Raw genomic sequence first — 133,658 nt, 5'->3', positions numbered from 1 at the left:
CCGCCCGCCTGCCCGCCTGTCCGGGGGCGCGCGAGGCGCTGGCGAGCTCCACACTTCCCCGGAGCAGAAGGCGAGAAGCGTCACGCGCGCCGCGCTCTCCCCGCTTCTTGCAGCCGCTGCGCCTCCGCTCCCTCCCGCTTCCTTCCCCCCCCCTCCCGGGCCAAGGTAAGCCCCCCCGGGCCGTGCAGGCTTCTGGCCAAGCGGGGGAAGGGTTCGGCTTCGGGCGGCGTCCCCACGAGCCTGGCTGCACCCGGGAGCTATCGCCCGAGGGCAGGGGTAGGCAACCTCGGCTCTTTTAGGACTCGTGGACTTCAACTCCCAGAATTCCTGAGCCAGCTTGGCTGGCTCAGGAATTCTGGGAGTTGAAGTCCACGAGTCCTAAAAGAGCCGAGGTTGCCTACCCCTGCCCTAGGGTTTCCCACTCCGGGGAGGGACAGCAGCGGATGGGGTGTGTTTGTTTGCTTGTGTGTCTGTGTGTGTCTGTGTGTGTGTAGGGGGGGTCGTGGGGACGCAGCCCCCCGCCCTCATGCCTTTGCAGACAGGAGCGGGGAAGGAGGGAGGGAGGAAGGGGGTCGTGGGAAGGCAGTCCCCCCCACACTTTCCCCCCAGGAAAGGCCAGGGAGCTGCAAAAAGCCAGCGAGACCCCCCCCCCCCAAAAAAAAATCCTGTTCTGCTGACTCTGAATTCCGGGTGTGTTGTTTTTTTCCCCTGCTGGAAATTGGGGGGGGGGTAGGGAGGGTTAGGGTTGGGGGAGAGTTGCAAACTGGGGTGGGGGGAGGAAAGACCTTTGAGGAGGGGGGAAGAGGGAAGGGGGGGGGTCCTCTGAGTCGGGGCTTTCAAGACTTTCCGTCCCGGGAGGGAAAATAAATAGCTTTTGTCGCCCCTCACTTTGTTTGGAGAAGTCTACCTTCCTGTTTTGGGGTGGGTGGGGGAGACTTCCTTCGGGGGGGGGGGTGCACAGGAGAGGTTGCAGCATAAAAGAAAGCGACCCCCCCCCTCGCCATTCCCCACAACGGCTGCGTTACTTTGTTGCATGAAAAAGGGAAAAAACAAAAGTGGAGGAAAGGAGAGATTCAAAGTTGCTTTTTTTTTGTAGGCAAAATAAAAAGGGGCTTTGTAGCTTGGAGGCAACTCCTGCTCCCATCATCCCCGGCCTGCACGGAAAAGGGGTGCTGATTGGAGCATCTGGAACCTCGAAGCATCTGGAACGGCTTGGTTTGGGGGGGTTGTAGGCTAGCTAGCCAGTCCCAAGTTTGCAGCTGGATCTTTAACGGGTGCAGTTAGGCGCCTGGCATGTGCTTTATTTTTTGCTGGGGGGGGGCTATTATTATGGGGGTGAGTTTGATTTGAATCTGTGTGTGACTGTTGGGTTGTGTGTGGGGTACGGTTTTGTCCGGAATGAGTTTGCAACACTGACCGGGAAACCAGGCCTTTTAAACAAGTTTGGGATGCAGTTCAAACTCCCATTTATTGAAAAGAAAAGTGCCTTTATGTTGGCAAACAGAGTTCTTACGTTTGGGCTCCAAATTGTTTGAAAGGAAGCTCATACACGTGATTGCCGTAAAAACCCATTTCTTAATTTGAGGAATGGTAATTGGAGTCCTCTAGGGAGAAAACTGGGTCTGTTTCTGGCCAGTTTCTCTCTTGGTTTCTCTTCTGCGCAGTTGGGATCGCTTACTTGAGCTCCCTACCCAACAGGCCTTGCAGTGTGTGTGGTTAGTCAAGGCTGTTGTGTTCTGAGGAGAGAAGGGAGCAGAACTGTGTTGCTTGTGAGGTCCTTCTCAGCTGTAGGACTTTGGGGTCCAAAGAGTTGTGATGCTTATTTATTTAAAGATTTATATGGCCACCCCGCCGTCAAAACTATGAGGATGTACAGCCCTTAAAATAAATCTTAATATCTCCCAATTGTCTTAAATTGTGTAAAAGGCTCTTAAATAGTCTTGCGAGCTTGACACGCAACTATAAAAACAATTCTTAACATCCCTCAATAGTCTTACACCCAATGTAAAAGACTCTTAAATAGTCTTGAGAATGTAATGTACAACTGTAAAACCCAATTTGTGTGCAAAAAACATTCTTAATATCTCACAATTGTCTTATGTTTTACACCAGACGCTTAAACAATGTTGAGAATTTGACACACGCAATTCTTAACATTTCTCAGTAGTCTTACACCCAGTGTAAAAGACTCTTAAATAGTGTTGAGAATGTAATATACAACTGTAAAACCCAATTTAACTATAAAAATTATTCTTCATTTCTCGTAATTCTCTTAGTTTTACATTTCAATAGTTTTCGATAGTCTCTTGAGGATTTTTTTCTTGCAAATTTCACTTCTTTGCTATCCTAACCTCCTGGTCAGTTGTTCCAGATGGATCTTTATCTTTATTGACCAAAGTTGCATGCTTCAAATCACGTACAAATACTCTGTTATTTGAGTCTGGGCTGTGTGCGACTTTCACAGCTTCTTTCTATTGGCAGCGCCATTTATATAAGTTGCAGTATTTTTATGAAGCAGGCTTGTTGGCTGCGTGAAATTACTTTTATTTGGAAAGGTTGCAGGCAAGGAGTTATTATTTTGACACATCAGTGGTATAAGCTGAACTCCATCAAATTAAAAAATTGAATTCATTTTTTTATTTTATTTTACCGTAAGCGGTAACCCCAATTGTGCAGGGGTGCCAGAAGAGGCTACAGCTACACTGATGATCTGTTTGTTCTGGAATAATCCTGACATTAAATTGCCTATTTTAAAACAAGTTGAGACAGCTTCTTTAGAGAGCGCAACTTGCGATCTGCACAATTTTAAAACTATTATTGGAGAAATGCCCAACTCCTCCTGCATAATTGATTCTCATTTACTCTTCAGAACTTTAATCTAGGCTTCTTCACCTGGAATAAATATGACCCAAAATGTGCTGGAAAACATTTGTAGGGATTTTCCCCCCCTACATTTGTTCGTAAGGACATGCGATATTGGCTATATTTTTGCCAATCCCTGTACTTGCACAGTAGGGTGTAAATCAGGAAGTTACCCTCCATTTTCCAGGCTTAGAGGCTTGAAGATGGTTGGACTTCGACTTCCAGAATTCCTTAGTCAGCCTTGCAAAGAATTCTGGGAAATAGTCTATAAAACTGGGGGGGGGGGAGGCCCGGCTGGAAAATGCAAATTGAAATCATAGATCACCATTTCTTCACCTTGACAGCTGGAAGATGGATGGAGTTCAATTCCCAGCTGGCTGGGGGATTCTGGGAGTTGAAGTCCACCCATCTTCAAGCTGTCAAGGTTGGAAAAAACAATGCATTAAAATGAAAGGTTATTTCTTAACAAGCAAAAAAGGTGATCTCATATCCGGGTGTACTCGATCAGTAGACCTGCCTTCGGATCAGCTCATGTGTTGCCTGGATTTCAGCATGATGGAGGGTTTGGGGAAGGGTGGAGCCAAGTCAGCCGTGTGCAACCAACCGCCTGCATTGCTCAGAGTGTAAAATGTTATGTAAACCACCCCCTGGCTGCACTGGACGTCTGTGTGTGCATGTGTGGCAATTCATCCCTAGTGTAGCAAAAATAGCTCTCGGCTCAGCTGTGTGGACGTGTTGTACCCAGTTGGTTTATAGCTTCACAAAGCTTGGAAAAGAGGAAGGAAGGAAGGAAGGAAGGAAGGAAGGAAGGAAGGAAGGAAGGAAGGAAGGAAGGAAGGAAGGAAGGAGGGTTTTTTTAAAGTTCCAGTCTGCCTAAAAATGTTTGTTGAAGTAATTCTTTGGACATGGAGGGTTTTACATTGAAAATAGTTTGCACCCAAAATAGGGTGCAAATTATTTTCAACACAAAACAGTACAGTAATTTTCCTTCCTCCCTCCCTCCCTCCCTCCCTCCCTATTTGGGGCCTTTAAAATAACATTTCGGCACAATCCAGTGCAATGCACATTTTTAAAAAGGCAAAAAGGCAGGCCCTGGTAAAAGGGGCCGAATCGTTTATTGCTAATTTCAGTGCAAAGGGAATGTTGTTGTTTGGCTCCAGCTGGTATTGAAGGCATGATAAAGTTAGGAGGAGGCTGTTAAAATGCGCTTTTGCGTCAGACAGGAGGGACGAAGGAGGTGAGATTCTTGAATTCACACCTTTTGTAAATAGACAAAGTGTGCTTGTCCTTAGTTCCTCTGAGATTAAGGGACAGTCTGATATTTGGGTGAACCATCGCCCTGAGCAAAGTTTTTACAGTAATGTGAATCACGACAGTCGTAAATCAGGCCAAGTGACGGATCTCTTTCTACAACAGTTTTTTTGCAGTGGTCATCATGAAACGAACGCCACAATTGTAAAGTGGCTGCTGCAGTGGTTAAATGAAGCATACACATACATACATACAAATAATAATAATAATAATAAATAATAATAATAATAATAATAATAATAATAATAATAATAATAATAATAATAATAATAATAATAATAATAATAATAATAATAATTTTATTTGTATACCGCCCTTCTCCCGAAGGACTCAGGGCGGTGAACAGGGCAAACATATAAAAGTACAAAGATACAAAAGTTAAAAAAGAATTAAACGAAATGCCCAAGCTAAAACAATAAGTTAAATATATTTACAACAACAATAAAATCCCAACCCATCCCCCATCAGGCCAGGCCGGCTTGTTCAAACAAATAAGTCTTCAGATCGCGCCGGAAGGAGAGAAGGTCGGGCGCCATCCGGAGCTCAACCGGCAAACGATTCCATAAATCCGGGGCGCCCACAGAGAAGGACCAGACATTCTCTGATTGGTGGCACCCTGAGGAGGCCCTCTCTGTGGGAACGCACGGGGCGGAGGGAAGTTGACGCCGGCAGCAGGTGATCCCTAAGGTACGCCGGACCCATGCCATGTAGGGCCTTGAAAACCATTACCAGCACCTTGAATCTCACTCGGAAGACAACTGGGAGCCAATGCAGCTCACGGAGCAGAGGTGTAACATGGGAGTATCGGGAGACTCCCAGCACAACTCTCGCGGCTGCATTCTGTACCAGTTGGAGCCTCCGAGTGGTCCTCAAGGGCAGCCCCATGTAGAGAGCGTTGCAGTAGTCTAAACGAGAGGTCACGAGCGCATGGGTGACCGTACGCAGGGCATCCCGGTCTAGATAGGGCCGCAACTGGCGCACCAGGCGAACCTGGGCGATTTTTCTGCTCAACCCCGTGCCTGGCCAACAGACTTATTAAGGGCTCATTGTCTGTCTCTTGGCACCGTGAAGGGAAGCTGCAGCCTCCTTGCCTAATTGGCTGGTAGGGATCTCAGCTGGCAGAGAGCCAGAGGGTTTGAAAAATCTGCCCACTTGGCACCAGCGCATGGATCTCCTTAAGCAGGAAAGGAACAGCATGTTCTCCAAGAAGCCACATCGATCTCACTGTTTCAACGTTTGCTGGTCCTGGAGATAAGACTCGGAACATCTGGGAAAACAGACTAGAATAACAGAATAACAAACTTGGAAGGGGCCTTTGAGGTCTTCTAGTCCAACCCGCAGCTTGAGCAGGAGACCCTATGCCAGTGGTCTTCAAACTTGGCGTCTTTCAGACTTGTGGACTTCAACTCCCAGAATTCTGGGAGTTGAAGTCCACAAGTCTTAAAGACGCCAAGTTTGGAGACCCCTGCCTTATACCATGTACTATGCCATCTCTGGCCAGGTCACCTGTATACATTAGCGGGCAGTTTGCATGTGCAAAAGATTTCTAATTAAATCATTCACTTTTTTTTTTAAAGACAGTTGACTTTTTTTTTTGTATGCATGTACAATTATGTCATCCATCACAAGATAAAGTGATTTTGGATGGCGTACAGCAAAGAAATTTAAAATAAACATATCAATTAGGCCAATGTGATGCAGAATAACAGAGTCGGAGGTCTTCTAGTCCAACCTCCTGCAGCAGGAGGCCTTACACCATTTTAGACAAATGGTTGTCTACTCTCTTCTCAAAAACCTCCAGTGTTGGACCACCTACAACTTCTGGAGGCAAGTCGTTCCACTGGTTAATTGTTCTCACTGTCAGGAAATTCCTCCTTAGTTCCAGGTTGCTTCTCTCCTTGACTAGTTTCCATCCGTTGCTGCTTCTCCTGCCTTCAGGGGCTTTGGAGAATAGCTTGACTGCCTCTTCTTCGTGGCAAACCCTGAGATACTGGATCACTGCTATCATGTCACCCCTGGTCCTTCTTTTCATCAGATTTTGATTTGCGGCTGGTTTAATCCAATGTGCCAAGGCAGGCTGGTTTAGTTGATCCTGTTAGTATCTTACTTCTCTTGCAATTGTGCATGTGGTAGAGGTAGAGATGGCAAGCTCAGACTTGCCCCATGCTGCTTACGGCTGGCTTAGAGTCGTCATGTAGCTTTCCAGGTGGGGCAGTGGCCTGATGGGGGATGGGTTGGGATTTTATTGTTGTTTTAAATGGATTTAATTTATTGTTTTGGCTTGGGCATTTCGTTTAATTCTTCTTTAACTTTTGTATTTTTGAATTTTATATGCTTGCCCTGTTCACCGCCCTGAGTCCTTCGGGAGAAGGGCGGTATACAAATAAAATTATTATTATTATTATTATTATTATTATTATTATTATTATTATTATTATTATTATTATTATTATTATTATTATTATTATTATTATTATATGCTTGCCCTGTTCACCGCCCTGAGTCCTTCGGGAGAAGGGCGGTATACAAATAAAATTATTATTATTATTATTATTATTATTATTATTATTATTATTATTATTATTATTATTATTGCCCCTTGCACAGGCAGAGGCAAAAGTTGTGTTATCCAAGACGCATTGTCTCTGCAATTCAGGGATAGAAATTTTGCAGACCCCAATCCAGCAATTGGCAAACTGAGTGATCCAGCAATGCCGGAGGCACTTTGGGATCAGAAGCTCACCAACGGGGGTTACATAACCCTGGCACATAAATATGAGTGAGTTGCCAAGTGTCTGAATTTTGATCATCTGATCACGGGGATGCCGGTCAGAAGTGTGAAATACAGTATTAAGTCCCAAAGATGCTTTTTTTTCACGAGGCAACTGGACCTTCTTGTTTCCCTTTGAAGATGTTTCGCTTCTCATCCAAGAGGCTTCTTCGGCTCTTCTTCAGAATTGAAGAAGCTTCCTGGATGAGAAGCGAAACGTCTTCAAAGAAACACAAGAAAGTCCCGTTGCCTCGTGAAAAAGCATCTTTGGGACACGACCTGGATGACTGAGAATCTCCATAGACATTTCGCGATGGTATGAAGTCATTTTGTTTCCTCAGCGCCGTTGTAACTTCAAACTGTCACTAAGCGAATGGTTATAAGCCGAGGACCACCTGTAATGAAGACATTAACTGAGTTAGCTCATGGATTCAAATTAGCATAGTCCTTGTTTTGCATTTGGCTTGTTTTTAGAGTCCTCTGGGATCCTTGATCCATCTCTCTCGGCGTTGTTAGAACTGACAGGGTTCCCCTCTTCTTCTAAACCATGGTTTATAACTTTGTCCTGCGAACACCCAGCCAGTCCTGGTTTCTACCCTCACCAATCCTGATTATTCATGTTCCTCTCGATTTCCTTCCCTAGTCTCTCCAGCCCGTAATTCTGGCTCCCCCGGCAGCCCACCGAGCGAGGTCCATATTCTCCCAATATGGCGGACGAAGACCTGATATTTCACATGGAGTACCTGGACAACGCCACACTAACCAAACCAGGTTGTGGGAATTGCCACGAGGTGGACAGCGATGAGGAGGAGAATTATTACATCTGCCCGATTACAGACGACCCCGTTTTGAGCAAGGCAGCCGGGGACAAAGTTCATAACTATTATAGCAACTTGGTCAAAAACGAGTGTTATTCTTCCAGCTCTTCTCCCAGAAATTCCTTCCAGGTTAGGGTAAGTTTTAGCCTCTTCAGAATTATTATTATTATTATTTTCTTCAGCAATGAGCTTTCTTGTCTGCTTTGGCTGCACGTAACTAACTCTGCCAATAAGCATAATTTGGATATTTTTCTGCGTTAGTGTAGTTGCCCTATTCCTAAATTTTGGACAAGCGTGCCAGTCCAGTTTGCATTCTCCATAGTTGATTCCCTGGCCAGCGTGCGCAATGGATTTCTTTTTTTTTTATTAAAGAGTTTTACAAAAACAAAGTTTTACAATATATCCCCAAATCCCCCCCACCCCAAACCCGCCCACTTCCCCCCCCACTTCCCAGGGCTAAATACAGGCTTATAGTTATAATAATCATATTCTAAATAAAAATTATGCATAATATACAATTAACCAAATTCATAATGTGCTTTAACTCCCCTTTAACATAACTACAAACAAAGTACCAATAACAATATCCCACTAAAATCTACTCATAAGCTAAATGGAACTTTTTAGTCCCATATTTGTTCTGAATATAATTTATCCATCTCCTCCAAACTGAAATATATCTTTCCTGTGAATGATCTTTCAAATAAGCAGAAATCTTAGACATTTCTGCAAGATTCGAAACTTTAAACACCCATTCTTCTATAGTAGGCAATGGATTTCTTATACAAGGTTTGAAGAAATAATAGCAGTCTTCTAAGATTTGAGGGATTGTCACAGAGTAGAAAGGGTCAACCTATTCTCCAAAGGGCAGGACAAGAAGTAACGGATGGAAACTAATCAAGGAGAGAAGCAACCTAGAAATAAACGAGAAATTTCCTGACAGCGAGAACACTTAATCAGTGGGACAGCTTGCCTCCAAAAGTTGTGGGTGCTCCAACACCGGAGGTTTTTGAGAAGAGACTAGACAACCATTTGTCTGAAATGGTGTAAGGTCTCCTGCTCCAGGAGGTTGGACTAGAAGACCCCCAAGGTCCCTTCCAACTCTATTATTCTGCATTAGTTTGCGCTGATTGACATGTTTATTGTTTTAAACTTTTTTTCTGTATACCGTCCAGAGTCACTTTGTCTTGTGACAGATGACATAGTTGTACATGCATACAAAAAAAAGTCAACTGTCTTTAAAAAAAAAAGTGGATGATTTACCGTAATTAGAAATCTTTTGCACATGCAAACTGCCCGCTAAACTTTAAACTTCCTTCGGCAACCTCTTTTTATTTATTTATATTCCGCCTTTATTGTTTTTACAACGAAAACTGGCAAAAACACACACAGTACTCCTTCCTCGACCAGTTTTCCTTACTGGAACAACAACCCTGTGAGGTGGGTTGGGCTGAGTGAGAGGGTCAGCCAGCTGGCTTTCATGGCTGAGGCAGAACTAGAACTCGCCACCTCTTGGTGATTGGCCTAAAGTCACCCAGCTGGCTTTGTGCCTAAGGCAGAACTAGAATTCACCGTTTCCTAATTTCTAAACCAGCACCCGAACAACTGCACCAATCTGGCTTTCCTGCCCTGGCATTTTGTAACAACTTGGATAGAGTTGTGATGTTTTTAAACTCTCTTTCGTACTAACATGCGCCTGAATTCTTGCCGCTCTGCAGGTTTGGGGGCTTTTGTGTTTTTAAAAAGCTTTCTCTTCTTCGCTGATGCTTGTGGGATGTTTTGTGTGGTTTCGTTTGGACATGAAAAGCCTGTTCCAGTTTCAGTGTGTGTTTATTTAAAAAACAAAACAAAACCCGCACACACTAAATAGAGAAATCCGAGGTCAACAGAAAAAGCTTTTTGCTGGAAGAGAACCAGCCAAGACAGTAGAAGAAAGAAAAATATATTTTTTTGTGTGTGCAAGAAAAAAAAATACTTGCACGTGATTTAATGCGCTGAGTGTCTCTTCTCCCATTTATCATTGTACTTCTGTGCAGTTTTTGGACAGACCAGTTGCCAAATGGGAGTCAGGATCCAACTTTGCAAGATGGTGAGAGGGAGGGATATCCAGGATTTGGTCAAAAAAGTCAAGATGGCCTCCATGACTGCATAAACCAAATCCTGCCCCCCTTTTTTACTTGCAAAATCCATTTTAAAAGGAGGGGGTTTAATTGGATAGCCAGTGGCCAGCACCCTGACTTTTTTTGCTCAACATCTGGATTCCACTTTACCCTCCGGCATTGTCCCATACATTTTTTTAAAATTTGCATTAATATGTTTACTACATATTTTCTCAATCCTAAAGCTGAGTTTTTGTAAAATGAAGTTTAAAAATTCCTGTCACTTCCTCCAGTGCTATCCCTATTTTCTTGAGGGAAACAACGAGAGCTGGAGTCTATGAATCAGCAGTAAAACAATGGGGAAATGATGAATAATTCACACCACTTTTAAACAAACAAACATCTGGCTGAAAGGACTTACCGGTACTTACCGTTCTGTTTTGTTTCCCAAATGAGTGGGAAAGATTAAAAAAAAGATATTGCAAATAAATATGGAATTATTTATTTATTTATTTTTATTTTAATCCCATTTATATCCTGCCCTTCTCCGAAGACTCAGGGCGGCTTACAATCTAAGCACAAATCAAATGTGCTTAGCAATTAATGAAATTAACCTCCAGAAACATGATGGAACGTTTCTTCAAAGTCTGGCTTTCACCTCTATTTACACAATGTAATTAAGTGGGTCAGTTCTAAATCTCCATGCTGGCTGGGGAATTCTGGGAGTTGAAGTCCACAAGTCTTAAACGTTGCCAGGGCTGGACACCTCTGGACTATACAATATGTTCAGTTCAAACAGGTCAAACTATGACTTTTGTGTCCAGGGTATACTTAACTTTTATCCTGGACCAGTTGAAAGCCGCTGGTCTCTAGATCCAAACATCATAAGAGATCTTGATTTAATGTTGCATTAAATCACCATGTTGGTTTACCCCTCAGTGCAAGCCCAGCTTTTTTTGATTTATTAAACCAGGGTTTGTGGATTAGCAGAATATCTGAATCTAAACTAGACTTAACCAAGAGCCAGAATCAGGGTTGTGAATCCGATCCGAGCGGGACCTTCTGTGAGTACAAATTGCCTGAAAGCACTTTATAAATAACTCATTTAATAGTTCTGACCTTTGCAGGAAGCGTGGAAGCATGCCATTGAAAAAGCCAAGCACATGCCTGACCCCTGGGCTGAATTTCACCTGGAAGATATCAAAATGGAAAATGCCGCTCGCTACAGGTCGGTGGATATTTCTCGCACATGAGAGATTTGAGGTTGATTAATTTCTACTTTTGCTCCCTGGTGCATTATATATATATGTTAGTGTATTTAATCAGCAGTGCCTGGCTGTTTCTGTCCTCCCGCTTTTTAAAGGTGGTGATATGGTTGGAAAGGGAGAGAGTGGTCAGAGCCACAAGTGCTGAAAGAAAGCAACACAAATCAAATGAGCAAAACAGGTTATATCATTCCCTATTAATTAATCGGTGCCTGAATTGGAGCTAATCTCATTATCCAGAAGCAGGGAAGACCTTTTATGCTTATCTCCTGAACTCTTAATAATTCCTGCTTGCACCGTGTGTGTGTGTGTGTGTGTGTGTATGTGTGCACGCGCACGTGCACAAATCATATATCACAAGTAACCTGTGCATATTATTGGTCATAGCGTACATAACTCTGCAGGTAACCTTCAATTTATGACGGTGGCTTTAAAAACATTTGAAGTTACAACCAACCCCCTCAAAAAAGAGGATTTATGACCCAGGTCCGAAATTCCAATGGTTGGCCTCCTTCCACGGTCATCTAACCACATTTTCTGACAGTTTTGAAACTTTTTGAAGCTTTAGGAAACTTCTGCGTTTTGGCAAAACACCCCCATAGCAAAACATGGGCTTGGTTAAAGGCCACTGTGTTTACTTAATGGCTGCCAGAAAAATGGTCATAAATTTGGGTCAGTCACGTGGCCAACCTGTTTCTACAACATCACAACATACAACTGCAATGGGCCGACAACACTACAGTCCTGTGTCAAGGGCTACCTGTATTTGATTTCTGAAAAGCTAAAAAAAGTTTCAGTTGCACGATTTTTAGACCGATTCTTGGCTTGTTCGTCACGCCCTTAGATATTTTTTCTCCATATTCCTAGATCCTTTTTTTTTGTCTCCCAGATCTTGAAAATAAGCCAGCTAGTTCTTTGGAAGTATTCAAATAAACAAAAAAATATCTGGAAAGATTTTTCTTCCAAACTATTATTATTATTAGTTTGGCCTCCGTGCTCTTCTCAAAATAGGATTTTTTGTTTTATTCCATTTATGCAACCACGTTCAGCAAAGCCAGAACGGGATCTCCATCCCTGCCCCCACCTCAAAAAAATCCAAAGGAGCCAAGACAAACGTGGAGAATATGCAGACACCCGGCTAACCTTTGACTTGAACAAAATCCCTGGTGCAAAGAGACACGTGTTTCTCCTCTTGCCTGGTCACATCACACGAAGAATTTATTTAAGGCACCTCTAGTGTTTCAGATTTACTGCTTTACAAGATCTGGGATCCATTTGATTTGATTTTCCCCCTGGGTTCTTTTTCACCTTATTTTAAAAAAGTTAAAGTTGCCAAGTTTGAGAAACACTGATTTGTAGTGCAGTATTACGGCACAAACCCAGCTAACTTGTGTTAATTTCTTACTTAACTCCTCTTAATTTTAATTATTTTGTATTATCTTTTTAAAAACTTTTATCATATTGTCGCTGTGACAGTGAGATAGAGGGCTTATACATTTAATAAATTGACAAACTAACTGAGATGGAACCAGTAAACCGTGGTTAAGCCGAGCCAAGCCTAAAACATTGACCCTGTATTTTTATTATTTTTTTGCTTGTAACTATCAGCAGGCTAGGACATCAAACAGTAGATTAGTATTCTTGTGAACACAGATATTGTGTTATTAAGAGTGTAATGGAAGGGAATGCCACGAGGCTTAGATTTTTTTCCCCAGGTTATTTTTGCCTATAAAGCCATTGCTTTGCTGTCAGAAGTTGGCTGGACGAGGCTGATGGGAGTTGTAGTTTATCTTTATAAGGCACTTTTGGGTGGGAGAATGCTGCACTGATGCACTGGGGATCCACACAGCGTCCCAAATTTATTTATTCATTTATGAAATCCACTGATACGGCCGGCTGTCTCGCAGATATAGCTCTGGGTGGTTAACAGCTTGTGAAAACAAGAAGCAAGCATTCAGGATTAAGCGGCTGGAATATAATATATTCCTCTTTTTTTGCATTTGAACAAGCTGCCCTCTTCCCTTTTCCATTTTTTTTAACCGGGCAGGTACAATGCCGTTACTGGAGAATGGATCGAAGATGAGGTCTTGATCAAAATGGCTGCGCAGGTAAGAAGAGCAGATCTTTTTTTGGGGGGGGCCCTCTGGTTGTTAAACAGATCACCACGGTCATTAAACGAATCATATGGTCATTAAGCAAATCCAGATTCCCCCACTGACTTTGCTTATCCAAAGCTAGTTAGGAATGTGGCAGGTTGCTGTCACCTGACCCCCAGGGCTATGCAATCCTCAAAAAATAGATGCCGATTGGCTGACGCCCAAATTTTGATCATGTGAGCATGGGGATGCTATGACAGTCGTAAGTGTGAGGATGGTCCTCAGTCACTTTTTTTCAGCGCCGTTGTTACTCTGAGTGAATTGTTGTAAGGTGAGGACTGCCTGTATTAACCTCCTGGTTTGTTTTTCCAGCCTTTTGGCCGAGGAGCGATGCGCGAATGCTTCCGGACGTAAGTGTGCCTCCCATTTTCTCGTTTTCATTCGTGTCCGCTTATTCTTGAGGTTTAACTCAAGAAAGGAAAGCTGGTGCCAAGGAAAGAATGAAGGGCCACAGTCACTTTTTGAAGCGACAGCTTTTCCCTCGTTGCAAAATACACGGAAAATCGCCACCCTCTTAGTCTTTGTGAAATTAGGCAATTCCTGGAGATGAAGTGGAACCAACGGTGGGGGATGTTCTATTTATACTAGAATCTTTTCATATAGGGATTAATTTTCAGCACTGGTACATTACTCCACTAGCCCAGGAATAAAAGCACTAGTTTTAAAAAAGATGTATATAAAAAAAGATGTTGAGACTCTGGAAAGAGTGCAGAGAAAAGCAACAAAGATGATTAGGGGACTGGAGGCTAAAACATATGAAGAACAGTTGCGGGAATTGGGTACGTCTAGTGAAAAAAAGGACCAGGGGTGACATGATAGCAGTGTTCCAATATATCGGGGGTTGCCACAAAGAAAAGGGGGTCAACCTATTCTCCAAAGCACCTGAAGGCAGGAGAAGAAGCAACGGATGGAAACGAATCAAGGAGAGAAGCAACCTAGAACTAAGGAGAAAATTTCCTGAGAGTTAAAACAGCCGGTGGAACAGCTTGCTTCCAGAAGTTGGGAGTGCTCCAACACTGGAGATTTTGAAGAAGAGACTGGACAGCCACTGGGCTGGAATGGTGTAGGGTTTCCTGCCTGAGCAGGGGGTTGGACTAGATGACCTCCAAGGCCCCTTCCAACTCTGTTATTCTGTTTGATGATTGCATAGCTCACGAGCAGAATAACTACGATTGCGGCAAGCTGCTTTTGAAAGTTAGAAAATCTGATTTTGCCCATCCTTCTTCAGGACTTCTAGGAGAAAGCTGTCAGACCAGTGTAAGCCAGGAATGGGATTTCTCCGGCATGCCAGGGAATCTACAGCTTTCTCTAAAGCGGATCTTTTTTCCGTGGATTACAGACTGCGGAAGAGAGCTGCTGAGAATGCTCCTTAAAATGGGAACGGGCTCGCAGAAGGCAGGCTGTTTCCCCAGCAGCCTAGCTTCACCGGGCGTTTGTTTCTCTCGGTCTTTTTAGGAAAAAGCTGTCCAATTTTCTGCAGATGCAGAATTGGAAAGGGGCCTTTAATTACGTGGCCAAGAGATACATTGAGACGGTCAACCGGGACGTCTATTTTGAGGACGTGCAGCTGCAGATGGAGGCCAAGTTATGGGGAGAAGAATATAATCGCCATAAACCTCCCAAGCAGGTATCTCCCCACGCAGAATCCTGGGGAGCATAAGCGAAGCCCAGAAGATTCAAAATCATGTGTATGTGTGTGTTTTCCCCCCCTCTTCTCTGTCGGTTATTTCTCTTCCTCTCTCTTTTCCTTAGGTAGATATTGTCCAGACCTGCATCCTTGAAATGAAGAACAGACCGGGGCGGCCTCTTTATCACCTGGAACATTACATTGAGGGGAAATACATCAAGTACAATTCGAACTCGGGATTCGTACGAGATGACAACATCCGTCTGACCCCACAGGTAGTAGGACCTTCGTTGCCACAAGTTGGCAGTTCAGTGGATAACCTTAGCCTGTTCAGTAAGGTTAAAGTTAAGGTTAGCGATATGAAGCCCACTAGGTGACCTTCGGCCAGTCACTCTCTCTTAGCCCTAGGAAGCAGTCAATGGCAGCCCATTTCTGAAATCCCACCAAGAGAACTGCAGGGATTTGTCCAGGCACTTCAGTAGCATTTATTCCGACAATGACCAGCCAAACATAAAATAACGAAGACAGAGCGAAGCAAATAAATGCAATGCTATACTAATAGCTAGCAAAATAAATCCCACATGCATTCCTCTGTTACTAAGCTAATACAGTTTTTAACCAGGATGATAAACTAAAACACGAATAGGTGTAGAATAAAAACCAAAAAAAGCATATATATATATCCCCCCTAACGGTTTATGTATCTAACCAAAAGGAATAATCAAGATAAAAAGTGATTTCGTCTTTAGCCAATTATATTTATATTGTCCAGGCAGTCACCAAAAGTCACACGTACAAATAAAAACAAGATGACCTTGTATTTGTTTTTAGGGAAAGTTTATTGGGCAGAAGTGACGTCCCTTTTCAAAATACTGCAGTGCCTAAAAATTTGTCTAGCAAACGTATAGCCAGTTTAATGATGATGATGATGATGATGTTGGAAGGGACCTTGGAGGTCATCTAGTCCAACCCCTGCCCAGGCAGGAAACCCTATACCATTTCAGACAAATGCCTGTCCAGTCTCTTCTTTAAAACTTCACAGCTTCTGGAGGCAGGTTGTTCCACTGATTAATTGTTCTATTGTTCTAATTGTTCAGTTTGGTCTTCAGCGTTGCAAAAGCTATTTTTAGAATAATTGGGTCTGGGCAAGAAGCTAGCCCCTGTAGACATCTCCCCAAGTGCAATGTGTCCCCGTAGAATTCCGGATTTGTGTAGCGACAGTAACTTCCCGTAGAAGTAAATCTGGTTTTTCTTCCTGTTGAGCTGATGCGACGTCCATTCTCTTGCAGGCTTTTAGCCATTTCACCTTTGAACGCTCCGGACACCAGCTGATCATTGTGGACATCCAAGGAGTTGGAGACCTGTACACAGATCCCCAGATCCATACCGAGAGTGGCACAGATTTTGGAGACGGGAATCTCGGTAAAAAAACAGAGCAATTATTTTTCATTGTTGGTGGCTTAACTTCTTTAGGGTTTGGGGGAATGTTGTTTGATTTGAGAAGGGGTCAGCTTCAGTTCTGGGAGATTTCCATCCTTGGAAGGAACAGTCTGTAAACACGGGTCCAGTGTGCTGATGAAGATGAATGACATCAGGTCGTCCTCAATTTACAATAGTTTATTTAGCGACGCTGAAAAAAGAGGGAAGGAGGGAGGGGGAGAGACAGAGAGAGAGAGAGAGAGAGAAAATCTGTGCTTATCTGGTATATTGGTTGCCGGAGATGTTTTCTGGTCTTTTGTTTTTATTACCTCATTTAAATGTTGTGTACATGTGGTTAATCTCTATGTGTCTCTTGATGGCTGATTGGTCTGAATGGCTCTTGAGAAAAATCGATAGGCTTCCATGTAAGGCGTTGCTGCATCTGAAAACAATTTCTCATTCTTTCTGTGGATGGTTCCCCACCTGCCCCAGGTGTGCGAGGGATGGCCTTGTTCTTCCATTCTCACTCCTGCAACCGGATTTGTCAAAGCATGGGGCTGATGCCTTTCGATCTCTCCTCCAAAGAGAAGGACGCCTTGTTTCGCAGTACTAAACTGCTTGTAAGTATTGTCGGCAAAGGAGCTTTGAATGGCTGGAGGCCATTTTGTGAAGATGGTACAATTCGCGAGCCCCACAAAATGGCGGCATTATTCGAATTTGCACTAACTGGAGCTTGGCTCACATTAAAAGCCCCCTGATAATGGATTTATAAATGGCACTAGATCCAATTTTGCGCCGTTTGAACTTGCAGAAGTATGAACAGGGACCTACCCTCATTCAGCAGGGACATATTTACTCAGAGAGTACCGGAGGTTCCTGATTCAGGTTTTACTTTTTGCTGCCCAGGAATCGGCACAGACTGTCCTGCGGGGCACAGAAGAGAAATGTGGCAGTAGCCGTGTGCGAACCGTCTCTGGCAGTCGTCCCCCCCTCCTCTCCCGTCTCTCCGAAAACTCGGGGGATGAAAGCATGAGCGACATGGCGTTTGACTCGCTGCCCTCTTCCCCGTCCTCAGCCACGCCTCACAGCCAAAAGATGGAGGGTCTTCGTAAGTGCCAACCGTGGGCAAATATTTTTGTATCAGCCAATGGGGAGGGGACTGATGGTTTTAGAAAACAGGGCAATTACAGTATGAGAATCTGGAAAATTCAGGTAGTCCTCGACTTACAAGCCTTCATTTAGTGACTGCTCGAAGTTATGGCACTGAAAAAAAAGTGATTCACAGATGGTCCTTGTAATTGCAACCGTTGCAGCAGCCCACAGTTACGTGATTACAATTTGGGCGCTTGGCAACTGGCATGTATGTACAACGGTGGCAGCGTCCTGGGGTCATGGGATCACGTGACCTTCCCAGCTGGTTCCTGACAAGCAAAGTTGACGGGAGAAACCAGATCTGCTTAACGACCGTATGATTCACTTAAAAACGTGCAGTGATTTTCTTAACAACCATGGCAAAAAAGGTTACAAAATCAGGTGTGTCTCACTTACCAAGTGCCTTGTTTTGTACGTCGAGGACTACTTGTAAGGTAGATACAAGTAGGATACTTGTAAGGTAGATACAAGTAAGTGAGATAGGGCGGGATATCAGTCCCATTAATAAATAAATAAATAATAAATTCCCTCCAGCTGGACAGAAATACACAACGTCAAGGTATTGATTTAACAGCTAACCAGCTTATGTAATGTATGTAATGATGGGGATGACTCAGCAAGGTCTGTGTCTCTTTAAGAGTCTTTGTATAAAGGGGTTGGATCCTGCTGTATTAGCTCTTGTAGGTATATTGTTCCTGGTGTATGACACACAATTATCATTTTTAAGCATGAATTCATATATATTTATTAATAAAATGTTAAGTCCTCAACTTAATGGCCAATCTTTTAGTGATTAGTTGAAGTTATGACGGGTAAAAAAAAGGAATTTACAACTGTACTGCGGCATCCTTGCCTAAAGCGTGAAATCCTTCTCTGTTTTGACCTAGACTGGCCTGTCTTTAATGAAGTCGACAACTTGGTTCACAAAGACCACGAAGGCCTCGACAATCAACGGGTAAGTTCCTCAAGACCTACCTGGATTCACACATTATGCTCCAGCCCTAAAAAGATTGGGCTGGGTTTAGGGTGAGGTGTAAATCCAGGCCCTGGTACTTATGAGCCAGTGTGTTTGTGACTTGCTGTCAGCCACACAAACTGTGATTTGCTCATTAAATGGTGGTTGAAGTAAGTTATGGTTTAGGATCATGGATGAGGCAACCATTGGGTTGATGAAAAACCCCCAGCAAGTGTTATTTTTTTATTTCCTAAAATGCTCTGTTGATGGCCTTGTAGCGTAGGGGTCTCCAAACTTGGCAACTTGAAGACCCGTGGACTTCCGACTCCCAGAATTCCTAGCTGGCTGAGGAATTCTGGGCGTTGAAGTCCACAAGTCTTCAAGTTGCCATGGTTGGAGACCTCTGCTGTAGCGTGATATCAAAACAGGACTTTCTCTCCATTTGCGGTATTCAAATATTTCTCTCCTCTTGAGCTTCCATTACTGAATGAATGGAGATCCAGGACCATCATCTCCCCAAGAACCACGGGCTGCTTTGATTGTCCCACCCAAAAGAAGTAGACAAAGTCTCTGTGATATTATTGGGTGCAATCCCCCGTCGTAATCTGGAAGGGCACAGCTGGGTCCCCTTTATTTCAAATCCGGCTTCCCAATTTGGGTTGGAGGTGCTCAAACCACAAGGATTGATAGTACCATTTCCAACTGGATGGAAGAGAAGGACAAAGTTCCATCTATAAAATAAGGATAACTGCAAAGGAAGAGCTCTTATTTTTCTCTCTCCTGTGTTCATCCTTAGGACTCTGAAAATGGAGGTGACAGCGGGTGCCCCAGTGAGAAAAGGAGTGATCACGAAGACATGGATCACCGTGAAAAAGTAATGTCTTTTTTTTCCCCCATTTCGTGCACCGATCCCTGATTATTGTTTTTTTTTTCAAATACATCGCGCCATTTGCAATTGGATGGACATCCTGAGTTGACTTCTGAGCAGAAGACAATTCATTTGCACTTAGTCTGGGTACGATACACTTCACCCTCCTCGTGTTCTTGTAGAGGTAGTCCTTGACTTACAACATTCATCTAGTGACCATCCAAACGGCCCTGAAAAAAAGGGACTTCCAATGGTTTTTCACACAACCGTTGGCGGCATTCCTCCATGGTCACATGATCAAAATTCACTTGGCAATCGACTCGTATTTATGACAGTTGTAACATCCTAGGGTGTGTGTGTTACGTGATCCCCTTTTGCGACCTTCTGACAAGCAAAGTCAACGGGGAAACCAGATTTTGACTTAACAACCGTGTCACTAGTTTAACAACGGCAGTGATTCCCTTAAGAAAGGTAGGAAGAAAAGTCATAAAATGGGGCAGAGCTCACTTAACAACGGTCTGGCTTAGCCATGGAAAATTTGGGTTCCATTATGGTCCTAAGTCGAGGAAACTACCTATAATTTGTTTTCAACTTAGACTGCAAGGAGGGAGATTAGACCCTAGTGTGTAAAGTGTTTCCTGAAATTACAGGGGTGTAACGCCACACTATGTTGGAGATAAATATCATTGCTATATTTTTTTATATATAAATAGCAATTTATATTGCTATAAATTATTTCTTATATCTCCATAAGAAATAATATAGGACCAAGTCCATACCAGAAAAAAAAAGAGGATTTGTGAGTGTCTTTCTGGAACAGGGGCCTTCAAATTTGGCCACTTTAAGACTTGTGGACTTCAACTCCCAGAATTCCCAGGGATTCTGGGAGTTGAAGTCCACAAGTCTTCGTGGCCAAGTTTGAAGAGCCCTGTTCTAGAGACTGGCATTAGAACAGGAACACAAAAATGCTTATTCTTCACAGCATCTGCTTCGATCTTTTAAACATTTAGCTTGCCTCATTTTTAAGTTAGTCCCACCCCCCGTGACAGTGGCCCGACTTTTTTTTTTTTAGAAAACGAAGCTTTTAAAAATGCTTTTCATCCAAACCTGAATTAAATTGTTCTCTCTTCCCCCCCCCCCCCTATCCATTCACTTAGGGTCATCTTAACAGCAACCGGAGACACGAATCTGATGAAGACAGTTTGGGCAGTTCTGCCCGGGTAAATAAATCCGATCTTTTCCAACAAAAAAAATCACACTGGGTTTGCTTGGCTTCACCAATCTTTTCCCGTGGTTTGCACCTCTTGTGTTTTTTTTCCTTCCCTGTTTAATTCTCTGTCTTTTCCAACTAGAGAAATGCTGTTCTAAATAAACTCTCTGAGACCGCTAAACTGATTTTCAGGAACAAAAGGGTGATTCTGCATGCCTTTGATTCTATCTCTGGGATCTTGGCTTGTTCTTTTTCCTCTGCTTTATTTTGGGGGGGGGCGGTTCTTGGCAAACAATTCCGGATCTTGGCGCGTGCTCCAGCATTGCAGTTTTTAAATGTTTTTAAAGTTGTAAAGTCCAGAGTGGACATAGTAGCTCCTTTTGAGACTTCTTCCTATCTACCTAAAATGTGAGAATGTGCTTAAAAAATGCTTTGCTGGTTTCAAGCCGGAATGCAGCATGTCGGCTGATCTTTGCTTTAAGCCTGCTGTGAAGGCAAAAGATTTCCCTGCCCAGCTGTGTCCGACTTTAGAGCGTGGTGCTCATCTCCGTTTCTTGGCCAAGAGAGCAAGGATTGTCCTAAGACAGCGATGGCAAACCTTTTAGAGACCGAGTGCCCAAACTGCAACCCAAAACTCACTTATGTATCGTCTGGTGCCGGGTGGGCGTGGCCCATTGGGTGGGCGTGGCTGCGGCGGTAACGGCAGACTGGGTGGGACTAAAAAGTTCAATCAATCAATTCCAACTTTGCGAGATCTTTTTCCTGTGAGAAGTTGAAATTGATTAATTGATTGAACCTTTTTTTTTTGGCACATGGCGGCGGAGGCCTAAAGCGAAAAGGTTTTATAAAACTCAGCTAAAGGCCTAGGAGGGGGGCGACGGTGCGCGTGCCCACAGAGAGGGTTCTGTGTGCCACCTGTGGCACGTGTGCCATAGGTTCGCCACCACGGTCCTAAGATGTTTCCGTGGTCATGTGGCCAAGTGGCTATACGCCAAAGGGCGCACGGAATGCTATTAATTTCCACCAAATTACCTTTCTTTCTTTGTTTGTTTCTCCTCCCTTCCTTTCTCTTAACACTTCTGACTGAGGTTCTGGTGGACTTTCCTCTTCCAGGTCAGCGTGGAGAAATGGAACCTCTACAACGCCGCCCGAGTTCACATTCACAGACCTTCTTGCGTTGCCGTAGAAGTTCAGAGACTCAACGGCCTGGAGCTGGAGAAGAAGATCGGAAAGTCTATCCTTGGAAAGGTGAGAGGGCTACGCTGTCTCTTGCCTTAATCCTCCCCTAGGCAGCCTCTCTTCGCCCGAGGTCTTTCCTACGTACCGTTACAGCTTTTCTCCTCCCTCCCAACAGGTCCACCTGGCGATGGTTCGTTACCACGAAGCCGGCCGATTTTGTGAAAAGGATCAGGAGTGGGACCAAGATTCGGCTCTCTTCCACCTGGCGCACGCAGCCGAGTGCGGAGAACTGGAGGCCATTGTAGGGCTGGGCCTCATGTACTCTCAGCTACCTCATCACATTCTTTCAGACGTCATTCTGCAGGTAACTACAGACGGCCCTTGACTTACGACCACAGCGGAGCCCCCAATTTTTTCGTTGCTAAGTGAGTGAGACAGTTCAGTTGCTAAGATCCACACATTAATTTTTTCTTTATCAGCGCGGATGAGTGTTTCCTAGTTTGAGTAAAGGTCTGGAAGAAAATCAACAAGCTCAGAGTGCATCAAAGACCTCCTCCTCCTCCTCCTCCTCATCATCATCATCATAACCACAAACCCATTTCCTTTTAGCACTGATGATGTTACCTAGTTGGGTCATGAAATGTCCTCAAGAAAACCACCAAGCTCAGAGAGCACCAAGGACCCCTCATTTCAACCCTGAGCTACAAATATTCTCCATTATATCGGTCCTTCTTTTTTCTTCCACCCATTTCCATGTCTTCTGTAGGACACAAAGCAAAACAGAACCAAGGGCTTTGAATATTTGTGCCGAGCAGCTGAAGCTGGAGACCGTCATTCTATGATTCTGGTGGCAAGAGCTTATGACATGGGTGTGAACCTGGCCCCAGACAGGTAATCTTGTGTGGTTAAAGAGGAGAGTGGACTATCCCTCTAGTTTAGGGGGCAGATGGCCTGTCTTGTAATCTTAAGACATTTAACCCATAACACGAGCATTCCCTCCGTCTACTACAGTTTGCTAGTCTGTAAAGCAAACTTGGCAACTTTAAGACTTGAGGACTTCAGTTCCCAGAATTCCCTAGCCAGCATGGGTTTCTAGCCTTTGCTTAAAAAGCTAGTCTCTGCCAATGCTTTCCTCTCAGCCTCAGTAGTCCTCGTCTGTAAAATGGGCATGCCAATACGCGTTTAGAAACTGACTTTTGTTTCTCTCTGTTTGAGAACGAGGTGCATAAATCATCAAAGCTGTTTTAATCATGTCTGCGCCGACGTTTCTCAACCTTGGCCACTTTTAGATGTGTGGGCTTCAACTTCCCGAATTCCCCTGCATGGGGAACATGGCTGGCTGGGGAATTCTGGGAGCTGAAGTCCACAAATCTTAAAAGTTGCCAAGTTTGCTGCCAAGCCGCACTCAATCCATCAGTTGCACCCCCGGAGACAATTCACGTTGGCTTCTGTTATTTTTCAACTCCGCAGAGAGCAGGACTGGAAAGAGGCTTTGCGCTGGTACAACAAAGCTTTGAACACGACCGATTTTGACCAAGGGGGCGAGTATGACGGCACTCAAGATGAACCTCGTTATCTCCTCCTGGCAAAAGAAGCAGAGATGCTGATGACGGGAGGGTTTAATTTGGACAAGGATCTGCAGAGATCAGGTCAGCTTGTTTTTGGCTTTTGCCCTTGGGAATCCCCCCCCCATGGCCAGATGTCAAAGGGGGTCCCACGAAGACCCCACGGCCAGGGGTCTCAGGTGGGCGAGCCCTGGATTGGATCGGGTCTTCTTCACCTGTCCTTTTTATTTCCAGGAGAGCTTTACACGGAAGCGGCTGAAGACGCCATGCAAGCTATGAAAGGCCGGCTAGCCAACCAATACTATCAGAAAGCGGAAGAGGTTTGGGCCATGATGGAAGAATGAAAAACCACAAAAGACCTTTGTCTGTTTGGATACAGAAACGCTCTTTTAATTTAAAAAAGAAAAAAATATATATATTTTATTCAGAAGCTGGGTGGAGAACCGGGAGACAGACAGTTTTTTATACATATATATATATATATATATATCCTGTGAAAGGATCTTCGGTTTAAGATGATCTTTTTTACTTCTCACTCGGGTCTGACGCCAATTCTTCCGTATTTCTGCTGGAACGGGCCCCCTGCAGTTCCGATTCCTCTTCTCGATATATTTTTTTTGCAATTTTTCAAATAGGAAAAAATGTTTTGTTTTGTTTTTAAAGATTTGGAAGACGTGGTAAATCCTCCCTGTCTGCGTTACGGATTTGCGAGAAGGGAGGCTAGGAAATTCATCCGGGATATCTCGACAGCCTGGCTGTGGTCTCCTTCTGCAGATGAGATTTAGTTTGTCCTGTGGGTTTATTTGCTTACACTTCAGAGTGGATTCTCCTCCCCCCCCCCGCCCCCAGATTATTGGAAGTTAAGATAGCGAGGAAGGACGGTCTAAATAACAGAAACAATTTTTTTAGACCCGCTTTTTAAAAGCAGGCAGGGCGTCCTTAAGTTGCGACTGTAATGGCTTGCGTCATAAAAGGAGTCGCCACATGACCGACACAGTTTTATGACCTTTTTTTTTTTTTGCAGCAGTTGTTAACTGCTCAGAGTTTGCTGTGGTGTGGTGTTGGCAGAGTAAGTACTGGTAATCCTCAATTTACGGCCACACTTGAGGCCAAGATTTCTGTGCTTAAGCGAGACGTTGATTAAGTTAAGTTTTGCCCCCTTTCACTGCGGTTGTTCAGTTAGTGACACGGTTGTTAAATGAATCTGGTTTCCCCCCCATTGACTTTGCCTCTCAGAAGGTCGCAAAAGGGGATCACTCGATCCCGGGACACTGCAACCGTCTTAAATGTGAGTCAGTTGTCAAGCATCCGAATTTTGTTCGGTGACCATGGAGATGTTGCAGCGATGGTAAACATGAAAAATGGTCCTAAGTCATTTTTTTCAGTGCCGTTGTAACTTCGGTCACTAAATGAACTGTCGTAAGTCGAGGACTACCTGTACTGGGTTTTGGCAAAACCATCATAAAAACACAGTCACGTGACTGCAGGATGCTGCAAACAGCTGTAAGAGCCACTGTGTTGCTGATCAATCAAACTCTGGATCCAGGTTGAAACTCCCCTTTTTTGGGCCGGTCAGAACTTGGAATCATTGCTAGGTGAACGGTCATAAATTGAGGACTACCTGTACGTCTTTCTCTGTTCCAGCATCAGAGGGTTTACCCCCCTATGTTTTTTTACGCTTAACATCCATGCTGTAAAGGAGGCTTAGCTGAAATCTTCCCTGAGTCGACTTGAGCTTCCTGTTAAAATGGGGATTTAAAATGGAATTGCTGCTGAGTTGCTGATTAATAGAATTGAGGGTTAGTCTCACTAATCCGTAGGAGCAGCTGCTGTTCTGTGTTTTATGTAGGGTCAATCCAATACCGCCAAGGCCAATGCAACTAAAATGATCTTTGACAATTAAATAGTCAAATCAAAAATAAAATTCCCCTAAAGAGGAAGCAGAAAATTACATTAGCCCGATCATTTATCTGGGCCATTGATTCTTTTTCTTCAGGGCCACAGACCATAATCAAGGTCCTTATCTGGGTTCTAACATCTAGACCCAAGTCTTTGCCGTTTTGAGATGGGTGGACTTCAACTCCCAGAATTCCCCAGCCAGCTTGGCTGATTGAGGAATTATGGGAGTTGAAGTCTGCGCACCTATTTGAGAAACACTGATTATAGACATTACTAAAACTGCTTTGATGATGTATGCATCTCATTCTGAAACAAAGCAAAACAACAGCCAGCTTCTCAGCAAGCCCATTTTGCAGATGAAGAATACTGAGGCTTCAGAGGAAAGCATTGAGCAGCAACCGCACGACTACAAACTCTTGGGGATGGATTGCAGATTTCCTAGGAATCTGTCGGTCTATCCTGATTGGCCTTTTTTGCCGGTCCTTGATCTAACCAGACGTGACTCATTTTGAGCAACTCCCAACTCATGAAAAACGCTGAGTTTTGCAGCTGAATCAGCTGAATCTGTAAAAAAAAACAGTGCATTGTGGCCATCTTACAGAATTGTAACCTTTTAAGGAAATTAGCTGGAAATTGCTTTATCTCCTTCTCTGTCCAAAGAAAGCAGAAGCCTTTTTTAGTGATTAAAAAAAGGTCTTAAAAAAACAATAGTATTCTTTGCTCATCTCAAACAGATACTGATCGATGTATAAACAAAACCAAATTCAGCTCAAGACATCTTACTGGGTTTTTTTTTAAAGTATAGTAGCCTTTCATTTTTTTTTCCTGGATGACAGAATATTCCCCAGCTGCCACTTTAAAATTAATTGCCTGAATGCCATTTTATACCGATTTCCTTGATTGCTAATTTTTATGATCATGCGGGAATTCTAATAAGAGAGGAAGGTTGTGTTTCCAAATTTAACTTAGATACGGTCCTGGAATTAAGTGGTTGGAGGTCTGTATGACTGCACTTGTAATAAATAAGAATACTTCTGCAGAAAAAAGGTTGGAAGAAATGAAAAATGGATAGTGCATATCCAGGGAAGGCAGATGGAAAAAAAAAATCCATGTTGCCCAATTTTTTTTTCTAATTACTTGAGCATCAAACGTTTTTGCCATTTTCAACTTATTGCTCAGAAGCATTGCCAACTGAAGAAGAATTTGGCTGCTTTTCTAGCAGGTGAGAGGCGTATGGTTAATTAAAAGTCTCCTTTTATTTTGTGTCCATGTCTATTCTGCCACATAACAGCAGGAATTACGTCTGTAAATTCTGCTGCCCTGCAGAGAGCAGCAAGAATCAGTTAAAAGTTAATTATTATGCCCGCAACTGTGTTGAGTAAGTTTTAGTAAAACAGCCAGTTGAACAGGAAGCTTTTGAGTCAAAGTACAGTAGTCCCTAAAAGCAACAGCGGTGCTTTCGGCATATTTTCGACAGGTTATTTCAACAAGTGCATTCATTTTTTTTTCCAAAAAAAAAATCTATAAAGTAAAGCTGATAACAAAACAAAAAAATCCAACAGTTTGATGATGTCATTGTATATACTTATGAACTCTTCGCTTCTTCCAAGAACAGTGAATAAAATGGGCAATTTTAGAGAGAGGAAAAAAAAAGTTTACTTGGAAATGTCAAGATTACATTTTGACTTCTCTTTACTTGAAAACTAAGTTCTGCTAAAGTCTGCAGAGTTCAGGAAGGGTTAAGCTTGCCCAGAGTAGAATTTGCAACCTTTAGATTGCGTTCGGTAAGTTTGTAGGACTTGTCTACGCTTGTCTACGCAGTTAATTGTTAATGTGTGCTTCTGAAACCAGGATCATTTCATCTCACGTCAGTGGTTGCTAGAGAATGCCCCTAGCCACGTTCACACGGCCAAACTCTTGAAAAGCCGACAGTGAGGAGTTTAGTTTACATCTGTACTGTCCATGGTAACCCAAAAGGATCAATTTCTACCAATACAGAATCCCTACAGACAGATGAATCATTGTCTACCAGAACTCAAAACCTTCAAACTTTCTCTGTAGTGTCTTGATTTCTACCTATAAAAAACTTTTCTGATTTGGCCTTGGGTCCGGTACGCGATCTTTATTCTAGATCCAAGATGATAAAGAGGTCACGTCACATTTGCTAAAGTGTCAGCAGAAGACACTAGTCTGTTTTTTTGCCTTCCAGTCTCCTACCGACAGGGATCTGGAATCGAATCTTACCCTGTTGCTAGTGAACCCAAATTCCCGGTGGCAGGACTAGCGGTGAAGGATGGAATTGGCATTTTTCTGGTAAGCCACGTCATTGTTCCCTGTCTCGGATTATATTTTTGCTTTTCAACAAGATGGCCAATGAATTCAATTTCCTTCGGAGCGTGCTTTTTCTACCCCTCTGTCCAGCAAAAACACGGCAGGCTCTGTCAAGACCATCTGATGGGATTCTTATCCTGGATTTCATTGACAAGCTTCTGCTAATTTCAATTTGCTTGACAAATCTTACAAAACGGCGATGAATATATAGTGTTTTGAAGCAGTGCTACGTGCTGGGCTTCAGGTGTAAAGGAAGAAACGCTAGCAAATATTAGATGGTGGCTAACGAGCCTTAGCAAGGTGGGCTGAGCTTGTGGCATACAGAGTTTTAAAAAGAGCTCCAAAGTCTTGTGAATTAACATTTACATTGACCTGCAAAAAAAAAAAGGCAGAAAATGCCGTGATACGTTTTCAATAAACTTTCTCAAGGATAGATTTTTGTCTGCGTCTTTTTGGGGGGAATTCTTCGCCATCCTGGATTCACCGCATTTATGTTCGTGCATTCATTTGAGTTTGGAAAACATGATACCTTATGCCAGACGGTCTCAAACATTGCAGTCTGGTTGAATGGTGAAATCTGTGATTTTTCCCTTTCCTTCCCAAATAGAATGATTTCTGTGGTTTGCGTTGGTCAAGAAATGTTTAATAACTGGACTTAAATATATTCGTCACGTGAACTCACAGACAGTGGGGTTTTAAACCATTCTGGGACTCAGAGCTGCATAGGAGAATTACAACCCGTAGTTTGAGGCTCTTCTAGGGAAAAAAACCCAAACGGATTCAGGACCTCAACCAATGGATTGGTTGATTATGGGCCATCAAGTCTGTGTCAATGCTTAGTGACCACAAACGCTTTCTCCAAGGTGACCACTCCCTAACCTGTTTTTTCAGCTCTTCCAAGGGTGCCTAAATCACCACTGTAACTCTGCCCATCCGTGTTGGTGCTGGTCATCCCTCTTTCCCAGCATTGTGGATTTTTCAAAGAAAGCTAGGTCTTTACCTTGGTTGATTGATTTGTTATGTGCTATCAGATTTGTATTGGAATTTATCGGCATTGTGGACGGCCTGGTGGCTCAGCGGTTAAGATGCCGGGCTTGTCGCCAGCAGTGCGGATATCCGAGACCCAAGCGTCCCACGACTGGGTGAGCCAAACCTAGCAGTTCGAAAGCATGCAACTGCGAGTAGATAAATAGGTACCACCAGCGATTCGAAAGCATGCAACTGCAAGTAGATAAATGGGTACCACCAGCGGTTCGAAAGCATGCAACTGCAAGTAGTCAAATGGGTACCACCAGCGATTCGAAAGCATGCAACTGCGAGTAGACGAATGGGTACCATCAGCGGTTCGAAAGCATGCAACTGCGAGTAGACATATGGGTACCACCAGCGGTTCGAAAGCATGCAACTGCAAGTAGATAAATAGGTACCACTTAGGTGGGAAGATGACAGCTCCATGACATCATCCTGGTCACAACTGCAGAAATGTCTTCAAACAGGCACTGGTTCAGTGGCCTTGAAATGGAGATGAGCAGTGCCCCCGATAGTCAGCAATGGCTATCGGAGTCAAATATGCAGGGACTTCCTTTAGCTTATTTCTTGGTGACTATATCAAAGACCTTTCTCAAGAATGATCTGAAGAACCAACCGGGTCCTTCAGGTCATCCAGCAATTTATCTATCTATCTATCTATCTATCCATCCCGCTCTATTCCCGAAGGGCGGTTTACAAGGCAACATTTAAAAGATAATATAAAAGTTAAAAAGAAATAGAATTAGAATGAATTAAATTAATTAATAGCCCAACCAATTAAAACAGAGTTTAAAAAGTTAAAACCCTTCAGTCCAGGCCAGATAGATCGAAGAGCCAGGTTTTCAGGTCCCGGCGAAACGAACGCAGATCGGGGGCAGTCCGGAGTTCTTACAGGCAGATCATTCCAAAGGGCAGGCGCGCCCACAGAGAACGCCCTCCCCCTGGGGATCACCCGCCGGCACTCCCTGACCGGTGGCACCCTAAGGAGGCCCTCCCTATGGGAGCGCACAGGACGATGGGAAGTTGATGCTGGCAGCAGGTGCTCCCTCAGATAATCCGGGCCCATGCCATTTAGGGCTTTATAGGTCATCACCAGCACCTTGAATCTCACCCGGAGGACAACCGGAAGCCAATGCAGCTCGCGGAGCAGAGGTGTTACACGGGAGTATCGGGAGACTCCCATCACAACTCGCAAGGCTGCATTCTGCACCAGCTGAAGCCTCCGAGTGGTCCTCGAGGGCAGCCCCATGTAGAGAGCATTGCAGTAGTCTAACCGGGAGGTCACGAGCGCATGAGTGATTGTGCGCAGGGCATCTCGGTCCAGATAGGGCCGCAACTGGCGAACCTGGGCAAAAGCCTCCCCTGGTCACGGCTCCTATATGATCTTCCAAACTGAGCCGTGAATCCAAGAGGACGCCCAAGTTGCGAGCCCTATCAACGGGGGGGGGGGTAACACCTCCACTGCCATTGTAACGGAGTCCTTCCACTTTGCTGCTGGTCCTTCTCTTCTGTTTTTCCTCTCCTCTCCTTGGTGCAATCTTTTACAAGCAGTCCTCAATTTACAACTGACTCGTGTTTAGGACGGTCGCAGCATCCCGGGGGGAGGGGTGTCACGTGATCCCCTTTCGCGACCTTCTGACAAGCAAAGTCGATGGGGAAGCCGGTTTCACTTAACAACCACGTTACAAATTGTAACAGCTGCGGGGATTCACCTAACCACTGTGGCAAGAAAGGTCATAGGATGGGGGCAAAACTCCCTTAACAACCCTCACGCTTAGCAACGGAAATTTTGGACCCATTATGGTCGCGAGTCGAAGACCGCCTGTATAGATCGCGTGGAAGGTGCAAACGAACCCTGATTTCTCTTGAAAAATTTTTTGCTTGAATCGGGGGTCTTCGAACTTGGCCCTTTTATGACTTGTGGACTTCAACTCCCAGAATTCCTCAGCCAGGCCACGCCTGGCTGAGGAATTCTGGGAGTTGAAGTCCACATCAAGTTTGAAGACCCCCCTGCCTTAAATCTGCCACTCTTAATCAAAGGAACCGGACCCCGGGGGGGTGTCTATAGAGCTTTTAATATTTGCTAATAATAATAATAATAATAATAATAATAATAATAATAATAATAATAATAATAACAACAACAACAATAATAACAATAACAACAAAGCAACAACAAAACAACAACAACAAAACAACAACAACAATAATAATATTAGGGGGTCCACAAAGCCGCTATTGGTTAGTTTCAACTCTTCTGGCTAAAACTCTAATAATAATAATGATAATGATAATGATAATAATGATAATAATAATAATAATAATAATAATAATAATAATAATAATAATAATAATAATAATAATAATAAGAAGAAGAAGAAGAAGAAGAAGAAGAAGAAGAAGAAGAAGAAGAAGAAGAAGTTGGAAGGGGCCTTGGAGGTCATCTAGTCCAACCCCCTGCTAAGGCAGGAAACCCTATACCAATTTTAGCCGCTGATAACGTGTTTTTTTTCCCTCCCTTCCATCAGATTTAGAAAAAAAACTCGCCTGGGGAATCCTTCCCGGACAGATTCCCGCTTAGGATCATGTTTCCCCCATCCCTTCCCTTTAAATCTGGACTTTTTTTTGTTTTTTAGAGGAGTGCGGAGGAAGACACAGATCTAAAACCGAAGGGTGTGTGTGGGAGGGAGAAAAGTTGTGAACTTTTGCAGAGAGGAATAGGCTGCGCAGCTTCTCCTTCGCCGTCAGGTAGCGTGGCCGAGCGGTCTAAGGCGCTGGATTAAGGCTCCAGTCTCTTCGGGGGCGTGGGTTCGAATCCCACCGCTGCCAGATTCCCCTTTTTTTTTACCCCCTTCCCTTTTAAAACGGGGGGGTTTTCTCTTTGCCAACGCCGCAGCGCTTATTTACACCCTGGTGCAGGCGCAACGTAAGCCCAACGTCAAGCAAACCCGCCAGCCTTATAGCGCTTTTCACACGCGTGGAGGAAAGGCAGGGCTGAGCAGCGCCCCCTGCCGCCCGCCTCCCTCCTTCCCGGGCCCGAGCATTATGGGTAGAAAGAGGCGGGGCCTCAAGCCCCTCCCCTTTTTCCCACGTGCTTGGGAGGAGTTGCTGGCAACATGGCCGCCAGCTGAGATCCGGCCTTGGCGGGGCAACATCGCGTCCGGTGCAGAAAGAGAGTGGGGGGAGGGGAGGGGAGGGGAGGGGGAGAGACCCGAGCAACAGACCCCCTCCGGCACTTCAAGCTAAAGGGGGGGGGGAGGAGGAAACGGGGAGAATGCGCGTGGTTGCAACCCAAAGCGGTAAGCATCCTTTGATCTTTTTCCTCTCTCTCTCTCTCTCTCTCTCTTTTTGTTTTTGCAAGTTGGCTTGTTTGGGTGGGCAAGGCCTGGCCTGGGTTTTTTAGGGACACGGCGCCCCCTTTGGGAGTGCAGAGGCCAAAAGCCCCAGCTGGGGTGGGGGGTGGGTGGGTGGGGGAGACCCTCCCTCCCTCCCTCCCTCTCTCTCCAAGCCCTGGGTCGATCACACACAGACACACACACACACACACACACACGAGAGAGATCCACCCTGGCTTAATCCGGGGCAACCTTGAACCCTTGCAACGTCCGCCTTGCCAAACGTTTGCATCAAGCCCTGGGTCGAACACACACACACACACACACACACACGAGAGAGAGAGAGAGAGAGAGAGAGAGAGAGAGAGAGAGAGAGAGAGAGAGATCCACCCTGGCCTAATCCGGGGCAACCTTGAACCCTTGCAACGTCCGCCTTGTCAAACGTTTGCATCAAGCCCTGGGTCGATCACACACACACACACACACACACACACACACACACACACACACACACACACACGAGAGAGATCCACCCTGGCTTAATCCGGGGCAACCTTGAACCCTTGCAACGTCCGCCTTGTCAAACGTTTGCATCAAGCCCTGGGTCGATCACACACACACACACACACACACACACACACACACACACACACGAGAGAGATCCACCCTGGCCTAATCCGGGGCAACCTTGAACCCTTGCAACGCCCGCCTTGCCAAACGTTTGCAATCAGCCGGAGATCTCTTAACCCGGATTCTTCAAACTGGGTTTATAAAGATGCCTTGGCATCAAACCCTGATCCAACATCCATCGATCGACAGGCAGGGGGGGTGGGGGGTCGGGGGTGGGTGGGTGGGTGGGTGGGTGGGAAGGCAAAAGCCAGCCCAGGGAAGGTGGCTGCTTGCATTTAGCCCGGGCCGCTGAAAGTTGAATCGGTGAGCAAAAACCCTCCTTTTCACTGTGGAAGGTGTGGTTGTGGTTGTGTGTTACACAAGCGGGTGTGTGTGACTCGGGAGAAAGGGGTAGCGTTTGCTGCCAAGCTTTTTTTTAAAAAAGAAATGAGTCAGCGGGGCCACTGCAAAAAGCTCAATCCGGCAGAATAAATGGAATTTTTCCCCCCTTTTCTCTTTTAATGCTGGGAACTTGAGCAGAGGAATCTGGGACTCGTTTGCAAAGAAGACCCAATGGGTTTGGGGGGTTGAGATTCTTGCCCCAAGGAGAAAGGACTTTTCTGGGCTTCGTTTTCAAGACTTTAGGGGTGTGAATTTAAAGAGGAAAGGTATTAAAAGTCATTGTGTCAGCTGCCAGGCAGGCAGTGCGGTGGGTTAAGGCCTGCTACAGTTTTCAGCAGCTGCACAACTTGGGTTGTCTGTTGCCTTAATAGTTGGTTTTTTTTTCCCCTGAACTGGTTCGCTCTGTCGTAGGAGAACAAGGAATGGGGGGATCCCTTCTCCCTAAAAGCTTGAGGTTTGTAAAGCTGATAGATAGATAGATCAGTAGGGGAAAACAGAGGCGGGGGGGGGGGTGGCGGGGGAAAGAGTACAAGGGAACAAAAGCAAAAGCTAAATGTATAATATCTAATTTTTGAAACGTAGAAATTGTTTATCCTTTTTTTGTTGTTGTTGTTTTCCCTTTTCTTGTTTGTTTACGGCTCTAAACTGCTCAGTAAAATGAAAAACACGGATCAGAAAGGAAAGCCAGACTTTGGAGAAACGCATGGATCCGTTTAATGGGGTTGGAAAGGACTATTTTGTTCTGTCTATAAGTCTTTTATTTTTCTGTTTCTAGTATAGGTTCTCCTGCTTGATCAGGGGGCTGGACTAGAAGACCTCCAAGGTCCCTTCCAGGTTCTATTCTATTGTATTCTATTCCATCCCATCCCATCCCATCCCATCCCATCCCATCCCATCCCATCCCATCCCATCCCATCCCATCCTATTCTATTCTATTCTATTCTATTCTATTCTATTCTATTCTATTCTATTCTATTCTATTCTATTCTATTCTATTCTATTCTATTCTTCCTGTTTCTATTCTATTCCATCCCATCCCATTCCTTCTATTCCATTCCATTCCATTCCATTCCATTCCATTCCATTCTATTCTATTCCTTATTCCTTATTCCTTATTCCTTATTCCTTATTGTCTGTTCTGTTCCCTGTTTTCTATTCTATTCTATTCTATTCTATTCTATTCTATTCTATTCTATTCTATTCTATTCTATTCTATTCTATTCTATTCTATTCTATTCTTCCTGTTTCTATTCTATTCCATCCCATCCCATTCCTTCTATTCCATTCCATTCCATTCTATTCCATTCCATTCCATTCCATTCCTTATTCCTTATTCCTTATTCCTTATTCCTTATTCCTTATTGTCTGTTCTGTTCCCTGTTTTCTATTCTATTCTATTCTATTCTATTCTATTCTATTCTATTCTATTCTATTCTATTCTATTCTATTCTATTCTATTCTATTCTATTCTATTCTATTCTATTCTATTCTTCCTGTTTCTATTCTATTCCATCCCATCCCATTCCTTCTATTCCATTCCATTCCATTCCATTCCATTCCATTCCATTCTATTCTATTCCTTATTCCTTATTCCTTATTCCTTATTCCTTATTGTCTGTTCTGTTCCCTGTTTTCTATTCTATTCTATTCTATTCTATTCTATTCTATTCTATTCTATTCTATTCTATTCTATTCTATTCTTCCTGTTTCTATTCTATTCCATCCCATCCCATTCCTTCTATTCCATTCCATTCCATTCTATTCCATTCCATTCCATTCCATTCCTTATTCCTTATTCCTTATTCCTTATTCCTTATTCCTTATTGTCTGTTCTGTTCCCTGTTTTCTATTCTATTCTATTCTATTCTATTCTATTCTATTCTATTCTATTCTATTCTATTCTATTCTATTCTATTCTATTCTATTCTATTCTATTCTATTCCCTCTACTCTATTCTATTCTCTGTTTCTATTCTGTTCTGTTCTATTTTCTGTTTTATTCTATTTTCTATTCTATTTCATTCTAGTCTATTCTTCCTGTTTCTATTCTATTCTATTCTATTCTACTCTTGGGTGATTTATGTTCATAGCTTTGTGCTAACCTATGACTGAAATTAAAATAAATAAAAGACGAACATTGAGAGGGAAAGGCAACTGGGAGAGGAAAAAGATCATTTTTCAATGTACCTTTCACAAAACTTGGAAGAGAAAAATGAAAGGATAACTGCAGGTAGTCCTCAACTTATAACCATTCATTTAGTGACCGCTCAAAGTTACAACGGCACTGGAAAAAAGTGACTTACGACCGCTTTTCACACTTACGACCGTTGCAGCATCCCTGCAATCACGTGATCAGAATTCAGGCGCTGGGCAACTGACTCGTATTTAGGATGGTTGCCGTGTCCCAGGGGTCACGTGATCGTCTGGCGACCTTCTGACAAGCAAAGTCAGTGTGGGAGCCACTTAAGAACCGTGCTCCTGACTTGACAACCGCAGCGATTCACTTAATGTGGCAGGAAAGGTTGTAAAACGGGGGCCAAACTCAATAACTGTCTGGCTCGACAGCAGACATATATTGGGGGGTTGATTTTGGTCGTAAGTTGAGGACTGCCTGTCTTGTTTTGGCTTGCCTGTTGTTTTTAAAGCTTTGGATCCAGTGAAGAGATCAGAGATGTGATGATTGTGTGTTTTTGTTTCAGGTTAAACACGAAGCAACATTGCAAGGTTAGTTTTATTCCAGTGCTACTATGGCCAATGAGGAAGACGACCCCATTGTACAAGAGGCAAGTAGTGACCTTTTTTAAAAAAAATAAAAATAAAAATAAATCTTTAATGTCTACTTTAGCTTTTCCTCCCACAGTAAATATACATGTAGTCCTCGACATTCAACTGTTCATTTAAAAACGCATCTGTTTAAGCAATCCGGTCTGGTCTGATGGGTTCTTTTGTAATTATTATCTTAAGGTAACTATCTTATACATTTGGGCTAAATTAGGGTTTAATTTATTTTCAATATCTATATTTGTACATTCTATTATTTATGTCACTGTTCACCGCCCTGAGTCCTTAGGGAGAAGGGCGGTATACAAATCAAATAAATAAATAAAATAAAATAAATAAATAGTGACCAGTTTTAAGTTACAGCGACACGGGAAGAAATGGCTGGTTTTTTACACGGCCTATGCAGCGTCCCTGCGATCATGTGATCAAAAGTCAGTTGCTTGGCAACCAGCATCTTATCTTATGATTTTGCATGCGTGTCTCTGGATCAGGTGATCTCCTTTTGTGATCTTCCCGGCTGGTTTCTGATAAGCAAACTCAAGGAAGCAAGCCGATTTGTTTAACAACCACGTGGTTCATTTAACAACCATCTTGCTTAGCAGCAGGAATTCTGTTGTTGCCGTAAGTCAAGGACCTCTTGTGGTAAAGTTTAGCGCTCAGTTGATCGGCTTTATCATTTATCGCCGTTCCGCGGTGAAAAAGTTAACATCCAGTGTGAAAAAATGAAAATGAGGCGCTAACTAAAGAGGGGGAATGCTTTTATCTTGTCAAATCCACACCTCTGTAATTACCGTATTTATCGGCGTATAACACGCACCGGCGTATAACACGCAGCTCATTTTAAAAAGGAAATTTCAGGAAAAAAACTTAAATTTCGCGCTGCTGTGCGGTATTTACTATGGGTCATTAACATTATATCGGCGTATAGCACGCACACATCATTTGCCCCCTATTTTCAGGAAGAAAAAGTGCGTGTTATACGCCGATAAATACGGTACCTACCAGTCTTTTACAGACGCATCCTTTTTCAAATAAAGCATCGTTTTTAAATGAAATCCTTTTTTCAGCGGGGACACAGAACACCTTCTCATACTCTCTGCTTCAATTATTTTGTCAAAACTTCTTGCATTTCAAAGAAGGCTTCGGACCTATTCATTATGTATTTCCTTCCTCTTTATTATACCAATGCGTCTTTTTTTTTTTTTTAGTTGTTTCATTAACGCCGATTTATTCTTCTGATTTGCAATTTTGGGCGAGACGCCTTACAAAGGCTCAAAAGCAAAGCTCCAGAAAGTAGGATAAAAATAAACTGGAATATGTCGTCTTGTCTTTTTGCTAGATTGACGTCTACCTGGCCAAAAGTCTGTCGGAAAAACTGTATCTATTCCAGGTATTTTTTTTTCCCATGCAAGTTTTTTAAAAAACCCCCAAAACGGAAAGAGTCTTTTAAAAGCTAATTGAAGTTGCATCTTACTTTGTTGCAGTATCCTATTCGTCCAGCTTCGATGACTTACGATGAGGTTACTCATCTCTCGGCGAAGATCAAACCGAAGCAACAAAAGGTGGATGCCAGTTTAAACCCTTTAAAAAAAATTTTAAAAGGTTGTTTCAAAACTTAAGACGGAAGTTTTAATGGTGGGGAGAAACGATGTGGTTAAACCTTTCTGACAATTTGTCCTTCTACCGTTATTAGAAATTTTACTTTCTTGCTGGGCTAAAAAGGGGTAAAGCCAGGAAATCTGTTCTCCTTTCTATATTTTGGATTATCGTTTAATCCCTTATTCTGGCTTGAACAGCCAATAAGGAAGAATTGAAATAAATTATAATTGAAAATACGTGGAAATTCAGGATTGCTCACCCCTGATGTGACAGCTGTTTGTATGATTGCTATTTTTTTTTTAAATTCGTGATTAGTTTTTCTCTTTTTTAATTTTAGTCTTTAATAAAATTATGATTTAAGAGAAAAGTTTATTGATCCCTCTAGGGTAGGGGTAGGCAACCTCGGCTCTTTTACGACTCATGGACTTCAACTCCCAGAATTCCTGAGCCAGCCATGCTGGCTCAGGAATTCTGGGAGTTGATGTCCATGAGTCGTAAAAGAGCCGAGGTTGCCTACCCCTGCTCTAGGGGTTAATACCACCCAAACCGCTGCTTAAATATGCAGCTTGTCGGTTTGATCAAATTCTGTAGCCAATTCTCTCTCTAGTTTTAGGAATTGGTTGCATTTAGGCACTCTGTTGAGCTGATCCACCGTCTGCTGTTCTTCAGGTTGAACTGGAGATGGCCATCGACACGTCGAATTCGAACTACTGTCGCAGCAAAGGGGAACAGATTGCCCTCAATGTAGACGGCACGTGTACGGATGAGACCAACACTTTCTCTTCGTAAGCATCGCGTTTACATTGATGCCTCGATTCAGCTGGGTGGAATCCCCGTCTCCAGGGTTTTTTGGATGGCAGATTAATACAAAATAACAGAGTTGGAAGGGACCTTGGAGGTCTTCTAGTCCAACCCCTGGCTGGAACAGGAGAGCTATACCATTCCAGAGAAGTGCCTATCCAGCCGCTTCTTGTTAACCTTCCGTGATGGAGCACCCACAACTTCTGGAGGCAACTTCCGTTCCCCTGATTAATTGTTCTAACTGTCAGGAAGTTTCTCCTTAGTTCCAGGTTGTTTCTCTCCTTCATTAGTTTCCATCCGTTGCTTCTTGTCCTGCCTTCAGGGGCTTTGGAGAATAGCTTGACTCCCTCTTCTTTGGGGCAGCCCCTGAGATATTGGAAGGCTGCTATCATGTCACACCTTCTTTTCACTAAACTAGACATACCAATTCCTGCAACCATTTTTCATACGTTTTGGCTTCCAGTCCTCTAATCATCTTTGTTGCTCTTCTCTGCACTCTTATTTAGAGTGTTGTTTTGTTTTTTTAGGTAGTCCTCAAATTATGACTGCGATTGGGCCTTGTAATGCGAGCTCTTTAGTTTGAGTGTCAGCCTTACCAAGTGGACCAGACAGGAACCCTAACCAGATGATCTAATTCTGCTTTATTCTAAAGCGACGTTAACAGAATCTTGCAAATCTGAACGTGCAATTCTTTTGCCGCCACCTTTACAGCCTGAGAATTTAAAAGAGTCTTTTGTGCTGCTTTCTTCACCCTTTGTGCAGCCAGAGGCTGTTTCTCCTTTATCTGACCGTTGTCTCTTCTCCCAGTCTTCCAAGATCATTCCTACATGCCATTTCACCTAGGTCCTGTGTTCCATGTTTTCCAGGAAGCTGATGGACAAGCAGACTTTCTGTTCCTCTCAAACCACCAGCAACATTTCACGATACGCTGCAGCTATCTACAAAAGAGGTGAGTGACATGCCTGCCTTGGTGGTTTTTCAAAACAAACGTTTAAAAAAAACACCCTACAACCTTTAGAATTCTGGTGCAAAATTGGGTGCATGAACACAACACCCAAGCTATAGCAATGGAGTTAATTCGTAGGCTTTATTTCCATAGGTTTCTGAGAAACCGAGTTTGTAGGACACCTCCAACCCCATCTGTATCTAACCAGGTTTAGCAGCTGGTATGTCTGCAGCTGCCGAGTTTACTGTCTTTCTACCTGAGTTTTGTCGTAACACCCAAACTCAGTCTCCCCGAGGGCTGCCTATATTTTAAAGCAGGGTTTCTCACCCTCAGCCACTTTAAGTTGTGTTTTCTTCAACTCCCAGAATTCCCCAGCAAGCATAGGTGGACTTCAACTCCCAGGATTCCTCAGCCTGTATGAATGGATTTTAAAATCCGGAACTCACTAGCCAGCATGTGTGGGCTTCCTCCCCTCAGCCAGCCTCCTCACTGGAGAATTCTGGGAGTTGGAGTCCGCACATCTTATAATTGCTAAGCTAGAGAGATGCTGCCATTTCTCTTGTTAAAAAAAAAGCTGCTTTATTCTGTTGCAGGGGAGCTTCACTTGACTCCGTTGAATGGGATCCTGCAAATGCGGCCAAGTTTTGCCTACTTGGACAAAGCGGATGCGAAATACCGAGAACGTGAAGCTGCCAACGAGCGTAAGTAGGAGGCCATATTCTCTGCATTTGGGTCAGAGAAGATTGCCAGCTTCCATGTGTCAAATGGCTGGCTGTGTTTTAACCAGGGTTTATAGCTTTAAAGCCTAGCTCTTAAGGCTCCCAGAATTCCTCAGCCAGTGTGGGTGGACTTCAACTCCCAGAATTCCTCAGCCTTGTAGCCTAGTTCTTAATGCTATAAGGCTCCCAGAATTCCTCAGCGTTGTATGAGTGGACTTCAACTCCCAGAATTCTTCAGCCTTGTAGCCTAGCTCTTAATGCTATAAGGCTCCCAGAATTCCTCAGCCGGCATGAGTGGACTTCAACTCCCAGAATTCCTCAGCCTTGTAGCCTATAAGGTTTTTGTGGTTTTAGGGTTTGTTCCCATTTGCAGAAAAGGTGACCGTCCAGATGCTTTGACCTTCCCCTTTTTCTCATCATAGATGGTGACTCTTCCCAGGATGAGGCTGAGGAAGACGTCAAGCAAATCACGGTAGGTCAAGATGTTCTGGGACACCCGTCTAATTCCCAGGAATATACAGGCGGTCCTTGACTTACAACCATTCATTTAGCAATCATTCGAAGTTTGCAACGACACCGGAAAAAGGGACTTAGGGCCGATCCTCACATTGGCAGCTGTTGAAGCATCTCCAGAAGTCGGTGATCTAACCCTAACCAGGGCAACAAAGCCTGTAAAATTGGGTGCAGCGTAGTAGTGGAAATTGTGATCCCATTTTATTTATTTGTAAAAATTTATTGGCTACCCATTTTACCACAGGACGGCGATAAGGGTGGAAATCGTGGTCGTAAGTCAAAGGCTACCTCTAATAAATTTTGTCTTGTTTTGGGGAAATTACTTGCTTTTTTATTATTTTGCTCTTCTGGCCTGTTGAATCTTTTTTTTTACTTTTTTAATATATATATATATATATATATATATATATATATATATATATATATATATATATATATATATATATATTACTTCTAGTGCTAAACTGCCCAGAGTCATTTGGGAGTCATTTTGATTTCAGTACCTCTCAATTCATTTTGCTCTTCTTTGGTAGCTCTTACAACGGAGGTGTCAGTTCTTTGAAAGATGAGGTCTTCACCCAGCCCCATCCCATTGGGAATTTTGATTGCATCCCATAATAACAGGAAGGTCTCTGTTTCAGGTGAGGTTCTCTCGGCCAGAGTCGGAACAGGCCCGCCAACGGCGAGTTCAGTCTTACGAATTCCTGCAAAAAAGACAGGCAGAAGAACACTGGGTTCACCTCCATTATTACGGTTTGAAGGTAGGCTTCCAGGACTGTGTTTGCGCAGCACGATAAAACTGTGGTTTGTCTAACCCTACTTTGTTGAATAATCTATCACTAGTGGGGTTTAAGGAACGGTTTGGAGGGCGTAGACTTTTAGGGGCAAAAGTGACACAGTGTCTGGCAGAGGGGAATAAAAGGCCACGGTGGGTGGAATCAGATCATTTTACGAGGGTGGAGCTAAAATTTCCCCTTTTTTATCCTGGTTTATCCTGGTTTTACTTGGTTCTTCTTAACAACAACAACAACAACCACCAAGCAACTTTGTTCCAGTTTGGGTACGTTTCCTACTTCAATATGTTAAGAAACTGCTGGCCATTTTCAGGAATATCAACCAGAGCTGGTTCTGAGGAAAGGGGATTTGAGGACCCCATGTGGCATTAAGGCTAGAAGTTGCCGACCCCTGCTTGAAGCCAGAAACCATTGCTAACAGTGGGTGGTCTCACACGAGTGGCAAACTCAGCCAGAGTGTATTACATCTGCAGCAATGGTCTGCTAAAGAAGCTGATTTGACCTTATACAATCTGATGGTAGAGGTTTTGGTTCTCCCGATGTTCTTCCCTTGTGAAAATTGTCAAAACTATGGCAGCTTCATGACAGTTGATTACAGAGGGGAAAAGAAATAGGTGTCAGTTCCAAAACAAGTCCATAATACTTTCCTCTCCGCTCCTCTCCTCTCACCTTCCTCTCTCCTCTCCTCTCCTCCCTCCTTCCTCTGTTCTTCTGTTCCCCTTATTTTTCCTGAACAGGAAAAACTGTTTTAAGCTCAGCTCCTGCCTGTATATTTTCATGCGATAGTCCTGAAATGGCCATTAAAGTTGGTTAGAATCCACGGCTCTTCCTTTTCTGTTTCTCCTAGGACAGCCGTTCTGAGCACGAACGCCAGTATTTATTCAGCCAAGGACACAGCATGGCTGGGAACACGGAATTAATTAAATCGCCAAGGTGAGGAAGAAAGAGAAATAATTGAAATCCAGCCCGCTTTCCCCCCCCCCCCCAGGCAAGGTCAGTTGGGCTGCTAAGGAGGAGATGCAAAGCTGCCGGGACACCATTCCTCTTGCAAGACCATTGTCAATATTGTTGCTTCGAGAAACGCAGGACCAGATGCCCCACATTTTGTGCATTTTGATTGGCTTGGATTTCTTTCAGAGGATCTAAACCGGCCACTCTCTGCTGGCTTTTAATAACGATTTGGATGCGTTTCTTTCTCAAGGCAAACCCATATTCCTTCTTCTCTCTTCACAGTGAATACTTGATGATGCTGGTTCCACCAAGCGTAGAAGAAGAAAAGTAAGTAGCTCAGTTCTGTGGAGATTCTCCATCATCCAAGTCATAGTTGTCCCAAAGGTGCTTTTTCCAAAACATCACCCCTGGAATACTGCAGCCAGTTTTGCTCACCATATCACAAAAAAGGGATGCAGTGGCTCAGTGGGTTAGGACGCTGAGCTTGTCGATCAGAAGGTCGGCAGTTTGGCGGGTCGAATCCCGAGTGCCGCGTAGCAGAGTGAGCACCTGTTACTTGTCCCAGCTTCTGCCAACCTAGCAGTTCGAAAGCACGTAAAAATGCGAGTAGAAAAATAGGGACCACTACGGTGGGAAAGTAACAGCGTTCAGTGCGCCTTTGGCGTCTAGTCATGTCGGCCACATGACCACGGAGACGTCCTCGGACAAGCGCTGGCTCTTCGGCTTTGAAACAGAGATGAGCACCGGCCCCTAGAGTCGGAAACGACTAGCACGCATGTGCGGGGGAACCTTTACCTTTATCACAAAAAAGGTTGAGAGCTTGGAAAAAATTCAGAGAAGAGCAACTAAGGTGATCAGGGGCCTGGAGACTAAAAGATACAAAGAATGGCTGCGGGAGTTGGGTTTAGCTAGTCTAAATAAAAGAAGAAATAGAGGAGACACAATAGCAGTCTTCCAGTATCTTGAGTGGCTGCCACAAAGAAGAGGTTGTTCACCAAAGCACCAGAGCGAAGGACGAGAAACAATGGCTGGAAACTGATCGAAGAGAGAAGCAACCTGGAATTGAGGAGAAACTTCTTGACAGTGAGGACAATTAACCAGTGGAACAGCTTGCCTCCAGAAATCGTGGGTGCTCCATCGCTGGAGATTTTTAAGAAGAAGCTAGACAGTCACTTGTCTGAAATGGTGTAGGTCAGGGGTAGGCAACCTCGGCTCTTTTATGACTCATGGACTTCAACTCCCAGAATTCTGGGAGTTGAAGTCCATGAGTCATAAAAGAGCCGAGGTTGCCTACCCCTGGTGTAGGTTTTCCTGCTTGAGCAGGGGGCTCGACTAGAAGACCTCCAAGGTCCCTTCCAAGCTCTATTCTACTTTTCAACTGGACTTTCTTGGTTTTCTGTTCCTTGAAAACCTTTCGCTTCTCATCCAAGAAGCTGCTTCAGTTGTTAAGTAGCTTAGGGAATTCTACCATTCTTGGGGGGGGAACCTAGAACCATGTAATTTTTAAATGTCCCTCCTGATGTTGACTGGTAGTTTAAACTTCTCCCCATGCTAGAGAATAAACCTGACTCACTTGGCCTCAGATCCTTTGGGGTTGCTTCTGCAGATGATCCTTATCGGTTGGGTTTGCACGGAAACATTAAGCTGAGATCTTGTAAGCATAGTTTGAAGATGCCATGGCAGCTGGCATTCAGTGGCTATTTTATTTTGCGCACAGGGAAAAACCGGTAGCGCCAAGCAACATGCTGTCCATGGCTCAGTTGCGGACGCTCCCTTTGGCCGACCAGATTAAGATTCTGATGAAAAATGGTAAGTTCTGTTATTTCTCTTGTTTTTTCCCCTCGCAAATTCTCGCTAAATTGTTTAGCCCGCTTCAGCGAGCAAGTGGGTCTGTGGTGAGTGGCAAAAGCTTTAGGGTGCAAGGACTGCCCTGTTACTCTTTAACATTTGTTCCTGCCTTTGGGGGGGGGAGGGAAGTTTCTCCAACTTCTGTTCCATCTCTGAAGTAATCTCTGAGTGGTCTCCCTTCCAAATATTAACCAAGATGTTGAGAATGGTCCCTCCGAATTGGGGCCCATAATGAATCCTCGTTAGGGTTCTTAGCATCTGGATTTGATCAGCCCTTCCTGTTGCTCCCCAATTTCCCTATTTTTTATATTTATATATTTTTAGCGGGGGGGGACTTCTGGCTGGCTGGGGCTGATGGATCCCTGCTTTTTTTTTCCCCCCCACCCCCTACAGTGAAAGTCATCGCCTTTGCCAGTTTAATGAGTCTCCTAGCCTCTGGGACGGATCCGACAGCAGTTTTGAGAAGCATCCAGCAGGTGGCGCTGCTAGTCCAGGGGAACTGGGTGGTGAAAAGGTGAAAAAATAAATAAATCAGCTTTTATATTTGATTGCGTGCTTCTAATTGATTTATTTTTATTTTATTTATTTTAATATTGGCCTGCAAATCCCTAGATTTCCAGCCCCAGTGGCTTCTAGGAGCTGTATAGCTTGTCCTGGAGTTACGGAGCCTTGGCCATCCCGGTCATAACTCCCGATGGGTGACAAATTGAGGACCCCGCACAACCAAGCCGATTTTATGACTTTGGTGGTTTTAAGTGGTTAACCCAACGGTCGATGGGGCACTTCAGCTCATAAATATTTATTTTTTTTCCTCCACAGCGACATCCTTTACCCCAAAGATACCTCCAGTCCACACAGTGGTGTCCCAGCCGAAGTCCTGTGCCGAGGAAGGGATTTTGTTGTGAGTACCAGAACACCCAACCAAGAATTTGTGTTTGCATTCTCAAATGTCTCTTCTGCAGCAACAGCTTGGTGTGCATTTTGGGATTGGCCATTTGAACTGTCCTAGGGTGTGGGTGGGTGTGGGGGGGGGACTTCGTAGAGGGTCTCCATACCTCTTGCTCTAGGACCTGTTTTCACGCTTAACGGCCTCTGCAGCGTCCCCGGGGGGTCACGTGATCAAAATTTAGGGAATTGGGCCACTGAGGTCACGTGATCCCCTGCTGCGACCTTCCGACAAGCAAATTCAACGGGGAGGCCAGACGTACAGTGTTGCTAACTCAAACAGTGGCAGTGATTCGCTTAACGAGAAAGGTCGTAAAATGGGACATAGCCCACTTAACACCTGCTTTGCTCAGCACCAGAAATTTTGGGCTCCCCGGCGCTCATAGGTCGAGGACCGCCAGTAGTTTATTTGATTGTACACCCACCCAGAGTCACATTCCTGAGTTGGCAGGAAGAGAGGAGGGCGGGGTTGGGGGGGGCGCTTTAGAAATTTGGTCAGTAAATAATAAGTCAGAGGAAGCATAGCCTTGCCATCTTCCTTGGCCTCAGAGTCTTTAAGGTATATCCTGTTATGCTCTGTATTCAGGCAGGCATTCGCCAGGTTAAAAGGCGTCTTTTCTGAGCGTGTGCTTCTTTTTCAGATATGGAAATTCACGCAGGATCGGTGGGTGGTGCGGAAGGAAGTTGCGGCTGTAACAAAAGTAAGTTTCTTCCTAAACTTTGGGCGGTTTTACCAGTCTAGGTGAGGGGTCTCCAAACTTGGCAACTTTTAAGACTTGTGGACTTCAACTCCCAGAATTCCTCAGCCGGCTGATCGCTTTTCCTGAATTTTTTGCTTGTTGGCGTTTCCCATCTGGTCCTCTTTTCAGATTTGTAGACCACTTCCCAGAATCCTCTAGGGTGGCCGTGCTGGCTGAGGGATTCTGGGAGTCGAAGTCCAAGCATCGTCATCTTAGTGGCCCAGATTTGATGACAGAAAAGGACCTGGGATGCGTAAATGAGGATTGGAGACCCTGTGGCTTTCTAAAGGCCACGCAATGGCATTGTGCCCGAGATTGGAGGCCTGTTGTGTGCGATAGACAAACCAGGTTTGGTTTATGATATTTTAAAATGAGAACATCCCCGCTTCTTCGAGTGACCTTCGTTCATTCCAATAGGGTTAATTATTTTAGAGTAACTTGCTTGCAGCAAAGAGAGAACACACGAAGGCTTCCAAATTAGAAATAAAACTTTCTCACACTACGGATCCTGGCTTGTTCCTCCTCAGAGTTAAATCTCTTGGGATTAGCATGATGATGGAGTTGAAACTCAAAAGGCTTCTCTTTCAAAGAGGACGCGCAATCCCAAAGAACACAATCCCCCCAAATTCCACAGATGATTATTTTTAGGCAAATTTGCACCCACACCCCAATACCTGAGAAGCAAATAAGCTTGCCCTTTTAATATGCATATGCGTCCGTGTAGGTACATGCATGCATACGTGCATAATTAAACTCACAAGTGGGAACAGCTTCTTCCTTGGAAGGAAAGTTTGCATCTTGTTTGGGTGTAGTCCTTATTTTCTCTGTGAGACCACACCCCAATCTTTGAGGTGACCATTATTCCCGTCTTCTTGACCTGATTACAGAGTCCTCGAGTTACAACCCTTCATTTCGTGTCTATGGAGTCATTTCATGTCAGGGTTTTGTCCCAAAGGTTTTTTTTTTTTCAAAAGGCAAGCTGGACGTAGCCTTATCTTACTTCTGGAGAGCCCCCAAACCCCTCTTTCTGCTCGCAGCTTGACAAAGAAGCACGGGGGGTGGGGGTGGGGTGGGAGTAGTACGTTTGTGGTTGTCCGAAAAGGTGTTTTTTTTCCCCAAAAAGCAGCTGGACTTGCTCGGGGTCATGAAATGGGGCACAATCCACTTAAGAATGGAAATTCTGGGCCCAGTTGTGGCGACCTGTAATTGGAAGGGCAGCTAGATGTTTTGAAACGAGTTGCGAACACCCACCCAGACTGCGCGACGTTCGCCGTCTTTCATTGTGAAAATGAATTTTATTTTATTTTATTAAAAAAATCTGTTCTTTGTGCAGCTGGGTCCAGAAGATGTGAAAGACTTCTTGGAGCACGTCTCTTTTTTGAGGATAAACCGAGGCTGGGAATTTAAGCTCCGCTATGATGAAGATTTTGTCAAGAAGCATCCAGATGTGGTGCAGAGGCAAAAGATGCTTTGGATGGGCATTCAAGCCAAGTAAATAATTCCTTTCCCTTCCCTTCTTCATCCATTCTCCACCTTCCCTTCCCTTCCTCCCCTTTTCCTTTCCCCTTCCTCATTCATTTACCTCCTTCCTTTCTCTTCTCTTCCTTTCCCTTTTTCCTTTCCCCTTCCCTTCCTCATCCATTTACCCCTTCCCTTCTCTTCCTTTCCCTCTTTTTCCTTTCCCCTTCCCTTCCTTTTTCATTTCCACTTCCCCCTTCCCTTCCTCATCCAGTTACCCCTTCTCTTCCTTTTTCCTTTCCACTTCCCCTTCCCTTCCTCATCCAGTTACCCCTTCTCTTCCTTTTTCCTTTCCACTTCCCCTTCCCTTCCTCATCCATTTACCCCTTCTCTTCCTTTTTCCTTTCCACTTCCCCTTCCCTTCCTCATCCAGTTACCCCTTCTCTTCCTTTTTCCTTTCCACTTCCCCCTTCCCTTCCTCATCCATTTACCCCTTCTCTTCCTTTTTCCTTTCCACTTCCCCCTTCCCTTCCTCATCCATTTACCCCTTCTCTTCCTTTTTCCTTTCCACTTCCCCTTCCCTTCCTCATCCATTTACCCCTTCCCTTCTCTTCCTTTTTCCTTTCCACTTCCCCCTTCCCTTCCTCATCCATTTACCCCTTCCCTTCTCTTCCTTTCCCTTTCTTTTTCCTTTCCCCTTCCCCTCCTCTTCCTCATTCATTTACCCATTTCCCTTCCTTTTTCCTTCTTCCCTTCCCTTTTTTTCCCCTTCCCTTCCCTTCCGTTTTCTTTGGATTACACTTCTACTGTGTGAGACTGGAAAAACACACATTTTCTTGTAAGAGATACTGAGAGGTGGGGTACGCACCACACACACACACACACACACACACACACATCTCTCCCACTTTGGATCTGAAGTGCTGCAGATTCTTGGTGACTACTAACTCAGCCGCTAAGTTTTCCTTTCCTCTTATTTTTCAGGTTGGAAAAAGTATACAACCTGTCCAAAGAGCAGCTGGCTTCAAAGAAATCAGCGGCGCAGCCAGGTAAGGCATTTGGAGAACCAAAGATAACAAGGTGAAAGGCAACAAGGTCACAGAAGACTAAAATGATGTTTGCAGAGGCCGCTTTGGCTTAGATTCGGTCAGTCCTGTTATTTCTTAGACAATCAGGGTTTAATAAAAACCATGGCTTACCACAATGTAATTTTTTTTCTTTTAAGACCCGGAGGAGTGACAATGGCTGAGCGGTTAAAGAGCTATTTTTTAATAAATAAAATGTCCTGCTTGAGCAGGGACTATGAGATCTCCAAGGTCTTCCAACTCTTAATAATAAAGTTGGAAGGGACCTTGGAGGTCATCTAGTCCAACCCCCTGCTAAGGCAGGAAACCCTATACCATTTCAGGCAAATGGCTGTCCAAATTCTTCTTTAAAATGTCCAGTGTTGGAGCATCCACAGATTCTGGAGGCAGGATGATAATGATGACAACGATGATGATAATGATTATAATAATGATGATGTTGGAAGGGACCTTGGAGGTCCTCTAGTCCAACCCCCTGCTCAGGCAGGAAACCCTATACCATTTCAGACAAGTGGCTGTCCATTCTCTTCTTAAAAACTTCCAGTGTTGGAACATTCACCAGTTCTGGAGGCAGGTTGTTCCACTGGTTAATTGTTCTAACTGTCAGGAAATTCGTCCTTAGTTCTGGGTTGCTTCTCTCTCTGATTAATTTCCATCGTTGCTTCTTGTCCTGCCTTCGGGCGCTTTGGAGAGTAGCTTGACTCCCTCTTCTTTGGGGCAGCCCCTGAGATACTGGAACGCTGCTATCATGTCACCCCTGGTCCTTCTCTTCATTAAACTAGACATACCCAACTCCAGCAGCCATTATTCTGTACTCCATTTTCAGCCCACCCAACGTGTATCCTCAGCGTTGAGTTTCTTCTAAAGCAGTAAAGGCAGGATAAAAATCTAACAAAGTCACCGGAAGCAGTCTGTCAGGACCCACCCCAAACCACGTCTTAGGAAGACAAAACTCTTGGAGTCAAATCTAGTCCCAAAAGAATCTTTACTATGACATGCTTGGTTGTAGGAATACAAGACAGGACTTAATATTGTCCCACAAACTAAACCCTTATAAAGAGTTCCCGGTTTAACCCCCCCTTAACCCCATTTGGTCAGTCCCCCATCATTTACCTCGTATCATCCCTCTCGTGGGAAAAAGGAACTTAGGACCTTTTTGGGAGATGGCAGAATCCATGGAATAATGTTTGAAACATACATTTATGAATATGATATAAATGGATTCTGACACAGTCCTTCTCCTACGGTTCCCTACGCACCCCACATCTAGGTAGAACAGGCTTCTTGCCCTGATCTGGGCCCCAATTAACCTGCTTCTTGTTCTCCTTCCCGTAGCTGCTCCAGTGGTGATTTCTGGAGAGCAGAGGATCAACTTGGCCAAGTCCAAAGTCAACCAGAGCTACAGCCAGTTGGACCAAGAGCACCGAAAGAGAAAAGCCGAGAATCGGCTGGACGAGTCTCTTCCTGCGACAGACCTCCTGGGGGTCCACATCAAGGAGGAACCGGTGAGCGACGAGGAACTCATGGAGACCTCGGACCCCGAGAGCCTGAATAATGGCCTGGTCAACGGGATCCATTTGGAAGATAGCCTGGACTCCATCAACGGTCACGTGCCGCTCCCGGAGAGGGTGACCGAGGAACTACGAGCTTTTGTGGGGGCCACATTTAAGAAACAATACGTCCTGACTCTGAACGAGCTAAAACGGTTATTTAACCTTCACCTGGCTGGCTTACCTCCCGGGAATCTTTTGTTTAGCGGAATTTCGGACAAGATGTTGCAAGACATGGTCTTAGACGTAGGCTGCAAGCAGATCATGGTGCCTGTAAGTGGATCTCTTCTCGTGCAATTATTTTTAGAAGGGACTCTTCGAAAGCAGAGGTCCCCAACCGTGGCGACTTTAAGACTTGTGGACTTCTACTCCCAGGATTCCTCAGCCAGCCAAGCTGGCTGAGGAATCCTGGGAGTTGAAGTCCACAAGTCTTGAAAGTGGCCCAGGTCGGAGACCCCTATTCTAAACCTGAGTTGAATACTACCTTTATTAAAGTAGTAGTATTTAAATTATTTTCGTATCCCTTTTGGAGTTCAATGAACAATCTAAAACCTGAGGGGGTTGATAAACCGAAGAGTTTGGGCATGCCTGGATTAAAAATTAAAACTCTCCCAGTACAGCAAATTCTTGACAACAGTTGATTTACAACAGTTGATTTACAACAGCACTGAAAAAAAAGTGACTTATGACCATTTTTCACACTTAACGACCATTGCAGCATCCCCATGATCATGTGATTTATATTTGGATGCTTGACAACTGATTCAGGTTTATGATGGTTGCAGCATGCCGGGGGTCATGTGATCAGCCGTTGCAACGTCTGACAAGCAAAGTTAATGGGGAAACCCAATTCACAACAGCCGTGTTCCTAATTTAACAGCGGGAGTGATTCCCTTAACAAATGAGTCTTAACATGGGGCCAAATTCACTGACCCAATTTCTCCCTTAGCAACATAAAATTTTGGGCTCAATTGTGGTCATAAAGTTGAGGACTGCCCGGTAGTTCTTAAATTATTTACGTGTTACGTTTGGGCGTGTACGGGTGTCTAAAAGTTGAAGGGGTTGATAAGCGGAAGAGTTTGGTGATAAAATGGATTATAAATTAAAACTCTCCCAGTATCAACATCCAGCATTTGGTGGTGGGGGGACACACAGCTGTCTTGCCTGTGCAGGTTTTTGTAAGGATTTTTGTGGTGCCATCCTGTATCCCCCTTTATATTATGGGTAGCCCAGGAATGATAGAACACGGATAGTCCTCAATTTCCAAACATCCATTTAGCGACTGCTCAAAGTTACAAGGGCACTGAAAAAAGTGCCCGCGCTTATAACAACAACAACAACAACAATAATAATAAAAGTTGGAAGGGACCTCGGAGGTAAGTTATGATCCTTTTTCATACTTAACCGTTGCAGCAATGTCCCATTTAGCAACATAAATTTGGGCTCAGTTGTGGTCATAAGTTGAGGACTTCCTGTATTTCTTTTTTTCTTTCAAATCCACCCTGAAGACAGAAAAAAACTGAGGTTTTTCCTGACGTGCTATGTTTTCTAAATACAACGTAATAAGTTAAGCGTTTCAGGATCGGAGAGCCAGCCAAATATGGAAGCAGCCAGAGGATTACCCTTCTTTAAACAGATGAAAAATAAGAAGCCAAGCTGCTTTGCTTGTTCCATGAAGCCTCTCTGCTTGAGTTCCTGGAATTTCCTGGAGTGGTTTTGTTTGCAAAGGGGGGCGGGGGGGGGAAACAATCTCCAAAGCTCGTTTGCCTGGTTGGAAGGGCTGTTGAGCAGACAGGGTGTGTGATCTGTAACAGGACTTGAGCAAAATAAACAGGAATAAACTTTTAAGGCAGCGATATGTCAGAAGTGAAGGCATTTTCACTTCACTTCTGAGTCACAGCTTTGAAACGTGCGAATTTCCAAGCCCGGGGGGGGGGCACAATTCTGTGCCCTGTAACAGTAGATTACAATAATGCTGCTGATGCTTGTTTGCAAGCTGTGTTTACAATTGCAAATATCCTAAAAACAAATCTTGCACCAAGCAACTGAAAAACAGGATTTTTTGCTTTTTGGGGGGGGGGGGGCAGGCTTCTCTTACCGTGTCTGATTATGCATGCTGGGCTGTCAGCAAACTAGGCCATGATTAGGGCGAAGACCTCAGATGGGCTGAGTAACTTGCATAATAAACTACACACGGTGCCCATATTTAAGTTTGCAACTTTGCTTAAAAATCTCCAACTGCTTAAAAAGGCGAATGGCAAGCTATCCTTTTAGCCAGTTGATGGTATTCTGCCACAAATGACGGTTGCCTTAAAAAAGATAGTTTGTTTGCCGAGTTGAGATGTCGTTGGAAACATCATAAACTTCGGGTTTTTAAAGCAGATGGCTGATTTGTTAAGCAGGAGGCGATTTTGTTCGGCACATTTATGGACATAACTCGGGTTATTGCCGCATGGTTTAATTTTGAACAAGTCTTTAACAATAGTTTGGTGGAAAATACGATGGGTTGAAATGAAAAAATTAAAGCGTCCCAACTCTTCTTCCCCTGAATAGGAAAATTTTTTCCCCCCCAACATCTTCTATTGTGCCTTTAGGGGATCCAAACTTAAATTCCAAACTTGGTGTCCGGGTTGCTCCAGATGAACAAGATCGCTGCTGGTTCCTTCTAGTGTGTGTGTGTGTGTGTGTGTTTTAGCCCTGCCAATCCAGTAATTACAATCTTCTCTTTTTAGTTTCCCCCGCAGATTGCAGCGGTGCCTAACGAACAGAAGGTATTCGCCCTTTGGGAAGCTGGCGATGTTTACGATCAGGTAGGCAAGAAAGGTAGGAATGCAGTGTGGCTCAGTGGGTTGGGATGCTGAGCTTGTCGATCAGAAGGTCGGCAGTTTGGCGGGTTGAATCCCGAGTGCCGCGTAGCAGAGTGAGCACCTGTTACTCGTCCCAGCTTCTGCCAACCTAGCAGTTCGAAAGCACGTAAAAATGCAAGTAGGAAAATAGGGACCGCTACGGTGGGAAGGTAACAGCGTTCCGTGCGCCTTTGGCGTCCAGTCATGCCGGCCACATGACCACGGAGACGTCCTCGGACAAGCGCCGGCTCTTCGGCTTTGAAACGGAGATGAGCACCGGCCCCTAGAGTTGGAAACAACTAGCACGCATGTGCGGGGGAACCTTTACCTTTACCTTTAGGCAAGAAAAGAACAAAGGTTGTCCTGGCAAAGATGCCCGTTCATCTTGGACATTAGAGAGATTCCTTCCAAATAGGAATCGGATGCGCTAACGTAGGCAACTTTTTAAGACTTGTGGACTTTTACCTTTTAAAATTTCCCTCGCTAGGCAACACGATTCTTAAGTCAGCTGCGCTTGATTTTCTCTCCTTTTTCACCACGGCTGTTAAGCAAATCACACCTATTAAGTGGATCACATGGAGGTTAAGCAAATCCAGTCTCCCCCGTTGATTTTGCTTGTTGGAAGTTGGTTGTGAAGGTTGCAAATGGAGATCCCGGGGTTCTGCAACCCTTGTAAACGCATGCCAGTTGCAAAGCACCCCAGTTTTGATTACGTGACCGTGAGGATGCTGTAACCGTGGTATGTGCAGCACACCGCCATAAATTTACTGGCTATAAATCGCTTTTTTTCCAGTGCCATTGTAACTCTGAACAGTCGCTAAACAAAACGACTAAATCAAGGACTACTTGTGCTGTTTAAAAAGGGAGAAACAAAACATTGGCAAAAATTGGGAGAGGTATTGGGAACTTCAGAAAAGGGACAGTAGTACTGGCAGTCGGGTATTTGCACAGCCACAGTACAAGGTGTACAAACGCGAGGCTGTTTTTATTTTTCTGGGATTCTGCTGGTTAAGGAGAATACTGATCGCCCAAATTCGGGCTAAATTAACAAGTAAGTTCAGCAAATGAAACTCAGCGGCGCTTTATAAGAACTCCGGTTCGATATTTCTCCCGCTTGCTTAATATTTTTCTTGCCGTTCCTTTTTTTCAAGCACCGGCAAATTTTGCTTGAAATCTTTTCCAAAAACTACCGCGTGCGTCGAAACGTCATCCAGAACCGGCTGGCCCGGGAGTACGGCGAAGAGCTAGACAAACAGGAGGTGGATAAAGTTTTGAAGGTAAAGTTTGACATGTGCTTTTCAAAGCAGCGTCCGCAATGCAGACATGCTGGATCCTGTTCAGTGGTGGATTGGATCATGTGGTGTCAGCTCCCTGTGGTCTCTTTAACCATCACATAGATCAGGAGTATCCACCCTTAGCAACTTTTAAGACCTGTGGACTTCAATTCCCAGAATTCCCCAGCCAGCATAGAAATGAAATGTAAATAAGAGTTAGTCCTCGACTTACGACAACCAAGCTCAAAATTTCCATTGCTAAGCAAGACAGTTGTTAAGTGAATTTTGCCCCATTTTATGACCTTTCCTGCCACGCTTGTTAAGTGAAGCGCTGCAGTTGTCAAGTTGTTAAATGAATCAGGTTTCCTTATTAACTTTGCTTGTCAAAAGGTCACAAAAGGCAATCACATAATCCCGGGTCACTGCAAACCGTCAGAAGTCCATGTCAGTTGCCAAGCATTTGGATTTGGACCACGTGACCCTAGAAATGCTGCAACAGTCACAAGAAAAACAGGTTTAAGCCACTTTGAATGGTCGCTAAATGAACTGTTACAAGTCAAGGACTATAAGTATACTGCCATGTGCACAATACAACTGCATTGCTTTTATTTTGAAGGCAATGTGCTTATTTTATTTTTTCAATTTATGTGCAGGGGTGCATACCAGCACATCTTCACAGCCTTATCAGTTCAACCCTCCACAAAGGTCTCACGTAGGGAAAATTGGGAAAATTAATTGCTCGCCCCCTGGTCTAAAAGGGACCCACAAGCCATTGTGCAAGGCCTGCTGTGGCAGTGCCGTGAGCTTTGTGTGTGTGCCTTTAGCCAGAATGGGGTGTGATATCCCAAATGCATTCTAACGTCATTGCACACATAACCTCCTAAGATATTTAAGCTGCCTGAGTCAATTCTGCACGCGATACCATCGTGGCTTCTGCAAACCTCACATTTGAGTTAAAAGGACTATTTGTTTAGAAAATTCCCATTTCCTAAATGAATCAATAATTGCTATTTATTTTCTGCTCGCTCTCCGTGGGCAAATATAAATATGACACAGAGCGGCCTTTCTGTTGTGGATACAGAACTTAAATCTTTGCGAGAAGCTGTGTATATACCTGCACATCTACTTATAATTCTGAACTAGAACTAGACAACGTGTGTGTGTGTGTTCAGCGTTGCGATAACCCAAGGAAAGTTCTCACACGACACGCTGCCTTTTAAGTCCACCCGTTCTCCTGATTCTCTTGCGTAACAGACTTGGCAGTTTACCTGAAGGCACTGGGAGCGTTTAATTAAATTTTTCTGTATTTGCTGGGTGAAGCAACACAGAAGCTGCCCTGGGTTGCACTCCTCAAAAGCATCGGTGTTCCCAGTCCTCTGGGTTGACCTAACTCACATCAGCCTGCTAGTTCAACAGGTTTTTTTTAGGGTTGGCATATGAGAATCAGCTCCTTGCTCCCCCAGTAGTTTTTCTCTCTGCCGAATAATGGAAGGGAGAGGAGGGAGAGATGGAAAGAGTACAGGTTGTCCTCACCTTAACAACCGTTCATTTAGGGAACCCTTTGAAGTTACAATGGCTTTGAACAATTGACTTAACACCAGTCCTCACACTTATGACTGTTGCAGCATTCCCCCCCCCCCTAATCTCGTGATCAGAATTCGGGACCTTGGCAGCAGAGCCCAGATGTTTGCAAAAAGCAGCAGGCATGCGTTCTCTGTTTGTTTTCATCTACAGACACTGTGTTAATTATTTAATAGCAGCAATTAGCAACTTCGGGAGCTAAAAGCACTGTGTGTTTTCAGATTTATTTTTTTTCCCCCGGAGGTGGGAAATGAGATCACCTCAAATCCCCTTGGAAATGTTTGAGTGCTGTCTCTGAGGATCCCTGGATACCAGTCCCTTGCTTTGACGGCACCACAATATTTTCTTTTGTATATACCCTCCGGTAATAACTGCTAAATAAGTCCTCAGATTTATTGATCTTCTCTGGTTGAAGCTGGTGGTTAGCCAGCAGTTTTGTAATTATCCCGCATCAGTGTTTCCTCAACCTTGGCCATTTTTAAGACATATGGACTTCCAACTCCCAGAATTCCACAGCCAACCTTCTACTAGAGCCGGGGTCTTCAAACTTGACCCTTTCGTGACTTATGGACTTCAGCTCCCAGGATTCCTCAGCCAGCGTGCCTGGCTGAGGAATTCTGGGAGTTGAAGTCCACAACTCATAAAATGGGCCCAGGTTTGAAGACCCCTGGACTAGAACCAGATCAAATTTACCCCTGGCTGCGTTTTGGAAGCCTCCTTAAGCCAGGCCTTACCTTCCTTCAAGATTCTGGGTTATCTAATTTGCAATGGAAACCATGCATTTAAATCTCTTGTTATTTTTTGAAAAACCATGAATGCTAGCTTGTTTTTCCCCTCTCATGGCTTCGGTTGCTTCAGGGCAAGCTTGGTTGATTGCAAACAAAACCTTCTTCCTTTTCCTGCAGGATTGTTGTGTAAGTCAAGGAGGCATGTGGTACCTCAAAGGGACAGTCCAGCAGTCAAGCTCTTGACGATGGGAGTCAGTCGCATCCTTTTTCAATCCCAGGATGGGCAAAGAGAAACCAGGCGGCTAGGAATGGAAGACAGTTTGATCCTTTCAAAGCCTTCCAAATGGAAAACCTACCAGAGGCGGCCCCGCTAGCTATTTGCAACGGCATCCAAACCACTAATCTTGAACGGACAGAAGATCTGTATGTCGCCCTAGATTTAAAATCTGGATCCCTAAAATATATATATATATCTATATATTTCTCAATCTTACTAGAAGCAACCACGGAGTGAACAATCCTTATGGTGGCTGAACTTGTTAGCCAATCATGATCTAACGGTTCATTTTATAGCGAATGCCAATAAATTTCGAGTTTGCAGGAGATCTGGATTTTATTTTTATCTTTACACGCTGCAGACTCTCTTCTCATCATTGCCCCGTCTCTGAGGTTGTTTTTTGTGTGTGTGTGTAACTCTGGTCACCTGTCAAGAGGGCAGGGCATGGATTGACTGGGTTCCAAGTTACGTACAATTGCAGGATCCCAACCAAAACGGCTAACCCGTTTAAAGTTTCCCTTTTTCTTTTCAAAGGATGGCTTTGTTTGGATTTAACAATGCGGGCCAGGTCTTCATTGCGGCTAAACCCACTCGTATATTTTCCCATTTTTCTTTAATTCGGTAACAAAACAGGTGGAATTCTTGCTTTGCGCAGGCTGGGCAAAAAGATACTTCAAGGAAGCTGGCGTAAGAGATCAAAAATGTTGGCATATCATCTGTCTTGGAAACAATCAGACACACATCCCCCTTAACCTGTTTTGCGGGTTGAAATGGGACACTAGTGCTGTGTATCCTGAAGAACATGGAAGACAAATGGAAACTATTCGTAGTTGCAGGTATACGTCCTGCAATTATGGCTGTTAAGTTGTAATGGTCATGAGGCAGGTGTTTTAATGGCCTTTTTTTTTTTGCAGTGGTGGTGAAGCAAACCCTGTAGTTGTTAGCCTTGTTAACCAAAGCCACTGTTTGCTATGGGAAACATCACAAGTTGCAGTCGTGACTGCAGGGGCCCCAAGATGTCAGAACTTAAAAAGTCTCAAGTCCTAACTTCAAACGGTTGCTAAATGAGTGGTCGTAAGTCGAGGACTACCTGTATGGAAGTCTTTTTTTAAAAAAGTTTTAAATGGTCTTTTTACAACACGACCCTCCTATTTTCAAACTAGAAAATGTGGCCCTCGGACACAATAAACATCTAGGTAGCCCATTTGCATAGGAGTGACACATTAATTTGTGTTACGTATGCATGGATGTAATCAGTTACTGCCCTTTCTTAAGGGATCGGCTTTAAAACCAAAGCCTCAGTCTAGCTTTTTAAAATTTGATTTATAGCCTGTGACGATCGACCCGTGAATCACACACCTCTTTGGGTAACTTTAGAAGGTATGAAATTGTTAATAGTCACCATCATTCATCAAAAACAAACATACAGCCCTGGGAAATCCCTTAACAACTCCACCCACCCACCCACCCCGAGAGAAATTGTCCCATCTTTCAACTCCAAAGTTCTTCTGAAACAGTCAAGACTTCATAGGGTCATGAAACGCCGTAAGAATGGAGAACATTCCAATCTGCAGAGACATCGCAAGGAAGGAGGGCCACGCTAAAAAGATCCACTTCCCCAAATCCCACTGAGGCTCTTGACTTCAAGAAGCTCAAAGCCCCATCTTGAATTCTATCAGATGGGTGGAGGTGGTCCCAAAGCCATGAAGGACCTTCAAGAAAGGAACTTCAAAGAAGACAATGGACATCAGAAGTTAGCTAGTATTCCGTGAGTTCATTCAACCAGTATCCATAACTACTTGAACCTCTGGGGTCAGCTGTAACTTCCAGATACACTTCAAGAGGAGACACACACCCCAGTGAAGGACACTGCAGAAGTCCAAATGAGACAGGTGTAACCGTAAGCAGGACCTCCCAACCCAAGAAAAGTAAGTAATGAACCATCTCCTCTTTCAGCAGGAGTTGTGAATACAGGAGGACACCCTCCCTTTAATAAACTACACACCTAAAGTCATCAACAGGATTGCTACACCCCTTCTACTGCATCCTTCCCTTTGGTTGAAGTCGGAAGCACATGAGATGCACACGCTTAATTGCAGAAAGGATTTATTTGCTCTTTGCAAAACACCGACAAGACCAAACAACTGGTAAATGGAAATACACCGTGTGTCCAGCTTCCACCTAGAAGTAGTACAAGCCACCCTCAGTAGATAAAGACAGATGTGTTTGTAACAGCAGCCTAGAGTTTAAAACTGCACTTGTGGGAGTTTTTTTTCTTTTTCTTTCAGGCAGCTCAAGTTGTTTTTCAATTAGGAATGCAATATGAAACGGATCCTTTTTTTTTTTTTTTTGAAAAACAAATCACCTTTTGTAATGCTGGTTCACAGCTTACCTATTCCTGTGTATTTGGAGAGAACTCTTGAACTTCGTGCTCTTTAATTTTTTTCTTAAAAACTCAACTTAAGGTTTAAGGGGCTTTAAATGCTCAACTTAACATTTCCGGGACTTCCTTCAGACAAAAAAATAGCAAAACGCTTGCTTTGAAAACTACCGTGTTATTGGGCCTTTGCAATAGACGCGAGTTTCTGCAGGAGGTTGAAAAGGGTGAAATATCATTATTATCACAGCCTAATCTGGCCCTTGTCTACACACAGCATAACTGCTGGTATAATAGCTGACTCTGTGGCTTAAGCTGATGTAGGGCCTTAAGCAATTTGGCCTCAAGTTGGCTGTATGGTAGGCCATTTCCAGCAAATCAAATCCTTGGAGACACATTGGACGGTTTTTAAGTTTTTAAGTGAAATTTGGGGACACTTGTTTTTATTTTGCTCTAAGCTAATCAGTTCACAGGGAGACTGTTTTCTAGTATTCAGTCTTCCAATGAAGCAGAAGATTGATGCAGTGGCACCCGGAGTTTGATTAACCAAGTTATACACGCACCCTTACATTTCTCCAATCCTTGAATTCAGGTGGTTTTTTTTGCTTGTTTAAATGAGAGGCCACGCTGGATTTTAAAATAAGACAACGGCATCCCAAGGATATGAAATAGTAACAGATCTGCAAAGATTCCCTGGCTTAAGGAGCAGAGTGCACAATGTTTTAACGGCTTTCTTGCAGTTACTTATATATATGACAATGGCACGCTAGCAAAAATCATCTATATTTTGGTTTATTCCAAGCCAGGAAGAATCTTAAGCTGAGGAAAGCTGTCATTCTATAATACAACAATCTTCTCTGTGGTTCTCGTTTCTACAGTGCATCAAACTTTTTGAACAGAACGAGGATGGTTAATAATTTGAGTTGTGCAATAAAATTAATTTTTTGCAAATTGGTTGTCAGGGACTCGCCCTCCAGGGGGGTGGGGAGAAACTTGGTTCATTCAGGGCGAGATGGAATCAACCGGGATTCCAACTCCGCAGAGCTAATCGAATGGATCCAACCCATTTTACAGAAAATCAGCCAACCTCAAGCCAAGTTACCATCCCTAAGGAACATCAGAAGGGTTGCGTCATGAAAAGAAAAAATATATCTATATTTTTCAACACCCCCCCACCCCCCACCATCGCAGCCATACTTTTTTAAGGACATTGAGAAGAGAGAGACTTATATTTTGCCCGATGTTCATCAATTTCCTTTCTAGTTTCCTCAATACGATTAAAGATTTTCTTGAAGAGCAGTTTATATTCAGGGGAAGCGTTGGAAGAAAAGCTGGCTGAATCGGCAGTCGGGGAACTGGGCTCCCTAAGACCCCCCTCCAGGGGTACGCTCCCACCACGGACCTCCTTGGGGCGCTGTTTTGAGGTCTGCACGGCCTTGTGGTCCAGCAGTTCTTTGTCCGTTTGACACTTCTGCAGCAGTTCTTCGTACTTGACCTTCAAAGCGTTGTACTGGGCGTCCACCTCGTTGAGTAGTGAAACGCCCCGTTGCTTCACGGCTTCCGCCCTCCTGATGCAGGTCTCTTCGTGGCCTTTGAAGAGGTCCTCGCCCGCCGCGCCGCCACTAAGCCAGCTCTCGCTGCTGCTTCTTTTGAGGGACCGTTTCTCAAGTTCAGGAAGGATGAAGGACATCCCGTCCCAAGGACCTTGGCTGAGTTCTCTTTCTAAGGGGTCTTTGAGAGAAATGAAGAAAGATTCTGGGGGCAGCTGCTCCGCCCCGTTCGGACAAGGGTTTCCAGAATTAAAGAGCTGCTTCATTTCCGTCACCTCTCTCTCCAGTTCCTCCACTCTGGCCTGGTACAGATGGTTGTCCACCAGCCGCTGCTCCAGATCCGTGTTTTCCTTCAGCAGAAAACTGTACTCTTCCTCCATAGAAAACCTTTTCTCCTTCTCCAAGTTGAGTTGAGTTTGTAAGAGCGTTACGGCCTTCTTCAGACTCTGGTTTTCCTCTTCTGCTGGACTTAGCTGACTATCCATGGAGATAATCTTCTCGGCAAATATATGGTCATAGACAAAATACCTAGGTGTGCACAGGGAGAGAGAAGGAATATGCTTAGTGGGCTTTGCCCAATCAATCCTGTTTCCCATTGCATATGAAAAACAGCGGCCATCTGGATACGCCACCATCTGGAGCAGGGGTGTCAAACTCAATTTCATTGAGGGCCGCATCAGCATTGCAGTTGCCTTCAAGGGGCTGGGTGGGCGTGGCCTACTGGGTGGGTGTGGCTAGAGTGCATATGGCCTACTGGGGGGCGTGGCTAGAGTGCGTATGGCCTACTGGGTGGGCATGGCCAGCTCTACATCGTTCGCATCAAGGGTGCCTATGGGGGCCTGGGCAGGAGTGGGACAGATCTGAGGGTCTCTGGCAGGAGGAGGGTCTCTGGGCCAGGGCCAAGGCAGCGGGGGCCGTTCCCTCACTGTTTCCAGGATGGCTTCGCGGGCCACATAAAACCACTTCGCGGGCCGGATCCGGCCCCCGGGCCTTGTGTTTGACATGTCTGATCTGGAGGAAACCACCCAAAGTGAAAGAACTTGGGTGTATTTATCTAACTCCAGAATATTAGTTAAACATCAGTTTTCGATCCATCCTATGGCTTCCTTGTACGAAAGTAAAATTCCACTTGGGAATTTTGGCTGAAATATTACCACGCGAGATCAATAATTAATTCTCAGTATTCCTCCTCCACATTGTTGCTCAGGCGAGTTTGCCACTTACTTGCGGAGATCGTACAGTTCTTTCAGGCACGGGAAACTCTGGACCGATTTGGGCTGCTCGGGCCTTTCGTAATTTACGTGGCTTTGGCCGGAGGTCTTCAACTCTTCCACCTGCCTCTGCAGTTCATCAATGTGAGTCTGGAGGTTGTCAATGGTTTCCGTGAGGCTAAAAGGAAGTTTAGAAAAAGCACGTGAACCAGCATGGATAGAGCCGTCAAACTCCTCCAGGTATCCGAGAGGACTGCGCTTGCTCAAAGTGTACAGTTTGCTGTTCTGACTCGGACCTCCCCCTCCCACAGCCAGCAGCTAACAAAAGGGGCCCTGTGAACATCACAGCTGATGGATCTGATAAATTCGTCATTGCATTGCTCTCCGATTAGTTTTTTTTTTGCCGTGCATCTGATGAAGTAGCCACAGCTCACGAAAACTCAAGGCCTTCCAACACAATTTCTTAAGTCAGAAAAAGGGCCTCCAGCCTTCTTTTTTCTGGGGGGGAGGAGGGAGAAAAATAGCTTCATTGGGGGGGGGAGAGAGAGAGAAAGCAAGCAAGCCTACATACAATCCATTCCATCACTCAACCTCCTGCTTAGATAATCCTCTGATAAAACTGGGCAAGGTCTGCGATGAGTCCGTTCACAATGAAACTGGCAGATGGAAGGGACGTTATACCCGCCGCAGCCAACTTAATTACCTTCCTATCTTTTGCTGGGACGCTCTGCTGTCGGCCACCAGTTTTTGATTGGCATCTTCTAGTTCTCGAGCCGTGATGTCCAGCTGTTCGTAGACCTTGGCGTGTTGATCGTTCATTTGACGGAGTAGGTCCACCTGCTTGGTGAGATACTGCCAAATGAAAACACATAGGAGGTGTTAAACCGGCAGCTTCCGAGCGACTTTCCAACACGGAGAGTTGCCTAATTTTAGGACTCGGGATATGCTCTGGGAAAATGCATACTGAAGGAGGAGAAATGAAGGAATCACTAATGCATCATCAAGGAAGTTTGGAGGTGTTCATCCCAACTGTTTTCCTTCTCCCCTTTTCCACTGCATGTAAATCATTTTAGAAATGAAATGGTTTGAAGTTGCTGGTCAAAAATCTTTGGGGCACACCAGTTGCTTCTCTTAAGCCCAGACTGGACAATATATATAGCCATTGCTAAATTCAATTGTAGATGACCAATTAACGAGTGGCAGTCAACAATATTTGGAAAGCATTTCTAGTGTTTGCTTTCCAAAACAATTCAGGTGTTTATTTCCCCGATAATTGCTGATGTATCCCCAAGACGTGATCTTAAAGTAATGTTTGTAAATCACAACAGATATTTATCTCATTTATGTGATAAATATAACACCACGCCGTTGGTTGTCGCTAATGAATTGCCTCAAGTCTTGGAAAATTGAGTTATTCAGGGAGAATCTCTCTTAACTTCCCCAGAGATACCTTGCTTGATTGAAAGCTATATGAAATGCTTAGCAGGTTTCCTCTTAATTCCCCCAATCCTTCTTTTCCAACTGGTAAAAACTGCTTCCAAAGAACCTGGAGCTCAAATCCGCTGTTGTAAGAACGCTAATCGTTCTGTTTTAAAGCTGCTTGACTGCAGGGGCATTTTAGTACCAAACTATGGATTTCTATTTGTTTCTCGTGCTGAATACTGAAAAACAACAACACCCTTCAGTCTGTGCCACTAGTATGCGGTGCTGATTTATTAGCCAGAAAAGTTTCAAGTGCCAAGGATGTGATGGAAACCAAGATATTACAATCTACAGCTTCTTCAACAATCTACACAGCTTTCATTCAACACCCTAAGCTGAAAGTAAACCACACGGTAACTCAATGCAACGTGTCGACTCAGCTCCTGATGTTCTCCACTTTAACGAATCTTGGTGCAAACGTGGTTCGTTGGCCTGCCTCTCCAAACCTCTACATCCGAGCAGAAAAAAGGAAGGCTGAAGTGGTATATAATTCAATGTTGTAAGCCAGTCTTCAGTTACCTCTATTTCCTGCAGTTGCTCCTGGTTTGTGGAATACATCTGCTGCAGAGAGGATTCTAATTCCGTGTTTCGGTCCAAAAGAGTCTTCCCCAGTTCAGCAGCCAGATGAAGATCTACAAACAAATTGTGGGTATAACTTTATTTCATGCAGCACCTCGTTTTAAGTACTGTACAGGCATTAAAAACAATCAAGCAGTGTATAATTTCTGGACTCTGGAGGAATAAAGGTTTGCTTCATTCACGGAGATTAATGGCCCATTTTAAAATCTTTAGATACCAAAATGGCTTTATTATCTAAAGCTTTAATCTATGCCTCTTACTTTGCCCTTCAGCGCCTCAGTGAAATGTTAAAAAGGTGCAGAGTTAGCGAAGTCATTTCAGGGAAGATTTTGAAAACAGATGCATCAGATAGTCTATTTTTCACCCATTTCTTTTGCATTCAATTAACCAAACTACAACGAATTAACAGCCACAAAGGAAGGAAATGAACAAGATCACATTTTACTGTGTGGCCCTTAAAACGCACGGTTTCAAAACACTGCTTTTGTTTCTTGCCTAAATGTTTGGTGTTAATGCTGGCTTGGTCCCAGAGAATGCAAGTTATTTTTAAACAGGCCAACTTTGCTGGTATTAAGTTGGTACAAGTTTCATCATGCAAAGAATTGGCAGATTGCTAAGTATCTAAGACCTAAGGAGCTTAAACCTTTCCCAATAACTGTATAACATACAAAAGCACTTTGCTGTTCACAGTATTTCACTTAACCTGTGGTGAAATTCATTCAAAAGGTTGTCATGTTGATAAATAGTACGACAGAATGACAATCTCTTGGAGAAACTAAAGGGCTGTTAACACCTCTACACATCCTTTGTGCTTAATTTTAAGCTCTCCATTTGCTCTGTTTTGGCTAAACTTTTGCACCTGAAGTTAAGATGTTTTGGAAAGAAGCTCACCATGCTACAAAAAACTGCTACAACTTTGACAATTATATGTGTGTGTGTGTGTGTATGTGTTGACTGGAAACCAAACATAAGGGACATCAAGCCTTAAAACGTACAGATCCATTGTAACTTCTCTATGGCACTTATCAGTGTAAAAAATGCTAGGAAACAAGTTTGGGCTTCCTAAAATGTTGGAGGACCCCAAAATGCTTCTGCCTAGGACAATTTCTCTTTGGTGACTACAAGCTATCTTTCTTGATCTCAGTCGTACTGTAAAACTATCCTGGATGCTTTTTTTTTTTTTTGCAAAACATTCAGTCTAGAATTTGGTGTAATCTTTTTTAACCATCGGCAGAATTGTCAGGAATACAGATGGTGACGTTAGCCCAGGCTTAATAATTCAAAGTTCATTACTTGCGTAGCTATAACTTCCACGCTATTATACTCTACTATCTCTGTCCAGCAACCATCAAAGTCTGCAAGCTACAAGGCATCGCTTTCTTGCATCAAATGATCCAAGTAAGGACAGGTAGATTTCAAATTTGTTTGGTGAGTTTTGCCCGATTTTACGACCTCGTTTGCCACAATTGTTTAAGCGACTCGCTGCAGTTGCTCACTTAGTAGTACAGTTGTTAAGTGGAACTGGATTCCCCACGGCCTTTGATGTGAGAAGGTCACAAAAGGAGATCACGGGACCCCGGGACCCTGCAAAGCATCATAAATACACTACGAGCCAGTTGAATTTCGATCATGTAACCAGATTCTTCAATGAGAAATAAACAGCTTGGCAGTGCCACTGGTTTGCAATAGCTTGTAAACCATAACTATAGGGTTATGGTTTGGAAAATTAATCATACATGCCAGAGTGCAACATTAAATGGCGTCGACAGTCTGGAACAATTAGGCCAAAGTTCAGAGTACCGTACAATAAAAGAAATCACGTCTGCAATGTTAAGTGTTGTGAAGGAAACAGTGCGCGCAATTGTTGATAAATTTCGACCTGTCAGATAATATAATCTTCTAATCTAGCCGAATAAGCAATTTAGATGTTGCAACCAATGCAATATTTCTAACTGGCCATTTTAAGCAACACAATAGTCCCATTGGTTTATCGTGAATTTGGTTTTGTTTTTTTTTAAAAACAATGAAAATATGCCTTTTCCACTTTGAAACCAACCTGAAACTGGGCAGGATGTGACAACAGCTGCATTTTCATTGCATCCAAAGCCAAGAAATCAGGGCTGGGACTGATAATTTAAAAAGCCAGTACCATACAACAATTTAGAGAATAAAAACCTTGGATTAAATGAATCTATGTCTCGGATATTGCATCATCAATCAAGAGAGCCAGGAAAAGGGGAACGTTTGAGTCCTATTTGGAGAAAGTCCTTTATATAAAGCACTTCATAAACAATGCATTATCTCAAATGAAAGCTATGCCTTTTAAATGACAGGCTGTTGTTAAAAGTGAAGGAGAGATGTTTTCAGATCAGCTACACACTTTTGAAGGACAGGTAAGAATATTTCCCTTCATCAAAAAATATTTCAATATTTTTCCAGCATCCAAAAGCAGGCAGACATCGGATAATACCAAAAGGCAAAATATAAATTTTGGTTGGTCCTTAAACAGAACAAAATACCGAACAGAGTCACCAGTATTGTAGAAAAAGCACTTATTTTCTTTATCTGCACCACAACTTTATCTGTGAAGTCTCTGGACTTCACACCCAATTCCTGTCTCTCCTCTATACTGTATATGCCCCATCGGAGCAAGTATGGCATACCCAAACACAATCGTTTGAAAAGCTTTAAATTCTAGAGTAAATTCCCCACCTCCATCCTATGGAACACGAGATAACCCTATTTGTAAATTTAAAAAGAAGTAATATAAGACATCTGTATGGAGATTCTCAGTCATCCAGGTCATGGTTGAAGAACAACTAAAGAAACTTCTTGGATGAGAAATGTTTCAAGGGAGGAAAAAAAACACACCCAAGAAAGTCCAGTAATAAGACATCTTTATTTATTTATTGCATTGCTTTATTTGCCATTTAAACTAAAATCGGATACTCTAGCCGCCCAAAAAACTCAAAGCAGGCTCTCTCTGCATACCTGTGCTAAATTATGGGGGAATATTCCCAACGAGCTAAAAGTCCACTGATCTGTAGCTTCCCAGAAGCCTATCTTTCTTTTGGAAACTGTCTTTTGTAGGGTTTAGCTCTATTACTCCCAAGCAAGGATTAGTATTCTTGGTTGAACTCGGGATTTAGTTTCCAAATTAAACACGCTAAGGACACGGGCTTAGCCATCTTTAATTGCATTTAAAAGTCTTTCCTTAGGCTTTCGAAGGACGTATCTTCAAGGGCAATGTTTTTCAACCTCAGCAACTTTTCAGAGGGTTGGAATTTAACTTATTATTTATCTTATTTATTAATGGGATTTATATCCCGCCCTATCTCCCGAAGGACTCAGGGCGGCTAACAACAAAACATATAATAAGTACAGAAATTAAGATAAAAATAAAATTAAAATCATCTGTGCAATAAATTAAAATTAAAAACTAAAAATAAATTAAAAATTGTAAATATAATTAATTAAAATGCCTGTCAGTCCAGGTCATTCTGGTGGAATAGGAGTGTTTTGAGGCCGCGGCGAAAGGACTGGAGATTTTGGGTCAACTTCCCAAATTCATCAGCCACCAGACTGGCTGGGAAAATTTAGGGACCTGATGTCTACACCTTTTAAAGTTGCTGAGGTCTAGGGTCTTCTGCCCACGTTATTTATTCTTTGTAAAGCCCGCTTCGTTTCCTAAGCGCTTTCTATTCTTGCCTAGCCTACCTTCCCATTTCTTCCTCGTTTTTTTCCCCCCCCCACCAAGCATACATCCATCATTTCTCCGTAAAAGAGGCTTCACAGCTGCGTCCCTCCTCCATTCATTGTCCTCCTCCCCGCCCGCCTCTCACTTTTGGGGGCCCCCTCCCTGCCACTCTCCTTTTGACTCCCCTTCAGCTCTTTCAGGATTCGCATTTATTTCCCCCTTTATCCCAGGGTGAAATGCCTTTTTTAATAAGGCGGAGGTGCCATTTGATTCTCCTTGGACTATTATTCCGAATGGAATAATAGACGATTATTCTGAATGTAGGGGATGGGATGGAGGAACAAAGCGGGGCAGGAGAGATGCGGTTGGATGGATGGATGGATGGAAGGAAGGAAGGAAGGAAGGAAGGAAGGAAGGAAGGAAGGAAGGAAGGAAGGAAGGAAGGAAGGAGAAAATGGAGAAGGTTGATGGACGGGAAGAAAGGGCAGAAGGGAGAAGAGTGGGGAAGGAAGGAAGAGTCCTGCTGGGGATGATGGAATTCCTTTCAGTAGAAAGGAGGGGAGGGGTGGGCTGGGGGAGGGAGGGAGGGGAGGATGCTAGCACAGGTGAGCAGGAAGAATTAAAGACAAAGCCAATCTCCGAAGGAAGGAGTGGAAGGGGGTGCGGAAACCCCCCCCCCCAGTTAAGGAGGCAGCTAAAAGGTCGCCTCTGCCAGCCCTAACCAGGCATGCTGCAGCTTCCCAATCCCGCCCAGCTGGGGAGGATGGGGACCGGAGTAGAGCGAAGGCAGGGAACTCTCTGCAGCTGGAAGCCGCCCCACCCAACCTGCCCTCCCCTCTGGATTAGCCAGGAAGTGATGGGAGTTGGGGTCCCTTGGCGGCTGGAGCTGGCTGGGGATGATGGGCCACCTTCCCATGCAGGATTACAGGGATAAACAGGGTTCCACTCTACGCCTCCTCCCCCCCCAAGTCTAGAGGATGGTGGCTAGAAGGTAGTTGCATTGGGTGGGGTTAATAGGGAGTGTAGTCTGAATGGGAAGGGGGAGGATAATAGGCACTGGAGTTCCAAACCCTCCGCCCCAGCAGATGGTGGGGTTGGGTTAGTTGGGGACAATAGGAACTGGAGTCCAGGAGAGGAGGAGATGTAGGAGGATAATAGGCACTGGAGTTTTCGCACCCCCCCCAGCCAAAGAGAACGCTGACTAGAAGATGGGGCCGCGTCGGTTGGGGATAATGGAGAGTGTAGTCCAGGCCTTGATCTCAGCGAGGATAGGAGATGGGAAGGGGGAGGATAATAGGCGCTGGAGTCCCCACCACCACCAGCAGCAGCCAAAGAGAACGCTGGCTAGAAGACTGGGGATAATGGTGCGTGTAGTCCAGGGCTTGAAATCAGCCAGGAGAGGCGATGGGAAGGGGGAGGATACTAGGTGCTGGAGTCCACACACACAGACACACCCCAACCAGCCAAAGGGAACGCTGGCTAGAAGATGGGACTGCGCCGGCTGGGGATAACGGGGAGTGTAGTCCAGGGCTTGAACTCAGCCAGGACAGGTGATGGGAAAGGGGAGGATAATAGGCGCTGGAGTCCCCCCCCCCAACCCACCAGCCGTAGAGATGGGACTGCGTCGGTTGGGGATAACGGTGAGTGTAGTCCAGAGCTTGAACTCAGCCAGGAGAGGCGATGGGAAGGGGGAGGATAATAGGCGCTGGAGTCCACACACACACACCCCAACCAGCCAAAGGGAACGCTGGCTAGAAGATGGGACTGCGCCGGCTGGGGATAATGGGGGAGTGTAGTCCAGGTCTCGGGCTCCGAAGGGGCAGTCTCACCTTGCTGCAGGTCCTGCTGGTCGTACCACGGCTCATCGTCTCGGATCTCGAACTCCTCCACCAGACTGTCGGCGAGCATCGCGCCGCCGCCGCCGCCGCTCACCGTCCCTGCGGGCGCCGGGCTGCGCGCCGCCTTTAAAGCCGCCGCCGAGCTCCTCCGAGCGCCTCCGGACTCTCCCGAGCGCCGCGCCCCGCCCCTCCCGGGCGGCTCGAGGGGCGGCTCCATGTGGGCGAGCGAGGCAACGTGGCAAGGACGCCGGGCGCGATTCAAAAAGCAGGAACCCACGCCGGCGGCAGCCAATTAGCGCGCCTCCTCCGCCGGGCGCCCCCGGCCCCGCCGACCAATGGCGAGCTTGGGGCTCCCGCGCCGGCCAATGGCAACCGATCCCCGGGGAGAAGCGGGGGGGGGGAACGAGACCCGCCCTCCGAGCTTCACTGCGCTGCCCGAGGCCGGAGTGCGGGTCAGTTTCGGCGTCGCCTGGAGGCGGGGAGGGGGGCGGGCGCCGTTGCTAGGCGTCGCGAGGGGGCGGTTGCTAAGGGGAGCGCATGGCGGGCCCTTCGCGGGGTCGGCTCGCCTTGGAGGGAGTTGCGGAGGGGACACGGGCAGGTCGGCCGTGGGAATGGGGACGGAAGAGGGCAGGAAGTAGGTGGGCTGACCGGGGGGGGCGGGAGTTAGAACACCCCCCCCCTTATAAAGCAGGGGGACGGAGGTCCTGACTGGCAGCAAACGGGGGCACAACGGGGACGTGATTACTGTGATATATTGATTGCTAATTAGAACTATACGTTAGAAATGGTAATAGGGTCTCCTGCTTGAGCAGGGGGTTGGACTAGATGATCTCTGAAGTCCCTTCCACCTCTCTTATCCTATGATTCTGTAAGAGTCTCCTGCTTGAACCAGAGGGGTGGTCTAGAAGACCTTTGAGGTCCCTTCCACCTCTGTTATTCTATGATTCTGTAAGAGTCTCCTGCTTAAGCAGGGGTTGGACTAGATGATCTCTGAGGTACCTTCCACCTCTCTTATTCTATGATTCTGTAAGAGTCTCCTGCTTAAGCAGGGGTTAGACTAGATGATCTCTGAGGTCCCTTCCACCTCTCTTATCCTATGATTCTGTAAGGGTCTCCTGCTTAAGCAGGGGTTAGACTAGATGATCTCTGAGGTCCCTTCCACCTCTGTTATTCTATGATTCTGTAAGAGTCTCCTGCTTAAGCAGGGGTTGGACTAGATGATCTCTGAGGTCCCTTCCACCTCTCTTATTCTCTGATTCTGTAAGGGTCTCCTGCTTAAGCAGGGGTTGGACTAGATGATCTCTGAGGTCCCTTCCACCTCTCTTATCCTATGATTCTGTAAGGGTCTCCTGCTTAAGCAGGGGTTGGACTAGATGATCTCTGAGGTCCCTTCCACCTCTGTTATTCTATGATTCTGTAAGAGTCTCCTGCTTGAACCAGAGGGGTGGACTAGAAGACCTCTGAGGTCCCTTCCAACTGTCTTCTGTTTCTGTTCTGAATCCTGCCTGGCACTGCAGGGTCTGGCAAATGCAGAATTCCACAGCGCTCCTCCATTTACGACCCACCACAGAGCCCAAAATTTCCTTTGCTAAAGCGAGACGGTTCTTAACGTTTGTTTTGCCCCGTCTTATGACCTTTCTTGCCACAGTTGTTAAGTGAATCACTGCAGTTAAGATAGTAACACGGTCGTTAAATGAATCTGGCTTCTCCCCTTGACTTTGCTCATCAGAAGGCCGCCAAAGGGGATCACACACAATCCCAGGGATACCGCAACTGTCATAAATATGAGTCGGTTGCCTGGCATCTGAATTTTGATCGCATGACCATGGGGATGCTGCAACGGCTGTAAGAATGAAAAATGAACATAAATTGCTTATTTCAGTGCTCTGTAACATTGAGCAGCCACTATGTCAATGGCTGTAAGACAAGAACACCCATAATAGCTATTTTAATAATCGGATTCTGGCTTTTTGGCCATTCTGCTGTGGCTTCCCTTTCACAGCATGCCTGAAGAGCACCAGGAACTTTTCACTCAGAAATTGTTTTCTGGCTAAAAATCTCATTTGCCCCATCAGTGTTTCTCAAAATGTGTGAGGACCCCTGCGCATTCCCAAGACTGTTTCTGGGCTTTATGGAATCATAGCCATTTGCCAGCCTATGTTGAAAAGTAATACTATATTAAAATCCCATCTAACAATCCTCAGAAACTGAAGTAGCAGCAACCACGTCAAGTTTCATTTTTAATATAGTAAATATTGATATAAACCATACCATCCAATGCTTTCTTGGGGGGTCCTTCGCAATGTTTAAAGAATTGAAAGGAGTTCTGAAAAAATACAGGGTGCTTCCAATATCTTTTGAAATCGGCTTTAGTCCACCCAGGTTTTCCAAGTCGTAAATATTTAAGGCTTCTAAAAGTGTGTGCATGAGCAATGACAAAACATGTCCAGATGGAGTCTAATCAATATTTTAAAAAACGTGGTTATCCCTGTTTGCTGGCTACAGCAAGAAACCACAATCGTCTTGTGTTAGCATTTTGGAGACGGGAGAACTATTTTATTTTATGCTTTATATGCAAAGACCCAAACTTGCTTTCTTATCCACTCTTCAAATATGGGGCTGTTTGGTGCCCTTTTTCAGCATCAAAAGGGCATTTGTTTTTGAAAACGTGAAGCGTTGGTCCTGTAGAAATCTCGCATTGATTGGACAAGGCACTAAGAATATATCCATGAGAATATATGACCAAGAAAACGTGCCATATACTAGATCTTATTGTGCTACGAGCCAAGATGTGGGATGGGACCAGGGATAAGACAACCCCCCCCCCCCCGGATTCCTGCTAAATATTCTCTGTGTTGCATGCCATTCATTCTTATTCTTACCCCAGGCATTAATTGCATCAATCTTGGGATTGTTTTGAAATAAATATTAATAAGGGGCAGTGCTCCTCTCTCTGATTAACCGATTTTAGCTTGCTTTTCTAACCTATTGTACAAGTAGGTGGATTAAATGCCTCCTTTTACATGTGTTTTTAAAATTGGTAGCTCTGTTTAATTGTATTTTTTTTTGCATATGCCAAAAATAGAGATTTTGGTCTATATTTTGGGTTATTAAAATTTGATTATTATTTTTTAAATGTAGGTGAAAGGGAGGGACAAGGTCTTCTCTGCTCCTTCTGTATTATCTCAGCTGGTAAGCAAAAGATGTCTCTTTTTTTTCCCTCCGGATCCATGAAGGTCAATGCTCTTATTCTCCGTTGTTAAATCTTGTCCAATTGCTAAGCTCCCTTGCTAGTCATGGTTAAATGTAGGTGAGAAAATGTTGCCCTCTAGTGGGTCATGTGAACTAGTATATTCTAATTAAAAGAAGATTTATATTCTCTTGTCAGCATTTACCTTTGTTCAGGCACACTGTCGTCCTTTTAGCTAATTTAATAAATGTTTCTATGTGCTAGCTGAGGTTGAAAAGTTCTGATTTGTAACATCCTCAGTTTCTGCCATATATTCAAACCTAGTGAAATAGGATGAACACCCACCATCTTATTCTAGCCTTTATTTATATATTATTTATTATTCACATGCACATAAGTCGCCCATCTTTTGTTCTTTTCACTTGCTACCCTCATGTATATTGGCCAAACTGCAACATAACTCTCGCTTGTTCTTCTTCATTATTATACATGCAAATGATAAACAAATCCTTTCTCAACTTATTCATTACCAAATCACAGTTAATATATAGCACAGCCCTTCTAAAAAAACATTAATTCCTTCCCCACAGAGAAAGGGAAACACCCTGTGCAGCTGATAGTTACAATTTAATTTCTTTTTTTAAAAAAAAAATCACAGTGCATTAGATAATACAAAACATTTTTTCATACTAAACTCATCAGATTGACAGGGTCAGATCATTGTGTTTTAAATATACCATATATATATTGTACAGCATACTTTGTGAAAACAATGAAAGAGTTGTATCAAAGTTTACCAGTGGATCCAAATCAAAAAGCATAACACTGCTCTTTTAAATGGTCTGATGATATTAATTAACCTTTTTATTGTTTCCCAAGAGCAATGTTTCTGTAACTTTGTTCCAATGCAAACATACAGTGGTGTTTAAGACTTTTGAGGTCATGTTTGTGTTGCGTTTTAATCATCCACGGATTGTCTCCTAAGTTCCATCAGAAATTGCACAGGAATTTCCTAAATTCCACAAAATTATGATTATGCTCGAAGCTGAGCTTCGTTCTTAACTCATTAAGTTCTGATTCCAGCTGCACACAGGTTTTTGAAAATTAGAAAGCACACTCTGAGCGGTGCCCTGAGAATTGCAAGCTATATATATATTAATTCCAGCAGCAATTATTTCTGTTCCCAGGGAAGGAGAAAACCATCACAGGAGAAAAATGAAGACTTTTTTAAGGCTTCACCCTAACGCTCTTGCCTACTCAATGACCACATTAGGCGCCGGAATGATGAACAGCATCTTCAATTTCTATTACGTTAAACTCTTTTTAAACAAGTACAAGATCTCAGAAACAGCATTCCATCAAGGACAGGTAACAGCGCCTAGCACTGATGTAGTTATTCACATTTTCTTTCCAACTAGGTTGTCTTTTTACATCCAAAAGCAACAGCTTGCCACGAGACATATTGCACGAAGGTAGCAGCCATACATTGTTGTAATTAGTAAAAATTCGACATTGTAAGCCAAATGCTGCTGCTTTGAAATTCACTGGTTCAGTGATTTTGGTATCCAGGTAGCCTCGACTTAGGACCATAATCCAGCCTGGAATTACCGCTGTAAGTCACACCAGTCATTAAGTGGCTCGTCGCATCGTCACGCCTGAACTTACTAGCTTTTTTTTTTTTTTGCAGCGTTCCTTAAGTGAACGCTGCAGTCGTAAGTGCGCATCCATTGTTCACTACGGGCACATTTTTTGCTGAAAACCCAAAGGGCTGGTTTTCATCCAGACTGTTGGAAAACACAGTCACGTGACCACGGGACAACACTGCACATGCTTATAAATGCAGCTGTGTTGCCAAGGGCACCAAGTGCAGTCACATGACCATAGGTGGTTGGTGGTGGGGCAGCCATCAGAACTTTGGATTCAGATGCAAAAATCCCCTTTTTCAGGTAGGTCATCAGTTAGTTTATCACAGGGGTCTTCAAACTTGGCCCTTTGATGACTTGTGGACTTCAACTCCCAGAATTCCTCAGCCAGGCTGAGGAATTCTGGGAGTTGAAGTCCACAAGTCATCAAAGGGCCAAGTTTGAAGACACCCCCCCGGCTTATTATGAATTTCATTTGCTATCCATCTCGTGTCAAACGACTCTGAGCAGCTTACAGCCTAAACACAGCTTTTTTTAAAAAAAAAAGTCAGATATGAAATGACAAAGTAGAGAAATTAAGTCTGAACTAGGCAACCTAGTTATAAGAGTTATAAGAGCCTTGGTGGAGCAGTGGGCTAATGCCTCCTTAAGTAACACCAGCTGCCTGCAAATAGTGCAGGTTCGCATCCCACCAGGCTCAAGGTTGACTCAGCCTTCCATCCTTCCGAGGTAGGTAAAATGAGGACCCAGATTGTTGGGGGCAATAAGCTGACTTTGTAATAATGCCGCTTGTGGGGGGGGTGAAAGCCCTAATAAAGCAGGCATATACATAGAATGAAGGCTATTGCTAAGCACATTGATTTGTGCTTTAGATTGTAAGCCGTCCTGAGTCTTCGGAGAAGGACGGGATATAAATGGGATTAAAATAAAAAAATAAAAATAAAAAACCGATCGTAAAGCGAGGCTTACCTGTATGGGGGCATCCTTGGATCTTGCTTGCTGGGGGAAAAAACTGACCGGTCGTGTTTGCTCCTAGGTTGTTTTCATGATCTGGAACGCCATCAATGACCCCCTCTTTGGGTACCTTCAGGACAATTCTCAAGTTCCCTGCTGTTCCCGCCGTCAGTTTTCGATTTTGTATGGCGCTCCCTTATACGCCCTGGCCTTCCTCCTCCCGTGGTTTCCTTGGAAAGAGTACGAGGAAGGGGACTGGCTCTGTGGGCTGCACCTGATTGTGGCCTTGTGCGCCTTCGACGGCCTGCTCACGTTTGTCTTGCTGGCGCAGTGCGCCCTTTTCGCCGAAATCTCCACCCGACATGAGAGTCGCCTCCAGCTGATTAAGTACAGCCAGGTGGCCAGCTTGGTTGGGTCGACCAGCATCCTGTTTTGTGGTTTGATCTCGGCCAACATGGAGCGCTTTGCCTACTTCCAGGCCTTCGTGGTGCTCGTGGCAGTGACTGCAACGGCTTGCATGTCCTACACCGGCTTCTACAGCACGACTCAGTACGAGCAAAGGGAACCCCTGATGGAGGGGCCTGATCCAGAATGCGCCCCGATCCCCTCTCTCTCTTGGTCCTCGGTCTTCTCGTTGACCTGCCAGATCTTGACTCAGAAAAACTTTCTGCTTTTCGTCCTCATGAACTTTTTCCAGGTCTTCCACTTAGCCTTCTGCAACAATTTCATGATGATCTTTGCAGATAATCTCATCCCCAACGGAGTCCTTTCTTCCTTCGTCAGAAGCTTCATGTATGGGGCGGGTTTCATTTGTCCGCAAGTAAGCAGAAAACTCTTGTGTTCTTTTTCTGGTTTTTTTTTAAATGTTTTGAGTCCTAACATATTTTGTAATTTATGCTTCTTGCTGGGAAAAGTTAGGGAAGATCTTGGAGAAAAATATGATCCGGGATCAAAGATTGGGCACTGCTGATTTTCAGCCCAAATTGCCTGACTTTTGCATAGCGCGGTGCCTTGGTACTCGACTGCTTTTAAACACCGCAGATTTGGTACTCGACCCATTTTGATGCGAACATTTTGTCCCACTACTCATCGTTTGTTTGGTACTCGACCGACAAACTAGAACTTGTCGATGTCGGTTGCCTTGTGACTCACTACATTATTCCTTATGGGAAAATTTTGTGTGTTATTCATCGCACCTCCTGGAACCAATTCACAATGAGTACTGAGGTACCACTGTATATGATTTAATTAATGGAGGAGGTTTTTTTTTTCAATTGTTCCCGGCACAAAAGGCAACTGGTTTGTACACCAGTAAATAATTCTACATACTTGCTTTGAACACCGCCTGGGTCAAAATATAAGGAATAGTTTCCAAAAAGCATTTTTGTGGAAATTTTATTTTCTGCTCTGATAACTCCATCGTGACAAGAGATAGGATTTCAGAGTTGCCCCTTCAGATACAGCATCACTGGCCTGTCTGCTTTCAACGCATGGTTTCTTATTTTTTACCTTTTAAAAAAAAGTCTACATGCAATTCAACTTTGGTTTTAATGTAGTTCTCTCTCTCTTTTTTTTATTCCTGTTGTATTTCAGTGTCTCGTGCTCATCAGTCAGCCCTTGTTGATGAAATTTGGTTATTACAAGATTGTCTTATTTTCTTTCTACCTGGAAGGAATAGCTGCAATTCTCATGCTTGCTCTGGGTCGAGAGTTTTACTACTTACTGGCTATTTATCTCACGGTCAACATGTAAGTAAATATTTATCATCAAATTTTTTTAGGAGCTGAAAAAATACCGCTGGCAGTTGTAAGGCTGCCAGAATGGGGGAGACCAAAAAGGTAGACTTTATGGTAATGGACAAACTTGACTTGTGCAGGCTAATTCACCAGATTTATTTTGTTTCGTCAGGGTGATGGTTCAAGCATCCTTCAGCTTGTTTAATTTACCACTGGCTGATATTGTTGATGCAGATTTAAAGAAACATAAACGAAGGCGAGTACTGTGCCCCCCCACCTTTTAAATGAAGCAATGGGTATCATTGCCTTTTTTACTTAACACATGGCTATTAAATGCTAAACTGTTTACATAATTATGTCAGGTAACCCTGGTCTGTTTTATATTTCAGATCTCCACTCTCGTCGATGGTGTTTGGAACCAATGCCCTCTTTACAAAACCAGCTCAGTCCTTAGCTCCTATGCTTGTGGTTTTTGTACTAAATCAATTTGGCTACGCAGATCTGAATAGTAAAGCCGTCGATCCTGATTCACCGTAAGTGGTCGGTTATTATTAAAGTCAAGGCCGTGTATCTGCCTAAAAGAGTTAAGTTTTACAGGAAGTCATCCATTTATAACCACAGCTGGCAGCAGAATTTCCATTGCTAAAGCAAGGGGGATGCTGTGACAGTCGTAAGAGCAAGGACTGTTTATAAGTCCCTTTTTTCAGCCCCACTATGAATGCAAGTAGTCTCTAAATGAAGAATTGTTAAGTCTAGGACTACCTGTGTAGTGTTTTTTTTTACACACATAGTTGTGACTCTTGATTCACATCAGACCACGTGTTTGATGGAATGGATCGCAGTTCTGTGCGCGATGATCAACTAGTGTTGAAGGTGACAAATTTGAGGACTGTTTGGGTTGGGTTGCCTAGGTAATATGTAAAATCAATAATGCAATTTCTGAATAGGTTCAAGAGCTGGCTTAAAAAGCAGAGTTTTGAATGAAAGCAAAAGACAGATCATTCTGAAGAGTGAAAAATAAATCAGCACAGGATAGGCTGTAGTGTTGCTTGGTCCTCTGGAAAATTGTAAAATGTTTTCTCCTAGTCTCTACTTAGGCCTCCAAGACGCCATGTTCTACATGATCTGTCTGGTCCCACTTTGCATTGCGGCGATACAGATCCTGACCTGGACTCCTTTTTCCATCCAGAACACTCATCTGACGCCGATACTATGAACTGTAAATGTGGGCCTTGCTGAACGGTGCTTAATTGACAGGTGTCAATGGGCAAGCAAGAACACTGGATTTTCCTAACTCTCTGAACGAGCCAGTCAAATGCAGCCTGTGCCATTTTGTGATCATCTGTAGTTTTAAACCTTGCCTTCCTTTATGGTGAAGTAGGAATCCTGTTTTTAGTTCCATCGATATACCAGGCAAATGGAAACAAATGAAACCTTGCAAGTAAACTGGATGCATACTCTTTTAAGTTTTTATCTCACCTTAACACTCAAGGGATAAATAAAATGCTCTACCTCCTTTTAAGACTGAGAGAGAGAGAGAGAGACAGAGAGAGACAGAGAGAGAGAAATGAAAATAACCGCAGGATGGGGCATCTAAATACCATTCCACCACGAATGGTTGTTTGAAGCAGAGAAGGAAATATGAAATATGCGTAAAACGGAAAAACCAAGGCTGACAATATCATAGAATCTGCTGCTTTATAGAGAGCAGTACTGGAATATTTATGTTCCAAAGGGCAGTGGTGATTTGGCACATCACAATGTAGTCTGTCAGTGGTGGCCAAGTGGGAACTGTAGCAGCAACTGGTGGAAAAATTGAAGTGAAGGGCAGAAATCTTTGTGGAAACCTGATGGAAAGGCTTCAAAAGCAGAAGAAAAACTTGCCTTCTCAAAACTTTTTCTCAAGCTGTCAAGCTTAAAATTTGAGTTTCCAGAGTCATAGGAAAAATATCTGTTGGGGAAAATAGGCCTTGAAGTGCCCCACCAATCATCTTGTGTTTACTTATATCGTCAGATTTCTGTATTTGTATTTGATTTTTTTCCTGCCTTATTTTAAAATGGGATTTGGGATTTCTTCTTAATGAAAGTCTTCCATTTTTACTTTTTCAATAGTATTTGTAATGAACGGAAATTTTGCTTGATAGGGTGAAGTCTGAATTATGCCAGAATAAATTGTACCATCCTTTGCCCAATGGATTGTGTTACTTATTCTTGTAATGTATATATGCAAGCCAACTCATTTTTTCTTTTCATTCTTACTACAATATTAGAGGAAAGAACTTCTTAGAAAAACTAAGTTGGGCTTTAGCTTTTTTTTCTTATGTTGAACTAGTTCTGGTCTATCAAATTCTTTGGCTGTTCCAGGCCAGTGGCTTTCCCTCTCCTTTTAATACATTATCCTAAAAGTTTTTAATCTAGTAAGCCCTTAATACCTTTTATTAAACTACAGTACAATGGTTCTAAATGGATTGCATTTTTAAATTCTTAATTCTTGCTGCTGTTGGATATATTATTAGAAATTGAATGCAACCTGGCTTTTATAGGTGATATTTTTGATGGAGTGAACTTGTATAAACACTGTTCTTTTTTCCTGCTTGCTTGGTAAACTGGAAGAACTGGTAACAGAACAGGCTTAAAATGAGGAATACTGCTTAAGAATTGGAAACACCCATATTTGTTTAAAACAATTCCTCCAAATGTTATTGTTATAAATGATAGCATTTTTCAGTACAGCTCAGTTGAGCGAACAAGGCTAAGATACAATTTGCCATATGTAATAACATTATAATGCTTTTTTCCCCTCAGTTATCTGCCAGAATAGTTGCTGATGCCAATGGCTTTTATTTATTTATTGCAACACAAATCATCCTAAAACTATGTAGGCAGAATAAGACAGATCCTAATCAATAGTACATATTGCCCTGGAGTTTGTGTTTCATAATACAGACTCAATCCCTGTTTGGCATAATTATCCAGCTCTTTTAAAGTTGGCAGTTATGCCAACTCAGCAGTAGGTAACTTTAAATTAAAAAAAACCTGATTTCCCAGTTAAATTTTTGAATAAGTTTGCAATGGAGAGTATGGAAAAGTTCAATATTTTGTAGGTTTTTTAATTTAATCCATATCATTCTCCTCTTCAGCTTCTTGTGGAATGACGCAGAAACTCACTATCGTCCATTAAGTTTTTCCATTTAAAATAAGAGGCTTTTTTTTTGCAGAACATAAAAGATTTTTTTTTTTTGCTGTGGGCTGCAAGTAATTTCCAGGTGCTTAAAGTTATTGTTCTGTAAAAGTGGTTTTTATTTTTAAACGTGAAGCATGAAAATGAACAGTTAAGAAAAAGTCTCTCAGACAGGTAACAATAGTTCAGCTCCCTTAGGAGCCATCACAGCTGTTCCCATCCGTGCAAGTGCAGTGAGACTTCCTTTGAGCGACTTTCTTTCAGGAAAATAAATATTCCTTTTTCCCCCCCACACTAAATAGGAAGAAGCCTCTTCCATCAGACGCCCAAGTGGCTGTTTTGGCGGTGAAAGCTCAAGTCGTTTATCTCATTTTAAAACTCTGGTCCTGCAGGTGGAGCCTCCTTGAGTAGGTGCAGTCTATCCTGATGAACACTTAAGTCGCATATATTTTGATGGCTTTTTCCCTGTGCGTGACAAGGATGGGTTCGTTCAGAGGAAAGAGAGGCTGGAAAAAAACCCTGAAAATTATTATTATTATATTTGATGTCCCGGGACATGTGAAAGGGAACCTCCCCGGGCAAGTCAAGTCTACCTTGGGAAATGAGGCGTTGGAAAGGCTCGTTTTATAACAGGGGTCTTCAAACTTGGCCCTTTGATGACTTGTGGACTTCAACTCCCAGAATTCCTCAGCCCACATGCCTGGCTGAGGAATTCTGGGAGTTGAAGTCCACAAGTCATCAAAGGGCCAAGTTGGAAGACCCCTGTTTTATAACAACGGGGTTTCCCCGCCAGGGGGGAGGGGCGGGTTCGCTTTACGACCGGGGATGGTGGTGGTGGGGGGGGCGGAAAAAAAAAAGGAAGGGAAGGCGTCCGGACGTGCGCGCGCCACGGGAGGCCACGCCCCCCCCTCGACGCGCGCCCCCGCGCAGGGCATTGTGCGACGGGCGGCGCTGCTCGGGCCGCTGCGGGATTGGAGGAGCGGGGTGGAGCGGGGCGCGCGCCGTCGGCTTCGCGGAAGGAAGGCGGCCGAGGCGCGCGGCGTCTGCGCGTGCGCGCGGGAGAAAGAGCGACCGGACGGGCGGGTGGGCGGGCTGGGCGCGTGCGTGTCCCTGGCCATCCTGTCCGGCCGGGCCCCCCTTCCGCGGGCCTGGGGTTCCGGCTTGGGCTGCGCGCCGGCGAGGGCGCTCAATGGGGAGCTCGGCGCTGGCTCTGGCCGCCGCCGCCGCCATGGAGCAAGGAGGCGGTGGTTGCGGGAGGGGGTGACCGGTCGCCCCTTTCTTCGGTCTGCTCCGCGGCCGCCCCCTTCCCCCCCCCCCGCCCCCCCCATGAGACTCTGCCTGGCCTGGCTGGGCTGCTGCGCCGTCTCGCTGTGGCTGCTGAGGAGGAGGATGTGGTCTGGCCCCGCGCGCTACCTCCGGAGCCCTTTATCCCGCTCTCTACGCGAACATGATGAGCGGCCCCGGGCAGCAGGCGGCGCCGGGCGACAAGGAGAACCAGCAGGTAGGGAGCCCCCTCCCTGCCGCCCCCTCCCCTCCCCCCCCACGAGGGAAAGCGGGGGGGGTCGGTCTGAAGAGAGAGCCGGGGGGGGCTACCAAGGGTAGACGCCCCCTCCCCCGCCTCCCCTTTGTGGTCTTCATGCGCCCCCTCCCTCCAAGAGGGGAGGGGGGGGCTTCCAGACTTCCAGCTGATTTTATATTGAATTTCTAAGGTGGTGGGACGGTTTAGGAGAGGGGGGAGGGGGGGGAGCCCCTTGCAACTCGAGGGCCCCTCCCTCCCTAAGGGGTACCTGGCGCTGCCCATCGAGGGGGGACACACCCCCACCCCCAACCTGGGCTGTCAAGCCGGGTCTGGCCCCGATGCTCTCCCCCCCCACCCCACCCCCCTTTGCTTGGACTCCCAAGCAAAGTCTCTTTCCCACCCCCCCCCTCCCCCAGGTCTAAGAGGGAAGAGAGCCAGAGCCAGAGATATTTATTTATTTATTTATTTATTTATTTTATTTTATTGCATTGCATTTATATACCGCCCTATTCCCGAAGGACTCAGGGCGGTTTACAGGGTAATTAAAAACCAAGATACAAAAGTTACAAACAAATTTTAAAAAATTATATATGTCCCTGCATATGAAAATGAATTGAAGGGAAGGAAGGAAGGAAGGAAGGAGAAAGGGAGGGAGAAGGAAGGGAGGAAAGAGAGAAGGAGGGAGGGGAAAGGAAGGGGCATAATCTGTGTTGGGGTATTTCTTCTTGCAGAAGAAATCCAGGCACTGCTTTCCTTCTTGGGAGTACAAGGTAGGAAGGGGTCCCAAAGGTGCTTTTTCACAAGGCAGCAGGACTTGTGGTTTTTTTTTCTTTGAAAAGGTTTCACTTCTCATCCAAGAAGCTGCTTAAAAGGCGGTGGGGGGGAGGGAAACCCCAAGAAAGTCCAGTTGCCTTTGGGGGGGGGGAAAGCACCCTTTGGGACAACCCTGACCTGGATGATGGAGGATCTCCACAGACAAGGCAGGAAGGTGAATAGTTGCCGGGGTCAAGGACAGGATGGGACAGGGCAGGTGATCCTGGGAGTCCTACCACCTGCCCTCTCCTTTCACCCCTCCAAAATGCTAAGAGCCAGAGCCTGGGAAATGGGCGTGCAGAGAGCAACAATAGCAGCACTTTATCCCAACTGGAAAAGAATAGATCGAATGACACTTCTTTATAGGCTCTGCCACCGAAGGGTGAGAAGCAACTAGGGACAATGTGGGACATTTTCTCAGCCCTCCTCACCCCAGTTTTGTGGGTCTGGAGCAGGAAAGACAAGTGCTGGTGAAGTCCCCTAAGACTTTTTTTTTTTTTGAAGGCCCGCTTTTCAATTCTCAAATAATTCAGGAACTGGAGGTATTTTTTTTTTTTGCCATGCAAATTCCCCTGTGGTTTGATCATGTCCTGGCACAGCCTCATTTTTCCTGTTTGTGCAGAGCAGTCGTGGTGCCCTTGCTGTGGATGGATAATGGGGTGGTATAAATTAGAAGGAAATTAATTTGCATTTCCCCAAATTTTAGTTTGCAAGATCTTGACTTGTGAAAAGGTCGACAGGGATCTTTTTTGTCCTTCCTCTGAAAGCAGTTTGTCCAACTTAGCATTCTCTGGACTACAACTCCCAGCATTCTGAGCCAGTGTAGTATTTGACTGCCAGTGCTTTTACTTTCTATACATCATTAATACCACCTACTCGCCCATGTTTGCATTGTTGTTTTCTTGTTCTCTCACACACATTCTTCATAATCACCCTGTTCGCCTTTTTTTCATTGTTTTTCTCTCTCAGTTCCAACTCCCATGGCTGGCTGGGGAATTCTGGGAGTTGAAGTCCACAAGTCTTAAAATTAGGTACTCTTTTCTGATTCAGTATCCCTGGTCTGGTCCATCTTTTTCTACTTCCTTGTTGTTGTTTTTCTTATAAGTATTCTACATTCAAATATTACGGGAGCTGTATCCGCAAAGATCTGGACAGCTTCGATCTTACATATATTATTTATATGCCTGACACTTAGTAGTAACTTAATAAGTGCAAATGTTTTCAGGTCTTAAACAAGGCCCAACATCTGCTAGAAAGCGGGAACTTTAAAAGAAACATGATTTATAGGTATTCCACTTGTGCCAGGTAGAGTTAGGCATAAATATTATTTGAAATATCTTGGTATTAGGGGGCCTGGGTGGTCAAAAGGCTGGGGGGAGCCGAGAAAGGACAGCTGTTATGGCAGGGGTGTCAAACTCAATTTCATTGAGGGCCGCGTCAGCATTGCGGTTGCCCTCTGGGGGCCGGGTGGGCGTGGCCTACTGGGTGGGCGTGGCTAGAGTGCGTATGGCCTACTGGGTGGGCGTGGCCAGCTCTACATCGTTCTCATCAAGGGTGCCTATGGGGGCCTGGGCAGGAGTGGGACAGATCTGGGGGTCTCTGGCAGAAGGAGGGTCTCTGGGCCAGGGCCAAGGCAGTGGGGGCCGTTCCCTCCCTGTTTCCAGGATGGCTTCGCGGGCCGCATGAAACCACTTCGCGGGCCGGATCTGGCCCCCGGGCCTTGTGTTTGACATGTCTGTGTTATGGATTTGTAAACTGGGTTTCTAAAATGGAATCCACCTTTAGTTTGTTTCACTGAATTAGAGTTGTTGTCCTTTGGGCTTGTGATTCTATTTGGCATGCTATGCTTAATAGAACTTACTGGGTCAGTATGCAAATAGCTGTAATAAGTACCATACATAACAGGTTAAATTGTTAACAAACTACAAGTTTTCCTTGTTAGTTCACCAGGAAAACCTTCTCATGAATGTCTGACTGCATGCTCAATCAATATTCCCACTTGCCTTCTCGTTGCCAGTGTTTTGAAATCCTGTGCTAATTCATCAAAGGAGTGAAAGGATCCTTACATTTGGCTAAAGACTTTTTGATGACCGGCTTGGATTTAATATATATTACTGCAATGTGCAGATTGATCCCAAAAAAGGAATTGTGAAGTTTTAACTGATCTAAAGCCAAATAATCAAACAATGAGTTCCCTCTGGAGAATGAAAGATTTAACTAGATCCATGCAGGGTTTATTGGCAACAGTATGTATAGTCATTCACCATTCTTTTTTCTTTTTCCTGGAATTTTTCTTTTTACTTCTAAATCTAGTCTACAGCCTTGGGATATGTTCGTGGTCTTCTGTCTAAGTCTTAATAAGGCCTGACAGGATCAACCAAGTCCTGCCAGCTGCGGAAATATTTGCCTAATATGAAGCTTCGACTGCTGTCCTCAGCTTACAATAGTCCATTTAAGTTACAATAGCACCGAAAACAGTAACTTAGGATCGTTTTTCTCACTTAACGACCGTTGCAGCATCCCCCAGGGTCACCTGATCAAAATCCAGCCGCTTGGCAACTGACTCGCTTTTATGACGGGTTGCAGCGTCCCGGGGTCACGGGATCCCCTTTTTGCGACCTTCTGACTGACAAAGTCAACGGGGGAGCCAGATTCATTTAACAACCATGTTACTAACTTAACAACTGCAGTGATTCGCTTAACAACCGTGGCAAGACATGTCATCAAAGGGGGCAAAATTCACTTCAACAAGTGTCTTGCTTGGCCACAGAAATGTTGGGCTAATCAATTGTGGTCGTAAGCCGAGGACCGCCTGTGTAGCAAGTTCTTTGTGTGTGCCTAATCGTCAGGCTTTTCTGTTCATTCTAAATTCATTTTTCTTTTATTGTAAGAGAATGACATCCCGCGCACCGAGTCAGGCTGGCGTGTCGGGCTCCTGATCACAATATTAACATCTTACACCGTCTTGTCCCTTCCATCGAATTATCCAGGTGATCATCGAAAGCTATAATTTCTTTCATTATAAACCTGGGGGGAGTAAAAAAACAAAACACACACACAGACACAAAATGCTGTCCTAGAAGACAGCGGGCTTGAAACTTTGGATGTTTGCCTGCATTGTGCCTTTTTCAACCGGTGATGGCAATTCCGCCTTTCGCTGCTAAATTTCGTAGGGCTGGGATCCTTTATATAAAGCAAAGCCCACCCCTTTTCAAGAAAAGCACAGAAGACTTACAAGCTTTTATAGAAGATAATTAGAACAGCAGGAAACCCTACAGTCGGAGATTAATACATTTCCTGACAAGGAACAGGAAGAGCTGTAAAATGGCCCGGCTGACGTTTGGAAGATGGCTTGAAACAGCCTGATTCTGGTAGCCCCATCTAGGTCAGAAAGCGGTGGGGTGGGGGTGGGGGAGAGAGAGAGAAACATCCCATCAGGAGTGATCAGTTGTGGGCCAGCCGTTGGACTCTAGGTTTGGCCACAGCCGAAAGATAACGAAATGCACGGAGGGACTGTAATTCCTAATTTGAATTCAAAATAACAAATCAGATTTTAAGACGCATCCTGTCCCCAGCCCCCCGCTGGTTTTTTGGGACAGGAATATCAGCTTGCCGAGAACGTGAAATGGCCTAACGAGCGCGGGTTGGTCCTCGACTTAATGGCCACAAGTGAGCTCAAAGTTTCCGCTGGACTTGCTAAGTTAGTAACACGGTTTTGTTCACCTGGTGAGTCGGTTGCCAAGTGCCTGAAGTTTGTTCACGGGACCACACACAGTCGCAAGTGTGAAAAATGGTCCTAAAGTCAGTTTTCTCCGCGCCGTTGTAACTTTGAACAGTCACTAAATGAGCTATTCTAAGTTGAGGACTACTTACAACCTAATCGACAGACGAAACTTTTATTGTATACCTTGATGCAGGTCTGGCTGATTTTACTGCGAATACAAGCTGCAAACTTGCTGGAGTAGATTCCTAAACAATAGTAAGGAAAATAGCCATTTTTGCCGATTAGATTATCAACTAAAGTTCAAAAGAGGCTTCTTTGCCTTGCCTTACTCTTTCTACCTATAGCCTAGTAAGTATTCTTACCTACTCTTGACTTGCAGCTCATTTCAACCTCTTAGACACAGGAGCGGATTTATTTTTATTCGTTTGCTAAATTTATTGGCCGCCTATCTCGCCCTGGGGCTGTCGGATCGACTGGATTTTCAGCGTTGACCTTTGACAGCTGCTTGAGATGTTGAGAGCCGAATGGAATTGGAACTGGGTGCCTTATCTCTTAAGTTATAGGGTTCCCCGCTCTCTGCCCACCGAACCTTTTTGATGGACGGCTGGGGAATTCTGGGCGTTGAAGTCCACACTTCTTAAAAGGGCCAGGACTGAGGAATGCTGCTGTAGATGTCTAAAGGTTGTTTCATGGCATCTGGACTAATTTTTGTAGAGGTTTCGCTGCTCATCCAAGCAGTTGCATCAGTCATAGGCAGCGAGTCGCTGGACTGTACCAACTCCTCTACCACAACCAGCTCGGCTTTCCTCCCCCAACTCTGTAGATGGTAAATGCTGGGCTTTTCGACATACAAAGCCTATGCTTGCCATTGTATTGCGATTCTTTATATATATATATATAAATAATATATTATATATTATATGTATTATATTATATATATGTATGTCTATATATATATATATATATTATGTATGTATGTATGTATATATGTTTTCTGAGGTTTTCGCGGGTGTTTGTATGTAGATCTTTGGTCATTCAGGTTTTTTCTCACGTAGAATTGGAGGTATCAGGGCAACGTCGCCCTGATAGCTCCAATTCTACGTGGGGAAAAACCCGAATGACCAAAGATCTACATAGATAGATAAAAGGTAAAGGTAAAGGTTCCCCCGCACGTGCGTGCTAGTCGTTTGCGACTCTAGGGGCCGGTGCTCATCTCCGTTTCAAAGCTGAAGCGCCAGCGCTTGTCCGAGGACGTCTCCGTGGTCATGTGGCTGGCATGACTAGATGCCAAAGGCGCACGGAACGCTGTTAACTTCCCACCGTAGTGGTCCCTATTTTTCTACTTGCATTTTTTACGTGCTTTCGAACTGCTAGGTTGGCAACATAGATAGATAGATAGATAGATAGATAGATAGATAGATAGATAGATAGATAGATAGATAGATAGATAGATAGATAGATAGATAGATAGATATAGATAGATATAGATATAGATATAGATATAGATATAGATATAGATATATATGTTTTCTGAGGTTTTCGCGGGTGTTTGTATGTGGATCTTTGGTCATTCGGGTTTTTCCCCACGTAGAATTGAAGGTGTAAGAGCAACGTTTCGACGGAATCCCATCCGTCATCCTCAGGCTAGTGGCTTCAGCTTCCTTCTTCTGGGAGAAGCATGTGGTACACACACACACACACACACACACAAAAAGAGAGAGAGAGTGTGTAAGAATGTTATTTTAAAAACTCCTAACCCTAACCCCGACCCTAACCCTATTTCTAATGCTTTAAAAATTAATAATATTATTAATTTTTATAGGGTTAGGGTCGGGGTTAGGGTTAGGATTTTTTAAAATAACATTCTTAGCATTTAGCAAACAGCATGTTGTCTGGGTTGGTGTGTTTAAAAAACAATGAATAATAGTTTCCATCAACCATACGTTAATTAATCGCTCAGTAGTCTTCTTACTAATATATATTCAAGGTCGCACGTTCCTTTCTCTCTGACTCGTTTTTTCGAGCCGTTGATAAAAATGATCCCACATTCTAAAAAGACGCCGAGTCTTCTTTCTCTTTGATCTTTGGATTGCGATGCTTGCTCCATCCGATGCTCCTCCTGGTTTGGCAGAACTGAAATAACGAGCCTTTTATCTCTTCCTCCTTCTAGTGGTATCTGTGCAATACGGAACAATTGTGCGAAACACTTCAGCCTATCTTCATCCAGAGTTACCTTGACCAAGGGACACGGATCTTTTTAAACAATAGCATTGAGAAATCTGGCTGGTTATTCATTCAACTTTATCATTCCTTTGTATCCTCTGTTTTCAGCCTATTCATGTCCAGGACGTCTATCAATGGGTGAGTGTAAGCTATTGGCCTCTTTGGGTTTGATTTTTTTTAAAAAAAATAATAATAATCGATTTTGCATATATTCAGTTACTACCGGTAGTAGACTAGCTAGGAACGGCATCAACAACAACAACAAAAAAAAGCCATTACTAGTAGTCCTCGACTTAGCGACCCCAGTTGAGCCCCAAATTTCCCTGGCTAAGCAAGACAGTTATTAAGTTAGGTTTGCCCCGTTTTACGACCTTTCTTGCCACAGTCGTTAACCGAGTCACTGCCATTGTTCAGTTCGTAACAGGGCTAAGCGTTCCCGCTTGACTTTGCGCGTCAGACAGTCGCAAAAGAGGATCACAGGACACTGCACCCGTCCTAAATCAAGAGAGAGAATTTTGATCACTCGACCCAAGCGGTCGTAAGTGTGAAAGTCGGTCATAAGTCACTTTTTTCAGTGCCGTTGTGTACTTGGAGTGGTCACTCGAGAACTGTTGCAACTTGAAGACTACCTGCAAAATGTCTGGAGGACTTCTGTGCCCCCTCTAATTAACAACAAAATAATAATTTCTGAAAGGAAATGGGCAGTTTTTATGGGGAGGTATATTTATTTGAGGGACGTGATGGCTCAGTGGGTTAGGACGCTGAGTTTGTCGATCAGAAGGTCGGCAGTTTGGCGGGTCGAATCCCGAGTGCCGCGTAGCAGAGTGAGCGCCTGTTACTCGTCCCAGCTTCTGCCAACCTAGCAGTTCGAAAGCACGTAAAAATGCAAGTAGAAAAATAGGGACCACTGTGGTGGGAAGGTAACAGCGTTCCGTGCGCCTTTGGCGTCTAGTCATGCCGGCCACATGACCACGGAGACGTCCTCGGACAAGCGCTGGCTCTTTGGCTTTGAAACGGAGATGAGCACCGGCCCCTAGAGTCGGAAACGACTAGCATGCGTGTGCGGGGGAACCTTTACCTTTATATTTATTTGGGCGCTGTGTCCAGCCAAGCTTGAAAAAGTTTGCCGGCCCTGGATAGAAACATGGTGATACTCGTGGGCTCAATTGCGGTCGTAAGTTGAGGACCCCCTGTATAACTTTTGAGAGATGAATCAATGTCTTTTTTAAGTCTCGAGAAGGCTTTTTCTTCTGCTCTAGTTTCTCGGTAACGATAAGTCCCCTTCGTGTCCCCAACGTTGAGGAAAAGCGTGGCCTCCCTTTTGCCCCCCCTCGAAGGAAACTCACCTCTCCCCATCTTTAACCTTTCAGCTTGCTGGAAAGAGGTTCCATGTTTGTGTTTTCACCTGAACAATTTCAGAGACTGCTCAAAATCAACCCAGACTGGAAGTCGCGTCGGCTTCTCGATTTAGGAGCCGGAGATGGTGAAGTCACCAAAGTCATGAGTCCCCACTTTGAAGAAACCTACGTGACCGAGTTGTCTGAGACCATGATTTGGCAGCTTCAAAAGAAGAAATACAGGTAAATGATCCTACGTCAACAAGAGTCGCTCCAAAACAAATATTTAGCCATTCTTCGTTCTCGAGCCTGTGGGTGCCCTTGCGTGTTTTCTACAGCTGATATAAGAAAATGAGGTGGTGGGGCGGGGGGGGGGGAAATCCAAGGAGACAATTCCCTTGTTCCTTGCCCTCAAACCAATAAACAGAAAGAGGCAGGATTTTGCAGTTAAAAGGGAGGGAAAAAACCCTTCCGAATTTCTAGCGCTTCAACTCGAGGCTTGCTGGCTGGGTAATTTTGGGAGCTGAAGTCCAAATATCTTAAAGTTACTGAGGTTGAAAAGCACTGCTCTGTCCACCCTGGCCTCCACACCTGGGCCTCTCCATCACAGCCTCCACACCTGGGCCTCTCCACTCTGGCCTCCACACCTGGGCCTCTCCACTCTGGCCTCCACACCTGGGCCTCTCCATCACAGCCTCCACACCTGGGCCTCTCCACTCTGGCCTCCACACCTGGGCCTCTCCACTCTGGCCTCCACACCTGGGCCTCTCCATCACAGCCTCCACACCTGGGCCTCTCCATCACAGCCTCCACACCTGGGCCTCTGCATCACAGCCTCCACACCTGGGCCTTTCCATCACAGCTTCCACACCTGGGCCTCTCCATCACAGCCTCCACACCTGGGCCTCTGCATCACAGCCTCCACACCTGGGCCTCTCCATCACAGCCTCCACACCTGGGCATCTCCATCACAGCCTCCACACCTGGGCCTCTCCATCACAGCTTCCACACCTGGGCCTCTCTATCACAGCCTCCACACCTGGGCCTCTCCACTCTGGCCTCCACACCTGGGCCTCTCCATCACAGCCTCCACACCTGGGCCTCTCCATCACAGCCTCCACACCTGGGCCTCTCCATCACAGCCTCCACACCTGGGCTGGTCTGTCTCTCCTCCCACCAACCCAGCTCCTTTGCCTGCTTCTCTGTTTCCATCTTCCATTTAAGCTTCCGTTTGGCCAATAGCTAAGAAGAACCGTTTGATCATCAGGGAGGACTGTGTGGCCTTCTCCGAGCCTGTTGAACTTCCGCCTTCCCACCAGCAACGCCAACGGGGAAAGCTATTCAGAGTTGTTGTGACTCCCTCGCTTCCTCCTTGGGTTGAGTGAGAAGTGAAGGATCCACATTCCACCAGGTATAACCCTGTGCCTTTGTCCCCCCCTTCCCCACCCCCCTTGGCAGGGTGCTTGGCATCAATGAATGGCAGAACACGGGATTCCAGTATGACGTCATCAGTTGCTTGAACCTGCTGGATCGCTGTGACCAGCCACTGACGGTCTTAAAAGATATCAGGAGCGTGCTGGAACCGACGAGCGGCCGAGTCATCCTGGCTCTAGTTTTGCCTTTTCATCCCTACGTGGAAAATGGTAAGGTCTGCCAAATACAGGTATTCCTTGACTCAGAGCCATTCGTATAGTTACAACAACACTCAAAACACCGGACTTAACGGCCGTTCTTCACACGATCGGTGCAGGCACCCCCACCGTCACGCCATCCAAATTCAGATGCTCGGCAACTGGCATGTACTGATGCCTGTTGTGCTCCCCCAGGGTCGTGTGAGAGTCACCTGCCGTCTTCCCAGCTGGCTCCCGACAAGCAGAGTCAACGGGCGAGGCCAGATTCTCCCTGGATTCACTTAATAGCTGCAGTTCTCTTAAACAACGGTGGCAAAAGCGGTTGTAAAATGCGGCTGACTCATTTAACAACAGCCTTGCTTAGCAGTGGAAATTTTGGGCTCAGTTGTGGCCGTAAGTCGAGGGTTTCCCGGAGTCAAATGATACTAATAGCAGTACCACTTGAACACCATTGGCATTGACAAATTCGCCATTAGTCAATTGCAGAAGGCGGCCTTACTAGGAACTGCTTCCATCCTGCGACAATGTAATACCATCAAACGTCCACATCTGCCTATTCCAGGTCCTTGGTAAGGACTCGATAGGTAGACAAAAATGCCAAATCCAGTCTGAATATCTGGCTGGCTGTGCGATGATCAATAATAATAATAGTAATAGTAATAGTAATAACGACAACAACAGCGACAACAACAACGCCAGCAACCCATGTCAACCGTTAGTGCCAGTCAATTTGAATGTTCAGTTGATTGAGGTTCATGTTTAATGAGTAAAAGTTTTATTATAATAAGTTGGAAGGGACCTTGGAGGTCATCTAGTCCAACCCCCTGCTCAGGCAGGAAACCCTATACCATGTCAGAAAAATGGCTGTCCAGTCTCTTCTTAAAAACTTCCAGATTTGGAGCACCCACAACATCTGGACGCAGGTGGTTCCACTGGTTTAATTGTTCTCACTGTCAGGAAATTTCTCCTTAGTTCCAGGTTGCTTCTCTCCTTGGTTAGTTTCCACCTGTTGCTTCTTGAAGTCTTGTCAGCTTTTATCCAGCCCCAATTTAGTGCTGACCGCTAGTCGGTTAGATTCTCACATATAGATCGCGACAATAATTTATCTGTGCTTTGAACCCGTGGCACGATCCTGGTTATTTGCGCCCGGCAAATCCTACCTGATTGACCGCCCTGGAGTCTTTTTCTTGCAGTCCCATAATTACACCGTGCCCATTTCTGTTTTAATTCTGCTCAAGGCATCCACGCTGTGTTCACCGTCCCCCTTGTAAACGGCAACTAACGAAAGCTTGACCGTTAGTTGAGCCGTTTTTTGCCCACAGGCTGCAACGATAAATCACCTCTGCTTTGAACCCGTGGCACGATCCTGGTTATTTGCGCCTGGCAAATCCTACCTGATTGACACCCCACCCCACCCCAGTGTCTTTTCTTGCAATCCCAGAATCACACCATCTCCATTTCTGTTTTACCGTATTTTCCGGTGTATAAGATGACTGGGCGTATAAGACGACCCCCTACATTTCCTGTTAAATTATAGGGTTTGGGCTATACTTGCCGTATAATACTACCCCTCTTCCAACGCACACCAAATAAAAATTAAAAAACATCAGATTTGATTTTAATATGGTAATTTTAATTCAAATGCTTATGACATGCAGGTACTTAGTAGGAAAACTGTCACTTATAAACATAAGGCTGTTTGTCATCAAACATGTAAACATAAAACAGTGCAAGTGGATTAAACTTTTCTTAATTCACTCTAAAGCTTTCCCTGCGCAGACCAAATGGGAGATCCGCTCCAGGTTTTCCAGCCCGCCCGCCCAGTTCCTGAGTCAAATGTGTCCTTAGAGCTAAGCAGCTGCTCTGACTGCTGCATTCCTCACCTGCCTTTCAAGTTGGGATAGACTGCAGCTGCTCTTCAACTTTACAAGGAAAGACGCCCAGACCCCAGCCTGTAAAAAATCACAGACTGCAGCTTCTTTCCCTGCGCAGACCAAATGGGAGATCCGCTCCAGGTTTTCCAGCCAGCCCTGTCCCTAAAGTTTCAGCACCCGGCGTATAAGACGACCCCTGACTTTTGAGAAGATTTTCATGGGTTAAAAAGTCGTCTTATACGCCAGAAAATACGGTAATTCCGCTGGCGGCATCCTCCCTCCCTCCCTCCCTCCCGCAAGCAGCAACTTAACAGAAGCCTCTGTTCTCCCAGTAGGTGGCAAGTGGGATAAACCATCCGAAATTTTGGAAATCAAAGGACAGACGTGGGAGGAGCAGGTGAACAGCCTGCCGGAGGTCCTCAAGAAAGCCGGTTTCGTCATCGAAGCCTTCACTAGACTACCGTACTTGTGTGAAGGCGACATGTACAACGACTATTACGTCCTGGACGACGCGGTCTTCGTTCTCAGGCCCATCTGAATCGGATCCTTGGGGAGTCCAGCCGGAGGCCACCAGCAAGCGGGAACGTTTCGATTCTTCGTCTGGGTTTTGGGGTTTTTTTTTGTTTTGTTTTGTTTGTTTTTGGTCGATTCGGTGGTTTCGTTTTGAATTTTACGATTCCTCCCCCGTCAGAGGATGGGATTTTTGTGGTTGTCTAATCTCAGTGGACTTCTTGAACTGAAATTTTTTTAAAAAAAAATACTAATTTCTTCGGAACACCCTCCTTTTTCTCCTTTTTTTTTTAAAAAAAAAGACATCTTTGATAAAAAAAAAGATCAAGAGTTCTTCTCTCCCGCGAAGGTTTCTTAAAACCCAGGACGTGTCTGATGAAATGGAAATATTTTTATACCTAGCCGTTTAGGACTACTGATCCAAGTAGTTGCCAAGAAATAACACGCAGCCCAGCCGGGTTTTGTTTTTCTCCTCAAGGACGCAAAAAGCGAAGCGCCTCAACTTGAAATCTGGGTTGGTCAAAAGTCGGGCTAGACTGGTTTTTTATTATTATTATTATTATTATTATTATTATTATTATTAATTATTATTATTATTTTTCCTTTCTTCCGTGTTCCTGAAATAATTTGATCTGTTGGTCTTCAGCACATGTTTTTAATCACGCTAATAAAACTTTTTTTTTTTTTTGAGGTGGTGCTAAAAGCTTCCTTTAGCCGAAAAGGAATTCAGTTACATTTGGAGATGAAGAGAGGGAGAAGGGGGGGGTGGATGGACAGACAGATGGACACGCAAAGGGCCTTGAGATGAATTGATCAGGTCAGCCCTTGACTGGCAGCCATGTGTGTTTAGCAAATATTCAGAGTTAAAAACGACGCTGAAATAAAGTGATGCATGGCCCGTTCTTGCGTTGATGAACATTGCAAGAATCCCAACGGCCGTGTAATCAAAATTCGGCCCCTTGTCAACCAGCCTGTGTTTATTTATTTATTTTTATTTTAATTCCATTTATATCCCGCCCTTCTCCGAAGACTCAGGGCGGCTTACAAGCTTAGCAATAGCCTTCATTCTATGCATATGCCTGCTTATTAGGGCTTACACACACACACCCAAGCGGCATTATTACAAAGTCAGCTTAATTGCCCCCAACAATCTGGGTCCTCATTTTACCTACCTCAGAAGGATGGAAGGCTGAGTCAACCTTGAGCCTGGTGGGATGCGAACCTGCACTAATTGCAGGCAGCTGGTGTTACTTAAGGAGGCATTAGCCCACTGCTCCACCAAGGCTCAGGCAGGAAACCGTATTAACCATTTGCAACGGTCGTAGCCTCCCAGTGTGTGTGTGTGTGTGTGTGTGTCACACAATTACTGCTTGCTATCTTCCCATCCGGCTTCTGGCAAAGTCATTGGTGGTTGGGGGTAAGCCAGATTCCCTTAATGACCCCCGCGTGATTCAAACGACTGCAGCGATTCATTTAACAACTGTGGCAAAAAAAGGGGGGGCAGGTCTAAGATCAGGCGCTACTGACTTAAAACCCGCCTTGCTTAGCAATGGGAATTCTGATCCCAACTGTGGTTGCAAGTCGAGAGAAAGCTTGTAGGGTCAACTTCAAACCATTGAAAAGCGGCCTTCAAGCGTATCGGGGGGGAGCAGGCTGTGGGGGCAACTTCCAGGGCTGTGAAACGAGCGTCCTAAACCAGGGTTTTTCAACCAGTGGTACGGGTACCACCCGTGGTACATTGGCACCTGGCAGGAGGTACGCAGCCATCCTAGGAAAGTGGTAGCCGGGGAGGGGAATGAGCTGAACCGGTGGCAGCACCGCACAAGCCTGAGCGAGAGACGGCTGGAGCTGCAGGGCTGTCAGGGCTCAGCGGAAGCGCCAGGATCAGCACCAGGATCCAGCTGGAGCTCGGCACTGATCCTGGCGCTTCTGCTGAGCCCAGAAGACGCGCCGATCAGCTGGAACGTTGCAGCATCTCCAGGGTCTTGTGATTTACATCCAGATGCTTGGCAACCGATTCATATTTATGACGGTCACAGTGTCCCAGGGTCATGTGAAGTGACCAAAACCTGCTGCAACCACCCAGCAGAGGGGGGGGGCAATAAAAACCCAACACCCCCCACCCCACCCCACCCGCTGCCAATCCTCAACAGAAATGCTCACAACAATGAAAACCTCGGACAGGAGGAAGAGCGCCGCCGGGCGGGCAGGCAGGCGTTTTGCTCGGCTGTGGCTTGCGGGGGGGGGGCACTTTTTCAGTGCCATTGTAACTTCGAACAGCCACTAAGCGAACTGTTGTAAGTCGAGGACTGCCTGTACTTTATCACCTTTTTCCTTTTTTGTTTTTTTTTTTGGTCATCAAGTTTTTGACACCTTGTTAGGCGACCGGTGGTAGTCGGATGTTGCCATATCCTAAAAGTGGCACAATGGCTGAAAAGGTTGAAAAGCCCTGATCCAGGTCATGGTTATCCCCAAGGTGGGGGGTGTTTTTTTTTTTGAACTTTCTCTTTTTCCAAAGTCCAGTTGCCTTTTGGAAAAGAAAAGGAAAAAAAAAAGCAACTTTAGGGAGAAAATGTTTGCCTAAATTTAATAACAACCACGACAGTAATAAGAGTAGGAAGGGACCTTGGAGGTCTTCTAGTCCAACCCCCTGCTCAGGCAGGAAACCCTATTAACCGTTTCAGACAAATTTGATTCTGGAGAAGTGGAGCCAATTCCCGCGTTTGCACAGAATGCCACCTGTCAGCTCCCTTTCCAGGCTGCAAAAAAAGGAAATAGAACTCCACTCCTTTGCACTCTCGGTTCTCTATCTTCCCCCTAGGGGGCGCTGGAGCTCAGGATTTGCAATCTTTGCTGAATTTGCTAACTTGGCTTGAAATATGTAAGCTAGTCACCCTCTGCTGGACAAGCCAAAAGCAAGCCAGCCTCAGACTGGCAAAGCCACTCTGCCTCCTCGGCTGTGAAGGCGTTCTTCCTTTGATAATAATAATAATAATAATAATAATAATAATAATAATAATAATAATAATAATAATAATAATAATAATAATAATAATAATAATAATAATAATAATAATAGTCGGAAGGGACCTTGGAGGTCATCTAGTCCAGCCCCCTGCTCAGGCAGGAAACCCTATACCATTCCAGACATGGCTGGCCAGTCTCTTCTTAAAAACTTCCAGCGTTGGAGCATTCACAGCTTCTGGAGGCAGGTTGTTCCACTGGTTAGTTGTTCTCACTGTCAGGAAATTTCTCCTCAGTTCTAGGTTGCTTCTCTCCTTGACTAGTTTCCATCCGTTGCTTCTTGTCCTGCTTTCGGGTGCTTTGGAGAACAGCTTGACTGACTCTTCTTTGGGGCAGCCCCTGAGATACTGGAACACTGAACAGAATAAGAGAGTCGGAAGGGACCTTGGAGGTCATCTAGTCCAGCCCCCTGCTCAGGCAGGAGAATCTATCCCATTTCAGGCAAATGGCTGTCCAGTCTCTTCTTAAAAACTTCCAGTGTTGGAGCATTCACCACTTCTGGAGGCAGGTTGTTCCACTGGTTAATTGTTCTCACTGTCAGGAAGTTTCTCCTTAGTTGTAGGTTGCTTCTCTCCTTGGTTAGTTTCCCTCCGTTGCTTCTTCTCCTGCCTTCAGGCGCTTTGGAGAATAGCTTGACTCCCTCTTCTTTGGGGCAGCCCCTGAGATACTGGAACACTGAACAGAATAAGAGAGTCGGAAGGGACCTTGGAGGTCATCTAGTCCAGCCCCCTGCTCAGGCAGGAAACCCTATACCATTCCAGACAAATGGTTGTCCGATCTCTTCTTAAAAACTTCCAGCATTGGAGCATTCACCGCTTCTGGAGGCAGGTTGTTCCACTGGTTAGTTGTCCTCACTGTCAGGAAGTTTCTCCTTAGTTCCAGGTTGCTTCTCTCCTTGATGAGTTTCCATCCGTTGCTTCTTGTCCTGCCTTCAGGTGCTTTGGAGAATAGCTTGACTCCCTCTTCCTTGGGCTAGCCCCTGAGATATTGGAAGGCTGCTATCCTGTCCCCCCTCACCCTTCTCTTCGTTAAACTACACATCCCCGATTCCAGCAACCGTTCCCTATATGGGATGGTTGGCTGCTGGCCCCGAAGCAAACCAAGAATAAGCCACAAATATCCCAAGCGAGCTGTTTAATCCCTGTGGGCTGCAGCCACCTCTGCAGTTAGGAAATCCATAATGTGGTGAATCAATGCTGTGTGCTGAAGGTATCATTTCGATGCCATTATAGCGCTATGTCTCCAAGCCAGTTATCAAAGCTTCTCCCTTTCTTCCCCTTCCCTCTCTCTTCTTTTTCTCTCTCCTCCTTCCTCTCCTCCTCCTCTTTTCTATTTCTTCCTCTCTTCCTTCTCCTTCCTCTCTCCTCGTTCCCTTCTCCTTTTTCCTCTCTTCTATCACTCTTCTCCTTCTTCCTCCTATCTGAGGAATATGAGCCAGCCGTGTGCTGCAGCTGCCAAAAAAGCCAACACAGTGCTAGGCTGCATTAACAGAGGGATAGAATCAAGATCATGTGAAGTACTAATACCACTTTACAATGCTTTGGTAAGGCCACACCTGGAATACTGCATCCAGTTTTGGTCACCACGATGTAAAAAAGATGTCGAGACTCTAGAAAGAGTACAGAGAAGAGCAACAAAGATGATCGGGGGACTGGAGGCTAAAACATATAGGGAACAGTTGCTGGAATTCGGTATGTCTAGTTTCATGAAGAGAAAGGCAATGGGGGACGTGATAGCTGTCTTCCAATATTTAAGGGGCTGCCCCAAAGAAGAGGAAGAAGATATTCTCCAAAGCACCTGAAGGCAGGACAATAAGCAATGGATGGAAACCAGTCAAGGAGAGAAGCAACCTGGAACTAAGGAGAAACTTCCTGACAGTGAGGACAATTAACCAGTGGAACAACCTGCCTCAAGAAGTGGTGAATGCTCCAACACTGGAAGTTTTTAAGAAGAGACTGGACAGCCATTTGTCTGAAATGGTATAGGGTTTCCTGCCTGAGCAGGGGGTTGGACTAGATGACCTCCAAGGTCCCTTCCAACTTATTATTATTATTATTATTATTATTATTATTATTATTATTATTATTATTATTATTATCTCTCTTCTCCTTTTTTGCCTCCTCTTTTCAACTTCCCCTCCTCCTTCTCCTTCCTCTCTCCTCCTCCTCCTCATTCCCTTCTCCTTTTTCCTCTCTTCTATCACCCTTCCCCTTCTTCCTCCTATCTCTCTTCTCCTTTTTTCCCCCTCCTCCTTTCTACTCCCCCTCCTCCTCCTCCTCCTTCTTTCTTGACCCCTCCCCACCATCCTCTTTCTATCATCGCCTTTCTTTCTCGCTTGGAGAGAGCTGCGCTTTCGCCAGCCACCTGTTCTTCCCTGCAAACTCTTGATCTGAGAAGCGCTTTAATCTTCAGGTGAGTCAAACATTAATATTCATCGCCTCACTTTTGGTGGAAGGAGAGGAAACCGTCCTTTGGGGGCGAATAATTGGAAGGATGTTTCAGAGTGGAGAGATCTTTCTTCGATGTTGTTGGCCGTTTTATTCCTGGGATGTTGATCGGTCTGATACAAGCTCGATGCTTTGGAGGGAGTTGCGCCCCCACCCCCCAAAAAATATAAAAGTGGGGTGTGTGTTGTTTTTTCCTTGCCTCAGATGCTTCAAGGGGGATCTGCTCAACATTAATCAAGTCCTCTGCTTTCCCTTTAGTTTAAAAAGTTTGTTTTTCTATCGGATAGTAAAGGATAAAGAGATTTTGCAGAGACATAACTTTCTTCCAATTAATGGCACGGATCTCCACAATTCATTTTCCTTCCTGGCCCTTCTGGCTAACGAAGGGTAATTAAGGAACAGTGTTAGGAAAATGCCATAATGTTTTCCGAAGGTACCCATAAAAAAAACGTAAGTAATCAAGCCAGTTTCCCCCCCAAATGGAGATATTTAAGAAATAAAGGATCACATGGATTCACGCACTGTACTGTCATATCTGTGGTTTCTTGGAACTAGCTTTGTGTGAATTCAGCCTCTGTCTTGATAACAATGGTTTGTAAGTTAGCAAGATTTGCAAAACCAGCTGAGATTTGAAGCTTATTTAATATCCTGCCTTTAACAAGAACCGTTGATTGACGTATTGTGCGATCCTCATTAACTCTTTGCTGAAGCTCCTTCCGAAGGTTCGCGTATCAGACTAAAGCAAGATTAAACATGGTTTTGTGGCTTAGCAAGAGAACCCCAAACCAGCTTAAAAAGTGCAACCCCCTTGGCTGCCTGTCAGAAGCGTCAGCTCAAGATGAAGAGTGAGAAAACATAAACCCCAGATTTTATTAGGCTCTTCAGCTCTAAATGACTAACACAGGTCAATAATAGAGGAATGTTGCCTAGGGCAAAAAAGGTTGAGGACTAGCAACTTGGAAGGCACTGTTTGCCAGGTTGTACCCGCGACTCCTGGAAATGCAGCTCATCAGTAAAGGCCTTAGGATGTCAAGATAAATAGGCATCGGTGCTCATGTGAAAAACACAGCAATGTTCATGAAATCATAAAGTTAAATGGTGCCAGTGTTTCAGAGACCTGAAATCCTTTACATCAGTCTTTCTCTACCTCAGCAGCTTCAAGATACGTGGACTTCAACTCCCAGAATTCCCCAGCTAGGATTCTTTTAAGAGGTGGAGATTTCAACTCCCAGAATTCCCCAGCCAACATGGCGTGATAGTTGAGGGGATTAGATTTGGTTTCTGCAAACGAAATCCGAAATCTGAAATCCGAAGCTATGCATCTAAGTAAAAACACACACACCCCTCCCTGTGGGTGTCTTTGAAAGATTGTTAAGCCGCGCCGGGTAATTCCAAACCTCCTCCTAAAATGAATAAGGCAAAGTCTGCCACAAACACACAACTAAGCTCATTGTTAGGGCAACTGGACACTTAGACACAGTAGAGCCGTATTGGAGAAATCCCCACGGAGCAACTTGGAAAAGCAACTCCAGGAGGGGTGGGGGTGGGGCTGCTAACGCGGGCAGGAGAAGATCTTAAAACTAGGCTGGTTCCCGGGATCGCACAAAAGGTTCAGGAGATCCTTGGCTCCGTTCCCACGTTCTTCAGCCCCACCGAGGCCTAACCCTTTTGTTGGCAGGGATGATGGGCAGAGAAGGGGTTCCTTGAGGGCATCCAGGTGGGCAAAGCAAGAACTGCATTCTGTAGCTAGGTTTACCCGGTTGCAGTCGTTTCTTTTTTTTTAAAGTGGCTTCATCTGGGTTTTCTCTCTGTTTTTTAACTCCACGAAGCTTACCGCAGATAGTCCTCGACTTAACAGCAGTTCGTTTAGCGACCGACGTGACCACGGCGCTGAAAAAAGTGACTTGTGACTAGTTCTCACTCGCCTAAGGACTGTTGCAGCGTCCGCAAGGTCCCATGATCAAAATTCGGACACTTAGCCCGCTGGCTCATATTGCGGTGTCCTGGGGTGACGCAAATTCCCCTTTTGCGACCTTCTGACCAGCCAAGTCAACAGGGAAGCCAAATTGGACGCCCTTAACAACAGCAGGAAGGGCTGTGAAATGGGGCAAAATTCACTTAATAACTGTCTCGCTTAGTGTCAGGAATTTTGGGCTCAACCGGGGTCATAAATTGAGAACTACTTCTCCTGATCTGATATGGTTCTGCCCCTCTGCAAGGGAATAAGTCCATCTGGAGAACATTACGGTGAAAAGGGCATCTTGAGGTCCATCAGAAGATCTTGGGCAGTAGTAAAATCGTCTTGGGCATTCAGGAGCCTACTGTGAGTCTAGTAATCAGTGAATTGTGATCCCTGACTCCCAATTTAGTGACACCCCCTTTTTTTGTCTTTTCAAATTTGGCTTCTCAGCTCCTGGAAAACACCTAAGAAATGTTTCTCCTGGAGTGGAGAATATTTCTCCTGTTGGCCTTAGGGAACCCCACCATGGAATCCGAGAGCCCTCCAAATGGTAACCAAGGTGAGATGAAAAGCTTCTACACCACAAAAATAGACCTCAAAATTTGGGAACAAAAGAATTGAAGTTGCATGTAGATTAGCTGGAACAATAAGGGGACAATGTTTGGGTCACAGGAAAGGAAAAACGAGGAGAAACTCAAAGTTACTGTGGGTTAATTTGGGCCTCATTTGGGTATTATACAATACCATCCTCCTCCTCCTCCTTCTTCTTCTTCTTCTTCTTCTTCTTCTTCTTCTTCTTCTTCTTCTTCTTCTTCTTCTTCTTCTTCTTCTCCTCCTCCTCCTCCTCCTCCTCCTCCTCCTCCTCCTCTTCTTCTTCTTCTTCTTCTTCTTCTTCTTCTTCTTCTTCTTCTTCTTCTTCTTCTCCTCCTCCTCCTCCTCCTCCTCCTCCTCCTCCTCCTCCTCCTCCTCCTCCTCCTCCTCCTCCTCCTCCTCCTCCTCTTCTTCTTCTTCTTCTTCTTCTTCTTCTTCTTCTTCTTCTTCTTCTTCTTCTTCTTCTCCTCCTCCTCTTCCTCCTCCTCCTCTTCCTCCTCCTCCTCTTCTCCTCCTCCTCCTCCTCCTCCTCCTCCTCTTCTCCTTCTTCTTCCTCTTCTTTCTTCCTCCTCCTCCTCCTCCTCCTCCTCTTCTTGTTCTTTTTCTTCTTCCTCCTCCTCTTCTTCCTCCTCCTCCTCCTCCTCCTCACCATCTCCATCTCCATCATCACCAGTTACTTTTAGCTACTATTTGGAGATGCACCATAACATGAATCGCTATCTTTTCAGATCTTTAAGATGCCTTAGTATCTAGTTTTTGGGGAAGCCATTTCTTGCATTTTTTTAAAAAAAATAGTTTTTCCTCTCCCCTTTCCAGATCTACCTCCGCAGCTACAAAGAACCGCGGTCAGTATTTCTTCTTTTTTTTTTGCTTGATCATTTCTGTAACGTTTATGTGTTTCTTTTCAACACGTGCACATTGCCCTCCAAAACAAGGAGTTCCTAGAGAAGCTTACGACAGCACCAAATTACACAAAAGAAAAATAAAATAGTTTTAAGACACTAAAACAGGGGTGTCCAACTGCCAGCCCTTGGACCAGTTGCATCATATGGAGGTTGTGCCCACGTCACGACGACGCGGCAAGTTTGACACCCGTGGACTAAAAGAATAAAACAATAAACAATAACTTTAAAACAATAAAAGCAATACATTAAATAAACATTTCTAACTATTTTTTTTACCATTCCTTTGTTCAACTGTACAAAAATTCTCTTTCTTTAGGAAGATATCATAACTGGGCAGTATTTAAACGGTAATTGGTATTAATTTTCCTTGTCTTATTTTTTTTTTAATCTCACTTAATCTAATTTTATTACCTTTTGAAATATTTCTCTTTTTTCAGCTCTCCTCAACATTCTTCATTTCCAAAGGTAAGCATTTGATCTATGTTTTTCAATGATTTAGCTGGTGGTGCAGGGATAAAGCTGGATTGGATCCCAGTTTCATTGAAATAAGAGCATGCAATTACTTTCTAAATGCAAAAATTGGCATCTGTATTAAAGGAACTCTTGTGCTGAATAGCAGCTCCAGCCAGCATCTGAATTGTTGGTGCAAATCACAATACGTGCTCATCTACAAATGAATTAAATGTGTTTTAACCTAACATTGCATGAATTCAAGCCTGTGGGAAATTAAGCTGGTTGTCCATTACATTAACTGAGACGATTGGGCTGATGGAATAAACTACGGCATCCAAACCATTGTTTATTCCATCAGCCCAATGATCTCAATTTGTGTAACAAACAACTGTAAGTTACCCACAGGCTCTGATTCATGCAGTGTAAACACTGCCAGTATGTAAAAAAAATGAATTGTTCCTAATAATGTTAATTAATTTGGTACATTTTTAACAAGCGTTACATTTCTATGCAATCCTTTAGGATAAATTACTGGGGGGTTTTCTTCTTTTTTTTTTTTTAGCCACAGTATTTGGACCAAAGATCTCTTCAACAAAATCATGGCACATTGCCATGCTCAGAACTTTGCAGTTACTTACGGCAGCTTACAGGTGGTATAGACCTCATATTTTCATTCCTGTAAGGGCTAAAGTAGAAAGGTGACTTTTCAGGAATAAAATAGTGGAAAATTGAGAGGGTTTTTTTGTTGTTGTTACATATCCCGTCCTTCTTGACTAGTTATGTCAGAGTTTGCCCTGCTCCTGTCTCTTATAGACTTGAGATGTTCACATGTTCCATGTATAATTTAGCGAAAGCATTACGACCCAGTAATTCAAGCTGTGGCTGTATTTTAGTGATTGGGGTGGGGGGCACGCTTAGCCTTGGGGTGAAGGGAAGGGGAAAAGCTGTGGGTCGCTCTGGGAAAGACAAAGGATGTCTAGTGGATGGACTTTTCTGGGCTAGAGGGTGGATTTGCTTAGCAAGCATCATCAGAAGGACCCCTGGCATTGGAAATAATAATAATAATAAAAAGTTTTGAGTCTCACCTTCCCATATTTGAACTTGCAAAACTTTCTGCCCTTTTTTTCAGGAATCAATCACCAATTATTTTGAGCATCTTTTCCACAACCCCAGAATGTCCCTTTCAATCTTCCGGGACATGAACCCTGAGGATTTTCAAACAGCCATGAAGTACCTCTTTGGAAAGACCCAGAAGTATTTGGTAAGGTCGGTTGGGTCACTGTGTGTGACTGAAACTGAACAAGTGTGCCTTGTGGTGAGTCTCGTTCTGGGCCCTCCAATATTTTTTTTTCTCTTAAGGAAGACGAGGTATCAGGTGGCGTGGAGACCCTAACTCTAATCTAATAGCCTTTCTTTAAGGTTTCTCAACCTTGACAACTTAAAGATATCTAGACTTCAACTGCCAGAATTCCCCAGCCATCCATACCGAACAGCCTGTGCTGGCTGGGGAATTCTGGGAGTTGAAGTCCATGTATCTTAAAGTTGCCAAGATTGATAAACTTTCCTCTAAGCTATTCCAGTTTTTTGAACCTTTTTCAAATAGGACAATCCGTAGTGTCTGATCACTACCTGTGCTCTTCTGTTTTTCCTCCCTCCCTCCTCCTCCTCCTCCTCCTCCTCCTCCTCCTCCTCCTCGTCACCGATAATTCATTTTCTCTCTGATGAATGTTAAGATTCCTGCAGAGCTACAGTCCAACCCCTGTTGAAGATCTCATTTGCCTTCCCATGGCTCTTTCTCCTGTTTCACCAGGAACTGGGAAATATCCTGATTGACCTACATGGCATAAGAAAAAAACTTCTCCAAAGTCCTGGAGGGAACCGTACCTTGGTCCTTATTACGTTCGAAAAATGCTTTCTGCTCCTCAGCTCTGCTGAATGTGTGGACATCTTAAGCCAGGTCCTTCAAGCTTCTTCGGCCACGTATCTCCAAGCCCACAACGTGGCCAGCTTTCCTCAAGATCTTCACAAAGAGGCTTTCCGTAATCTGTAAGTCATTTTCTCAACAGTTTATTATGCCGAAGGGAAAAAGTTCTTAATATTTGCCCAATGAAAGGGAAGGCTCGGGAAGTTGATGTCCATGAACGCCCAGGGACTTCACCTTCCAACGCCCAACCTGATATTCTGCTCCACCTTGCCTCTTTTTTCAGTACGGGACTTTAACTTTTGTTAAATGTAAGCTGGCTTCGTGCAAAGTCAAGCTCCAGTTTCTAGCCTTACATTTATTTGAGTTTTGGAGACAGGCTGAGACATCTTTTACTTGCTGGTTATTCTAAGGCTCTCCCTCCTGACTCCAAGGCCATTCCCACAGACTATTCCTCAGGAATTCCCTTGCACTAGGAAAATATGGGCTACCCTCTCCGTTAACCAGTTTTTGTGCAGTCCTGAGATATTTTGGCTGGATCCCTTTTTTGCAAACGAACTTCTGGGGTACCCCGTCTGATTCTTTTGGTCTTTCAGGTCCATAGTCTTCAAAGACCTGTACGACAGACTAACCGCAAGTACTCAAAGGGCTGTATACAAGTGGATGGTGCAGAACTTACAAACATCCCATAATGCCAGCAGTAAGTGAAATGTAGCATTTATCTCTGTGCGTGCACATATGCATGGGTCCCTGGGTGTGTTTGTGGGTCATTCTCACAAAAGTACAGCAAGAAGCACCCAACCAGCTGACAGACACTGCAAACGCTAAGGAAAACAGGGCCCAGTTACTATGAGGACAGGAGACTACAAGGAGATTTCAGAATGGTAACCTCGACTGGAAAAGCAAAAATAACCAAACGGCATCAATCAGTTCCTTTCCATTGCCAAGAAAATTATATGAATATATCTTGTACATCCCCAGGAGTCTGCTCTGAAGAAGTTAGCGATGTTTTGATGACATTCAGTAGAGGGCACTAGAACAAAAATAATATTGTAATCGGCTTTTTATATTGCTGATGTTCCTAGAGTTAACTAAGCACGCTGTTAATATTGTGGCCTTCAAGTTTCAGACAATTCCACGTCTTGGGTCAGCGCTGAAAACCTGTGGATTCTCGGGAGGTATATGGTTCACCTCCCCCTGGAAGAAATCAAGAAAATTAACCTGTATGAAGTAAGTAAAAAAAACGCCTGAATATGAAGATAAATTATGGGAGGTCTAAGCAGAAGTGAATCGGGCTTTGCCCATTGACTTTGCTTGCCACAAATTATCTGGGAAGGTTGCAAATAACCCAGGATGCAGTATAACCATTGCAAATATTAATGCTGAAAAGCCGTGGCGGCATAGTGGTTAAAATGCAGTACTGCAGGCTAATTCTGCCCACTGCCAGCAGTTTGATCCTGACAGGATCAAAGTTGACACAGCCTTCCATCCTTCCAAGGTTGGTAAAATGAGGACCCAGATTGTTGGGGGACAAGATGCTGACTCTGTAAACGGCTTAGGTAAGGCTGTAAAGCACCGTGAAGCGGTATATAAGTCTACACGCTATTGCTATTCTATTCCATTCCATTCCATTCCATTCTAATTTCTATTCTATTCTATTCTATTCTATTCTATTCTATTCTATTCTATTCTATTCTATTCTATTCTATTCTATTCTATTCTATTTTATTCTATTCTATTCTATTCTATTCTATTCTATTCTATTCTATTCTATTCTATTCCATTCTATTCCACTCTACTCTACTCTACTCTACTGTATTCTATTCTATTCTATTCTATTCTATTCTATTCTATTCTATTCTATTCTATTCTATTCTATTCTATTCTATTCTATTCTATTCTATTCTATTCTATTCTATTCTATTCTATTCTATTCCATTCCATTCCATTCCATTCCATTCCATTCCATGCTATTCTTACTCTACATTCTATTCTATTCTATTCTATTCTATTCTATTCTATTCTATTCTATTCTATTCTATTCTATTCTATTCTATTCTATTCTATTCTATTCTATTCTATTCTATTCTATTCTATTCTATTCTATTCTATTCTATTCTATTGCCATGGTGATGCAGTGGTTAGAATGCAGTATTGCAGGTTAACTCTGCCCACTGCCAGGAATTCAATCCTGACCAACTCAAAGTTGACTCAGCCTTCCATCCTTCCAAGGTGGGTAAAATGAGGACCCAGATTGTTGGGGGCAAGAGGCGGACTCTGCAAATCACTTAGAGAGGGCTGTAAAGCACCGTGAAGCAGTATATAAGTCTAAGTGCTATTGCTAAATACATACCGGTTGCTGAGCAACTAAATTTTGATCATGTGACCATGGAGATGCTATGACGGTTGTAACTGAAAGGACCAATCAGTTGTAAGTCACTTTTTCAGCGCTGTTGCAACTACAGTCATCAAATGAACGGTTGTAAGTCAAAGCCTAAGCTGTAGGTACAGTAAAATCAGCATATGAGATTTTAAGAATTTTTCAGTCTATGGCTCAAGGAGGCCCATCTGTCTCCATTGTCTTTCTTGCTTAGATGTGGCTGTTTGTCAGCTACGATAACGCAACCAAGCAACTGGATACGGTGTACGATATCACGCCCAATCTGGCCCAAGCTTTCCTGGAAAGAATCAACGCATCTGGCTTTGATATGAGGAACATGTCAACTTTGTACAGGCAAGCTGTACATTTCTTTTCTTTTCTGAGGGTTGCATTTTGAAGCGCTGAGCAGTAGTGGAAAGAGTCTAACCTTGGAAGGTGCGGGTTCTCCATCTGGAGATTGTTAAGAAGAGGTTGGAGAAAACCTCTTTTTTTTGTGGATGGTTGAGGGAGTCTTTTTTGCACGTTGCAGAAGATTGATCGAGAACAGGGGTCTTCATACTTGGCCCTCTGATGACTTGTGGACTTCAACTCCCAGAATTCCTCAGCCAGGCGTGCCTGGCTGAGGAATTCTGGGAGTTGAAGTCCGCAAGTCATCAGAGGGCCAAGTATGAAGACCCTTGGCCTACAAGGTTTTTCTCCTCCTTCCAACTCCTAGATCGTCTTCCAGCTCCATAGTTTCTTCAGAGTTTGGTGAAGTTGTCCAACTGATTTGTTCCATGAGGGAAAACATTCAAATTGGTCAAAGCCCTCCGCTTAATGAGCCCTTCTCAGACTGGAATTCTGTTGCCTGAAATAGGCTTAACAGAGATAGTAAAAAAAAGAAAAGTCAACATCATTTCTCCAGAGGAAAACGACATCTAGAGAAAGGACAAGGCAACCAACTTCTTCTGTTTCTCACACAGGCTGGGTTTGCTGGTTTGTTTCTACCATGATTTGGCAGAGATGGATTCCATCATGGCTCGGGCGTTGCTTCACCAGATGATGAAATGTCACCAGTTGAGAAGTTTCCAGGCCAACGTGCAGAAGGTAGGCAGAGACTGGGACAACATCACCGACGAGGGCCTTGCAGTGACCTCTTGATTTTGATGACTAGAAGTGATAATAGCACTTCATACTGCACTAGCGAGACCACAACTGGAAAACTACATCCAGTTCTGGTCACGATGTTAGAAAAAAGTGTTGAGATGCTGGAGAGTGTGCAGAGAAGAGCAACAAAGATGATCCATGGTCTGGAAGCTAAATCATAGGATGAACAGGTCAGGGAGCTGGGTATGATTCTAGCTTATCGAAGGGAAGGGATATTGATATTGAGGTGATTATGATCGTTCGAAATTTTAGAAAAATCTTTATATTTAATTGTTACCTATCAAACTAATAAGAATGGTATTCATTCAAAGTTGGCAAAGAGAATAAGGAGAATCAAGGAGAGGAGCAACCTAGAACTAAGGAGAAACTTCTTGGCTGTTAGAACAATTAACCAGTGGAACAACCTGCCTCCAGTGAATGCTCCAACACTGGAAGTTTTTAAGAAGAGACTGGACAGCTACATGGTATAGGGTTTCCTGCCTGAGCAGGGGTTTGGACTAGATGACCTTCAAGGTCCCTTCCAACTTTATTATTATTATTATTAGTGGAAGAAGAAAAAATCAGGCAAAGCTATTATGTGGACTTTGGAATATAGAAACTGATTCTTAGTAATTACTTTGTAAATATATGCCCAGACAACATGCTGTTTACCAAATATCAAGATGTTTATGTTAAAAAAAATCAATAAAATATATTTAAAAAAAGAAAAAGGGAAGGGGGCACATGATAACCGTCTTCCAATACTAGAGGGGCTGTTGCTTAGAAGAGGGGATTGGGGCAGGACAAGAATTAATGGGTGAAAGCTTGTCAAAGAGAGAACCAACCTAGAAGTATGGATAAATTTTCAGACAGAACAATTAATCAGTGGAAGAGCTTGCCCCCAGAAGTTATGGGTGCTCCATCCTGGAGGTTTTCAAAAACAGATTGGACAAGCATTTGACTGGTATGGTATAAGGCTCCTGCTATGAGGAGGGGTTGGACTAGAAGACCTTCCAGGGTCCCGTCCAACCCTAGGATTCTATGTTCCGTGAAAACCGTGTGTCTGAGCTTCTCGGCATCAGCTTTTCAAAAAGTTGTGCGTTTCGCTGTGACGACCCTTGGTGTTCTTGAAATGGTTCCAGCTGAAGTCCCAACTTCTCAACGTGGCCGTCCAAAACCAGACGTTGAACGACGTTCTCGGCACCCTCTCAGATGCTGTTGTGGGACTGGCAACCAGCCAGCTGGAAGCTCTTTCCCCCCGAGCTGTCCACTCCGCCATCTCCACTTTAAACCAAGTCTCCAGATGGGCCAAGAGCCAAACCATCATTCTAGCCGGCAAATACCTGCTTTATGAAAAGGTACGTTTGGTTTTCAAAGGCCTTGGTTTGCTTTTAAGGACGGAAAATCTTTTTGCTGTGGTATTCCTTGTAATGGGGAACGTTATGTTCATTCCTAGCTCTCTGCCCTGTTTGCCAGTTGAGTCCACATCGTGGGCCAGTGGTGATTTACTGAACCGTTTGTTGAATAAGGCCAATTGCCTAAGTTCACACTGTCCTTTCAGCCACAAATCCCGGTTTATGTCTTTGGTTCTCTTGCCAGGCATTGTTGTTTCACAATGTTAGTCAAATGGGGGCTTTGGCGCCTGGCATTGACACCCTGTCCTTCTACAATATGAACCCCAATGAACTATCTCAGGCCATCCAGAGTGTCTTGACACAGCGGGCAATGGATTTGACCCCGACTCAAAGACAAGGAATCTTCCGGAAGGTAAATGCTGGTATTTCTGCGCGGTGGAGAACCTGCGAGTGAGATGGAGACCTCGTAGATTTAGAACCAGAAAGATTTCTTCTCCCTTTCCTTCATTTCACGCAATCTTGTCAAGAGGACTAGCTTCTTAGCATAACTAATTCCGCTCTATTGCAAGGTTTGGATTAACAGAATCTTGCAAGTCTGAAACGATGTCTCCCCCCCCACACACCTTTGCAGTCCAAGAAACTAAGGAGGGAGGGTCCCTTCCGAGACGGTTTACCACTTCCCTTTCCTTCTGGGGGCTCAGCTGCCTCTTATCTGACCTTCATCTACCTTGTGTGTCTTCCTCCTGTCTCCCAAGGTAGTTTGCACATGCTATTCCAGGAACTTTTCAAAAGCTTCCCGTTTTTCCCCCCCTCTACAGCTCCTGGCATCTTCGCCGCTCTCGTCGGTCCTCACTGATCTGCCTAGTGCCTTTTTTACCGAGGTCTCCCTGTTTGATTTATGGAAAGCCGGCGGCCTCAATGCGTCGTTGGTGAAAAATAAAGAGCTGAGGACCAGTCAGGTAATCTGGCAGAGCAGCAAGTGGATGGGTGCCTGATAGTATAGAATAGAGCTGGAAGGCACCTTGGAGGTCTTCTAGTCCAGCCGCCTGCTCAAGCAGGAGAACCTACACTGTCTCAGACAGGTGAATGTCCGGTCTCTTCTTAAAAATCTCCAGTGATGGAGCACCTATGATTTCTGGTGCAGAGTTGTTCCACTGGTTGATGACAACCAGGAGGTGGAAGAGAAGGCAAGGCTTTGGGTCAATAGGAGAACCAGAGGAGGCAATTCTCTCACTCTTTGGCCTCAATCTGGATATTCTCCCAATCCTCGTTGTCAGAGGTATCCCCTAAGGCAGGGGTAGGCAACCTCGGCTCTTTTATGACTCATGGACTTCAACTCCCAGAATTCCTGAGTCAGCTATGCTGAGGAAAAATGGAGAGGTTTCCAAGCTGAGCCATGCTGGCTCAGGAATTCTGGGAGTTGAAGTCCATGAGTCATAAAAGAGCCGAGGTTGCCTACCCCTGCCCTAAGGGCTCAGAAAAGTCCAAGATGGCACAGCCAACCAGGTAATGGAGGCTCGCCCCCCTTTTAATCAATGTGTGTCACTTGTAAAAGAGGGCAGGGCTTTGATTGCGTGGTTACAGTATATGCTGGCTGGGGAATTCTGGGACTTGAAGCCCACCTCTCTTCAAGTTGCCAAAGTCAAAGGGAAATTGCCGTAGCCTAGAGATCTCTTCTCTCTTTCATTTTCAGGCTTTGTTTCTCTACGAATTATTGTCAAGGAAGACTTCCCTGTCTGATCTCTTAAGGTAAGGAAGCCTCCGTTGGGCTTTAATCCTTGCATTACAGGGAGAATGTAGGCTCCACGTCGAAGTCACCCCTCAGCAGTGCTGGACCTCAACATGAGTCTTCAGTTAGTTTGGATGCTAAAAATTTTCCTCCAGTTTTGTGAGACTAAATGTTCTTAAGAATTCACATTTTACCCAAATGTCCAAGACAAGGACTGCTGAATTTTTGAACTCTATGTGCCTAGACCTACTGATCTATCTATCTATCTATCTATCTATCTATCTATCTATCTATCTATCTATCTATCTATCTATCATCTATCTATCTATCTATCTATCTATCTATCTATCTATCTACCTATCTATCTACCTACCCACCCACCCACCCATCCAACCATCTATCAACATATATCTCTATCTATCTATCTATCTATCTATCTATCTATCTATCTATCTATCTATCTATCTATCTATCTATCTATCTATCTATCTATCTATCTATATATCTACCTACCTACCCACCCATCCATCCATCCAACCATCTATCAACATATATCTGTATCTATCTATCTCTCTATCTCTCTATCTCTCTATCTCTCTATCTCTCTATCTCTCTATCTCTCTATCTCTCTATCTCTCTATCTCTCTATCTCTCTATCTCTCTATCTCTCTATCTCTCTATCTCTCTATCTATCTACCTACCCACCCACCCATCCAGCCAACCATCTATCAACACATATCTGTATCTATCTATCTATCTATCTATCTATCTATCTATCTATCTATCTATCTATCTATCTATCTATCTATCTATCTATCTATCTATCTATCTATCCATCCTCTATCTATTCTATCTATCTATCTATCTATCTATCTATCTATCTATCTATCTATCTATCTATCTATCTATCTATCTATCTATCTATCTATCTATCTATCTATCTATCCACCCACCCACCCATCCAACCATCTATCAACATATATCTCTATCTATCTATCTATCTATCTATCTATCTATCTATCTATCTATCTATCTATCTATCTATCTATCTATCTATCTATCTATCTCATCTCTATCATCTATCTATCCTGTCTTCTCTCTGTGTGCGTGTCTCCAGACAGAGGTCGTACAGCTACTACAGCACCCATGCTCCTTCACCCATTGGCCATGCTGGCTGGAAATTAGAGCACTTGTAATAGAACTTTTTGGAAAGACACGAATTGAAAGAGAGGAATTTGATCCTTAGAAAACCTTCTTTTTCAGAGATCAAATGTAATTGAATGAGAGGGAACATTCTTAAGAATTAAATTGGATCTTACACATTCTTACTTTCTATTTTTTTTTCTCTTTTCCTCCAGAAATGAACAGCTGTTGAAAGGACTGGCCTGCTGGCATATTGAGAATTTGAGTGCAATCACTTTTTTGAACATTTTCCATATATTTGAAAAGCAGCTTCATTTGCTGTCCCCCTTCCAGGTCAAATATGAACATATCCTAATACATTTCTTTTATTTCTAACAGAAGGTTTCTTAAGTATCTGTTTCATGATTTCAGAGGTTCACCTAGGGCAAATTAAATGCAGAGACATTCTTGCAATATGCATTTTAAGGAGAACACCTTTTAAGGAGAATTGCATTTTAAGGAGATTTCACATTTTGGAAATAGTGTAGTAGAAAAACAGCAAAAACAGCTTCCTGAATTCGGCACTTCTCTGAATTTGAAAAAAAATCTCACTTTTATCTAAGCAAATCCATGAAAGCATAGATGTTAAATTTCATACACATCTGTGTATGTGTGTGTGTGTGTGTGTGTGTGTGTATTACACATTATGAAAGTAACACACCCAAAATGTGTTATTTTGTGGGCATAAATTGCTTGCAAATTGTGTTTAGGGACTCTACAGGGAATGTGCCAATTTTTTTAAAATCACAAATGTGCAGGATAATAATAATAATAATAATAATAATAATAATAATAATAATAATAATAATAATAATAATAATAATGATGATGATGATGATGATGATGATGATGATGATGATGATGATGTTGGAAGGGACCTTGGAGGTCATCTAGTCCAACCCCCCCCGCTCAGGCAGGAAACCCTATACCATTTCAGACAAATGACAAGCATTAATTTGAGATCATACTGACTAAGTGTGAAATTGACTTGACAATGGATTAAAATTACTGGCATGTGTAGAAAAAAAATAGCATGTGTAGAAAAAAAATAGTCACTCAGGATTACAGCCTTTATGTGTTTTGTTTCTACGTAATCACATTTGGAAAATCCTTTTTGCAGCTCAATTGTCTGGCTTGGAAATTCTGGACCATTTCTGAAGCATCTCTCCCTCCCTCCCTCTTAGCTGTGCTTCCGTAAGCCATTCTTTTTCATTACCTTTCTTTTCTTTTTTTTCTCCCACCAGGGGGAAAAACATTATGAAAATTATAGATCTTTATAGTGCCAATTGTAAATGCCATATAGTATCCCAGCCAATATTCAGACGTTTCTTTCATGGTTCCCCCCCCCCCCAAGAAAGTACAGTATTTCTGATAGCTGCCGTGTCTCCAAATAATGAAAACCCTTTAATTTGATTTTAATTATGACATTTGGCATTAGGATTTGAAAGGACCATATGAAAGACAAAGAATTATTTCATTGTAATCATAAGATAGCCACTAACTATGCGTACAATGAAAGTTACACTTCAAATTCGGTAAATACCTTGAGATGGATTGAGATTTAAACTCAAGGAATGTAGAGATTGTTAAAACGTTCTCGCACTAACATTCGAAGTATTATTATCACTAATTGGATTTGAGGCTAAGTGGCCACTTTACTAATTCTTTGGCAGAGACACGATTCAATTTGTTGATGCAACGCTCAGTCGAATATGAATAGCTGGGTGAATTTCACATTCAAATTTATCCATATAACTTAAAGGAAAGGCTGCAAGGAATCTACACTCTATGTTTTTATTATTATTATTGAAAAAGATCTTTGATCTCTTTTTTGGGGGGGAGAGCTACAAAATGTTCTCCTTTAAATTGGAAACCATTCTTGGATTTTGCTGTTACCTACGGTGCCCTATGCAAAACATGGGGTTTCTTTTCTGTAGAATCATATTTCAACTGGATCTATAATTTTCATTACCTGTTTAATGCTCACTGTGTAAGGGATTTGTGCCGTGCTGAGTATGTTCAGTTTGAAATTCAGTAGGGATGACTAACTGCAACTTTTTTTGTTTGTTTTTGGTTTCGTATGGGTTTTTTTTTTGTCTGTCGTTCTCTCTCGCTATCTCTTCCTTTCAGTAAAATGTTATTTAAAAAGTTATATGAGCAGCTGGAGGTAAACCTTTTCTGATTCAGCTGCCCTCAGGTGCGTAGGTTAGAGACAGGAGAGAAACAAATTAATCTCCTCCTGTGGAATTTCTGCATTTTCACAAGGTGAACTTTGGAAAACTTTCTCTTAGTCCCGAGTTCCTGGAATCTGTCACGGGATCCCGCTGTGTCCCTTTTCTAATCAGTTTGGGAAAGGTGGACCTGGATCGTCTCGTTTGGAGCGAGCAGAAGAAAAAAACTCTCCTGCGGAAAATCCAGCACTGCTTGGTAAGAACATCCGTGGTTTCAATTCCGAGCCTGTTTCTCCTTCAAGCTGATGTACCACAGTTCGTTTAGCGACCGTTGAATGTTACAAGGGCACTGGGAAAAGTGACTTGTGACCGTTTTGCAAACTCGCCACCTTTGCAGCATTCCCACGGTCACGTGATCAAAATTCAGGTAGCAACAGCAGGAGCACGTAAACTTATATACCGCTTCACGATGCTTTCCAGCTCTTTCTAAGCAGTTTACGGAGTCAGCCTGTTGCCTCCCCACAACAATCTGGTTCCTCATTTTACCGTCCTCAGAAGGACGGAAGGCTGAGTCAACCTTGAGCCGGTCAGGATTGAACTGCTGGCAGTGAGCAGAGTCAGCCTGCAATACTGTATTCTAACCACTGCGCCAACACGGCTCAGATAGCAATAATGATCGTACTTAGACTTATATACCGCTTCACAATGCATTACAGCCCTCTCTAAGCAGTTTACAGAGTCAGCCTCTTGCCCCCAACAATCTGGGTCCTCATTTCACCGACCTCAGAAGGACGGAAGGCTGAGTCAACCTTGAGCCGATCAGGATCGAACTCCTGGCAGTGGGCAGAGTCAGCCTGCAACGCTGCATAAATATGAGTCAGATGCTTGGCAACTGACTCATATTTATGACGGTTGCGGTGTCCCGGGGTCACGCGGTCCCTTTTTGCGAACTTCTGACAAGCAAAATCAACGGGGAAGCCAGGTTAACAACCGTGTTACTAACTTAACAACTGCAGTGATCGACTTGACAACGGTGGCAAGAAAGGTCGTAAAATGGGGCAAAACTCACTTAACAACCGTCTTGCTTAGGAACACAAATGTTGGCTCATTTTTGCTCACAAGTCGAGGACTATCTGTAATGGTATGTGGGAAAGGCCTGGGGAGGCAAAGAGAGGCTGCCTGGGGAATGGCCAGATAAAAGGGAGCAGAGCCCAGAGAGGCCTAGTGGGCGGAGCAAGAGGTTCTGGAGGGACCCACCTTAGCTTCTCCGCTTCTCAATTCAGCTGCTGAATGGATGTGGCTCATTTCAGGAAGATTCGGTGGCGGATGAATATACCGTGGATGTCTTGGGCAATCTCCTTTGCCATTTGCCCCCCGCGGTCATCTGTGAGGGGGTCTCCCCAGAAGTGATGACAGTGATCCTCCACCGATACGGCCAGTGCCCCCATCTCAGCTACGAGCAGAAGATGGGCATTAAGCAGAGACTGATTGAATTGCATGGGTAAGATCTTTGCAGGCTCCCCTCGAGTAACAACAGCCAAAGAAGAGCGCGATGGCTTAATGATGGTTAAAGACGCTGAGGTTGTCAGCTGGAAGGCGGATAGCCCAGGTTTGAGACCTGAGCGCTGCAGGATGGGGTGACTTGCCTCAGCTCCCACCCATCTAGCAGTTCAAACGCAGGCAAATGCAAGTACGGTAGATAAATAGGTACCACAGCGTTCCGTGTGCCTCAACGTATAGTCATGCTGGCAAAGCGACCGTAGAAATTGTCTTCAGACAATGCTGGCTTTCTCGGCCAAGAGGTGGAGATGACCATCAGGCCCCAGAGTTGGATGTGACTGGACAGTGGAGAAATTTTTACCTTTTTATCAAAAAAAAAAGCCACTACAAGAAACCCATTTTTTTTTCTAGCCCAAAACTCATTACTCCTTTCACCTACTCTTCTAACGTGTGAATTCTACCGGTACACACACACACACACACACACACACACACACACACACACACGGCAAATCCCAACCTTTCTTTTTACAACTTTGCTTTTCCAGCTCCCCAAGAAACTGGACATTTGAAACAATTAAGGACCACCGAGCTTTTATTGTGTTATGGCCAAAGGATGAATTGATTGCCCTGCTGGAAAAGGTATTTGCGATGCTCCGCTAAAAAAGCATGGAGAAGCTAAGCACCTATGATTAGCGTGATGTGTAAACTGGGATGGCATTTCTTAGCTTAATCCAGCCACAGAGTTTCTAATGTAGGCAGAATCCCATTTATCTTCTTGATCTCCTGGACGTAAAGTTCAGATAGGAATAAAACGAATACATGAATAAATAAGGAAGAGATTGCTTTGTTAATGACAGAAAGTTGGCATCACAGATGAACACAGATCAACAGTCCTCACTGATTAGGAATCCACAGTTAATAAAATGGGACTCGGAAGAATGGGTGATTGAAGATACAAGACACAGACCCCAACCCCCCCTTTAAGTTTGCCTTTAAGGTTTTCCTTAGGAAATCTTATCCTCTTCTCTTTCGTTATGCTCCTAAGGCCGTTTCCCCTACTACTGACTCATGATACCTCCAGTCATCACTGAAATAAACAGCATAATGGGACCTTGGAGGTCCTCTAGTCCAACCCCCTGCTCAGGCAGGAAAACCTGTACAATTTCAGACAAGCGGCTGTCCAGTCTCTTCTTAAAAACTTCCAGTGTTGGAGCATTCACCACATCTGGAGGCAGGTTGTTCCACTGGTTAATTGTCCTCACTGTCAGGAAGTTTCTCCTTAGTTCCAGGTTGCTTCTCTCCTTGATGAGTTTCCATCCGTTGCTTCTTGTCCTGCTTTCAGGGGCTTTGGAGAATAGCTTGACTCCCTCTTCTTTGGGACAGCCCCTGAGATATTGGAACACTGCTATCATGTCATCCCTCACCCTTCTCTTCATTAAACTACACATTCCCAATTCCTGCAGCCATTCTTACTTACCTTTTAAACCCTGTAACTTTGCCACAAGGATCAGATGATTCTAAGACAAGCTAGAAGGTGCTGGTTAGGAACAGGAGATGCATCTTATTACACCTTCTTCAGGGCCTTCGATCAAAGCAAGAGTGACTTAAAAATCCTCATCGTTTATTTTATTTTATTTTCATTCCCTCTTGAAGTTTCCGGACTTCATCTCGGAAATAGCATCCCGACCCATCTCGTCACCCAAGCAGCTTCTCTTGGCTCAGTTTGAATCTCTTTATGCCTCCAGAATTCCAACCCAACCGTCTAATTCAACTTCGGGTAAGCGATTCGCTTAGCTCTGGCAATTTGGGGCCGTACGTCAAGGACTAATCTGTATCTTAACATGTTTTTTTTCTGTTTCTAGGCTGCGAAGGTGTCATGGCACCCTCTTCGGATGAGATTATAAAATTATCGGAAGCAAACATGTTTTGGTCTGCCCAGGAACTGAGCTGTATGGAAAGCAGAACGTTTGCCCGAACTGTGGAAATCCTTGGCTCAGTCCGTCGTTTTAACGCCTCGCAGCTGGCTGTCTTGAAGGAAAAAGCTAAGCAGGTAATTATAAGAGGGGACCAGAAGAAAACCAGAAGGATCCATTAGACCTGCCTCTGAGGCTTCCACATGCCCAGTTTATTAGTGGTAATCCTTGATTTACAACCGTTTAGGGGTAGGCAACCTTGGCTCTTTTGTGACTTGTGGACTTCAACTCCCAGAATTCCTGAGCCGGCATGGCTCAGCTTGGAAACCTCTCCCTTTCCCCTCAGTGTGGCTGGCTCAGGAATTCTGGGAATTGAAGTCCACAAATCTTACTAGACCAGGGGTAGGCAACCTTGGCTCTTTTATGACTCGTGGACTTCAACTCCCAGAATTCCTGAGCCGGCATGGCTCAGCTTGGAAACCTCTCCCTTTCCCTTCAGTGTGGCTGGCTCAGGAATTCTGGGAATTGAAGTCCACAAATCTTACTAGACCAGGGGTAGGCAACCTTGGCTCTTTTATGACTCGTGGACTTCAACTCTCAGAATTCCTGAGACGGCATGGCTCAGCTTGGAAACCTCTCCCTTTCCCCTCAGTGTGGCTGCCTCAGGAATTCTGGAAGTCCACACGTCATTAAAGAGCCAAGGTTGCCTACCCCTGGTATAGGGTCTCCTGCTTGAGCAGGGGGTTGGACTAGATGACCTCCAAGGTCCCTTCCAACTCTATTCTGAATCTTAATGTCAGGAACAGTCTGGGCAATGACATCATCTTAATCCAACTCACTTTCTCCCATGCTGACCAACTGCCTATCTTTCGTCTTTTTAGGCTGTGCTTGCTTGCTTTAGCCCAATATATAAAGCTTTTGGCTTTTATGCCGTGATGCTACCCATTGTGGGCCATTTGCTAAGCTATGATTAAACTGTAGCTGAGAACAATTTCGGGATCCATTCCATAATCACTCAGATGTTTGCAGCAGTTTAAGAGAGAGAGAGAGAGAGAGAGAGAGAGAGAGAGAGAGAGAGAGAGAGAGAGAGAGAGAGAGAGAGAGAGAGAGAGAGAGAGAAAGAACTCACCAAAGGACACAGAAAGAGAGTTAAATTCATGGGTTTTCTTCCTTAAAAAAAATAAATAAACAGACCGGTGCTGTGTCTTTTAATGTATTAAAACCGCTCCCTGTTTTTTTGTTTTTACTTTTTAAAAACTTTGTTTGCTTGTTATGAGATCTTAAATCCAGTTTTCGTTTCTCTGTTGCTCTCCTGTTTTATTGCCATTGATTTAGGCTGCAGTTGTACTATAAAAATATTAATGCAATATTATATCCTGGATTGTTAAGCGTACTGGGAGTGACAGGGCCGCCGAGGCAGAGGGTAGAAAAAAAGAGAGAAGTAAATAATGATTTGAAAACGCACACATTAGTCGTCATATTATAATGCCCAAGGGGAACAAGTAAATAAATAAAAATCTATAATTCCAGGTAAAGCTTCTTAGGAACACTCATGAAATATATAGTAAGATGGGCAAGCGAAAATGTCCATTAGCTTCCAATCCATAGCCTAAGATGAGAAATAGGTATATAAAATCTTCTACATGCTTGTTCCCGAGCGGGAAAAAGATCGCTGGGTGATACAACAGGTTTACTAAGACCGTAGAAATAAATTGCTCCTTTGCCAATCTGCACAAAAGATTTTTTTTTCTTTTCTTCGCCCCTTGATCAGTTGGGAAAACGAAGTTGACGTGATTCAGCTTTTGAAATGAAACCACACCCTGGTTCAGGGGACTTTGTTCAAGTTGGGAGAGGCTGGGGATGATGGGATCCATTCTCCAACACATCAGATTAGTGGAGGCTGTCTAGGCCATGGAGATTTGAGCCTCTCTGCTTGATTGCTTCCCAAGCAGATGTGGTACGGGCAGTCCTCAACTTACGACAATTCGTTTTAGTGACTGTTCAAAGACGACACTGAAAAAACGGGTCTGCTGACTGTTTTTCACGCAACCGTTGCAGCATCTCCATTTCTCACGTGATTAAAATTCAGGCACTTGGCAACTGACACGTATTTATGACGGTTGCAGTGTCCTGGGACATAGAGATGCAAAGGCGTGGAGAAAAACCCAGAAAAAAAAATGGGTTTTATTATTTTTTTCCTTTCCCCCCAAAGCCGTTTGGGGGGAAAAAACGGGGAAAAAATCCGTTTCCCCCCCCCCAATTTTTCCAGTTTTTCCCCCCACCAGGTCTTCCCATCTCTACCTGGCGTGTGTGTGTGTGTGTGTGTGTGTGTGTGTATGCGTGTGTGTCACATGATCCCCTTTTGCAAACGTCTGATGTGCAAAAGGGGAAGCCAGATTCACTTCACAACTCTGTTACTGACTTAAGAAGAGCAGTGATTACAGTTAATAGCTAGGGAAGGAAGGTTGTAAAACGGGGCGAAGCTCAACAACAGTCTCACTTAGCAACAAAAATGTGGTGTTTAATTGTCAGTCCAAAGTCGAGGACTTCCTGTAATGGGTCACGATATGTTTTGTGTGTGTGTGTGTGTGTTTTTCTAAAGGTTTGGGGTCTGCCTGAACGCTGGAAGAGATACCACATTGTCTCCCTGGGTCACATTGTCACAGCGTTGAACGAGAGTGAAATTGTCGCCCTGGATCTCAGCTCGGTGGACGCCGTCTCAGCCTTGACGCAGCAGACAGCCTGGAATCCATCTCAGGTTAGTAAAAGTTCACACCGAGAGTCCATTGCTAAGAGGGTCCCAAAGAAGCTTTTCCACGAGGCACCTGGACTTCCTCGTTTTTCTTCGAAGACGTTCCGCTTCCCATCCCAGAAGCTTCTTCAGCTCTGACTGGCTGGTGGGGAGTGGAAGAGCTGAAGAAGCTTCTGGGATGGGAAGCGAAACGCCTTCAAAGAGAAACAAGGAAGTCCATTGGCCTCGTGAAAAAGCATCATTGGGAACAGACCGAGAATCTCCACAGGCATTGCTAAGGAAGATCTGCTGAGTCTCAATATTGTTGGCTTGTGTGTGTTTCTTAAATCTGTGCGCGTTGTATGTGGGTGAAGGTGAAAGAGTTGAAAATCAGTCCCAAAGGTGCTTTTTTCAGGACCCACCTGGACTTCCTTGTTTTTCTTCGAAGACGTTTCGCTTCTCATCCAAGAAGCTTCTTCAGCTCCGACTGGCTGGTGGGGAATGGAAGGATTTATACTCCTTGCAGACAGCTGGTCATTTGCATCCTTTTAGAAAGTTGTTGAGGCCACTTGGAGGTTTATCTGTGTCCTCAGGGTAGTGCAAATGTGCAAATCCCTGAGACAGAGATAAATCTCCAAATGGCCTTAAGGGCTCTCTGAAAGAATGCAAATGATCTGCAAGGAGGATAAATCCTTCCGTTCCCCACCGTTCAGTCAGAGCTGAAGAAGCTTCTTGGATGAGAAGCGAAACGTCTTCAAAGAAAAAACGGAAAGTCCAGTTGCCTCCTGAAAAAAGCACTTTTGGGACAAACAGGACCTGGAGGACTAAGAATCTCCATAGACAGTTGAAAATTAGGGTGCTGGATGTTGCCGGCATCCACCGGACTAAATATCCCTCTTCAAAATGTAGCAACTGGGCCAAAAACAGTCTTTGATTCCACATGACGTGGGCATACCCTTAATGAACAAACGGATCACTCTTACAAATGGCCTTGTCTCTGCCGGTTGCGTTTTATTTATTTATTTTGTTTATTTTATTAAACTTATATAGTTAAGAGAATACAATTTGGAAAGCAAACTTTTGGAAATCTTTAGGTCCAGCAATGCAACCTTCAGTGTTAGTTCTTCAGCCTTGTACCTCAAATATTCTGGAGGATGCATTTGTGTTGTAAATTATTCTGAGATCAGTTTGCGTAAGGGAATGGTTTTAAGGGGGGGGGGGGGAAAGGACAAACACAGGGATCTGTGTTGTTGTGATTGTTGTTTACTTTCCTCCCAGGCCAAATCCATTTTGCGAGGCTTTCTGGATGATTCGGGACAAGAGATAGCCAGTCTGAAAAGTTTCGATCTGCTAGCTCTTGATGCCAGCCTTTGCACTCTAAACTCGACAGAGATTGCATCCGTCAATGCCATCGAATTCAGGTAACCCTCTGCCTTCTCTCATCCGTGAAATGCTTCTAAGAAGGACATGATCGCAAAAGAGGATATTGTTCCTTCAAAAGAATAGTTTGCTTTCTTATGATGTCTCTTACGCACATTTCTCCGGCTCGCAAAGCGACCAAAATATTATTGCAAGCAAGCTGCAGAACATGGAGAAATAGCTGCCCTCACCAATCGGGACGCTAACGTTGTGCTTAGCCATTAAAATGCCGACCGACCAAATTAATAAAAATAACTGATTTGAGCAAAAGGTGAACGGTCTTTTGTGGTGTGGTTTCCCATTCACAGTCTAGATCTGTTGCAGCACGATGTCCTTCCAGTTCAAAGTCTACTTAGAAAGATAGCACAGTTTGCAAAATTTACCCTGTGTGGAAATGTGTTTGGACACTGCAGAAGACTTTGAAATCTCACAGGCTCTGATTATTTAGTTCTTTATTTTCGCTGACACCTGAAGGGACAAAAACTTCCTACTGGTTGTATCATTAAGCCTCCCTCCCTCCCTCCCTCCCTTCCTTCCTTCCTTCCTTCTTTCCTTCCTTCCTTCCTTCCTTCTTTTCTCTCCCTCCCTTCCTTCCCCTCCTCCTACTTTACCTTTCTTTCTTTCTTCTTTCTTTCTTTCTTTCTTTCTTTCTTTCTTTCTTTCTTTCTTTCTTTCTTTCTTTCTCTTCCTTCCTTCCTTCCTTCCTTCCTTCCTTCCTTCTTTTCGCTCCCTCCCTTCCTTCCCCCTCCTCCTACTTTTCTTTCTTTCTTTCTTTCTTTCTTTCTTTCTTTCTTTCTTTCTTTCCCTTCCTTCCTTCCTTCCTTCTTTCCTTCCTTCCTTCTTTTCTCTCCCTCCCTTCCTTCCCCTCCTCCTACTTTACCTTTCTTTCTTTCTTTCTTTCTTTCTTTCTTTCTTTCTTTCTTTCTTTCTTTCTTTCTTTTCCTTCCTTCCTTCCTTCCTTCCTTCCTTCTTTTCTCTCCCTCCCTTCCTTCCCCTCCTCCTACTTTACCTTCCTTCCTTTCTTTCTTTCTTTCTTTCTTTCTTTCTTTCTTTCTTTCTTTCTTTCTTTCTTTCTTTCTTTCTTTCTTTCTTTCTTTCTTTCTTTCTTTCTTTCTTTCTTTCTTTCTTTCTTTCTTTTCCTTCCTTCCTTCCTTCCTTCCTTCCTTCCTTCCTTCCTTCCTTCTTTTCTCTCCCTCCCTTCCTTCCCCTCCTCCTACTTTACCTTTCTTTCTTTCTTTCTTTCTTTCTTTCTCTTCCTTCCTTCCTTCCTTCCTTCCTTCCTTCCTTCCTTCCTTCCTTCCTTCCTTCTTTTCGCTCCCTCCCTTCCTTCCCCCTCCTCCTACTTTTCTTTCTTTCTTTCTTTCTTTCTTTCTTTCTTTCTTTCTTTCTTTCTTTCTTTCTTTCTTTCTTTCTTTCTTTCTTTCTTTCTTTCTTTCTTTCTTTCCCTTCCTTCCTTCCTTCCTTCCTTCCTTCCTTCTTTTCTCTCCCTCCCTTCCTTCCCCTCCTCCTACTTTTCCTTCCTTCCTTCCTTCCTTCCTTCCTTCCTTCCTTCCTTCCTTCCTTCCTTCCTTCCTTCCTTCCTTCCTTCTTTCTTTCTTTCTTTCTTTTTTCTTTCTTTCTCTTCCTTCCTTCCCTCCCTCCTTCCTTTCCTTTCTTCTTTCCATCTTTCCTTCTTTCCTTCCTTCTCCCTACCGACCACGATTGTGATAAGGCGTTCTTTTGCTTTCTCCATAGTGTGGTTTTAGCCAGACTGGGTTCTTTGCCCTGCAGCTCAAGCACTCTGCAAGGCTTTAAAAAGAAAGTCGAATCTGTATTTGGGAATCCCACGAAATGGAACCAGGCAATTTTGCAAGAAATTGGGACTATCGCCGGTAAGGAAGTTACTTAACCGCTCCAAACCATCCTTTGGCCCACAATCCTTCACAAGTTGCGGGTGCTCCAACACTGGAGGTTTTTAAGAAGAGATTGGACAAGCATTTGTCTGAAATGGTACACGGTCTCCTGCTTGAGCAGGGGGTTGGACTAGAAGACCTCCAAGGTCCCTTCCAACTAATTCACCACCTGTGCAGCAGCAGCAGAACTCAGAGAAAAATAGAGAAGGGGCCCCATTGGAGCCTTGACCTTATTAAAAGCAAAACAGCAAAAATGGAAATCGCACTCATTAAGCACGCACCGTTACTAAAGTTGGTTCCCACTAAGCATTCATTTAATCGCCAGCCCCGTTTTGATTTCCCAGAGGGGCCTGGAATCCTGATTTTAGAATCAAATATTGATCGGCTAAGGGCTGGTGCCCCTCAAATGCTCCAAATTCCGTCTAATCGGCACGGCGTGAAATTGTTTTTCTGATCATCTCTTTCTCTCTCGCGCGCTAGCTGGCTTAAACGCGAAGGAATGGAGAGCCCTCGATCCCGAATTGATGGCTTATTTCCGGCCCGCAGCCATCGCATCCATCCCCAGTGAAATCTTTAAGGTAAGTCAGAAAGCTTTCCGTTGGGTTTGCTGCCTTCTCCATCTTTTTATTTGAAAGGAAGGAATGAAAAAAAAAGAGGTGTGGGGAGGGATGTACGGCCTTGCGGCTGGTTTCATATTTAAGATACCCAGTTTGGTGTAGGGGTTGAAGACGCCGGGCTAGACACCGGGAGACTGTGAGTTCTAGTCCTGTCTTAGGCGTGAAAGCCAGCTGGGTGACTTTGGGCCAGTCTCTCTATCTCAACCCTGGGAAGAAATCAATGTTGTGGTTCCAAAGGTCTTGTCAAGAAAACTGCAGGGATTCATCCGGACAATTGACTTGAAGACATCCAAAATTTACTTGCTATCCCTCCCTCCCTCCCTTCCTTCCTTTCCTCTCTCCCTCCCTCCTTTCTTCCTTCCTTCCTTCCTCCCTCCTTCCTTTCTTTTCAAAATCTTTCCTTCCTTTTCAAAATCAGTCTTCCTTCCTTCCTTCCTTCCTTCCTTCCCTTCCTCTCTCCCTCCCTCCTTCCCTCCTTCCTTCCTTTTCAAAATCTTTCCTTCCTTTTCAAAATCAGTCTTCCTTCCTTCCTTCCTTCCTTCCTTCCTTCCTTCCTTCCTTCCTTCCTTTCCTCTCTCCCTCCTTCCCTCCTTCCTTCCTTTCTTTTCAAAATCTTTCCTTCCTTTTCAAAATCAGTCTTCCTTCCTTCCTTCCTTCCTTCCTTCCCTTCCTCTCTCCCTCCCTCCTTCCCTCCTTCCTTCCTTTCTTTTCAAAATCTTTCCTTCCTTTTCAAAATCAGTCTTCCTTCCTTCCTTCCTTCCTTCCTTCCTTCCTTCCCTTCCTCTCTCCCTCCCTCCTTCCCTCCTTCCTTCCTTTCTTTTCAAAATCTTTCCTTCCTTTTCAAAATCAGTCTTCCTTCCTTCCTTCCTTCCTTCCCTTCCTCTCTCCCTCCTTCCTTCCTTTCTTTTCAAAATTTCCTTCCATTTCAAAATCAGTCTCCTTCTTTCCTTCTTTCTTTCTTTCTTTCTTTCTTTCTTTCTTTCTTTCTTTCTTTCTTTCTTTCTTTCTTTCTTTCTTTTTCTTTCTTTCTCCTTCCCTTCCTTCCTTCCTTCCTTCCTTCCTTCCTTTCTTTCTTTCTTTCTTTCTTTCTTTTTCTTTCTTTCTTTCTTTCTCTGTCTCTCTCTCTCTTGCTCTGTCTCCACAGACTCCGTTTCCTCCCACCACTCCATCATCTCAAGCGAAGTTTTTGCAGAGGTTCAAACCCGAACCAGAAGGGGGAAAAGAGAGAGGGATGGATTTATGTCTCATAATTGCTTGCTGTTTGGGAGGCCAAATGTCTTCTGGGAGGAAGAGAAAAAAGGCAAATTCAACACAAAAGCCAGAGGAACTCTTTGGCATTGTTGTTAAATGTCACTCTGTTCACATTTGCTGTCATTGTTCTGCAAAACGTGGAAAGATAATGACTGTGCAGTTCTAATCATAGGGTTCGGCTTCCAAAATAGCCATAATCATATGACTATGTTGGGTAGAATATTCTGCACTGGAATTGGGGTGGTGGGGGGGGGGAAGGGAAGCAACTCTTATTGTCTGGCTGGTGTCACCATGAAAAGCTCTAAAGTCACCCTTTGCCTGCAGGAATGAAAGCAGATAGATTTTGAAGCTTATAAATGAACAGATTAACAGAGACCTTGGAGTTTTCTAGTCCAACCCCCCTACTCAAGCAGGAGACCCTATACCAGGGGTCAGCAATCTGAAACAGTGAAAGAGCCACTCGGAACCGGTTCCCTCACAAAAGGAAAAACTGGGAGCCGCAAAAAATGTGTGCACATGCGCGTACATGCGCGCATGTGCAAAACAGGGTTTGACTGAAGAGTGGAGCCAAGGCGAGATATGCACCTACCCTGCATATTTTAATTGATTGGTTGAACTTTTTTAGTCCCACTTTTTTTTTTGACTGCACATGGCAGAGCCCCCGGAGCCGCGGGTTGCAGACCTGTGCCCTATACCATTTCAGACAGATCTCTTCTTAAAAACTCCCAGTGTTGGAGCATTCACCGCTTCTGGAGGCAGGTTGTTCCACTGGTTAATTGTTCTCACTGTCAGGAAGTTTCTCCTTAGTTCCAGGTCGCTTCTCTCCTTGATGAGTTTCCATCCGTTGCTTCTCGTTCTAATTTCAAGTACTTTGGAGAATAGCTTGACTCCCTCTTCTTTGGGGCAGCCCCTGAGATACTGGAAGACTGCTATCATGTCAGCCCTAGTTCCTTCTGTTCATTAAATTAGACATACCCAATTCTGCAACCGTTTTTGCAACCGTTTTAGCCTCCAGTCCCCTGATCATCTTTGTTGCTCTTCTCTGCACTCTGCAAAACAGTTGCTGCTCTGGAACAGAAATTGTTGTGATGGGAGAAACAACTCCCTCAATATATATATATATTTTAAAAAAAGGAATAAAATCTCACCAAGCCAAGGAATCAAATTCCATTCGTTTTGGGCCTTCTTGCCTGGAATCTCTTTTTTTTAACGTGGGGATGCCAAGAACTTGTAAGTTTTCAGCATTCCCACAGAAGGTATTGTTAGGTTAGCAGGGGAAAATATTGAGGACTTTTCGATGCTGTAATGTAATTGGAAGTAGAAGCAAGCAATTCTATGCTACGCAGACTTTCCAGCTTTGCATAAATGATGCACCCCTGGTTCTGAAATTCACAATCGGGGTGATTTAATTGGAAATAAACATGAACATTTCTGTGTCACCACGCTTTTCAGCTTTGCACAAATGATGCGTCCTAATTCTGAAATTCACAATCAGTGCCATTTAATAGGACGTAGAAGTGAGGGAACTTTGGTTATTTAAAACTTGGAAATCACAAATATTAAACGTTAAATTTAAATACGAATGGGAAACTATGTAAAAATGGGGAAAAACTCATCAGGACACTGACTGTCTGCAAAGATTGAATGTTAAAAGAACCCAGGATGTGTATAAACTACAAATTATTGATAAATGCAAGAAAGCTGTTTTTATTTAATTGATATAATAAGAATTGTATTAGTTTACTTGTGAGACAGTAAATACTCAGGGGAAAAGAGAGGAAATATTTAATGTAGTAGTTTGAGACTTGTACTAAAGACACTTGTATGTTATTGAATTATCGATTCACTCAGCCGCCACGTTGCTTTTTAAATATTTAAATGTAAAATTAGAAAATCAATAAAAACTTTTTTTTAAAAAAAAGAAGTGAGTAATTCTGTGTCATGCATAGAACTGGGGCAAGAAAGATCATAAAATGGGGCAAACCCCACTTAGCGACTGCCTCACTTGGCAACAGAAATTTTAGGCTTGGTGGTGAGGACTACCTGCATTTATTTTCACAGGAACTGTCTCCTGACCAGCTTGCAAACCTTGGCCCTGAAAATGCAGCCAGGGTGACGGATTTGCAGCGCCAACATCTCGATGAAGAGCAGCTTCAGAGTCTCCAACTGGCGCTGGGTGGTGGAAGGAGAAGAATCCGAGAAATACCCTTGAATGAGAGTACAAACAACCCAACATCTGCCCCTCTTCTGAACGGTGAGTTTGCTCGCTTTAAAAGCACCCTTGGATTTGATTGTTAGTATAATTCTTATCGTAATTTCATGGGGTTTTGTGCGGGTTTTTTGCTGCCCAACAGCAAGTGAAAAGAAGGATTAGGGATGTTTTCCAATCTCTCAGGGGCTGCCCCAAAGAAGAGGGAGTCAAGCTATTCTCCAAAGCCCCTGAAGGCAGGATAAGAAGCAAAGGATGGAAACTCATCAAGGAGAGAAGCAACCTGGAACTAAGGAGAAACTTCCTGACAGAACAATTAATCAGTGGAACAACCTGTCTCCAGGAGCTGTGAATGTTCCAATCCTGGAAGTTTTTAAGAAGAGACTGGACAGCCATTTGTCTGATATGGCATAGGGTTTCCTGCCTGAGCAGGGGGTTGGACTAGAAGACCTCCAAGGTCCCTTCCAACTCTGATGTTCTATTTTCGATTATTCTGACCGTGGGAAAGCTGGGACGATTGTAAGTGTGAGGATGGGTCCTGAACAATGTCATAATTTGTCATTTTGAAATTACAACGAAGGATTGGAAGTCGAGGACGACTTGTGAAGCATCAGTTATCCACAACCGTTAGTGGTTTAAGAACTGATGTTGATTTTGAGAGGCTTTGACCAACGAGAAGAACGTTGTCTAAGCTAAGATTGCTCCTCGCTATTCGTACCAGCCTTCAAAAGCACCCAGTTTGTGCCTGTTAGAAATGTGTGTCATAGCTACAATGCTTAATGGTTGGCCCAACTGGGAGGCCATCAATTTCCCTGAGGTCAGGGCTGCTACCTTCTCCAAGGTTGTTCTCTTGGTACCTCACAGGTGCCGCGTCTATTAAGTTCTCCCTCTGGGTTTTTGGCCGAGCAAAAACAGCTGCGAAGTGAGACAACGCTTCATTAATTCCTCTTCACCGCAGCTTCTGGGCGTCCGGTGAGTTGGCTTTGCTCTCGCCATTGATTCCCCGGTGGGAAAAGACAGCCATTTCCTGCTCTTGCGAGCGGCTGACCTTTTATTTTATCTGCCAAGGCGAGGTTGTCTCTGTTGACCTCTTGTACAGCTTTAATTCATCAAGGATAGCCTCCCCCCATCTGGTTTTGCTGCCGGAGGAACGTTGAAGATTTATTTACCACAGCATCAGGTTGGAAATTCACTGGTTTGAAAGGCTGAGCAGATGTTGATAGTCATGCCTGGCGACTGGGAGGCACAACAGAAATGAGGAGGTGAAGAAATTGGACATTACAACTGGCCCCTGGTTGTTCCAAGATCTAAGCCAGGGGTCTTCAAACCCGGCCCTTTTATGACTTGTGGACTTCAACTCCCAGAATTCCTCAGCCAGGCTGAGGAATTCTGGGAGTTGAAGTCCACAAGTTATAAAAGGGCCGGGTTTGAAGACCCCTGATCTAAGTGTTCCAATATCTTAAGGGGCTGCCTCAAAGAAGAAGGGGAGTCAATCTATTCTCCAAAGCACCTGAAGGCAGGAGAGGAAGCAACGGATGGAAACGAATCAAGGAGAGAAGCAACCTAGAACTTAAGGATAAAATTTCCTGACAGTTCGAACAATTAATCCATGGAACAACCTGCCTCCAGAAGCTGTGAATGCTCCAACGCTGGAAGTTTTTAAGAAGAGACTGGACAGCCATTTGTCTAAAACAGTAAGGGGTTCCTCCTTGAGTAGGGGGTTGAACTAGAAGATCTCTAAGGTCCTTCCAACTCTCTTATTCTGTTCAGTGTTCCAATATCTCAGGGGCTGCCACAAAGAATTCAGGATCTCCTGGTGCTTTAACAACTAGACCAAACTACTAACTCTTTGGATCTTCTCTTCACCCCCTACTCTCAATTTCCTTTTCAGGAGCTTCCTTACCTTACAGGTTAAACCTTTGGATGTCTGCTGTTTCAGCCCTGTATCTGGTCTTCTGAATTGACCACTGCTGAAGTATACAGTAAGCCTGTATTATTATTATTATTATTATTATTATTATTATTATTATTATTATTATTATTACATGAAACTCAGTCAACTGAACACTCAAATTGACTGGCACTAAGGGTTGACACGGGCTGCTGCCAGCATCCTAGGTATCAACCAGGTATCTCCTTAAAATGTAAGATGTTCCGAGCAGTGCAGGGGTTTTTTTTTTTTGGTAGCTTTGCTGGAGTTATTGCAGGAAGCTGCAATTTCTTGATGTATTTTGCAAAGTTTTTGGACATATTATTATTATTAGGGCCTTCTCTGTGGGTGCGCCTGCCCTCTGGAACCAGCTGCCCATGGAGCTTAGGACCGCCCCTGACCTTCGTTCATTCCGCCGGGACCTGAAGACCTGGCTCTTTGAGCTCTCCGGCCCAGGCTGAGAATTTTTAACTGAGGTTTTTAGTTAAGGGATAATTTAATCTTTTTTTAATTGTTTTTTAACTTTTGTATTTCGTACTGTTTGATTTTAAATACCCTGTAAACCGCCCTGAGTCCTTCGGGAAAGGGCGGTATATAAATTTAATAAAATTAAAATTAAAAATTAAAAATTACGGTAAATTATTATTTAAAAGACATCACACGTTGTAATTACTGCATATGATGTTGGCAACCTCTCAAAAGAAAGTTCTTTGAACTTGATTGCATTGATTGTTGTTTTATGATGTAATGACATATGCATTGGGAACACAGCGGTGGAACAGCAGAATTCAAGAAGGGGTGGTTTACTTCAGATTTAAGAATGGGTGGGAATGTTTTAACAATTGCGGCAAAAACGGCCATAAGATTGGGTGCAACTCACAACCTCCTTGCTTAGCAACTTGAATTCTAGTCCAATTGTGTTCATAAGTCAAGGATTACCTGTATTTATTTATTCCACGTTAATCTTACCTTGATTTTTTCCCCCCCCCAGAAGTTTCCAGCTGACATGGCAAAGATAAGGAATGGCCTTTGGAAAAACCTGCTGAAGTTGGAAGAATTAAAATAATGCCTTTTTTTCCCCCCAACTTGGAATACCTTCAATATTTACAAGCATGTTACATTCGCGGATGCAGCAATGTCTGTTGAAGCGTTGAAAAACTTTGATAAAAGAATATCAATAGCTTTTAGATGAACCTAGAAGAAGACTGTGCAAGCATTACTTGTTTAAAACAGCTCAGTGCAGGAATGTAACTTTGATTCAAATGTATAAATATCAAGTTTTGGAATCAGGAGACTTCCTGTCCAGACTATTGGCAGAATGTAGGAGTAGAAAGATGGCCTTGAAAAAAGCAAAGAGAGGCCATTAGCCCCTAAAAGGAAGAATTTAGAGCAACGCCACTCTTCTCATTATTATTTTTATTTGTTCAAGGGGTTTTTTTCAGGAAAAATATGTTATTTATGTTAGCATCTAATGGATTTAACATTGTTATTTTAACTTGGTTCAATGCAAATAGTCCTCGAGTTACAGCCATTCGTTTAGCGACGATGGCACTGAAAAAAGCAACATACCATCCTCAGACTTATGAGCATTGCAGCGTTCCCACAGTCATGTGACCAAAATTATGGGTGCTTGGCAATGCCTGTAGGATGGTTGCAGCATCCCAAGGTCATTTGCGACTCCCCACAACCAAAGTCAAAAGGGCAACCTAGATTCGCTGAACAGTTGCACAATTTGCTTAGCTTCAGCGATTCACTTAGTTAACTGCTTAGAACTCCCGATTGTGGTTCTAAGTCAAGGACTGCCTGTAAATATTCTGCCAATGTGTCCACCTTAATTTTTAGTAAGATAAATATCAAATAAATATAACCTATACAAAGAAAAGCTCCTTTGGGATCCTCCATGTTTGCTAAAAGGTCTGTAGGGGTCCTTGGAGAAAGAGGTTTAACAAACACTGGTCTATATGAACGGAGATAGTTGCTAATAGTTCTTCTGGGGTGCGCATCAAGCACGAAGAATCAGGACATGATAAATTCCAGTTAAGCTGATTTGTTGCTCATGCTGATAGACAAGGATCTAATCAACTCCTGGTCAGCACTGAATTGACTGGTTGGGGAATTCTGGGAGTTGAAGTCCTTGTCTAAAAGTAGCCAATTTTGAGAAACACTAGAAAAATGGCTCCATCCACCCTCTAAGCACAGAGCTCATTCTGGGCTGCCTCGTCCATTTAGGGTAGGTTTTATGATAGAAGATAGAAGCTAGGGCAGATGTTATATGATAGAAGTTAGGTACGTAGATAGATATAAGTTACGATAGATAGATATAGATAGACAGAGAGAGATGTTTGATGATTATAGATCACATAGATACAGATATTAATAGAAATAGAAGAGATATAGATGGAGATATAGATGTTAGAAAATACATATATTAGATAGTAGATGGATATAGACAGATGATAGATTAGATTGATAGATGATAGGTGATATGAGACTTGATAGATGATTGATGATAGATTGATAGATGATAGAACAGAGATGAAATAAATTAGAGCAATTAGAGATAGATGTTTGATAAGATGATTATAGATCATATATATAGAAGATATAGATATTAATAGAAATAGATGAGATATAGATGGAGATATAGATGTTAGAAAATACATATATTAGATAGTAGATGGATATAGACAGATGATAGTTTAGATTGATAGATGATTGATGATAGATTGATAGATGATAGAACAGAGATGAAATAGAGCAATTAGAGATAGATGTTTGATAGATGATTATAGATCACATATATAGAAGATATAGATATCAATAGAAATAGATGAGATATAGATGGAGATATAGATGTTAGAAAATACATAGATAGTAGATGGATATACAGATGATAGATTAGATTTGATAGATGATTGATAGATATGAGACTGATAGATGATTGACGATAGATTGATAGATGATAGACAGAACAGAGATGAAATAGATATTAGAGCAATTAGAGATAGATAGATAGATAGATAGATAGATAGATAGATAGATAGATAGATAGATAGATAGATAGATGATAGACAGATAGACAGACAGATAGACAGATAGGCAGATAGGCAGATAGATAGATAGATAGATAGATAGATAGATAGATAGATAGATAGATAGATAGATAGATAGATAGATGATAGATAGATAGATAGATGATAGATAGATGATAGATAGATAGATAGATAGATGATAGATAGATAGATAGATGATAGATAGACAGATAGATAGACAGATAGGCAGATAGGATAGATAGATAGATAGATAGATAGATAGATAGATAGATAGATAGATAGATAGATAGATAGATAGATAGATAGATGATAGATAGATGATAGATAGATAGATAGATGATAGATAGATAGATAGATGATAGATAGACAGATAGATAGACAGATAGGCAGATAGGATAGATAGATAGATAGATAGATGATAGATAGATGATAGATAGATAGATGATAGATAGATAGATAGATGATAGATAGACAGATAGATAGACAGATAGGCAGATAGGATAGATAGATAGATAGATAGATAGATAGATAG

At 44.1% G+C, this 133,658-nt stretch overlaps 6 protein-coding genes across 11 annotated transcripts; 5 read left to right on the top strand and 1 right to left on the bottom strand.

The window, feature by feature from the left end:
• Nucleotides 1–7,565: 7,565 nt before the first annotated feature.
• Nucleotides 7,566–23,791, top strand: EEF2K (eukaryotic elongation factor 2 kinase). Of its 2 annotated transcripts, XM_081338036.1 has the most exons (17): nucleotides 7,587–7,896; nucleotides 10,988–11,088; nucleotides 13,173–13,233; nucleotides 13,594–13,631; nucleotides 14,737–14,908; nucleotides 15,034–15,183; nucleotides 16,198–16,330; nucleotides 16,820–16,947; nucleotides 17,234–17,435; nucleotides 18,367–18,434; nucleotides 19,231–19,308; nucleotides 20,460–20,522; nucleotides 21,626–21,760; nucleotides 21,867–22,055; nucleotides 22,458–22,582; nucleotides 23,162–23,340; nucleotides 23,491–23,791. In XM_081338036.1, exons 1-17 carry the CDS (start codon nucleotides 7,651–7,653, stop codon nucleotides 23,598–23,600), a joined length of 2,178 nt encoding a protein of 725 aa, XP_081194162.1. In that variant the 5' UTR covers nucleotides 7,587–7,650; the 3' UTR covers nucleotides 23,601–23,791. The 2 variants fall into 2 exon arrangements, with proteins under 2 accessions (XP_081194161.1, XP_081194162.1); XM_081338035.1 differs by having other exon boundaries at nucleotides 7,566–7,896; nucleotides 23,162–23,791.
• A 7,863-nt stretch (nucleotides 23,792–31,654) lies between these two features.
• On the top strand, nucleotides 31,655–56,674 carry POLR3E (RNA polymerase III subunit E). 4 transcript variants are annotated; one of them, XM_081338316.1, is made up of 21 exons: nucleotides 31,655–31,814; nucleotides 35,560–35,643; nucleotides 36,981–37,031; nucleotides 37,126–37,203; nucleotides 37,910–38,025; nucleotides 38,908–38,990; nucleotides 39,581–39,688; nucleotides 40,129–40,178; nucleotides 40,861–40,980; nucleotides 41,861–41,946; nucleotides 42,247–42,291; nucleotides 43,682–43,773; nucleotides 44,206–44,326; nucleotides 44,632–44,713; nucleotides 45,399–45,458; nucleotides 46,831–46,988; nucleotides 47,940–48,004; nucleotides 49,376–49,863; nucleotides 52,323–52,400; nucleotides 53,588–53,713; nucleotides 56,197–56,674. In XM_081338316.1, exons 2-21 carry the CDS (start codon nucleotides 35,608–35,610, stop codon nucleotides 56,260–56,262), a joined length of 2,109 nt encoding a protein of 702 aa, XP_081194442.1. In that variant the 5' UTR covers nucleotides 31,655–31,814; nucleotides 35,560–35,607; the 3' UTR covers nucleotides 56,263–56,674. The 4 variants fall into 4 exon arrangements, with proteins under 4 accessions (XP_081194442.1, XP_081194445.1, XP_081194443.1 ...); XM_081338319.1 differs by lacking the exons at nucleotides 52,323–52,400; nucleotides 53,588–53,713; nucleotides 56,197–56,674 and adding an exon at nucleotides 51,099–51,281; XM_081338317.1 differs by lacking the exons at nucleotides 31,655–31,814; nucleotides 37,910–38,025 and having other exon boundaries at nucleotides 34,951–35,643.
• Nucleotides 56,675–58,385: 1,711 nt separating this feature from the next.
• On the bottom strand, nucleotides 58,386–69,247 carry CDR2 (cerebellar degeneration related protein 2; the record flags this gene model as incomplete). Its single annotated transcript, XM_081338608.1, has 5 exons — nucleotides 58,386–60,751; nucleotides 61,448–61,612; nucleotides 62,138–62,286; nucleotides 63,436–63,548; nucleotides 69,022–69,247. 5 exons carry the CDS (start codon nucleotides 69,245–69,247, stop codon nucleotides 59,875–59,877), a joined length of 1,530 nt encoding a protein of 509 aa, XP_081194734.1. The 3' UTR covers nucleotides 58,386–59,874.
• A 179-nt stretch (nucleotides 69,248–69,426) lies between these two features.
• On the top strand, nucleotides 69,427–78,739 carry LOC308674281 (transmembrane protein 180-like). 2 transcript variants are annotated; one of them, XM_081338626.1, is made up of 8 exons: nucleotides 69,427–69,482; nucleotides 72,172–72,222; nucleotides 73,408–73,588; nucleotides 74,900–75,637; nucleotides 76,411–76,565; nucleotides 76,726–76,809; nucleotides 76,943–77,086; nucleotides 77,640–78,739. In XM_081338626.1, exons 3-8 carry the CDS (start codon nucleotides 73,436–73,438, stop codon nucleotides 77,767–77,769), a joined length of 1,404 nt encoding a protein of 467 aa, XP_081194752.1. In that variant the 5' UTR covers nucleotides 69,427–69,482; nucleotides 72,172–72,222; nucleotides 73,408–73,435; the 3' UTR covers nucleotides 77,770–78,739. The 2 variants fall into 2 exon arrangements, with proteins under 2 accessions (XP_081194752.1, XP_081194753.1); XM_081338627.1 differs by lacking the exon at nucleotides 69,427–69,482 and adding an exon at nucleotides 69,610–69,628.
• Nucleotides 78,740–80,834: 2,095 nt separating this feature from the next.
• METTL9 (methyltransferase 9, His-X-His N1(pi)-histidine) lies at nucleotides 80,835–94,055 on the top strand. Its single transcript, XM_081338535.1, is given in 6 exon segments — nucleotides 80,835–81,167; nucleotides 81,169–81,235; nucleotides 87,961–88,151; nucleotides 89,384–89,593; nucleotides 90,809–90,993; nucleotides 93,191–94,055. Coding segments are annotated over 6 exon segments (963 nt in total). The 5' UTR covers nucleotides 80,835–81,060; the 3' UTR covers nucleotides 93,394–94,055.
• A 7,238-nt stretch (nucleotides 94,056–101,293) lies between these two features.
• Nucleotides 101,294–131,968, top strand: OTOA (otoancorin). Its single transcript, XM_081338534.1, has 29 exons — nucleotides 101,294–101,355; nucleotides 102,204–102,232; nucleotides 102,609–102,639; nucleotides 102,730–102,757; nucleotides 103,308–103,395; nucleotides 103,875–104,006; nucleotides 104,556–104,791; nucleotides 105,263–105,366; nucleotides 105,790–105,896; nucleotides 107,261–107,400; nucleotides 108,009–108,132; nucleotides 109,314–109,529; nucleotides 109,771–109,938; nucleotides 110,345–110,485; nucleotides 111,220–111,275; nucleotides 112,614–112,731; nucleotides 113,558–113,631; nucleotides 114,729–114,864; nucleotides 115,919–116,109; nucleotides 116,657–116,750; nucleotides 117,765–117,888; nucleotides 117,974–118,161; nucleotides 120,627–120,782; nucleotides 122,034–122,176; nucleotides 123,909–124,045; nucleotides 124,547–124,644; nucleotides 127,996–128,188; nucleotides 130,035–130,125; nucleotides 131,065–131,968. Exons 1-28 carry the CDS (start codon nucleotides 101,322–101,324, stop codon nucleotides 130,100–130,102), a joined length of 3,354 nt encoding a protein of 1,117 aa, XP_081194660.1. The 5' UTR covers nucleotides 101,294–101,321; the 3' UTR covers nucleotides 130,103–130,125; nucleotides 131,065–131,968.
• Nucleotides 131,969–133,658: the final 1,690 nt, after the last annotated feature.

Source organism: Vipera berus (assembly GCF_964194415.1).
Source record: "Vipera berus genome assembly, chromosome: 13".
NCBI lineage: Eukaryota > Metazoa > Chordata > Lepidosauria > Squamata > Viperidae > Vipera > Vipera berus.
This window is presented reverse-complemented; position numbering and strand designations above follow the sequence as displayed.

Bases quoted from the DNA above. Each gene is read 5' to 3' on its own strand.
- EEF2K (XM_081338035.1), top strand. From the start codon at position 7,651: ATGGCGGACGAAGACCTGATATTTCACATGGAGTACCTGGACAACGCC. The intron at 16,331-16,819 runs GTAAAAAAACAG...CACCTGCCCCAG, and splicing joins TTTTGGAGACGGGAATCTCG to GTGTGCGAGGGATGGCCTTG. The intron at 21,761-21,866 runs GTGAGAGGGCTA...CCCTCCCAACAG, and splicing joins GAAAGTCTATCCTTGGAAAG to GTCCACCTGGCGATGGTTCG.
- POLR3E (XM_081338316.1), top strand. From the start codon at position 35,608: ATGGCCAATGAGGAAGACGACCCCATTGTACAAGAG. The intron at 44,714-45,398 runs GTGAGTACCAGA...CTTCTTTTTCAG, and splicing joins GCCGAGGAAGGGATTTTGTT to ATATGGAAATTCACGCAGGA. The intron at 52,401-53,587 runs GTAGGCAAGAAA...CTTTTTTTCAAG, and splicing joins CTGGCGATGTTTACGATCAG to CACCGGCAAATTTTGCTTGA.
- LOC308674281 (XM_081338626.1), top strand. From the start codon at position 73,436: ATGAAGACTTTTTTAAGGCTTCACCCTAACGCTCTTGCCTACTCAATG. The intron at 76,566-76,725 runs GTAAGTAAATAT...TTGTTTCGTCAG, and splicing joins ATTTATCTCACGGTCAACAT to GGTGATGGTTCAAGCATCCT. The intron at 76,810-76,942 runs GCGAGTACTGTG...TTTATATTTCAG, and splicing joins TTAAAGAAACATAAACGAAG to ATCTCCACTCTCGTCGATGG.
- OTOA (XM_081338534.1), top strand. From the start codon at position 101,322: ATGGAATCCGAGAGCCCTCCAAATGGTAACCAAG. The intron at 118,162-120,626 runs GTAATTATAAGA...GTTTTTCTAAAG, and splicing joins TGAAGGAAAAAGCTAAGCAG to GTTTGGGGTCTGCCTGAACG. The intron at 128,189-130,034 runs GTGAGTTTGCTC...TTTCCTTTTCAG, and splicing joins ATCTGCCCCTCTTCTGAACG to GAGCTTCCTTACCTTACAGG.